Source organism: Dromiciops gliroides, chromosome 2, assembly GCF_019393635.1.
Source record: "Dromiciops gliroides isolate mDroGli1 chromosome 2, mDroGli1.pri, whole genome shotgun sequence".
NCBI classification, from domain to species: Eukaryota; Metazoa; Chordata; class Mammalia; order Microbiotheria; family Microbiotheriidae; genus Dromiciops; species Dromiciops gliroides.
In genome coordinates, this window is record NC_057862.1 from 266,236,296 (window position 1) to 266,378,112 (window position 141,817).

Below are 141,817 nucleotides of genomic sequence, written 5' to 3' on the forward strand. Positions count from 1 at the left end.
TGATCTGGTGAAAGAAATGGCAAACTACTACAGTATCTGTGCCAAGAAAACCCCAAATGAGGTCACAGTCTGACATGACCGAACAACAACAAAATCTCTTCTTTACAAATTTCTATTTTTTATGTCTAATTGGGGTTTTAAAATGTATTGTCTAGTTTTCTTTTAGTTTCATGCCCAATTCATTGGTTTTTGCGGAAACCTACGTTACAATTTCCTCCCTCTGCCTCTTTGTTTTTTGTTCATTTCAATAACTGACAATAAAGTTTATTAAATGTGACGTAATTAGTTTCTAGCCCCACCTTCTCAGGCTGCACCGTGATTGGTGAACTCCTGCAGGGGGCTGGGAGTTACTGAGTTGGGGATTCGCAACTGAGCTTGTCACTCGGAAGGCTTTTGGGAGTCAGCCTTGCCTTTGCCTCCTTGCTTCTGCTGCCTTCTTTTTTCCTTTTTCTTTTTTCTTTCTTTTCTTATTTTGCTTCCGCTGTTAGTTCCCTGGGCTTCGCGTGCCACGGCGACAGAGCTAGAAGCCAATACCATGTTCCGCCGCAAGCTGACGGCTCTCGACTATCACAACCCTGCCGGCTTCAACTGCAAAGGTGAGGGAGGCGGCCAATGCTCGGTGCAGGCCTTGCTGGAGTTAGGCCTGGGAATGCGTCACTCATACTGGGCAGTATCCGATCTTTTCTGTATACACACATTCCCTTTCGGCTGCTACCTCTCTCCTTACTAGGCTTTTCTTCTCATTTTCTCCATACACTTCTTCCCTCCCACTAGTGTGATCCCTTTATTATTTGATTTCCCGAGCTCTTCAGTACAGACTTGAGCTCCCTGCCGGTTCTCTTCACCACACAGTTATGTCTGCTGTCTTTTCCCTTTTTAAATTTCACCAAAGTAAGAAAAGGGGGAGGGGAAGGGAAACTATTATGACCAAAGAAAATATTTTCCTACCTGTAAAAGCCGATCATTTGGTGTTAATTGAATGTCCGGTAAACTTGTGGTGTTCTGGTCTGAGTGCTGTGAGGGATAGTTGTGTGTGATAGGGTCGCAGCCCCAAGGGAGCTTACCGTTATAGTTTGAAGAGTCTTTACCTATACACACACCGCACTAGAAAACAAAGCAGCATATAGTAAAATGCACGTTATAATCGCATAATAAGAAGATCAGTAATGTGTTTATTGTATTACAGAATGCATTAAATACAAAAGAAGTTGAAAGGAGAATGCATAAAAGATTAAAGGGAAAAAAACGGGTACCCAGAGGTTCACCCATATCCTTTGGCCTATTGTAGATTAATTGAAATGAAAAGGATCCTAAAATAAACACTGAAACATCATCAAATCTTCATAATTCAGACATCTAATGGCTTATGACCCTTAGTTTCTTTTCCTCTGCAAAACAAAGATAATAGTACTCACCTCACAGGATTGTTGTGACTATTAAATGACATAAAATTTGTAAAGTACTTTGATGATCTTGAATTGCTACATAATTTTAGCTATTCTAAACTAACCAGCAGTGTTTTGATATGCTGAAACTTGTAATATTTTAAATAACTTTGTTATAGTGTGTATATATATTTATAGTTTATATATATTTAGTAAAGTACTTTGACTATTTCAGAAGCCTTAAAAATTTTAACTAGGAACTTGTCTTACAGCCTTCATACCATTTTTCTCATTTTTTTGTTTGAAAGTTGTTGCTTTTCATTTCAATGCCTATTCTTTGGATTACTCTGTGGATCTTACCTAATTCTCTAAATTATTAAAGTATTGTATATTATAATTATATGTTATCTTAAACTGGATCTTCCTCCCAAAGCAGAATGTTTACTATTATTTTAGTTTTTTGGTTTTTTTTTTTCCTGATAGCTTTTGTTTTATTTCATTTTTTAAGATGTTTTCTTTGTTTCGTTGCTTTGTAGTACTTGTTCATTTTTAATATCCAGCAAGGACATAATAGAAATGGAAATAATTTGTGTTATAAAGAAGTCTGTATTAAATAAAATGTAGAGAAAAGATTATATCGAAGAAGATGCACATTTTGCTGTCACTATCATTCTTTATTTTGAATTACCTAAAATCTTGTATTTTGATTTGTCTAAATTTTTGCTATAGATGAAACAGAATTTAGAAACTTTATTGTTTGGCTTGAAGATCAAAAGATTAGACACTACAAGATTGAAGACAGAGGAAATTTAAGAAACATCCACAATAGTGAATGGCCCAAGTTCTTTGAAAAGGTAATGAATCACTGAGTCAAGGAGGTAAACATTTTTTTGTTGTTGTTGTTGTTGTTTTGTAGGGCAATGAGGGTTAAGTGACTTGCCCAGGGTCACACAGTTAGTTAAGTGTCAAGTGTCTGAGGCTGGATTTGAACTCAGGTCCTCCTGAATCCAAGGCCAGTGCTTTATCCACTGCGCCACCTAGCTGCCCCAGAGGTAAACATTTTAAAAAATAAAATTCAATTTTAAATTAGGAATAATAATAGTCACTGAATTTTGGAATAGAAACAAATTCTTATCTATGACATGGAGGAAAGATCACAGATTTAGAGCTGTAAAGGACCTTAGTACCATTTATGCAACCTACTTATTTTATAGGTGAGGAAAATAGAGAAACTTCTATTTGAAAAAAGATCAAGAATAATGAAGTAGGTGATTAAGGAACCCACAGTAATTCAGTTATACTGTTAAATAAAATGAAGTTAAATCAATGATACTATATCTAACTACTAACAACTAAGCAACCTAATTTTCCAGAGGAAAACAAAAATGAAAATTAATTAGTAATATATTAAAACATTAATAGCATGTAAACAAGATGATTTTAGTTTATGTTTATAAAAGCCTTCAGAAACTGAAAAAAACCAAACCAAAACAAAAAAACAAGCCTTTCTGTTAAAAAATAAGGTTAAGTTGTCTGAAGACTTTTAAAAAACACTGTATGTGAATTAATGACATCAGAGGTTTTTTGGAGAACCATTTGCTTTGCCTTTTTTGATAAACCTCAAATTGTGAATATGAATGCTATGATTTTTGTCCATATCTGGTAGTAGTTGAACTGACCCATATTCATTCTCTTATGAATATGATTCTCTCTCTGTCTTGACCATTTCCTTGTAAAACAGTAGGAAACATGATCATTTTATGAAATGGCAGGGTACTAGAGGGTGACTTCCAGTCTTAGAATGTCTTATATGGATACTAGCCTTGTGACTATAGTATACATCTGAAGTACTATGCATGTAGTATAATTATTTCTTGATATTAGTTATATCTTATTGGTTGCATTTTGTAGAGGTACAGAATCCCATCCTTCTCTTTCTCCACCCTCCACCCCCCATCCTTTTAAAGAAATTCCTTCTCTGCTCCCCCTACTCCTGCCCCCTTACCTCACACTTTCCTTTTTGAGCAGTAGAAATTGGGTCTGAACCTGTGATTGTGTGTGTGTGTGTGTGTGTGTGTGTGTGTGTGTGTGTGTGTGTGTGTGTGTAACTACTAATGTGGAATATTTTCAGGTTAGCAATTTGGGACACAGATGTACCTGTGCTTACATAGCTAGTATATCTCTCAGGTGATACTTGAACCCAGTTCTTCTTCCCCATAAAGCTTCGTTCCATGTTGTTTATATTTTACCTCCTTGTATACCTCCATCCCCCAATGAATAGTCTTATATCTTATCTATAATACCTTTTTGACAATTGGTTTGAGAGACTCAAGTGTGATTTTTGTTATATAGCAGTTAATATTTGCAAAGATTTTTTTTCCCCTGTCTCTTCTTGACCTTTCTAACTATATAACATCTTTACCCAAGATCATCCCTTCCTTCACTAATTGATACCTATTGATGCGATGTCTCTTCCTGGTTATTAGTTATGTCCATTATATAAGCTTTTTGGCATGATTGATTAAAAATGACAATAATTTAGCTTAAGCATAGGCTTATGTTTATTAAATGCAGCAATATACACTTTAAACCACCTTTATGATGATAACATTTAGCACTGGAAGGGATGTTAAAATATTCTATATTTTTGTATTTTTCACTAATAGTGGTAATTTCATAGGAGTATAACTTGTTCCATATCTTGGTAAATATTATATGCAAGCATGTGTCAAACTCATTCTAATTGTTGTACAATTTTAAAAAAATCTGTGACCATCATTTCATGGTATCAGTAGATTATCTTTCATCATTGTGGCTTAATTGAGCTTTGTGGACACCAGTTAACTTTATTCTGTTCCATATATTCATATACTGTACCCGTAGCCTTGATGCATAAAACCATATGCATCAGTAATTAGGAGATTGGTAAAAGAGCATAGCTGAGTGTTAACCATCCTCCAAAGAATGGGATTCTCACATAGAATCACAAAATTACATAGTTAAAAGGGACCTCAAAGACCATCTATTCCTAACTGTACCCCAAAAATAATAGCTACTAAAACATAAACTGGTTTGGAGTAAAGTAGTCACCTAGATTTTTCTTGAGGATTTTCTGTGATGGAGAGCCTATTCTGCTTTTGATAGTTCTAATTGTTAGAGAAGTTTTTCCTGACATCCCATTTTAAACTTGCCTCTTTAAAACTTCTGCTCATTACTTCTAGTTCTGCCCTCTGAGGCTAAATAGAACAAGTCTTATCCCTCTTTCACATGATAGGCTTCCATATACTTGAAGACTGCTATTATATCCTCATCAGCTTTCTCTTTTCTGGATTAAACATCCCCAACTTCTACAAATTCTTGTCCTGTTTTTTAAACACTTATTTATTTTTACCTGAATTTGCCCTGATATTCAACAACAACAACCCCCCCCCCAACCAAAACCCTTTATCAGGAATATGCATGTTCAGATTTTCATGACATCATCCTCTCCTGTGTTTAAATCCTGATTTTGTTGTTTAACTTGCTGTGTTACTTGGGAAGATGCCTATGTGCTTTGACCCTCAAATTTCCTAATCTATAAAATAATCTAGTTGGATTTGATAATAATAATAACCAACATTTATATATTGCTATAACCTTTGCATTTAATCCTTACAACACCTTTATAAGGTTGGTGTTATTCTCCCCATGTGGGGAAATTGAACCTGATGGGATTTGTCCTAAGGGATTTGTCCAGGATAACACAACTAGTTAAGTATCTGAGGCAGGGTTTGAATTCAAGCCTTCCCAACTCCCAAGTCCAGAATTCTTTCCACTATGCCACATTAAATCCTTTGGTCCTGGGAATTTGAAATCTTCCACAAATGCTTTTGAATATTTTCAGTGGTTGCAAATGATTGTCCTTTTTAAAATGGATTTTATTTTTTGAAAAATCATAAATGGAATATTCAGAGTCAATTTATTTGATAAATAAATGAATACTCAAGATGGGTTGTCTCATTTTAGATTTGAAACAAGATGTGGCTGTGTTGAAAGCACATCTAGAACTTGTATTCCTCCAATGTTTTGAGCAGTGGCAATCATTGTTAGTGACATAGAAAACTTCTAGGGGTTCAGCTATCGTCTCTTTGTAGATGAATCCCAGATCTAGCCCTAGTCTCTCTCCTGAGCTCCAATTCTACACCAGCAACTTAGACTTTTCCAATGGAATGTTCCAAAATTTTAACCCAGAATGTTAAAAATAACTTGTTACCTTTCCATCCTAAATCCTCTCCTTATAATTTCTTTATTATTGTCAGGGGCACTACCATCTTTTAAATCACCCCAAATCCCTACTTGGGAGTCTTTCACTTAGCCATTTCCTACAAAAGGCCTATTCTTAATCCCTCCAGTTTCTTTTGCTGTCCTACCCATAAATTACTTTCTATTTCCTTTTTGTATTCATGTTTCCCCTGCTAGAATGTAACCTGTATATCAAGGACTGGTTAATTTTTGTCTTTGTATTCCCAGCACCTAGTGTGATATCTGATACAGTAAGTGCTTAAATGCATGTTGAATGAATAAATGAATGAATGCATGACAAAGGGGCTACAATGAATAACACTTAACTTGGATGTCTAAATTCTACAGTAGTGGTATTTTGTTGTTTTAAGATTTAGACATATTAGGCCCATTGTGCCCCAGATGGTCTAATCAATACAGAATTCTTTACCTAAATGTTTACACTATGGCTTATTTATGTAATTCTGATTCATGACATATGTTGCCATTTAACTTGTCATAGTGAACCAAAATTTTTTTTTTCTTTTTCTTTCACAGTATTTGAAGGATGTTAACTGCCCTTTCAAGATTCAAGAGCGACAAGAAACAATTGATTGGCTTCTTGGTTTAGCTGTTAGGCTTGAATATGGAGATAATGGTATGATTTTTACCTGTGCTTTATATGTGCAATGATATCTTTGATTAGGAAAAAACTCTTATCCACGGCCTCCCATCATTCCACCAGGGTATCCACCTGTGTGTTTTTAAAATATAGTTTAACTCCTTTTTATTTTAATCCTTTTAAAAAAGCTGCAGTTCCCTTTCCTTTTTTTAGGTCTGTTTGGAAAAGCTTTTATTTCTTCCTTTCTTTGGTCTGACTGAGAAGTTTAAGGCTTTCTAACAGAAGAATAAAATCTTATTTTAAAAGAACCCTATTAGCAAAAGAAGTTCAAAGCACATTTCTCTTCAATATCTTTTTGGTCCTTAGATTTTCTAGACGTACTTTGGTCTATTGGAATAGAAAGAATACTGGATTTTTTATAGTGAGAGAACCTGGGTTTGAATCCCACCGCTTTTACTTTTAGTCTTGGTGACCTTGGGCAAGTTAGCCTCTCTGGGTCTTAGTTTATTTTCAGGAAGTTCAAGGTTCCTTACTGAAATCTGACTTACATTTCATTTGGAAACTGGTTAGGTCTTTGATAAAGATGAAACAAAAGGATTTCACAACAGGCTATTGTTTCTTTAGATTTAAGTACCAAAAGTTTTTCTGGTCAGGTAATACCAATGACTTCAGAATAGGTCCTAATCACTAGGACGCTATAATACCATTTCCTTAATATTTAATAACATGTCTAAGAATGAATGAAGAGAATCCAGGTTGTGTGATGTGTTCATTAATGGTGTGGTATGGTTTGTCTGGAGTGCATGAAGTGGAGAGAAGCAGCATGCATAGTGGTTAGAAAGCTGGCTTTCAAGTCAGGAATGACCATCTGGTTCAAGTTCTGCCTATGTGGAAAAAAAGTTAAACTCTCAGAGTTAGGTATGGCTAACTATACTATAAATTACAGAGAAAGGTGCATTGGCATAGAAGTGTTATATTGGCTTAGAGAGTTGCCTCACCTTAGTGTACTCTCTACCAGTGAAATCAAAGGTCTGTGTCCTGTCTATGCATGAACTGGAATAGTGTGTGAATGGTTAATTGTACATTGCTTTACAACTTACATGATGCTGAGGATCATAAGAAAAGAATTCTGGACCTGGAACCAGGAGACCTGAGTTCAAATCATTCCTCAGGTACTTCATGACTATGGCAAGTCAAGTAAATCCATTTTCATCATCTTTACAAATGGGGACAATACTTGTAGTGTTGTAATTAAACAGTTTTCCCATTGTGTTACTCATATGGCCATGATAATATATTGTTATGTCTGCAAGATTAAATAAGTAAATTGGGTCTGAAATATTCCCAGATAATTTAAGCTGCAAATAATACCCTTCCCCCCAAATGGAGAGGTACTTTGCAATAATAAATGGTGGTTTTATAATTCTTTATAGTTTGTAAGGCACTTTCCTCATAAGGTAGATAATGCAAATAGTAATGTCACCAATGTGTACACATAAAGGAACTAATGTAATGCTCAGACAGTTTGACTTTTCAGGATCATGCTAATAACTAATAAGTATTTGAGCTGGTGTGATACAATCCAGTTCTTTGATTCCAAATCTGTGTTGTATTGATTATTTAACTCTTACTTAGGTTTCTGATATCAAAAAGTTAAGTCTGGCCCAGTATGATACAACTAGCATTTTCCCAAAGGCTTTCTTCTCACCTGAAACATGGTTTCATACCTAAAGATGACAATACTGCCTTAGGATTTGATTGGCCCTGGTTTTCTTGATGCAGCCTCCTGATTATATTTGTTGTTCCTTCATTTTCTACCCCATTTGGGGTTTTCTACTTTTTTTTTTCCTGTTTAGAATTTTATTTTCCAAATTACATGTAAAAACAAATTTTGACATCAATTTTTAAAAACTTTGTGTTCCAGCTTTTCTTCTTCCCTCCTCACCCCCCACCCCTAAGAACTCAAGCAATTCAATATAAGTTATACATGAGTAGTTATGGAAAACATCTCCACATTAGCCAGGTTGTGAGAGAAAACAGACAAAAACAAAACTTCAGATTAAGGAACTATCAAAAAAATATGCTTCAATCTGTTTTCAGATACCATCAGTTCTTTTTCTGTAGATGGATTGCAATTTTCATAAGTCCTTCAGAGTTATATTGGATCATTGCATTGCTGAAAATAACCACGTCCTTCCAAGCAGATCATCTTGCTCTATAGCTATTCTTTTGTATACAGTACATTTCACTCTGCTTCATGAAGTTCATGTAGATCTTTCCAGGTTTTTCTGATAGCATCCTGTTCATCATAACCTTTATATAGTACCTTAAATTTGACAAAGAATTTTCTTCACAATAGCCCAGCAAAGTAGGTACCATACATTTTTCCATTATAATCAATCATCATAACTATTTCCCTCCATCCTATTCCCTTCCTATGATATTTACTCTATTTTTTATCTTCTTTTACCCTATTCTATTGCTTCTGACTGCCCCCTCCCCCACTCTGCCCTCCCTTCTTTCATCCTTCCTTCCTTATCCTCTTCCCCATCTACTTTCCTGCAGGGTTAGATAGATTACTCCTTCCAATTGGGTGTTTATGTTATTCCCTCCTTGAGCCAACTCTGATGAGATTTAAAGTCTTTGAGTTAATTCTGTGTTCTAAATTTTCTTCCTCCCTCCCTCCTCAATCTTCTCTATGAAATCAAACAATTCATTATGTCATACATGTGCAGTTCTGCAGAGTATCTTCACCTTCCTCAAAAGTGTTTTGCTTTTTACTGCTCCCTCCCCCAATCTGCCCTTCTTTTCTTCCCCTTCCCCTCCTCTCCCCTCCCCCCCACCCCCATTTGGGTTTTTTGTTTGGTTTTTTTTGGTGAGGCAATTGGGGTTAAGTGACTTGCCCAGGGTCACACAGCTAATAAGTGTTAAGTGTCCAAGGCCGGATTTGAACTCAGGCCCTCCTGAGTCCAGGGCCAGTGCTCTATCCGCTGCGCTACCTAGCTGCCCCATTTGGGGTTTTCTTGACAAAAATAGTGGAGTTTTTTGTCGTTTCCTTTTCCAGCTCATTTTACAGATGAGGAAACTGAGGGAAAGTGTTGTTACTTGCCCAGGGACCCATAGCTAGTAAGTGTCTGAGACCGGATTTGAACTTATGAAGATGAATCTTCCTGACTCTAGACCTGGCACTTTTTCCACTATAACACCTAACTATCTTGCTTATGAGTATAGGCCTCTCAGATTTGATGGGTGCCTAAGACCATATGAATCACCATATCCTGAAGACCTGCTAATCAGATGTGACCTTGGGCAAGTTAGCCTCTCTGGGTCTTAGTTTTATCATCTGTATGGAAATTCCTTATTAAGGAAACCTAGTCAAGGGGGAAAGTACTCAAATGGTTATTTCTTCCACTGACCAAATTGAATCTTTAATTCAAAAAGCAGAATGTTTATGATGTTTCCTTAACAGATCTACCCAATTAAAAGTGCTATTTCTATCTTACCATGCTTCCTTTACTTTTACATAAATGGGTTTGTGATGTTACAAATGCATTTGTGATTGGGAAATTCCTCCAGTTATGGAAATTTCAGTCCATCTGTGCTTCCCTATCCTTAGTTGACTGTTGTCTGTAACCTCCCATAAGTTTTATGATGCAATGGTAAGGCAGATGGCAAAGGCCAGAGATCATATCTGTGCAGCAGCTGCCCAGGGGATGGGTCGGGTGGTGCTTTGACAGGGCAGATAAGAAACCATCTGATTTGCTAGTCCAGGGGCCATAGTAGCAGGTCAGATGGTAAAGCTTGATTTTCCTTTGGGCACCTGGTACGATGGTGAAAGTCATTTGTATAGAGATCCAGTCCATGAGAGCCTTTGAGGTTGGCAAATGATAGGGTATGGACAAGAGAACAAAGTCCAGGACAGAAGAATGGGGAGAGGGAGAGATATGGGAGATTCCTCGGCAATTTTTCCATGAAAGTACTTTATTTAGGAATGATGGTGATGATGACTATGATAATGACAACATCATTTATTTGGCTCCTATTATATGCCTGGCAGCACACTGAGTACTTTATAACTATTACCTCATTTGATCCTCACAGCAGCCCTGGGGAGTAAATTATTATTATCCCCATTTTACAGTTTAGGAAACTAAGGCCAACAGAGAGTTAGTTGCCCAAGGTCATAGAGGTATTAAGTGTTTAAGATCACATTTGAACCCAAAATCTTCTTGACTGAAGACCTAGCTCTCTATCCACTGTGCCACCTGGATGTATATAGTCTTTCAAATATGTTGCTAATATTTTAATTTTTTTTGTTAACCTGGGATTTGATGGATAACTTGTTTTTTGAAATGTGAATTAGTGGCAAAAAGCTAGCTTAATTTTTTTTAAATCAGTTTAATTAAATTATTCATGGTAATAAATACATAGTTTTAAAATAATGTAAAGGGTTGGAAGTTGTAGAAAAAAAACAAATTACTTTGTTAAATAAGAGGGGAAGGAAGAAATGGAACAAGCATTTATTAAGTGCCTGTTATGTGTCAAGCATTGTGCCTTTTTTCATTGTGCACTTTATAAATATTATCTCATACTGGAAATCAAGGGAATGCCCATCAATTGGAGAATGGCTAAGCAAGCTGTGGTATATGATTGTGATGGAATATTATTATGATATAAGAAATGACAGGCAGAATCATTTCAGAAGGGCCTGGAAAGACTTATATGTACTGATGTATAGTGAAGTGAGAAGAACCAGAGAATGTTTGATGAAGAACTGAGAATGACTTTTTTTTTTGAGGGGCAGTGAGGGTTAAGTGACTTGCCCAGTGTCACACAGCTAGTAAGTGTCAAGTGTGTGAGGCCGTATTTGAACTCCAGTCCTCCTGAATCCAGGGCTGGCGCTTTAACCACTGTGCTACCTGGGTGCCCCCTATGAATGACTTTTAACTATTTTCAGCAATACAATGATCCAAGACAATTCCAAAGAACTTACGATGAAACATACTATCCACCTCCAAAGAATGAACTGATATTGATTGAACACAGACTGAAGCATGCTATTTTTCATTTTCTTTCAAGTTTTTCTTTTATTTAAGTTTTCTTGTACAAAGTGACTAATATGGTAATGTTTTACATGATTGTATATATATAACCTATATCTGATTGATTATGGCTTCAGGGAGGGGAGAAGGGAGGGAGGGAAGGCAGAATAAAATTTGGAACTCAAAACTTGAAATAAAAATGTTCATCACTAAATCAATCAAACAAACAAATATTATCTCATTTGATCCTCATAACAACCCTGTGAAGTAGGAACTATTAATATCCCCATTTTAGAATTGAGGAAACTGAAGTAGACAGCAGTAAGGTGATTTGACCAAGGTCACACAGCTAGTAAGTGTCTGAGGCTGGATTTGAACTTAGGTGTTTCTGATTCAAGGTACAGTGCTTTATCCACATCACCTAGCCTAGAATTTGATCTTATGTATTATGTCAATTAGAATGGCAAGAATGTAGTTCAAATTTTCACAACGTGAATTGTTTAATTAATTTATTCTTGAGTTACTAGCCATAGTCTGTAATATAGTGATGTTTGATGTGCATAGCCATTTCTTAAGACTCATACTTGGTAGTGGGAGGCAAATTTTTTTTTCATTTCCTTGAGAAGGTTGATATTTGAAAAATAATTTTATTAGAAATTTAAAATTATATTTCTACACTTTTTTTCTCTTAGAAAATCGTCTATTTGTGAACACTATAGTTTGCAGTGATGACTTATTTTAGAATATTACATTTAAACATTCTTTTTCAAGTGATTAACATTCTAATTTGTAGTTCTAATGTTTAGGGCAGCATAAGTTATTATGTTTTTGAAGTATTGAGATGTTTTGCTGTTTTGGTAAATAATATAATGGAAGTGTAGGGGAGAAACAACTTTTCTTTTGTTCAGGTAAAATTTTAGTGAAAGAAAATGGATGCAATTTTACTTAATTCTCCATTAAATAAATGTTTCTAGAATTTAGGAGGAGAAATATATGTTTTAAATTGAATTTATTTGTGAAATTTATGACCTTAATGTGTATTATGTTTTTAAGAGTAGGTAATTCACAGACAATTTCAACAAAATAGTGATTTTTGACAGAAGTGTATATAATTTATTAAGACACCTGGAATAGGGGCAGCTAGGTGGTGCAGTGGATAAAGCATCGGCTCTGGATTCAGGAGTACCTGAGTTCAAATCCGGCCTCAGACACTTGACACTTACTAGCTGTGTGACCCTGGGCAAGTCACTTAACCCCCCATTGCCCCACAAAACAAAACAAAAAAACCAAAAAAGAAGACACCTGGAATCAATTTGTGTGTTATCTGCTATCACAATCAGAAGAACGCAACAGTACATAATACTATTAAACATCATGTTGATTCAAATCTTAAAGAAAAATATTCAAAAAAATTTTCAAAGACTTGAGAACTTGTTGCTAGGTAATTACTTGTTAATCTCTAAGCCTGAGCATGTAAATTCCTAGATGGGGATGTGTCTAGGAGTATGAGGATCCATAGCCCAATTCCCAAAGAGGCAAGGAGAGAAGGAAGTACCTAGCAGTGTTTATATTTCTGGATTTTCATCCTCCACTACATTGGTAAATAGGGCAGTATCATTGAGTCAGAAATGTACTTGTATGAATTCAGTGAAAAATGAAGTCAGTTACTGACTCAATTTAAATACTGTTTACATTTTTGGCATTAAAATACATGAATGGACTTAGTTTTATATCTCAAAAAACATTTAAGTATATCTGTGTATGTGTGGGGGGTGGAAGTGCCATGTTGATACCATTTACATTATGTTAGAAATGTATTAGTATGAGGTTGGACTCTAAAAAAAGTGCTGCCCACATGTCATTGAGAGGCTGTATATGAACGTTCCTTAGTGGGACTTTCAGTGAAACTGTTCTTGGACACAATCTATCTGATTCTGGTGGCACTGTTCATTTTGGATTAATTGAAATGTAAAGCTATACAATCTATCAGAATGTCTTCACCAGGCCATTTTGCAGCTTTTTTCTCAAGTCTTAGAGTCTATACAAATGTCTTTTGTGTGTAACTCATTTGTTGGCACATTTCAATATCATGCTTGTCAGAGCATGTTAGTGAAATTAGTGAAGTGTTGGCAATAAGTTCTGGTCAGTCAAATAGAAAGAGAAGAGCAAGAAGGAATGCTTAGATGAAAAAAATTAGAATGAAAATTAGAATGTTAACAAACAATGGCAACAGAGTGGTTGAGGTAAATGTTGAATAAATTGTAAATTCATTTAGTTTATCTACTCAGTAAAGTTATTTTAAGACTTATTAAAGTATTTAACATACCTGTCCCCCTTAACTTTTTTTTTTAGTGAGGCAATTGGGGTTAAGCGACTTGCCTAGGGTCACACAGCTAGTAAGTGTTAAGTGTCTGAGGCTGGATTTGAACTCAGGTACTCCTGACTCCAGGGCCGGTGCTCTATCCACTGCGCCACCTAGCCGCCCCCCCCCTTAACTTTTATTTTCTCTAGGGTAATTTTTCATTTATTCTAAGTAAACTAATATGGCAGTAAAATTTAATTATTATGTTACTACATTACTACTCTTATGACCAATTAATTTATGCCCTTTCTTAATAGCTGACAAATACAAGGATTCTACACCAGATAATGCTAAAAATCCTGATAATGCAGCTAAAAATGTAGAGCCACTGATAAATTTGGATGGTAAGTATACAACTGAGTCAATATTGTTTGATGTTACTAAGTCATCTAAAATATTTTTTTGTTTTCTGTTATTTAGAATGAAATCTTTCATTTTAGGTTTATGTTAACAAATGAAGAATTCTTCAAATGGATACAAAGTTGGTCTAGGATATTAAATATTTCTACTGAATTTCAGTCTTTTTTTTTTTTTAAATGCAATGGTTTTCTGAAATCTTATCCTTAGGATATTTCTTATTTCTTTAAGCTTCCATTCATTTTCCTTTCTCAGGATGATGTCTCAATTTGGAAGTAGGGAAAATTGTGTTTATTCTTTTTTTTTTTTTTTTTTGGTGAGGCAATTGGGGTTAAGTGACTTGCCCAGGGTCACACAGCTAGTAAGTGTTGAATGTCTGAGGCCGGATTTGAACTCAGGTACTCCTGAATCCAGGGCCGGTGCTCTATCCACTGCGCCATCTAGCTGCCCCTAATTGTGTTTATTCTTAAGTAAAATAAGTTGACTCACATGCAAATATATCTGACTTTTCTGAAGAAATTTTAAATAGATAAGCGTGATTTTAGAAGGAAAGACTTCCTTTTAAAAATCAACAACACCATAATAGGGGGCAGCTAGGTGGTGCAGTAGATAAAGCACCAGCCCTGAGTTCAAATTTGACCTCAAACACTTGATGCTTACTAGCTGTGTGACCCTAGGGAAGTCACTTAACTCTCATTGCCCTGCAAAACAAACAAACAAAAGCAGTAACACCATAATAATGTGATAGCAAGATTCCAATGCATTTAAAGGATTCTTCTCTGTAGACAACTTCATTACATAGCTATGTACATACATAGTATGCCTAGGATACCCAACTATAAGGGTCTTACTGACTGAGTTTTTTTTAAAAAAAGGATCAGTTTTATGGTGAATCTAAATGGTTACAAGAATACTCAGGGGTATTAATAGTAGACATTTTAAATTGATTTTTACTCTTTCTACTTGATTTATTCTATATTTTTCCTAAAAGGAAATGCAATTCTTGTGTTACATAGATTAGAGGAGACTTAAAGAATGTATGCTTCATTAAAATTAGTGTATCATATACTGATTAATCATAAAACTATTCAAAGCATAAGTCTAAGCTAAGACAGAATGCTTTTTTCTTTTTTCTTTCTTTTTTTTTTTTTTTGCTGGGCAATGAGGGTTAAGTGACTTGCCCAAGGTCACACAGCTAGCATGCTTAGGTATATATATCAGATAGCTTTCACTGTTTCAGCCTCTTGCTACCTTTTAGTCAGTCTTTGCTTTTTACTATTTTTTGTTGTTTGCTTTAAATGAAGATTCTGATCAGTTAACTCATAAAAAATAATCTACCAGTGACTTGTTCTTTTTTACCTCTTTTTTATGAATCACCATTCCTTGTGAACTAATAAGTTTCTGGGGCTCTAAGAAGCTGCAGATTATATTTATGGTTTTGGAAAGAAGTATTAATGAAAATACTATGTTTTGTAGAAAAGGAATTACATGATAAAATCATTGTGAATAAAATTACTTACTAGACCTTTAGATTGAATGTATGAATATCATTGAAGACAAAACAAGTAGTTTTACCATCATATTTGTTGGTGCTGGGATTTTAATTTTGTGTGTTTGGGGAATTCTTGGGCAAGAAATTTTAGATTTTTTTTTCCTTAGCTTTCAGACAGGTAATAATCTAAATCTAAATTATACTTTCATAAATAAATATGACACCAACTTCTGTATGTATTTGTTTTACAGTGAATAATCCTGATTTTAAGGCAGGAGTAATGGCTTTAGCCAACCTTCTTCAGATCCAGCGCCATGATGATTACTTGGTAATGCTTAAGGTCAGTTTATAGTCTTATATATAATATTATGAGAGAAGTATGGTGTGTATATTTCTTTTAAAAATGCCATATTTCTGCAAAGTATGTGTGATGTTCTCTTTACTGAAATAAAATAGATATATAAAACAGATATGAAATTTTAAAAATATATATGCATACAAACACAAAACAAATTACACAGAGCATTTTTTTAAATTAATAAAGTATTTTATTTTTTTTTCCCATTACATGTAAAGATAGTTCTCAACTTTTGTTTATACAAGCTTTCCAATTTCAGATTTTTCTCCCTCCCTCCCTTCCCTCCCCCCTCCCCTAGACAGCAGGTAATCTGATATAGGTTATATATATATATACACATAATAACATTAATCATATTTCTACATTAGTCATGTTATAAGTGAAAAATCAAAGCAATGATGAAAAACCTCAAAATAGAAAAAACAACAGCACCAAAAACAAAAGAAATAGTATGGTTCATTCAGCATCTATACTCCAGTTTGGGGTTTTTTTGCTGGATTTGGAGATCCTCTTCTGTCATGAGTTCCCTGGAACTCTTCTGTACCATTGCATTGGTGAGAAGAATATAGTCCATCACAGTAGATCAACAGTCACTGTTGATGATACTGTGTACAATGTTTTTCTGGTTCTGCTCATCTCACTCCTCATCAGCCCATGCAAGACCCTCCAGGTTTCTCTGAACTCCTCCTGCTCATCGTTTCTTACAGCACAATAGTATTCCATTGTATTCATATACCACAACTTGTCTAGCCATTCCCCAATTGATGGGCACCCCCTCAACTTCCAATTCCTTGCCACCACATAAAAAGCAACTATAAATATTTTTGTACATGTGGGTCCCTTTCCCCTTTCCATGATTTCTTTGGGAAAAAGACCCAAAAGTGGTATTGCTGGGTCAAAGGGTATGCAATTTCCTCACCCCCCCCCCAAAAAAAAAAGGAAAAAAAAAGAAAAAAAATCAAAGGAGATGCAACAGCTTTATAGCCCTTTGGGCATAGTTCCAAATGGCTCTCAGAATGGTTGGATCAGTTCACAGCTCCACCAACAATGCATTAGTGCTCCAATTTTTCCACAGCTTCTCCAACATTTATTATTTTCCTCTTTTGTCATTTTAGCCAATCTGATAGGTGTCAGGTGGTACCTCAGAGTTGTTTTAATTTGTTTCTCTCTAATCAACAGTGATTTAGAGCATTTTTTCATATGGGAATAGATAGCTTTGATTTCTTCATCAGAAAACTGCCCGTTCATATCCTTTGACTATTTCTCAATTGGGGAATGACTTGGATTCTTATAAATTTGATTTAGTTCCCTATATATTTTAGAAATGAGGCCTTTATCAGAAGTACTGGCCATAAAAATTGTTTCCCAGCTTTCTGCCTCACTTCTAATTTTGGATGCATTGCTTCTGTTTACACACAGCATTTTAAAATAACATACTTTGTATCTTGGAAATAAGACCACTAATCAGTAAATAAGATTTTCTGTGTATTAAAATAGGCATATTGGAGCCCTGAGATGAAATACTATTACATTTGTATTTTAGAACCTGTATTGTAGTGGGGTACCCAATCTGTGTCTTTAGGCTTTTTTTATGTTACCCTTTATAGTTTCATGCTTTGCCTGAAGAAAGTGTCATGAAAAAAATATATTATGTTCTTTGAAATAACTAAACTTTTAAAAGGCATCTTTTAATAAATCAAAGTTAGAGGGAAAATATTTGCATAGCAACAACAGTTTTTGTGTTAAGGTGGGGATGAGGAACTCAAACTACATATTGTAACCCTTTACTCTCTCTCTCTTTTTTTTTTTTTGCCGGGCATTAGGGGTTAAGTGACTTACCCAGGGTCACACAGCTAGTAAGTGTCATGTGTCTGAGGCCGTATTTGAACTCAGGTCCTCCTGAATCCAGGGCTGGTGCTCTATCCACTGTGACACCTAGCTGCCCCATAACCCTTTACTCTTAACATTGATGAATTCTGACTTGGTATTAGTATCTGACTAATACTAATACCTTGTACTACTAAGTCATAGAAAGGAAGGGATGACATGTAATATAATTTACCCATCTATGTAAAAAGAAAGATTAAAGTTTTTTTTTTAATCTCCTAGGCAATTCGCATTTTGGTTCAGGAACGCTTAACACAGGATGCAGTTTCCAAGGCAAATCAGACAAAAGAGGTATATGTGTTTCTCTAAACTGGAAATTAATTATTTTGGTAACAGTTTTAGATGTAGTAATAAGTAAATATCTTTATATATGTTTTGAGCACCTGCGGTAAAAGCTGTACTAGTTTTATATAGACACTGGAGTGCTGTTATTGAAGATTAGGGAGCCTACTACTATTCCTACATATTGTTGAGGTGGGTTGTGATTGTGTGCCCAAGTTGTAGCCATATTCCCTAATTTCTCTGTTTTTTAAGGAGACTGCTTATATGATTTTAATATTATTTGCATTATGATCCTCCAGTTCCCCAGATTGTTTTGTTTTGTGTGTGTGTGTGGTTTTTTTTGGTTTTTGTTTTGATGAGGCATTTGGGGTTAAGTGACTTGCCCAGGGTCACACAGCTAGTAAGTGTTAAGTGTCTGAGGCCAGATTTGAACTCAGGTGCTCCTGAATCCAGGGCCGGTGCTCTATCCACTGTGCCATCTAGCTGCCTCTCCCCAGATTGTTTTAAGATTGTTTTGGTTGTAGCATCTTCCCTAGGAAATTTTGGGACTATGCCACCAAGGATTTAGATGTGATAGAGGCTATACTAGTTTTGTGTGGACAGCTAACATATGTTTATAGGCAGTGGGTTGTTTTTATCTATCTAGGTGTGTACGTTAATACTACCAAATGTGATGAGAATTCTAAAGTTTTTCAGAGTTGTTTTTCACCTTCTACAAATTGTTCTCCTAATTCTACTCACTTCATTTTGCATTAGTTCATAGAGACCTGTCCTGTTAATCTTTCTTTTTTCTTACTTTTTTTGGCAGGGCAATGAGGGTTAAGTGACTTGCCTAGGGTCACAAAGCTTGTAAGTGTCAAGTGTCTGAGGCTGGATTTGAACTTGGAGCCTCCTGAATCCAGGGCTGGTGCTTTATCCACTGCATCACCTAGCTGCTCCTCATCTTTCTTATGGCACAATAATATTTCTTAAATTTATATATTGTCAACTGGACTTTTTCCAAAACTAGTCTCTAACCTATATATGGGTAGAGCTGCACAGAATAGTCCAGAGACAGATGAGTCAGGAATTAGAGAGAAAGTTTATTTTCTAAGTGAGGGAAAAGGCTTACCAACAAGGTGGAGCTATAGACACATGTGCTGGGGCCCCACCCATAGTGGGGGGACCTGAGGCAGTGTGGGGGGATCTCAATACTTATACTAGTGACTGCTCAGTGAGTTGTAGCCCTAACTATAAGAGAGCAGCAAGCATATGATAAGTTTGATTCACTGTAGGACGTTCCAACTTTGTCCAGTGTTTGTCTTTGATCAGAGAACACGTGGGTGGATTGTGTGACTAGCCCAGAGGATGAGATCATCTAGAGGGTGATCGCAAAGGATTGTTGTCCTTCCAAGCTCAGGGCATAACTTGCTTGCTAGGCCTTATCTCTGGAAATAGGGAATCTAAATTTGACTTTGTCAATATAATGCGGTTTATTTAGCTTCTTCCCACTGGAGTACCACATCTTACTTTCCATTTTTTGGCTACCATAAATCTGCTAATCATATTTTTGTACATAAAAATCCTTTTCCTCTTTGAAGAATAAGCCTAGGAATGATTTGGCTGAGTCAAAGGGTATGCTTTCCAGAGTGACCAATTCATGGGTCAGCTAGGTGGTTCCATGGATGGAATACTGGCCCTGGAGTCAGGAGCACCCAAGTTCAAATCTTACCTCAGACACTATGTGACCTTGCTCAAATCACTTAACTCCAATTGCCTTAAACATCTGGGGTCATCTTCAGTCCTCCTGATATATATCTTGACACTGGACCCAGATGGCTGTGGAGGAGAGAGTGAAGTTGGTGACCTTGTACAGCCCTCCCTCACTTAAATCCAATTCAGTGCATGTCATGACATTACCCTGATGTCATGGTCTTCTTCCAGGATGAAGGACACACAACAGCAACAATAATAGACCAATTCATAGTTCCATCAACAGTTCACTGGAGCAAAGCTTCTTAAACTATGGGTCATGACTCCATATGGGGTCATGTAACTGAATGAAGGGTTACAAAAAATTTGGCAACAGTAAAAGGGTTATGTATACCTATTTTATACCTATGTAATTTCTTGGGCAAAAAGGGGTCATGAGTGGAAAAAGTTTAAGAAGTCCTGCATTAGGGTACCTATTTTCCCACAATCCCCCTCCCCCATTTGCCATTTTCCTCTTTTGTCATCTTTGCCAGTCTGATACCTGTGAGTTGAATTGCTTTAATTTACATTTTCATTTATAATTGAATTACATCTGAGTGGCTTTCATTTAGCCTTTTCCAATTATTAGAGATTTAAGGATATTTTTTCATGTGATTGACATTCATATCCTTTGATTATCTATTGAGGAATGACTCCAAGTGTAAAATTGAATCAGTTCCTTATATATCTTGGCTATGAATGTTTTATCAGAGAACTTGGTTTTTCATCTTGTTATCTGTTTTCATTCTAATTTTTACTATAATAAATTTGTTAGTTCAAAAACCTTTTAAATTTTCAATAAACAAAATTGACTATTTAATCTTACATTTTTCTTCCTATAACTTGTTTAGCTATAGATCTAATTTGTTTTTTATGTGACTTTTAAAATTTAGGTCATGTATCCATTTGGGGTTTATCTTAGTAAATAGTGTGAAATGTTGGTCTAAATCTAATTTCTGCCTGACTACTGCCAGTTTTCTCAGCAGTTTATGTCAAATTCTTCCAGTAACTGTGGTCTTTGGGTTAATCTAACACTATGCTATTGTACGTGTATAGTGTGTATATAATCTGTTCCATTGATCGTTTCCTTTTTGTTAACCAGTAATAAATAATTTTTAAAAATTTTATTTTTAATTTATGAAATAATACAAGCATTTCTATAACATAGTATAAAAAAGATGATTGTACGTGAAGTTTCAAACAACTTGCTCTTCCTTTCAAATATACAGCAAAATTATCATGTAAATTTCTTTTTTCACACACAAATAGGTGTGTGTACATATATGCATGTGTTTATGTGCGTATGTAAAATTATTCAATATGTACTTTTATTTATCATTTCTTTCACTGGATGAAAATAGCATCTTTCTTCAAATGTCCTTTATAGTTAATTTGGGCGTTTTTGTTTTTCCCATTTATTTAAAATTTTATTTTTTCCCAAATTACATGTAAAAACAATTTTTAACATAGACTTTTTAAAACTTTGTGTTCCAAATTCTCTTCCTCCCTCCCTCTTCAACTCCCCTTTAGGAACACAAGCAATTTAATATAAGTTATACATGTGTAGGCATGCCAAACATTTCTACATTAGTCAGGTTGTGAAAGAAAACAAACAAAAAAATAAACTTTAGAAAAAGGAACTAAAAAAAATTATGCTTCAATCTGTATTCAGACACCATCACTTCTTTCTCTGGAGATGGGTTGCATTTTTCATAAGTCTTTCAGAGTTGTCTTGGATCATTGTATTGCTGAAAATACCTAAGTCATTCACAGATGATCATCTTGCAATACTGCTGTCATTTTGTATACAGTATATTTCAGTTTGCATCAGCTCATGTAAGTCTTTCCAGGTTTTTCTGATAGCATCCTGCTCATCATTTCTTATAGCCCAATTGTGTTCCATCATTATCTCATCTCACAATTTGTTCAGCCATTCCTCAATTGATGGGCATCTCCTCAGTTTCGATTTCAACTTTTTGGTGTTTTATCTCTTTTTGGATACCAACCTAGTAGTGGTATTACTAGGTCAAAGAGTATGCATGGTTTTACAGCCCTTTGGCCATAGTTCCAAATTGCTCTACAGAATGTTTGAATCAGTTTACAACTTTATCAAGAATGTGTTAATGTCTCATTTTCCCCATATCCCCTACAACATTTGTCATTTCCTCTGCTGTCCTATTATCCAATCCAGTAGGTATGAGGTGGTACCCCAGAATTATTTTGACCTGCATTACTCCAACCAATAGTGAGTTACAGAATTTTATTTTCATATGGCTATAGGTAGCTTTGAGTATTTCATCTGAAAACTTCTTATCATTTTATCATCTATCAACTGGGAAATTGCTCTATTTTAACAAATTTGACTCAGTTTGAGAAATGAGGCCTGTCAGACAAACTTGCTTCAGATTTTTTTCACAGTTACTATTGCTAACTCTATTTCCCTCCATCTTATTCCCTATTCATGACATTTACTCTATTTTCTATTTTCTTTCACCCTGTCCCTCCTCAAAAGTGTTTTGCTTCTGACTTCCTCCTCTCCCAACCTGCTATCACTTCTTTCACACACACCCACTTTATTCCCTTCCCCTCCTACTTTCCTGCAGGGTAAGATATATTATTATACCCAATTAAGTGTGTATGTTATTCCTTCTTTGAGCTAATTCTGATTAGAGTAAGGTTCACTCCCTTCTCAGCACCTCCCCCATCTTCCCCTACACTGTATAAGCTTTTTCTCGCTTCTTTTATGTGAAAAACTTTACTCTGTTCCACCTTTCCCTTTCCCCCAGTGCATTCCTCTCCTTGATTTTATTTTTTTAAAAGATATCATCCCTTCATATTCAACTCACACCTGTGCCCTGTCTAAATGTAATTCTATCCAGCAACACTAATATTGAGAAAGTTCTTATGAGTTACAAGTATCATCTTCCCACGTAGGAATATAAACCTTTTAATATCTCTTATGATTTCTTTTTCTTATTTACCTTTTTATGCTTCTCTAGGGTCTTTTATTTGAAAGTCAAATTTTCTATTCAGTTCAGGTCTTTTCATAAAAAATGCCTGAAAGTCTTCTCTTTCATTGAATTCCCGTTCTTTCCCCTGAAAGATTATACACAGTTTTTCTGGGTAGGTGATTCTTGGTTGTAATCTCAGTTCCTTTGCTCTCCAGAATATCATATTCCAAGTCCTCTGATCCTTTAATGTAGAAGCTGCTAGATCTTGTGTTATCCTGACTGTGGTTCCACAATACTTGAATTGTTTCTTTCTGGCTGTTTGCAATATTTTCTCCTTGACCTAGGAGCTCTGGAATTTGGCTATAATATTCCTGGAGGTTTTCATTTTGGGATCTCAGGAGGTGATTGGTGGATTCTTTCAATTTCCATTTTACCTTCTGCTTCCAGAATATCAGGGCAATTTTCCCTTTCCTTGAAAGATGTCTGGGCTCTTTTTTTGATCATGGCTTTCAGGTTGCAATAATTTTCAAATTATCTCTCCTGAATCTATTTTCCAGGTCAGCTGTTTTTCAAATGAGATATTTCATGTTGCCTTTTATTTTTTCATTCTTTTGGTTTTGCCTTATTGGTTTTTTTGTTTTTGTTTTTGTTTTTTTTGCGGGGCAATGGGGCTTAAGTGACTTGCCCATGGCCACACAGCTAGTAAGTGTCAAGTGTCTGAGGCCGGATTTGAACTCAGGAACTCCTGAATCTAGGGCCAGTGCTTTATCCACTGCGCCACCTAGCCGCCCTCGCCTTATTGTTTCTTGATTTCTCATAAAGTCATTAGCTTCCATTTGATCAATCCCAATTTTTAAGGAATTATTTTCTTCAGAGAGGGGTGTTGGGGAAAGCTCAGGCAAGTCACTGCCTTTCCTCTGCCATCTTGGTCCTGCCCTCCTCTAATTTGGGTATTTTTAATAGACAAAATAACTTACTTGCTCAGCCATTCTTAAAATAATATTGCTATTTCTATATTCAGTATTCTGCTCATTTCACTTTTTATTATTTTGTGCAAGTTTGAGCTCGTTATTTCTTATAGCACATTAGTGCTAATATACCATCACAATCATACCACAGCTTGTTCAGCTATTCCTCAACTGATTGGCATCTCTGCAATTTCCAGTTCTTTGTGACCACAAAGAGAGTTGTTATAAACATTTTAGAACACATAGGTTCTTTTCCTTTTTCCCTAATAATGGTATTTCTGGGTCAAAGAGTAGGTTAATAATTCTTTGGGCATTGTTTTCCAAAATGGTTGGATCATTTTATAATTCTACCAACAATGAATTAGTTTTCCAATTTTTCCACATCATTTTAATGGTTACTTACTTCTATGTAGTACAGTTTGACATCAGATCAAAACACTCTTCTTCCCCCCTTCCTTCTCACTAATGATTTATTTCTCTATATGAATTTCATTGTGTTTTTTTCTAGCTCTGTGAAATATTTTTTTGAGAGTTTAATTGGCATAGCACAGCATAAGTGAGAGAAATGGTCATTAATAACCAATGATTTGGGGAGATCCAGAATTCTCTCCCTTTTTCTAATATCCTCATTTCAAGGTCTCTGAAGGACAGGCCTGACCATGGCATTAACATTCTCAATTTTAGGTATTGCTACCCTACCCAATTTAAATTAAATTAGGAATTTAATCTAAGGTGAAACTTCTAACCCATTAAGTTCCATTTAGGCTTGAGAGGGGGGATATAGATCCTTCGTCTAAATTTCCCAAAGGTGGTAGTGGTGGTAGTGGTGGTAGTGGTGGGGCAACTTGGAAATTAAATTCAGGTCCCCATGGCCCTCATTAGAATAGGCCCACCTCTCAGTATAATATTAATTTCCTCATTAATTGTTAACCAATTAGATTTAATTGCCATCCTCAGGAATACCCACTCTTTCAAAGGTCCACAGCCATGAGGAGTTTTTGGCATTCAAGAAGGGTTTTTGGCATTTGACCCATTTTAGTGGTAATATGCTAAAGTGATTAACTACCCAGAAACTATATCTCTTGAACTTTTTAAATGTCATGTAAGTTAATATAGGTGGTATTGTCATTTTTATTATATTGACTTGACTTACCCATGATCAATGAGTGTTTCTCCAATTACAATACAACTAAAATACAATAAGGGCTGTATTTTCTACAAAGAATGTTTCATGGCAAAATTCACATAGTCCCTATATGACTGTAAATATACTTCCAAATATTTTATAGATTTTTAGTAATTTTTAATGGAATTTCTTTTTCTAGCTCTCTCTGGATTTTGTTGTTGTTTATAGCTAGAAATGCTGATGGTTTATGTGGATTTATTTAGATCCTTCAACATTACTGGTTCAATTAATATTTAGTTAATTCTTTAGAGTTCTCTGTTCAATTTTGTTGTTTACAAAATTTAATAAATTTGTTTCCTATTAACCTAGACATATTTTCTTAATTTCTTTTTCATGTCTTATTGTGATAGCTAGCATTTTGTGCACTTTATTAAATAGTATTGGTGATAATGGGCATCCTTGCTTTGCTGCTGTTACTTTTGGAAAGATCTATAAGTTTTCTCCATTACATTAATTTCAACCCATTCACATTCAGTTATTGTGGGAGTTTTTTTCTCTTTTCTCCCATGAGCATTAAAATAATATAAGACCATCTAAACATTTTAACCTTTCCCTATGACCTTTAAAAATATTAAAGTTCTGAGAAGACATTTGTTGCTTCCTTGTTAACATGTAAACAATACGTCCCCATAAATTATTTTTAATTAAACAAATAGTTGTACTTGTTTTTTCATAATGAATGCTTTGGAAATCCTCTATTTCGGATCCATTTTTCCCCTTATAAGATTATCCTACTTTTGCTAGATAGGTTATCTCTCTCTTTTTTTTTTGCCTATAAATTTGCTTATAAATTTTTATTTCTTACCTTTTGGAAGATCAAGCTCTTAGTTTCTTCATAGTGTTAGGTACTAAGTCTTAATCTTGGTTGTGTATTCTTGGTACTTGAATTCATTCCTTATTGGGTTCTAATTTTTTTCTTTGACTTTGAAGGTATGCATTTTGGCTATGATGTTCCTTTGAGTTGTTCAGTCATTGTTCAGTCATGTCTGAGTCTGTACCTCATTTGGGGTTTTCTTGGCAAAGGCATCGCAATGGTTTGCCATTTTCTTCTCCAGATTATGAAGCTGAGGCAAACAAGGTCACACAGCTAGTGTCTGAGCCTAAATTTGAACTCAGGAAGATGAGTCTTTCTCTGTGCCACCCATTTATCCTAATGATGTTCCTAGGAATTCATATTTTTAAACTTCTTTCCAGTGATGATGTCTGGATTCTTTTCTATTTTTGCTTTTTCCTATGGTTCCAAAGAATTCTGAAGTTTTCATTTATAATTTCTTGAATTATGATACTCTGATTTTTTTTTTCTGGTTTTGGTTTTCAGATAGTTTGATAATTCTTACATTATCTCTCAAGCTGCTTTTCAGGTTGGTTATTTTTGAGATTATATATCTTATATTTTCTTCTGGATATTTTTTTCAGTGTTTTATTTTTAACATTTCTTTGTTGTTTTATTGAGCTATTATCTGACTCGCCTGTTGTAATTCTTAGGGCATTCACTTCTTGAGTAAAATTTTCTACTCTCTGTTCTAAGTTACCAATTTTCCTCCCTGGCTTTTCCAATCTGTTTCATTTCTTCCAGGTACTCCAGGTACAGGGACTATAAAGACCCCTTGGCCCAGACATCTTTTTCTCTAAGGCTTCCTGGATTTGTTGTGGGGCTTGCTATTCTCTTTGGAGTTTTGCCCTCTAGGCCTCTCTAAAACCAAGGTATTTTCTCATGATAATTAGATTATGTTTAACTCAACCACTTCAGTATCTGGGAAGGGGTAAGGAAGTATTAAGTATGTAGACAAGACCTGTTTGGTCCTGATTTTAATGGCCCAGACTAGGCCCTTCAAGAGATTCTGAGGTCTACTCTGTTGCTGATCTGTGCCCAGGGGGACCCTCCTATCACAGGAGTCTGGGACTACTCTTTGCCATTGGCTCTACTTAGGGTCTTTTCCCCTTATGGCTGGACTTAGGAGCTACTTCTGCATTGGTTTCTGGCCATGCACTTCAGGGATTGTAAACAGTCTGGATTTTGTCTAGGGCTTTACTCAAAGTTGGAGTTGAGTCATTAATGTCTCACTTGAACCACCTACAGGCATGCTCTTATAGACATAGGCTGCACTCAGACACTGCCTTCTGCTGCTTCCAGTCTAAGGAAAGAAGTGCTGGATGCTTCCAAAGCCTCCAGCAGCTTCCTGACTTCTGCCTTCTGTACTCTTCCCTGGACCTACCTTGTCTATTCCAGAGCCTCCACAGAACTCCAGAAGTCTTTCCGTGGATTCTTTTATCTCTTACCAGAGCAATATATCTCTAAACCCTGATGGAATTTTTATGGAGTTTCTGAGGTCATCTGTATCCTAGCATGCCACTATTAATGAGCCCCTATCTATCAAAAGTGTTCCTTAAGTTTTTTCATCTTTAAAATGAGGGTGTGGACTAGATTGCCTCTGAGGTCTTCTCCAGCTCAGGTTTTATTATACTATGAGACATGATGAAAAACACCTGTGTTCTCCTGTTAGCTTGGTGAGGAAACCATTGGTACTGAAGGTTGTATGTGTTAATATTTTTAAAGTAAGTTTTTATTGATATGTTCAGTACCACCATAGTTATCTTCCGCTTCCCCCTTCCGGAGAGCAATTCTCATATGGTAAATAGTATTTTTTAAGAGAGGAAAAAAATAAGTACAACTGATTGAAAAAATATTGAAAAAGTCCAAAACCATTTGCAATATATTATACCTGCGTGTCTTCTACTACCACATGTCATGTATAGTCTCTTTATTTCACACTGCATTAGTTTATATGGATCTTTGCATGCTTCTTGCACACATCATTTCTTACAGCCCAGTAATTCATGTACTACATTTTGTGTTACACTTAGGGTTGATTCCTCAATCTGTGGGGAAATTTTATTTCCAATTCTTAGTTATCACAAAAAGTGCTGCTATCAACATGGAGACTTGCTTGGTTCATACAGTATAGGCATTTTAGTCGCTTTATTCACACAGTTCCAGATTGTTCTTCAAAATGAGTTGTACCATTTCACAGTTTCACCAACAATGTATTAGTGTGCTTGTCATTCTATAACTCCTCCATCATTTACTGTTGTCATTTTTGACAATTTTCAGGGTATGAAGTGAAACTTGAAGGTTGTCTTGATTTGCATTTCTCTTATTATTAGTGATTTGGAGCATTATTTCATATCATTGTGGATATTTTGTAGTTCTTTTTTTTTTGTGGGGCATTGAGTGTGCCCAGGGTCACACAACTAGTAAGTGTCAAGTATCTGAGGCCAGATTTGAACTCAGGTCCTCCTGAATTCAGGGCTGATTCTTTATCCACTACATCACCTAGCTGCCCCGATAGTTCATTTTTTCAAAACAACTTTTTATATCCTTTGACCATTTGTTACGGATTGACTTATGTATACTTAAATATACATCTGTCTCATGTATATTTGTTAATTGATTGTACCTTAGATATCAAGCCTTTACCAGAGAAAGTTGATACAAAGATTTTCCCCCACTTAGCCACTTCCCCACTTATTCTAGAATACATTAATGTTGTCTGGGCAGAAGCTTTTCAGTTTTAAGGAATCAATCTTTTGTCTCTATCTCTTATTTGGTTAAGAATGCATCTCCTGTTTATAGCTATGAAAAGTATGATCTGCTCTCTTCTAATTTTTTTTATAGTATAATCTTCACCACTTACTAGTATTTTTTTCCCAATTACATGCAAAGATTGGTTCCAAATTTTTCTCCCTCCCTTTCCCCAAGACAGCAAGCAGTATGGTATAGGTTATATATGTACAATCATGTTAAACAAATTTCCACATTAGTCATGTTAAGAAAGAAGAATCATAACAAAAGGGAAAAATCACAAGAAAAAAAAGTGAAAATAAGAAAGTATGTTTTGCAGCTCTTTTTGTGGTGGCTAAGAATTGGAAATCAAAGGAATACTCATCAATTGGAGAATGGCTAAATAAGCTGTGGTATATGATGGAATATTATTGTGTTATAAGAAATGACAAGCAGGATGATTTCAGAAAGGCCTGGAAAGACTTGTATGAACTGATATATAATGAAGTGAGCAGAACCAAGAGAACATTGTGCACAGAGACAGCAATATTGTTTGATGAAGAATTGTGAATGACAACTATTCTCAATAATCCAAGGCAATATCAAAGTATGTATGAAACATACTATGTACCTCCAAAGAAAGAACTGATATTGATGGAACATGGACTGAAACATGCTATTTTTCACTTGCTTTCATTTTTTTCTTTTATTCAAGTTTTCTTGTACAAAATGACAAATATGGTAATACTTTGCATAATCATATAAACCATATCTGATTGCTTGCTGCTTCAGGGAGGGGGGAAGGAAGGGATACAAATTGGAACCCAAAACTATGAATAAAAATGTTTATTACTTTAAAAAAAGAAAGAAAATATGCTTTGTTCTGCATTCAGACTCCATAATTCTTTCTCTGGATATGGATAACATTTTCCCTCATGAGTCTTTTGGAATTATCTTGGATCATTGTATTGCTGAGAAGAGCTGTCTGTCATAGTTGATTATCGCACAATGTCACTATTCCTGTGTTTAATGTTCTTCTAGTTGTGCTTACTTCACTCAGCATCAGTTCTTGTAATCAGCATCTTTCCAGGTTTTTCTGAAATCTGTCTGCTCATCATTTGTTATAGCAATATAGTATTCTACTACTACCATATACCACAATTTATTTAGCCAGTTGATAGGCATCCCTTCAATTTCTAATTCTTTGCCACCACAAAATATAAATATTTTTGTACATGTGGGTTCTTTTCCTTTTTTATGATCTCTTTGGGATACTGGGTTATTGCTAGGTCAAAAGGGTATGCACAGTTTTATAGTCCTTTGGACATAATTCCAAATTGCTCTCCAGAATGGGTGGAGCAGTTTACAACTCCACCAATAATGTGTTAATGTTCCACTTTTCCCACAACTTCTCCAACATTTATCAATTTGATAGGTGTGAGGTAGTTCCTCAGAGCTTTTCTTTTTTTAACCTCCTATGTAGTAATCTAGGTTGACAGTGTACAGGAAAAGGGTTAAATTAAAGGAACAACTGGTTGTTTGTTAGTAGGAGTGAGGGGGTGAGTGAGTTCTCTCATCCTCATCTCCACCAAAGCTGACACCACAATCTTCTTTGTTCTTTCACTTTTGTTTCTCTAAGCTTATTCTTAAGCTGGGAGATTGCCCAGGCTTGAAATAATACCAAAGTTAATGTTTGGTTTGACTAAGAATATAAGAAATATTAGCAGCAGTAGGTTATTTTAGTTTGCTCTACAATTTGGAGGAAGACCATGTTTTTTAGTGCTTTAATTAAAATGAAGGCCAAGATATTTGCATTAGAAACCCTTTTAGAGTGGTAAAAATATAAAGGAAGGAAAAATGTTGTAGTCATTTACAGATATGGGCAATTTACCATGTTTTGAGCTGTCAGTTCTACCTCATTTTTAAAGTAGTATATTTTTCTTAATTATAATAATAGCATTTCTTAGTGTCCTTTTTTTTTCTTTAAAGGGCTTACCTGTTGCTTTAGATAAGCACATCCTTGGTTTTGATACAGGAGGTAAGTGGTGTTTTCAAAAAAGCTTGTCCTAAGTATAAACTTGTATGACTTTGAGTATATCACTTAACCTTTGGGCCTTAGTTTCCTTATCTATAAAATGAGGTGGTTGTAGACCCCTTGCTGCTCTAGAGCCATGATCCTAAAAATAGTCAGAATTTGCAAAGTGATTTAATATTATCCACTGAACATTCTGTTTCTTTGTAGGCATATAGAATATTGACATAAAATTAATCTCCAAAATTTAATGCATATCTGATAACTTTTTAAAAACATTGATTGTTGGGGCGGCTAGGTGGCGCAATGGATAAAGCACCGGCCCTGGATTCAGGAGTTCCTGAGTTCAAATCCGGCCTCAGACACTTGACACTTACTAGCTGTGTGACCTTGGGCAAGTCACTTAACCCCCATTGCCCCGAAAAAGGGAAAAAAAAAAACACATTGATTGTTGCAGTGGTTGTAATTTTAAACATAATTTACTTACAATGTATATATCAATACAATATCTTCTCTTATAGATGCTGTTCTTAATGAAGCTGCCCAAATTCTTCGATTGCTACATATAGAAGAACTCAGAGAACTACAAACAAAAATTAATGAAGCAATAGTAGCTGTTCAAGCAATTATTGCTGATCCAAAGACAGATCATAGATTGGGAAAAGTTGGAAGATAAAGAAATTTAGGATTACAGTCTCTCATCTACTTAGGACATCTAGGAACTATACATAACTCTGGCAGTGTATTTTCAATGAAATGTCACTGTTTGGGGAGGGAAAATAACAGAAAATTTTGAATTCTTACCATTGTTCTGTTTTCCATTTAATAAAGTTCAAAGAAATGGACGTGTTCTAATTTGGTTATATATTAAGTACTATTAATCATCTATTTTGTATTTGAGACTGCATAGAATTTTAAATTCTATTATTTATTATTATTCCCAAGTTTGTCATAAACAATACACTAAGCCTCACTCATCAGAAAACTTAGATGTTTTTATTAAAGTAATCCCAAAACTTTGTATAGAAATATAAGAAATATAAGTATACATGAATGTAACTTTTTCTACTATGCATATAGAGGCATTTAAGTACTATAAAATACAAATTGAATTATTCTAGCACATTCTAATATAAATACTAAAAGAAATTCACTGATGGTGAGGTAAAGAGGTGATATTTAGACCTTCCAAACTTAATTACATTGGTTTTTTCCATTAATATTACCTATATCCTCTTTAGCACTATATATTTTAGTTACACAAAAAAAATCTTTTAGCCGAGAGGAACGGTATAACTTTATGGGTTTTTTAAAATTTAAAATTTAATTTATTTTTCTTTAATGAATTTCACCTTAAAAGTGAAATATGGTAATGTGTTTAAAAATGTTTTTATAAGCAACAATCAAAATTCTGTTCATAGCACTTAAGAAATGTTTTTTCTTTATAATTTCAATATCAATTTTTAGAAAATACAGTAGTAAAGATTGAGGTATAAAACTTTCCCAGAATACACTTACTAATCTTTGCCCTCTAAAAGGTCATTTTGTTGCATATCCAGAAACTAGCAGTGGCCTTAATTTATCTCTTTTTTCATTTTCTTCACCTTCCAACTGTTGGTAGAAAAATAGTCTTCAGGGTTAAAATTCTTTTGTTGAGAATTCATTACTTTGTTCCTATTGGGAGAAGGGAGAGGGAAGGGGGGAAAGTTATTTTTTTACGCTTATGCTATAGTTTTTCTTTTATCTGGGATTTTAAAGGGAAAGATACAAGGAATCTGACCCCTTTTCATGTAGTGTGCCAGGAAGGAGGATTCAGTGACTTTAATAAGTAATTGCATAGCTGCATGTTTTCATGGCAAGAGGACTCTACTCATGTTTACTGTCCACTATTATGGCTGCCAGTGGCTCTCACAGTGGTGGAGTGGTGGGATTCTAGGAGCAAATAGCATATATCCTAAAGAAAGTTAGCTCCTATGCATCATCTCTGACATAATTTCTGTTTTACAAAATGAGACCCTGATAAGACCCTTTAGATTGTTTATTTACCTTTTGGACAGTAGGGATAAATTGCAGTTATTCCATAAAGATGTGATCTTTGTTCTGGAAGATACTCATCAGTAAACTGGCCATTATCTTTATTTACTGCTATAACGCCATCCCTAGGAACAGAAAGGACAAATAAACAGGTCCACTTCTAAGTGATAGCTTTGAAGCTTTTTATGTATAAAAAGTTAATTTTAGCAAGGAAGAGAATAGAGGCAAAAGGGTTTAAATATCAAGGTAGATTTGATCCTTATACAGACATGTTCTTTCAGACCAGTCTCAAGCTTGTTTTGTTTGTTTTTTTTTTGTTTTTCATGGCTGACTCCAGATTTCTCTGAAGTTATAGATGTGTGTACACACACATTTCTATATACAAAATAAAGCAAAAAGAATTATATATGAAACTACAAATCTATACCATATCAGTCTCATGCTTTTAAAGAAAGTAAACAAAATTTGGGATAATTAGCTAACAAAAATATTAACACTCCCAGTGATATAAATACCCCCAAATTGCTATTATGTAGTCACAATTTTTATAGTCTACTTCCAAATAAGTCTTTTTACTATATGCTTTTGAAAATTGTAACAGCATTATATTTGTCTCTTCAGTGCTTTTTACAAGGTGGACTTTTGGGGGCAGCTAGGTAGAGCAGTGGATAAAGCATCAGCCCTGGATTCAGGAGGACCTGAGTTCAAATCCAGCCTCAGATACTTGACACTTAGTAGCTGTGTGACCCTGGGCAAGTCACTTAACCCTCATTACCCCACAAAAAAACCGAGGTGGGCTTTTGTACTTTTTTTTGTGTAGTTCAAAATATTAGAAAATAGATGGCTCAGTTTTCATAGATTAAAACTAGAGAATCTTGAAGTTTTGAAAGCCAGATTTGTTGGCTTGGAAGTCACATGTAACTTGAATAAGAAAAGTTTCAGAAAAGAAATATATCTTCTATTGTGGCACCACCTAAGATTTGTGCTATGGTTGATATGTTCTTAAAATTGAAATGAGCAATGTCACCTCTCAAAAAATTTATTAGTTTATCCTTTTAATTAAAATGCAATGGGACTTTGATCTAGATGAGGCAGGCTATCTTTAAAATAGCACTTAGAACAAATTGTTGGCATATTATTCGAGGTAGGAGTGATTTTGAAGGGAACTAGGTGATAGGTAGCCTGTGACTTTGTTGGTTAACTCCTGCCATCCATCTAGCTTTATTTGCAACCAGCACGAATAGTATCGTTAATGCCTTTGGCATTAAGAGAATAAGTAGGGGTAGCTAGGTGGCTCAGTGGTTAAAGCACTGGCCCTGGATTCAGGAGTACCTGAGTTCAAATCCAGCCTCAGACACTTGACATTTACTAGCTGTGTGACCCCAGGCAAGTCACTTAACCCCCATTGCCCCGCAAAAAAAAAAAAAAAAAGAATAAGTGAAAAAGTGCACATTGTCACACAGTTTATGTGTGTTAGAGACAGAACTTAGATCCAGTTCTTCCTGACTCCAAAGTTAGCACTCTCTACTTCTCATTTTATAGAGAAAACAGGTCTAGAGAAAGCAAGTTAATTGTAGTCAGAACTCAAATCTTCCAGCTGCACTATTGTACTTTATCCAGAGCATGTGGTACCACTGATGAAAAAGCTAATGATGAAGTGGATGATCAACTAGTTGGCTGAGTAAAATAATTCTAGAATGCTTTTATTTCCCCTTAAATTCAAGATTGTTCATTATGGTCTTCAATTTACCTTCTCCAGTCTGTATGATAAAAGTGGTTTGCATAGCTAACAATGCTGAAGGGATAATTGAGGTTATTTTGTATTATATGCCTTCCAGTTCCATTTGATAATGCACATTCCAGTTTTTTGGTTCCTTTGGGAGGAAAAAAATCAGAAACCATAATTAAATCATATACCTCATACTTCAAGAAATTGAGGACCCCCTTATCCCCTTGAAAATTATGGAGTCTTGCTTAAGGAAAATAGAACATCAAAATAATTAAAGCATTTCTACTATTGTCTTTTTGCAAACAGAAATTCTCAGTTCTATTTTATGAATCCAAAAAGAATACTTCAATAGCACTTTATATTTAAACTGTGATTCCCTTACACAAGGATGATTCAAATTTGATTTGAAGAAATTATATAAGCAACTAAATTTGGGTTTGTGTACTCCCAAAGCACATTATCTGTCTATCTGTCTGTCTGTCTATCTATCTATGTGATATTATGCATGTTTATGAGCAATGAATGCCTTTCTATATACAAGATTATAAAACATACATTCATAAAGCAAAGACAATAAAACCTAAATTTTTAAAATAGCATTTTTTTCTGACTTGAAACAAAAACAATCTTATTTTAGATATAGTTTTGCACAGTATATAAAACTAAATACTAATAAATAATAAAACAATTTTTAAAAACCTAAATCTTAGGAAAGGAAAAGTATTCAAAAATTAAACAATCAAAAATCTCAATCCCAATTTAATCTTCAACTACTTTGGGAGGCCTTAACTCAGTTATAGATAACTGCATCTTATAGTGCTTCAATTGAGTTATCTTCTAATTTAGATGATAAATTCTCTAAAATCCTAACCTAGTTAATATAGATCCACACATATAGCAAAGATTCATCTCAGAACAGTAAAAATGCATTATGATCTGTAATAATGAACTACCAAGGAAGCTTGGTATTATTTACTAATTACCAATTCATTTATGATTTTTCAAAAAAATTTTCATCTCAGCAGAAATACCTGCTCTTGTTTTTTGGTTCAGAGACTGGGGTGGGCATGACTGGATAAGACCTGCTTTCTACATGGTGGCAATATTGTAACAGAAAAATAAAATCAACTTCACCAACCAAGTTTATTCAATGGGTGAAAGCCATACCTTGCCTATAGTTAAACACAAAACCAAAGCAATGAAATCTGGCACACATACACTGCAGTCAAAGGTTTGGTATTTGCATGTCGTCTGTAGTAAATGAAATTACCTGCATCTGCCCAGCAAATCAGTTTAGAGAAGGGGTCAAAGGTTAAACCATTAGGTAGTCCAATGTCTTTATTCACCAAAATTCTTCTATTTGTTCCATCTATAGAAGAGGTTTCAATTTTAGGTCCTTCTCTATTCCAGTCAGTCCAGTACAGGTTGCTGTGGATGATTTAATTTATTTTTAAAATATTATTCACATCACTCAGGTATATTCCCCTATAACGGTCCCTAAATGAACTGTGAGCACACAAGGAAAAATATATCAAAGCTCCATTACTCTGCCCCAAGTCTCTAATCAAATCTCTATTCTACTTTTTATTATTTCAAGGGCCAAGAATACAATAGCTATAGAAACCCATGAAGGACCAGAAAAGGAAGGAGACATTTGTTGCTTACCCTAAGTACTATTTGGTCCTTATTTTGGTTTATCATTCCTTTATTTCTGATACTCAGTACTCTAATAGCTCCATGAGATGTGGTGGACAAGAATGTATATGCTTATTAGTTTGTAAAGTTCCAGACCTTTGGAGCAGGGCTTTCCTTCATTAGAGAAATTCTATTTGAACCTTTACAAAGTGCCCAAGCACACAAAAGTATGCCTAACATACTTTATACATGTTTTATTTATTTATTAATTTTTTTTTTTTGCGGGGCAATGGGGGTTAAATGACTTGCCCAGGGTCACACTGCTAGTAAGTGTCAAGTGTCTGAGGCCGGATTTGAATTGAATCCAGGGCTGTTGCTTTATCCACTGCGCCACCTAGCCGCCCACAAGTAATGTTTTAAGGTCAAACTATATGATAGCAATAGTGCTTTAATTATAGTTTAAAAAATTTTTGTTTTCAAATTTATTACTCAAAAATGGGTTGGTGACTGGAATAAAATCTGGTCCCTTTAACAGGACGTATAAACTCAAATTTATGGGTTAGTGGCATAGGAAAGTGAATAAAATTAAGCACTGATAGCAAAATTAGGTATTAATCAAAATGGAAGGCAAAGAAGCTTAGAGTTAATAAAGCAGATTTGAAGACTTATTAGGAGAAAGTGAAAATCAAACTAACTGATTCAATAAACAGCTATGTATCAGGCACTGTGCTAATTGCTAGGGATACAAAGAAAGACAATGGGGGTTATAACATACAAATAACTATGTACAAACAATATATACAGGATATATCAGACCTAATCAATAGAGAAGGCACTAGAATTGAGGGGGATCAGGGAAAGTTTCCTGTAGAAATTCAGATTTTATCTGAACTTGAAGAATCAGAACTTTAACCAGAACATGACTGGAAAATCATGGCAGAAAGCCAATAAAAATGTGAGATGTGTCTTCTTCAAGAAACAGCAAAGAAGGATAGTGTGGTGGGGGTATATGGGATGCAAGGCATAAGATGAGTGGAAAAGTAGGGAGGAACTAGGTTATGAAACACTGAATACCAGAAGATGTTATATTTGATCCTGGAGGTGATAGGGGAATCACTGGAATTTATATGGGGAGGGGGGCCAGGGATGACATGTAGACTTGGTCAGACTTACACTAGGAAAATCACTTTGACAGCTGAGTGGAGGATGGACTGGAGTGGGGAAAATTTGTGGCAGGTAGATTGTTTCAATGGTCTAGGCATGAGGAGACAAAAGCCTGGACCAGAGTGGTGGAAGTGTCAGAGGAAAGAAGGGGGAATATGCAAGAGATGATATAAAGGCAAGGAAGGAAGGAAGGAAGGAAGGAAAAGGAAAGACATCAAGCTGTAAAATGAACTATTCTCTATTTTCTTCTTCTGCTCTATGGATAGTAAGGTAGGATTTAGGAACTTGACAGGAGAGATGCTTAGCAACTTATTCCTTATGCTAACTACTAAAAAAAAATTAATAGTGAGAGGACAGCACTACAGGAAGAGAAAGGAAGATTATAATATGAAATGTTTTTATTGGGGTAATTAAAACCCCTGACTGTCCAGAACGGTGTGCACAGCAACAGCGATATTGGGTTTTGTTTATTTATATTGGGGTTAAGTGACTTGCCCAGGGTCACACAGCTAGTAAGTGTTAAGTGTCTGAGGCTGGATTTGAACAGCAATATTGTTGATGAAGAACTGTGAATGACAACTAATCTCAGTAATACAATGATCCAAGACAATCCCAAAGGACTAATGATGAAACATACTATCCAACTCCAAAGAAAGAACTGATATTGATTGAACACAGACTGAAGCATGCTATTTTTTACTCTTTCATTTTTTTCTTTTATTCAAGTTTTCTTATACAAAATGACTAATATGGTAATGTTTTACATAACTGCACATGTATAACATATATCTGATGCTTGCCACCTCAGGGAAGGAGAGAAGGAAGGGAGGGAAGGAGGGATAAAATTTGGAACTCAAAACTTTAAATGTTTATTTAAAAAAAAAACTTCTGGCTGCCTAATCAGGGGATTATGATACATAAAATATGTGTACAAAGCTATAAAATATATGTAAACTTGGACTAGAATAGCTTTTGACACAAACTAGAAGCTTTTGAATGAGTTCAAAAGAAATATTATATTCATATCTGGGATGGAATAGGGTAGGAAACTTTGGAAAGATTAAGTAGTAATTTCTAATTAAAGACTAACAAGGAAGGTACCATGTTGTATCTATGTGTTTGTTTTCATTAAAAGCTTCTTTGTGATTAATTCACAGATATTCCTAGAATGGAAGACTTGGAAGAGACAATAAAAAACTCATCCAATTCCCTCATTTTTCTTTTTTTTTTTTTTGCTGGGCAATGGGGATTAAGTGACTTGCCCAGGGTCACACAGCTAGTAAGTGTCAAGTGTCTGAGTCTGGATTTGAACTCAGGTCCTCCTGAATCCAGGACCAGCAGAATCCACTGCGCCACCTAGCTGTCCCCCCTCATTTTTCAAGTTGAGGAATCTCTACTTCCCTTCTAAATTTTCCAGAAGAATCTAACATGTCAAAAATATTACAAGAAAACTGACTAGAACTTCACCTATTACTCTTTATGTTTACATATTTCAAGAAAGCATTCCATTGAATCAATGTTTTTATGTGGATCTTGCATGAAAGTAAATCATTTCCTTTTTTTTTTTTTTTTTTTTGGTGAGGCAATTGGGGTTAAGTGCCCCAGAGTCACACAGATAGTAAGTGTTAAGTGTCTGAGGCTGGATTTGAACTCAGGTCCTCCTGACTCCAGAGCCAGTGCTCTATCCACTTTGCCACCTAAATGCCCTGTAAATCATTTTCAATAAGCATTTATTATATTGTCTACTATATGTCAAGCACAAAGGCAAAAATGAAAATAGTCCTTGCATTTAAAAAGATTATATTTTATCAGAAAATCTATATATGCATTTAAAATGTGTATTTATATAAAATAAAAGATAATTTAGGAAACAGAGGGGCTAGCAGCTAGGGGGATCAGAAAAAGTGGAATATGACATGTGAGCTAGCTTTGGGGGAAACTAGGGATTCTAAGAGGCAGAATACAGAAGAGATGGGCATGGAGAACAACTTGGGTAAAGGCATGAATAGAGCAAATGAAATGTCGTGTAGGGATGGGCAAGAAAACAAGTTTAGTAGAGTAATAGCTAGAAAACCTAAAAATACAGGTTGGAGTCAGGCTGTAAAGGACTTTAAATAGCAGTAAGAGGAATCTGTATTTGATCCCATATGTAATAGGGAGCTGAAACCTGAAAGAAGTCAAGGAAGCTTGGAGATGAGGGAGGAGGTTGAGATAGCTTTGACATCCAACCACTGCCACTAAAAGGGTAATTAGTCAAAAGTGAGCAATAGGGGAATATGAGTGAAAAATATTAAAATTACCAAAAACCTCAGGAGGAAGAAAACTCTTTAAAGAGCAACTAAAGTACAGACATCTACGATATTACAACAATCGATAGTTGATAAGGAATAAGAAATTGAGGATTTGGGAGCAGCTAGGTGGTGCAGTGGGTAAAGCAATGGTCCTGGATTCAGGAGGACCTGAGTTCAAATCTGACCTCAGACACTTGACACTTACTAGCTGTGTAGCCCTGGGCAAGTCACTTAACCCTCATTGCCCTGCCAAAAATAAACAAATAAACAAAAAAATGAATGAAAGAAAGAAAGAAAGAAATTGAGGATTCCCAAGATCACATGGAACCAGAGCAGGATGTTCCTTGATAGTTTAAAAAAGGAATAAGAATTATGAAAGCAAAATTTTATTTTATTTTATTTTATTTTTTGTGGGGCAATGCAAGTTAAATGACTTGCCCAGGGTCACACAGTTAGTAAGTGTCAAGTGTCTAAGGCTGGATTTGAACTCAGGTCTTCCTGAATCCAGGGTCGGTGCTTTATCCACTGCACCACCTAGTTGCCCATGAATGCAGAATTCGGGCCTGTACAACAGAAATACTCAGGAGAATAGAAAATTTGAATCCATGGTACCAAACATGGTCAAAACAGTTATAGGTCTTTTCAGAGAGATGTAAAGGAGCAAAATGAGAACAGTTACAGACCCTCTCAAAGGGATACAGATCAGAGAGATATAGAGGACTGATGGTGCAGGGGAGGGGACAGGACAGTAAAATCTGAAGACTTTATCTTTCCAGACCTTGAAATTTTTAGCCCTCTTGTTGGCACAAGAGGTCCATTCACCCCCCCAAAATCATGAACTCCCCATAACCCTTAGGGTTGGAGATACTTATTATGATTATTTGTTAGATACAGGAGCCTCAAGATCAGTCCTAGTGAGCAAACCTGACCCTGAATGTACATCTATTGGATCTCTAAATGTAGTTGGCGTTTCAGGAAAAGCACAATAAGTTGCAAAATTAACCCCTCGAATAGTGAATCTGGGCCCATTAACAGTAGAACATTCATTTCTACTTATGCCAGACTCTCCTGCAAACCTATTAGGTCTTGACCTTCTTTGTAAACTTAGAACAACCATATATTGTTCTCCAGATGGTGGCATTTCCCTGGAATTGCCAGAAGATACTGTCCATTTATTACCACTTTTGATCTCAGACACTCAGGAAAAAGTAGGGGATACAATTGAAATCCCTTCTGATATTCCTGAGACCCTATGGGCTTCCTTCTCTGCTGATGTAGGTCTCCTTAAATCTGCTGTGCCTGTTACCATTAAGACCAAAGATGGCCCACCACCATCCATTCCACAATATCCCTTACCTAGAGAAGCCATTGAGGGAATTTCTCCTATAATTGAGACTTTGACAAACCTAAAGGTTCCATATTAGTCCAATATGTAGGTGACTTACTCCTGGCTGCACCTAATGCTGAGATTTTCCAGGAAAACAGACGACATTTGTTACTAGAGTTGCACAAACGAGGCCATAAGGTCTCTAAGTCTAAAGTACAATGGTGTCTACCTCGGGTGGAATATTTGGGTTTTGTTTTGTCTGCTGGCACTTGATCCATCTCTCCTAAGTGCATCCAGACTATTCAACAACTCTCTGCTCCCTCTACTAAGAAGCAGCTAAGGGCTTTTCTGGGAGCAGCTGGATATTGTAGACAATGGATACCCTCTTTTGGTGAAATTACTAAGCCTTTTACATCTCTAACCAAAAATTCTGTCCCAGAACCTTTACAGCTGTATTCCCAACATCTTTCAGCTATAACAGAATTAAAACGGGCCTTGTTATCAGCACCTGCACTAGGACTCCCAGACTAGAGTAAATCTTTTATTCTTTTTGTGCATGTGGAGTAGCTTCTGGGGTCCTGACTCAAAAATTAGGACCTGTCTAGCACCCAATAGCTTATTATTCTACCCAACTTGATTCTGTAGCTGCTGGAGTGCCACCTTGCCTTAGGGCAGTTGCGGCTACTGCTCTTTTGGTAGAAAAAGCCTCTGATCTGGTCTTAGGTAACCCTCTAGTTGCGCAATGCCCTCATGAAGTTAAGGCTCTCTTACTCCATCATAGGACACAGGTTTTTTCAGATCAAAGGCTCATTAGATTTGAAGTAACCCTGCTAGGAAATGAGAGAATCACTTTAAAGCACTGTACAATCCTTAACCCAACAACACTGCTCCCTGACCTGCCACTCTCAGGGGAGCCTTTGCATGACTGCACATGACATAGCTGAGAAACCTCCTGATGATCTTTTTGACACACCCTTAGAGAACCCTGATTTTATTGTCTATACTGATGGTTCATCTTTTATGTGAGGGTACCTGTTATACTGGGGCTGCTGTAGTTTCTGATTATGATACTATCTGGGCAGCTTCTCTGTCTTCACATCTTAGTGCACAGGCTGCTAAACTTGTGGCTTTCACACAAGTCTGTTCTCTAGTCAGAGGAAAAAGTGCTACTATCTATATTGATTCTAGATATGTATTTAGAGTCTGCCATGCTGTAGGCATGCTTTGGATGCAAAGCGGATTTTTAACCTCTGCTGGCAAAGCTACTGCTAATGGAGAATTTATTAAAGATCTCCTATCTGCCTTAAAACTCCCATCTGCCTTAGCTATTGTTCATTGTCCTGCTCATACCAGAAAAGGCAACCCTGTTTCAAAAGGGAATGAACAAGCTGATACTGCTGCTAAGTTTGCTGCTTTGGAAGCCCTTGAATATGTATTTAATCTTTCTTCTTCTGATGATGTTTCCATTTCTCTTACTTATGATAAGTCTGAAGTAGAGAAGTGGAAAAAGAAATTCAAGGCTAAAGAAGTCGATGGGGTCTGGGTGACTCCAGAGGGGAAGCCGCTTCTCCCCCTGGAGCTTCTACCATCAGATATGCCTATCTATTCACAGAAAAGGTCATTTTGGTACACAAGGAATTGTAATGTGGCCTCTAGGGTTTGTGCCTGTTGTTTAGTTTGTCAGACTTATAATCAACATGCCTTCAGGGCTAAAGCTTATGGAGGGTGTCCTCTAGCATATATACCTTTTGAGCATCTACAATGCCTAAGGCAGGGAGTTATAAGTTTTGTCTTGTTGTAGTTGATCAACTCACCCAGCCCCCAAGCCACAGCTGCCTTTGTTGCCAAAACCCCCCTTAAAGAGATTGTTCCTTGATTTGGTCCACCCGCCCGCATTGATCCTGACAAGGCACACATTTTACTAAATCTGTTCTATCCCAAATCTACTCTTTCTAGGGAGTAACTCTAAAATTCCATACACTCTACCACCCACAAAGATCAGCCCAGGTAGAAAGTATGAATAAAGAGCTTAAGAGCATGATTGGCAAATTGTGCACTGAAACTCACTTGAAGTGGCCTGATGTTCTACCCTTGGCACTGTTCTATTTGTTCAACAGGCCAAGAGGAGAACTACATATATCACCTTATGAGATGCTTTTTGGCCATCCTCCCATCCAAGCAAAACCTTTTTCCCCAGTATATACATCATTGGTGGGGGGAAGATACCTCTGTTGCTTCCTATATACAGGACTTAGATGCCAGACTATGTGAACTCCATGAAGCAGGAGCAGCACTACAGGCTAGCCCCTTGGACTTCTCCTTACATGATTTGATACCAGGACACAGTGTATATATTAAAATTTCCACTGGACTAGTGGGACCCAGCCAGCCTGGTTTGGTAGGAGTATCATTTAAATAATGCAAAAGTTTTACAGAATTATTATGACCATATATCATAGGATCTTATATCTAGAGATATAAGGGGCAACCTAGTCCAACCCTCTTATTTTATAGGTGGGGAAACTGAGCCTCAAAGTGATGCAAAGTCACATAGGTTATAAGTGTCAGAATTAGGATCTGTATACCAATTTTCTTCAGTGAGTTAAATATCCTGTCTAGTCTAAAAATCACTGGAAAACTAATTTTTAAACTTTTTTTTAACAAGGCTATGAGGGTTAAGTGACTTGCCCAGGGTCACACAGCTAGTAAGTGTCATGTGTCTGAGTCTGTATTTGAACTCAGGTCCTCCTGAATCCAGGGCCCGTGCTCTATCTACTGTGTGCCACCTAGCTGCCCCCTAATTTTTAAACTTTCATGTGTGAATTGATCTTACCTAAAAAAAATGGAAAAGATTTTAAGTTGAGTCACCACTGAGTGGCAACGAATTAACACACACATACACACATTCAGAGTATATTTAATGGAGGCAAATTCTTATGTGGTCTTGGCAATGTATTTTTTCAACTAAAAAAGGTTAGAAGAAACACTGGGGTTCAAATCCTGTTTCTGCCATGAAAAAACTATATGACCATGGACAAGTCATCAGTTTTATCATCTGTAGAATAATATTTGTATGAAGTAAATCAAGCAGACATAGTTCAGAATGAAAAGAATGAAAAGCTTAAAACTATGGAAATGTGCATTGTAATTATTGCTCTTCCCCTTTTCACACTATGTTTATGATTCAAGTGTTTATAAATACATTGTCCTTTAGCAATAGAGAAGACTAAGAAAATATCAAACTGACCCTTTAATTGGATCCACAGTGATGGCTCGGGGATTCACCAGATCAGTGTCAAAGAGAACTTTGCGCTCTGAGCCATCCAACTTGGCACTCTCTATTTTATCAAGGCCGCTATCTGTCCAGAACATGGTCCTATGGAAATAGTCAATGGCAAGTCCTTCTGGGCTCATCAGTCCTAGAAAGGAAGCAAAGGTACATCTTAAACACTAGGATAGTTAATGAACTTGAAGCACAGAGAATCCCTTCTATGTTTCAACTACAAATAAGAATCCTAATATGGTTAAAATCCCAAGACCCAAACTAATAGAAGAAATCTGGAGGAGCAGAGGGGCAGAGATAATTGACAGAATAAAGGATCAGCATGGCATAATGTCTTGGCATCAGGAATACTGGGTTAGAATCCTTCTTCAGATGCTCAGTAGATCAATGCTATTGGGAAAGTTACAATCTTTCTGAGCTTCAGGTTTCCTCATCCAGAAAATGGTTCTGCAAGATAGTTGTGAGGATCAAATGAAACTATATGTAGATTAGAATAAACCGTGTAAGTATCAGCTATCATTTAATTTTTGCCTTCATATCAGAGCCCAGCATAGGGTCTGGTATATAGTACCAGTACTTATTAAATTCTCATTGATTATTAATTGATTACTGAAGAAACACTGAATATGTTTAAATAAGTTGACCTGTCACAGTTTTCCTAATCCTCTCTGATAAAATTTTTAAAATGTAAACATGAAAATGACCAAGGCCAATTATAGTGACAAAATTGTTTCATGGTCATTTTTTCCTCAGTGCTTTACCCCCTGATTCTCCTCAAAATGTTTTTCTTTTACATTAGAAGTCACAGGATCATAGGCACAATAAGGAAGCATTGAGGATTCCAGTGTAAACAAGAATTAACAACCACCACCAAAATCTGGATTACCATTATTACTTTAGTGATTACTTTGCTGATACTCAAAGGACCTTCCTAACCCTCGTGTGGCACATGTTAGATCATGATTATTAGAAAAGGGCTTGCATTTTGGGCAACTTTATAGACATGTACAATTCAACCATTGTTGTTCGATGTTAGATGGTGTTAACTATGAGAGAGGAAATAGGAAGACAGGCACAAAATAGTCAAATAACCTGAAAATAATGGGAAATCAAATTTGAAATGTTGTTTTGTGCTAATTGCCACCACTATTTACCTGAACTGATGACAATTTCGGGCTCATTGCCTAATTCGAGACTGGCCCGGCTGATTACCCTCCCAGCAACATCTGTCCAGTACACCATTTTCTCCTGGCAATCATAGTCTATCCCTACAACAATAGAACCCTTTGAAAAACAAAACAGAAGAAAAATAATTAGGAATTATGTGTTTGCTTTTATTCATTTTTAGCTGAAAATTTTTATTCATTTTACTCAAACAGTGCTGCTCTGCCCTGTGGTCATAGAATCACAGAATCTCTAACACCCCAACAATATAGCCTTTGTTTGAAGACCTTCAGTGAAACAGAACACACTATTTCATGAGGTAGCCCATTCTACTTTTGGATAGCTCTATATGGTTAGGAAAGTTTTTCTTTACCTAAAACCCAAATCTGCTTTAAAGCTTACCTTAATTGTTCTTCATTTTGCCTTCTAGGACCAGTGGCACAATTGTATTTTATTACCTGAGAAATAGCCCAAGTCAGCTCTGCCTGATGGATGTTAAATTGTATACAACCCTTTACTTACTAAAACCCCTTACAGAAAGCCTCCAGGCTTTATGATATTTTCTGTTGTTTCAGCTGTGAGCTGCTCTGGAATTAGGTCTAGATAATTTTGAACTAGCTTCTTTGCTATCTACAAACATTTTCATGTCTTGTCCATCCTCAAAAATCCTTCCTTTGATCCACTGATCTTTCATCACCATAACCATTGCCCCTTATTTTTTCTCCTTTTTTGTGGCTAAACTTTGAAAAGGGCATCAACAATGAACAATTTCAATTGAAATGTCTCTCTCTTAAGTTCCCAATGATCTCTTAAATGACAAATAAAATGGCCCTTTCTCATAACACATTCTCTCTACAGCTTTTGACACTGTTCACCACTCTTTTTTCCCAGTTATGCTCTTATCTCTAGGTTTTTGTGACATTGACTTCTCCTGGTTCTCCTCCTACTTATCTGATGCTTCTCAGTTTTGTTTTGTTTTACTGGATCTCCATCCAGATCATATCTGCACAGGTGTTCCTCAAAGTTCTGTCCTGGGCTCTCTTCTCTTCTCCCTCTATACTATTTCCCTTGGTGATCTGCCATGCATTCAATTATCTTATATGCAGATGATTCCCAGGTCCATTCATCTATTCCTAACATCTTTGCTAGTCTCTTGTGTCTCTAACTGCCTATTAAATATCACAAAATGTATGTCCCATAGACATTTTAAACAATATAAACTAAATTTATTCTCTTTCTCCCTAAATTCTACCTTCTTTTGAAATTCATCATCATCATCATCATCATCATTGTTATTGAGGGTATCATAGGCTATGATGTCATCCAGTCACCCAGGCTTGAAAACTGAATATCACCTTCATCTCATTTTATCTCTCTCTCTCTCCTCATTCCCCTTCTTCATTTAATAATTTGCCAAGACCTGTCAATTCTACCTTCATAACAAACCTTGGATATGATTTATTTAAGTGAACAATAACAACAAAATAACTGTTCAAGCTTTGTTAGTTGCAGGACTGCCTGAATTTGTACTGAGACTTTGGGATCAACTGTAGCTTTAAACAAAAATAAAAATAAAATCTCCTAAATGCCTATTGTCCAAGGAATCTAAATCCAGATAGTTAACCAAGAGAATGATTTGCAAGACTGAAACCTATTTTCATAGTAATTTTAAGATTTCTTTCTTTCTTTCTTTCTTTCTTTCTTTCTTTCTTTCTTTCTTTCTTTCTTTCTTTCTTTCTTTCTTTCTTTCTTTCTTTTTTGTTGAGGCAATTGGAGTTAAGTGACTTGCCCAGGGTCAGACAGCTAGTAAGTGTTGGGTGCCGAAGGCCAGATTTGAACTCAGGACCTCCTGAATCCAAGGCCTGTGCTCTATCCACTGTGCCACCTAGCTGCCCCAATTTTAAGATTTCTAAGGAAGGAATGCTTCAAGTACATATTTCTCAAGATGTGCTTACAAATTCCATGTTAAAAAATTTTCCCTCACTTTTCTTATCCTCTCAGAGACATTCCCAGAAATTCAGTCAACTAAATGCAGTTGACTAAAATAAGCGGACTTCTTCTGTATATAAAAATAATTTCTGCAATTACAACTTTTTTTCTTTAGAGAAATCTTGTTAAGATACTAGAATCTGCACTAGTAGTGATAATTATTTTCTAATCTTAAATCCCTGCTCTCCCTGACCCTAAACTAAAGTTTAACCAAATAGAACCAGCATCAGAAAACATCCCCAGCAAAGAAGGTTTAGTTTCCTCTCTTTTTCAGTAATAAGAAGTTTAACACAAACTCCTTGTCCAATAAAGGACCTAGAATAGGTACTAGAGATGTGAAGATGATAAAACAAAGCAACAGAAAGGTGATAACTACAGTGCTCCTATTGATCCTAGATTTGGGTTTTTTCAAGTAAGTTGTAAAAATAAGTGGGTGGTGAGTCTGTCATGTAAATTTCCAGGATATCTTTGCAGAGAGATTCCTTAATAAGGCACCCCACTTTCCCTTATATGGCTTTAGTAGTGTTTTGCAATTTCCTATTTGGGTTTCTTCATGTTGAGTGGGACATACCATATTCTTTCTCTGAAGGTGGATAGTATTTTTCACCCTAAATCCTTTAAAGTCCTTCTTTCTACACCTGAAAACTCTGAAGAATTATCTTTGGTAAAATTAGGGTGATATCACGTCAGAAATAATTTCATCATGTATGGATGAGAGGGAACCTATACTTCCTTTCCTTCTGCATAAGGGGGCCAGGACAAAATACTTTTAACACATCATGGCTTTAAGCCTGCAGAGAAGCTATGCATACTAGTAGAAAAGTATCTCCTGAAGAATATACTTTACATGCAGTGATAGTAGTGTCTTGGCTGTTTCTTTTTGTAGCCTGGTTCCATTGAGAGGCAGATAGCCAATCTGTTGGCCCTGGGCATAGAGCAGGAATGTGCCCACAGATGGTGGTATCACATCAGGACGTGGGGATGGCAGAATGGTGGGCGGAGCAATGCTCGGTATACCTGCCATAGGAGGAAGAAAGAAGAGACAAAGAAAAAGAAAAGTTAGTTGAATTCGGTTTCCCCTAGATCACAGTCTCTAAAATCTAAGACTCCTTACCCAACAGATGTGCTCCAGATGTTCTTTTAAATAAAATTTGGTCCCAAAGGATTAATGATAAAGCATACTATCCACCTCCAAAGAACAAACTGATATTGATAATTTCATTTTTTCTTTTATTCAAGTTTTCTTATACAAGGAATACAGGAATGTTTTACATAATTGCACAAGTATAACCTATATCTGATTCCTTACCACTTTAGGGAGGGGGAGGGGGAGGGGAAGGAGGGAAGGAGGGATAAAATTTGAAACTCAAAACTTTAAATAAAAATGTTTATTAACTAAATAAATGAAATTTGGATTTCTAGGAGATTTAAAAAAAATATGTTATGGAAATCTGCCTGTTATTCATATGAAGGAAAACAAAGATGTAAAATATCTTACAATAAAAAAATAAGCTTTGGGTTTTGGTGCCCAGTTTGATAGGCAGATTTTTTTTCATGAGCTACTTGGGGAGACAAAGAGAAAAGGGAGAAAATAATGGTAATGGAAAGGACGATGTGGTTTCATAAATCCCAGATGTTCTGATCACAAAAACTAAAAATGAAAACAAACATTAAATCTTATTTTATCTTGGCAGGGGATGGGGGTGTGTGAAGAGGTGGGGTCTGGACTTGTGATTTTATTGGTATAGGAAATCTCAGTAAGGAAATTCTCCCTGCCAGTGCAAATCAGAATTATGTTGCATCTTATAGCTTTAGAGAATTTCCTGGAAAATTGAGAGTTTAAGGGATTTACTTATCCATGCTCAGTCATACAATCAGTATCTATTAGAGGCGGGTGTTTCTGACTCTGATTCACTTTGTCAACTTGCCTCTCAAATGTTTACCTGAATATTCTGTGGACTAGATTATAAATTATTATCTCAAATTTATTGATTTTTCCTTTTCCTTTCCTGCTATCCCTTCATCTAAGGCACTTTCTTTCCCTGGAGAACAACTAGCCTAGGACTCAGTAAAATGTTTAATCAGTATCATGGCTTTTCCTCATATTTCCAACCCAATGTGCCATACAGTGAATCCTTAGGTGGTTCTTACATGCAGGAGTGATGCCTGGCTGTGACCTAGTTCCTTCAATCTCTCTGCCATCCTTATCCACACACCAACAATAGTTGCTGTTTCCATGACACTGCAAAGGGTTAAAATGGCCAAACTCATCACACTGTGGAATATACTGGTCTTCCCGAGGTCTGCCATTGTAGTGCTCCAGAAGACTTTCCCTCCAGCGCTCACAAACTGTTTGTGGTCCTTGTGTAGGTTCTAAAGTAAGAAAGAAAAGTCTTTTACTGAGGGCCAAGTATAGAATTCAGTGCACATGCTCCTGAACCCAAGTTCCACTCATATCTTCCAAATATTCAATTAACAAAGAAAATTAGGTGCCAAATCCTCATTCCTGGGCCAGAGTTCACTATAAGAGCTTCCAAAGTTACCACAGAAAGCACCATTTCAACATGAAGTAAAAGATAACCATGTTCACTATTTTTCCTCAAGTATTTGTTATTGGGGCTCAATGATAAGCAAACAAAAAGGGATACATGCTCAAACCAGGATAAAGGAATTTTCCTAAGAAGAACTCTGAGGCTGAAAGAGATACAGATCCACAGGATTCTTATTCTTTTCCCCAAAATCTCTCCACTCAGGCACAATCCAGTCACTCTTCCCCTCCAGATTTATCTATTTGATGATGCATCAATATAGATTTTCACTCAGGAAATGAATTCAATCTGATTTGAAAGGCTTAATTAATTTTAATTTTAATTAATTAAATTCAAATATAAGAATAAATTAACAATAAATAATTATTAAAATTGTTTAATAATGTAATTAAATTCAGTAACATGTATCCTTGCAATATATGTAACATTGTTCTAGGTTCTGGGGTGATAAAAAGATTAAATTAGACATGGTTTTTGCCTTCATGGACCTTACTATATACTATATACAGAAATAATTACAATACCAAGTAGGCTATTTATACATGAAAATAGTACATGTATAAATACAAATTTATACATATATGTATATGTTATGTTATAACATAACAACATAAGTTTATACTTTATATTTTACAATATATAAAATATATGCATAGATACATATGCCAATAAATAAACATTTATCAAGCACCTACTATGTGTCAAGCACTGTGCTAAGCACTGGGAATACAAAAATTGATAAAAAACAATCCTTCCCTTCAAGAATCTTACAATCTAATGGGGAGAATATGCAAATTGATATATACAAAGCAATATATAGGATAAATAAGAAGTAATTAAGAGATGGAATTAGGAGGGATTGGGAAAGGTTTCCTGTAGAGGGTAAGACTTTAGTTGGAATTTAAAGGAGGGAAAGGAGTTCAGTGGTTGGAACAGAAGAGGGAGAACATTCCAGGCATAGCCAGAGAGAATTCCTGGAGCCAAGAAATAGTGTCTTGTTTGTGACCAGTGTCACTAGATCAAAGAACACTTGTCAGGGAGTAAAGCATAAAAAGACTGGAAAGGTAGGAGGAAGCTAAGTTATGAAGGACTTCAAATGCCAAACAAAGAATTTTGTATTTGATCCTGGAGGTGATAGGAAGCCAAGTGGAGTTTGTTGGGTGGGAGTGGGGATATGAAATGATTAGACTTGCCTTTTGGGAAGTCACTTTAGTGACTGAATGGAGGACGGATTGGAATGGGAAAAGACTTGAGACAGGCAGATCCACCAGCAAACTTCTACAATAATCAAGGTGATGAGGGCCTGAACTAGCATGGTGATAGAGTCAGAGGAGAGAAGGAAGTGTACTCAAGAGATATAGCAAAGGTGAAATCAACAGCCTTTGGTAACAGCTTGGATATGGTGGGGGGTGTGAGTGAATGAGGAATCTAGGAAGACTCCTAGGTTATAAGCCTGAGGGACTGTGAGTTTGGTGTTCCCTTCTACAGAAATAGAAAATATAGATGAGTTCTGTTTTGGACATGTTTAGTTCAAGATGTCTACTGGGCATCCAGTGCAAGATGTCTGAAAGGCAGTTCAAGAAATAAGATTGGAGGTCATCAGCAGAAAGATTGGGGCAGGAACCATGGATTTGAGAATCCTAAGTATAGACGTGGTAGTTAAATCCATAAGAGCTGATTAGATCACTAAGTGAAGGTGTTGTTGTTTTTTGTCTTTCGTTCTTGAAGAGGACCATGACATCGGTGTGATGTCATGACTTGCACTGAATTGGATTTAAAGGAGGTCACCAACCTCATCTCTCTTCCAGAGACATCTGGGTCTAGTTGCAAGATACATACACACACATACATACATGTCTCTAGTCCTGATATCTGTCTGTCTGTCTGTCTGCCTGCCTATCTGGATGACTAGAGAGTGCCCTGGATGTTTTGAGTCAATTGGGGTTAAATGACTTGGGGTCATACAACTAGTAAGTGTCTGGTGAGATTTCAATTCAGGTCTTCTTGACTCCAGGGTCAGCACTTTATCCACTGTACCATCTAGCTACCCCACTAAGTGAAGTAGTATGAAGAGAAAAAGAGGAAAGGGAAAAGAGAAGGCTCAGGTCAGAACTTGAGAGAGACACCTACAGTTAGGGTAGATTTGGAGGAGTCAGTAAAGGAAATAGAGAAGGTAGGTAGGAAGAAAACCAAGCCTGAAAACCTAAAGAGATTAAGGATTAAGAACTAAGGCCACTTCATCATGTGAGACAAAAGTGAAGCAGAAGGCACTTGAGTAATAGGAGATGAAGAAAAGGGAATTCAAGGTGAATAGACTCATTTTTTTTTTTATTGTAAAGCATGAGGCAATGTTCTCAGCTGAGAGTGGGGGGAGGGGAGGTCTGGGGAGGGATGGCAATAGACACTGTGAAGAATGGGATAGTGAGTTGATAAGGGAGTTATGGTAGAATTGACTTGTAGTTATGAGGATCCAGTTGATATTATGTAACATAAATTTGTAGTGTTCCCAGTCCTAACAGTTGTTTTATTTTCTCCACCTTTATTTAGCAGCATGTGTGTAGAAAAAAAGGTGACAAATTGTTAGAGTGATCCAAGTCTGAATTCAGGTGGGCATAACTGGTGATGTGATAAGAGGGTTAGAGATTCAAGGTAGGATATCACTGTTGTACTGATTCACCAAGGAATCAAGATGGGAATAAAAGGACAGAGTGGCTATTGAAAAGGAGATATAGGGGCAGCTAGGTGGCTCAGTGGATAAAGCACTGGCCTTGGATTCAGGAGTACCTGACTTCAAATCCGGCCTCAGACACTTGACACTAGCTGTGTGACCCTGGGCAAGTCACTTAACCCTCATTGCCCTGTTAAAAAAAAAAGTTATAAAAAAAAAAAGGAGATATATACTGGGAAAGAATTGAGCTGTCAAGGGATTAGAGGTCATGATATGGATGAAGATATGTCAGAAAAGGCAGAAGGACAGATGAAAAGCCAATAGATTATGGTCTGATAAGGGGATTTCAGAATTCTTGAACATTTGTGAGAAATGACAAGATTAAGGAAATAACCATCTTTGTGTATAGCTGAGGTGAGATGCTCATGAGTGGTTAGTAGGTTGAGAAATTGAGTAATTAGGGTATTTGAAGGAGAATCAATATGTTTGTTGAAGTCACCTAGTAGGAAGGAAGAAGTTGGGGAGGAGAAAAAAATTGTAATTCAGTTACCAAACTCATTGAGGAAGGATGGGGAATATAACCTCAGGGTCTGCTGACAACAGCCACCAATATTTTGACTGTAAATATTAATAGCTTGGATCTCAAAGGAAGAGGGCTTACTTAGTGATAGGGGAATAGGGAGGACTCTTGCCTTGACTAATAAGCCAAGGAGAATGGTTGAAGGTGCAGCCAGTATTGGAAAGAATGTCCAGGGATGCTTTTTCATCAGGGAGAAGGAAGTTTTCAATCAGAACTAAAAAATGGAAGGAGTAGGAAAGGAATATATTTAAGATGAAGAGAAGTTTGGTGCCTATAGGCACAGTGGAAGGGCTGAATGGAGTTAGAGCGACACTTTGGGGTGGAAGAATTGACAGGGATGAGAATGAGATAGTAAGGAATTGAGTAATAGGGTGAGGAATAGGGTATTATATATCATGTATATACATACACAATACACATTCGATATGTACAAATATGTATTATATTTATATATATACTATAAGGGCTAAAATTCCAGCTATACTATATAAACTCTAATGAGTAGTCGCCAATAAATTATAAGCTTTAGCAAGAGTATTTAAGTGTTTAAGTATTTATTAAAGAGCATTAGGATAAGAGAGAAAGGTAAAAATCTAACTATTTCTAAGAGACCCATCATCCAACCCGCCACAGCGAGGTCAGGAACAAAAAGAGGAACAACCCCTCTGCCAGCGTCCGCTTCCTACTTTGTGTCCTCCTCCCAGAAATGGGAGGTTCCTCAAGTTGATTGGTTGGTAACTTTGATAGACAGTCATCACTTCCTGACACCAAGGAACTGACTACATGGCTTGCCCTCAGACACCTTCTCCTCATGGTGGAGCTTTCCCACAGTAGCTCTCCAGCAGGTGGTGTCATTCCAATCATTCCAATACACATTATGCATGTGCATAAGTGGATTTGTTCAGCCATTTTTCAGTTGTGTCTGACTCATTTGGGGTTTTGTTGGGTCTAGGGTAGCACTGAGAAATCTATATCAGGATCTCAACATAGGTGTCATCTTTCACTGTCTTCTCCCCTCCTCCCAATGTCCAAATACAATCTATTGCCAGGGCTTGTTGATTTCACCTTTGCCCCTAATCTTGAATATGCCCCCTTCTCTCTTCTTACAGTGTCACCACTCTGATGAAAGCCCTCATCACCTCATACCTGAACTGCTGAATCAGCATGATGGTGGGTTTGCCTGCCTCAAGTCTTTCTCCACTCAGCTATCATCCTCCGAAATTATTTCCCTATAGCATAAGTCTGACCATATCATTCCCCCTATACAGTAACTCTAACGGCTCCCTATTTCCTCCAGGACAAAATCCAAAATCCTCCATTTAGAATTTAAAATTCTTCATAACCTAGCCCCTCCTACTTTTCTAGTGTTCTTATATCTTACTCTTTTCCATGTATGCTCTGATCCAGTGACACTGGCTTTCTGGCTGTTTCATGATTAAGATACATCATCTCTTTGTTGTTGTTTAGTTCTTTTCAGTCATATCCAACTCTTCATGATTCCTTTTGGGATTTTCTTGGTAACAATATTGGAGTGGTTTGCCATTTCCTTCTCCAGCTCATTTAATAGATGAAGAAACTCAGGCAAACACAGTTAAATTACTTTCCCAGGGTCACACAGGCCAGATGTGAACTCAGGTGTTACTGACTCCAGGCCTGACATTCTATCCAATATACCACCTAGCTGCCTCCATCTCTATATAGCTTTTTTGTGTTTGTTTGCTTGTTGTTTCTCTGGTTATACTGTGAACTTCTTGAGGGCAACATCTGTTTTTTGTCCCTTTATGCATCCCCAGAACTTAGCACAGTGAATAGCACATAATTAGTGCTTAATATATGTTTATTGACTAATTTCTTATTTTTCCTCACATACAACAGGAAGTCAGTCTTTACACTCTTTCCTAGAATGCAGTCTTTCTTTCACTTATGCCTCTTAAATTCCCTTAAAATCCAGCACAAATGCTACCATTTACACAAAGCCCTCCCTATTGAATCCAACTTCTAGTGTCTTCTCCTCCAAATTAACTTGTATTTATTATACACACACACACACACACACACACACGTTGTTTACCCTGATAAGTTCCTTGAGGGCAGAGATAGTTCCATTTTTCCTTGTATTCTTAGACTGCTTGGAACATAGTTGAAATACAGTAAATGTTTTTTTGATGATAGGTTGCCTACTTACTTGATATAATATGATATATTTAATATCATATATAACAATGTAAAATGATAGATTAAAGATTTTGACAGTGTAGCTAAATTATAAGCTAATTTAAGGAGAATAAAGGAAGCAGTCTATAAAATCACAAAATTATACCATTTCAATTCAATAAAACAAATATAAAGAATGCAAGGGTTTGTATAATCTTCACTCTAAGGCATCAGGTCTTTATCAATGGAGAGTGTCTAGAATGTCATAAAAGAAACTGTAAGTTTAATAGTTCAGAGCTCCTCCAGTCCTTGATGTCTTACCAGGAGAACACTGAAATCCATCCCCACGGTAGCCATGTTGACAGTGGCAGGAGAAGGAGCCAGGGATATTATGGCAGGTGGCAGCGGGGTGACATCTTTCTTCTATACATTCATCAACATCTACAGACATTAGGAATGGGAAGGAGCAAAGAGAAAAGGGGGAAAAATCATGACTTTATTGTATATTATTTGCAAGATAGTCTAGTGCTGGAAAGGACCTCAGAGACCATCTTCAACTATTTTATGGTCCAGTTTCTTGTCCAAGGTCACATAAGTAGTAAACTGAGCTGTGACCCCAATATATATGGACCTGACTTGGAAGGGAAGCACAAAAGCATTTATATGTGCCAGGATTTACAAATATTATTTCATTTGATCCTCACAACAAGCCTCTGAGATGGGTACTGTTATGAGCCCCATTTTACAGGTGAGGAAAGGGAGGTAGACAGCAAATTAAGTGACTTTCCCAGCGTCACATAGTTGGAAATGTCTGCAGCTGGACTTGTCAGGTCTTCCTTTCCACTGTATCACCTCATGGAAACTTCAGAGTTTCTTTAGAAATATGATTTTAAAGAATCCAAAATAACTGGCAGGAGATATTTTAAGGTAGACTAAATACTGTTCCTAGAGAAATAAAAGCTGTAAGATGCTGCAACATGTACCAAATGTTAACTCATAAGAAATCAGAGGTTAGTCAAGTTAGAATTATGAGGACACTATGAGGACCAGATCCTACATTTGTCACACAGGAAAGAGATACTATATTTCTAGAACAGGGATTTTTAACCTGGAATCTTAAAGCAATGTATGAGAAAAAAATTAAATCTTTAAATATAATTGGTTTCCTTTGTAATATAATATATTTTGTGAATTCAAAAATATTATTCTAAGGAGGGGTTTCCAGATACACAAAAATGGTAAAGAAACTCTGTTCTAGAGTTTTGTTTGTTTTATATAAACCTCTACAAGTTTCCTGCTCTAAATCAAACCAATAAGATAGAAATGGGCACTTTTCAATAGTATTGGAAAATCTGTATGTTAAGTAAAATATTGCTCATGTTTAGTTTTCTTTGTAGGGATGTTTCAAATACTTCTTTTCAAAATTCCAACATTTATTATTTTCCTTTTCTATCATATTAGATAATATGATAGGTGTGGGGTGGTATCTTGAGTTGTTTTAATTTGCATTTCCCTAATCAATAGTCTCCCCCTACTACCCTATACACACCCTGACCCCTTGGGTCTGGAAATAATTGTTCATAGACCTAAAAAAGTAAGATTATTAAAAACAGATTTCAGTTAATGAGAAGGAAATTAAAGATTTTCCCCAATATAGATGCTGATAGCAAGACAAAGACAGGAAGTAGGATCTTCTGAGATAAGAGATACATTTATTTTGCTTCTGAGAAGCACTTCTTATAGCTGATTTTCAGCAATGTAGCTACAGCTCACAGTGTGAAGAATTCTGATCTCACCAGTGAACTATTTTCTCTTAGGGGGGTTGTTATATTCAAATCTGAAGGGAATTATGTCATGAATCATGACAATTATGGAGAGGCAGCTTTGTGTTTTCCAGCACTTCCTTCTTAATGGAAAGATTAAATAACCTGATGATTAAATGTCTGATGTGTATGGAAGGAATTATTAACTAGGTGTTTGATTTTTTTGTTTCTGACGTTCCTTCTAATTCTGAGATTCTGTGTTAACCAGTTGTTTTATATGATTTAGGAACAGAAATTCTCCCAGAGAAGCACTACAGATATGTTCTAGTGTACACATTCAGTGGATAAGAAAAATCATGGTCCTGAGTTGATAGCTAGATTGCAAAATCTATTCCTATAGAATAGAGCAAAACTTTTTAACCCTTTCTTCCCCCTTATGAATTACTTTCCAATTTATGTTTACTCTATCCTCTAAATTTCTCCACTTTCTTCCATTGTCATAGCCACACTTTGGGTTTAGACCTTCCTTAAACTCAATCATTTAACATTGATTAAGCAGTTACCATGGGAGAAACAATAAGTATGCATAAATAATACAGCAAAAAATAGGGAAATAATTAATAGAAGGATGATGCTAGGATGAAGAGGGCTTAGGAAATGCTTCCTGTAGAAGATAAGCTTTTAGTTAGGATAAAAAGGAAGCCAAGGAAGTCAGTAGGTAGAGAGGAGGAGGGAAAGCATTCCAGGCATTTATTATTTTCCTTTAGTTCTTAAGAATTATAAGTATCATCTTCCCATGTAGGAACCTAAACAGTTTAACTTTATTGAATCTCCTATGTTTTCACATTTTTGCGTTTTACTTGAGTCTTGTATTTGAAAGTTTAATTTTTCATTCAGCTCTGGTCCCCATCAGGAATGCTTGAAAGTCTTCTATTTCACTGAATATCCATTCCCCACCCCTGAAGAATTATACCCAGTTTTTCTGGGTAGGTGATTCTTGGTTGTAATCTTAGTTCCTTTGCCCTCCAGAATATCAAGCTCTCCAATCCTTTAATATATATATAGCTGCTAAATCTTGTGTTATCCTGACTGTTGCTTCACAATACTTCAACTGCTTCTTTATAGCTGCTTGCAATATTTTCTCCTTGACCTAGGAACTCTGGAATTTGGCTATGATATTCCTGGGAGTTTTCATTTTGGCGTCTCTTTCAAGAGGTGATCAGTGGATTCTTCTGATTTCTAGTTTACCATGTAAATATCAGGGAAGTTTTCCTGAATAATTTCTTTTCTTTTTTCTTTCTTTCTTTTTTTTTTCCCCAAGGCAATGAGAGTTAAGTGACTTGCCCAGGGTCACACAGCTAGTAAGTGTCAAGTGTCTGAGACTGGATTTGAACTCAGGTCCTCCTAAATCCAGGGTCGGTGCTTTATCCACTAAGCTACCTAGCTGGCCCCCTTGATAATTTCTTGAAAGAGCTAAGCTCTTATTTTGATCATGGCTCTCAGGTAGTCCAATAATTTTTAAATTATCTCTCCTGGATCTATTTTCCAGGTCAGCTGTTTTTCCAATAAAAATGTTTTTCACATTTCCTTCTATTTTTTCATTCTTTTAATTTTGATTGTTTCTTGATATCTCATAAAGTCATTAGTTTCCACTTGCCCAGTTCTGATTTTTGAGGAATTATTTCCTTCAGGGAACTTTTGTAGCTCCTTTTCCATTTGGTAGTTTTTAAGGAGTTCTTTTCTTCAGTGAATTTTTGTACATCTTTTTCCATTTAGCCAATTCTGCCTTTTAAGGCATCCTTCTCCACACTGGATTTTTTGTGTCTCTTTCACCATTTGGCCTATTCTGCTTTTTAAGGTGTTATTTTCTTCAGTATTTTTTTACTCCTTTTTTCATGATTTTCTTGTATTATTCTCATTTATTTCCCCAAATGTCTCCTCTACTTCTCTTACTTGATTTAAAAAATATTTTTTAAGTTCTTCCAGGAATTTTTTGGAAGGCCTATCACTAAATCATTTTTTTTTCTTTAAGGCTTTGAATGTAGCAGTTTTGACTTTGTTGTCTTTTTCTGAGTTTGCATTTTGATCTTCCCTGTCACCATAGTAACTTACTGTGGTCTGGATCTTTTTCTGCTGCTTGTTCATCTTTCTAGCCTATATCTTGACTCTTAGCTCTATGTTAATGTGGGGCTCTGCTCCCAGGGTGGAAGATGCACGGTCCCAAGCTTTAGGTTTTTTGTGCAACTATTTTCAGAGCTAATTTTGGGGACCTATTAGTTTTCAGTATTTCCAAGGTGGTATGATCTGAGGAGAGTTTACTACTCTCCTGACTTGTGCCACAAGCAGTCTTTCTCCCTTGGAACTGTGATGAGGGTCCCTGCTCCACTGTAGCTACAATCTCTGGTGTGCTAGTGCCCCTCCTCACCCAGGAACTGCAACTCAGATCTGAGTATGGGCAATGCAACAGAGTACTGTCCCCAGTGCCAGCAAAGTGCCTTTGTAATCTCCTTGTTGGTTGAGAACCCGAGAAGTTGCCACTTCCACCACTGATTCAGTCACCCTGAATGCCTTCTCTGGTTTGTGCTAGCACAGCCTGTGCTGGACTGCACCTCACTTTCACCCCAGTGCAACAGACCTTTCTTTTTGACCTTCTAAGTTGCCTTGGGCTGGAAAATTGTTTCACTCTGTCCTTTTGTGTATTCTGTCACTCTAGAATTCATTTTGATGTATTATTTAAAGTTGTTTGGAGTGGAATTGGGGAGAGCTAAGCCCTTATATATTGTATTTTTAAAAGATTCTACCAACACCTTTGGGAAAAATTATTTTTTTCTTAGCAAAACTGAACACTGGCACTCAGTCCTAGATTCTTGTTTAACTGATATGGCAGAATATTCTAAGAAATATAAATATTCTGTGATTGTACATATACAACCTATATCAGACTGCTTTCCATCTTGGGGAGGAGGGAAGGAAAGGTGGGGGGAGAAAAATTTGGAACTAAAAATCCAGTGAAAACAAATGTTGAAAACTATCTTTATATGTAATATGTAACTGGAAAATAATAAAATTAAATTAAAAAAGAAATATCAATATTCTTAGGATAAAAGTTCTGGGCAATTAACTTTTTTACCTTTTCATTTGAGTACAAATGTATAAATCTTAGTGTGTGCAAGTGTGTAATTCTTTTGGGGGGGATGAGGCAATGAGGGTTAAGTGACTTGCGCAGGGTCACACAGCTAGTAAGTGCCAAGTGACTGAGGCTAGATTTGAACTTAGGTCCTCCTGAATCCAGGGCTGGTGCTTTACCCACTGCGCCACCTAGCTGCCCCCACAAGTGTGTAATTCTAAGTCTCATTCTTCCCTATAGATATAGGTAGATCTATCTGTAATTATATTGATTTATCTATCTGCAACTATAAAGTAGGAATAAATAACTTGTATACTAAAAACATGAATGAGAGGGTGAAAGGTCTCATAAGCTAGAAAATATAGCAAATTTCTGAACTCTTTAAGTGTCTGAGTGTTTTATTTACCTCTTGTCAGTGCTAACAAAACAAAACAAAACAAAAAACCCAAACCCATATAAACTTTAAAACAGAATTTTTAAACATGTTTTAAACATCAAAAACTTTAAGTTACAGAAACAGCTGGATTAAAAAAAAAAACTCGTCTCTGCCAACCAACCTCATTTTCATTTCTATTCTGTTTATAGCAATTATGGTTTTAAAAAACCTAATAAATACGATTTGTACAAGCAAAAAGAAATCACCTAGACATTACAAATATGGCTTATATATGAAAAGTCAGAAAGCCAAAATATTACTTTCTTACAGTAGGTTTGATTTGCCTGTGCTTACCAGTACACTCATACCCATTGCCAACATAACCAGAAAGGCAAATACAGGTGTAAGAACTGCCTCCATGATAAATACACTGGGCCCTTTCCACAGGAGCACAATTGTGACTTCCTTCTTCACAAGGGTTCGATGGTGGAGCAATGACTAAGAAAAGAAAAGGATCAAAATTCATTAGGTAGTTATAGTCTAACTCTGAAGATAGGTTTTCTTGATTCAAGTCTATCAGTCTGTATAGCACTTCTGACTCCTAAAGGAAATCCTACTATTTGTGCGTCAAACATGGTACCAGTGTTTTGATTCTGGATTCTCACACCTGTGAAAGTTCAACTTCAGGGGAAGGGGGAGAGGAAACTATAATTTAGGAAACACTTGCTATGTGCCAGGCACTGTTCTAAGCACTTTATAAATATTTTTTTCATTTGATCCTCAAAAAAGTCTGAGAGATAGGTGGTATCCCTGTTTTACAAATGGAGAAACTGAAGCAGATAGACATTAAATTATTTGTTCAGGTTTGATTTGCATTCAGTTCTTACTCATTCCCAGCCCAATACTCTATCTACTTCACCACCTTGTTGCCTTTAGCTTATATCTTCAGACATAATTAAAATTTAATTAAAATCATAATTTGGACATAACTAATTCTTAAAAATAAGAATATTTTGCATCTGTGCTACAAGACTCTGCTAACATTAATTTTAGCCCACAAACTCACTACATAAAAATGTTTCTCATTTTTTCTAATGTAATTTGACTTCATAAACAAGTTAAGTTTTGAACTTTAGAAACCAGTTTGTTTCTGTTTTAATGCTTTCCTCCTCAATGTATTAATCTTTTGGAACTATAGCAAAGGTATATCTACAACAAATTGAGATCCTTAGACAGATAAATGGAATATAATATTTTATAATTATGGCCTCAACTTCATTTTCATTTGAGGAATTCTTAATCTTGTTCTATAATGGTGGTTATCTATTACAATCTTGATACTAAGACATCTGGTTAGATAAATTATCTTCTTTCAAGAATTCAGTTCCTAAAGCTTCTAGTTAAAAATTGTAATATTGGAGTGTAATCACAATTTTGAATAATATCAGTGTAAATTCATCAGGCTCTATAGAGTTAATTGCTAGGGATAAAAAAATTAAAAACTGAGGCCAATCATTATTTTTGACCAAAAAATAAGCCAAAATTGAAAATTGGTATGGACTTACAGATACAAGTGTGCTCGTCTTCTGCAAATTTATAACCACTCTGGCACTCACACCTGTAGCTCCCTGGCAAGTTGACACATACAGAATTGTGGCCACATAGCTGGGAACCTGTGGTACATTCATTTACATCTAAATAGAAGGAAGTAAGGAAAATTTCAATTAAATTAAAATTCAAAGAAAAAGTTTTAACTCTTAATGTGATTTTATCAAAAGTATTTCTAGCTTTTAATTAATATTTTTAATTGAACTGAATAATCTTAGGAAAGATAAATTATTTATAAAAGTTAGAAAGAGTTAATTTTTCAAAAATAATATAAATAATTTGAAAGAAATGTATTTTTAAAATAAATTAAATATTTTAATTTGTTTTATGAAGAATTTCTCTCTCCTGTCTCCTTTACCTTCCCAACTATCATTATACTGGAAATTCTTTTATAGTTGACATTTTTCTAATACTGTGCAGCATGTCAGAAATACACAGGAGATATGTAAAGATTTTAATTTTTAAAACGAATAAGATTTGTACTATACTTACATGAATATTTGTACATAAAAATGTGTGAATATTAAAGAAACACTGAAAACTTTTTTTGTTGAATAGTCTAAAAAGTCCATAAAATAGTTTTAAAAATACAGCTTCTTTAAGGTCAAATTATTCAGGAATCTCAATGAATAGCAGATGTTCCATTTTCATAGTATCCAGCCAGAAATAATCTCCCAAAACTTTTCACTTAAATACACAGAATATTTTGTCCTTAACAGAATTGCTCTTGGCATCAACAACACAGGACCACACAGCATTGTTGCTTTTAGTGAGCAAAGGGTACAAGGGGAAAAAATCATGTGTTTGCTTCTACAAAACACAAAGCTAAATGAACAGATGAAGAATCCCTCACCGAAACAATTTCTTCCATCTCCTTGGTAGCCAGTTGCACATTCACATGAATATGCTAGTCCTGTTCCCGCCAGACACTGAGCTGTTATATCACATACGTGGCTTCCATCATAGCAAGGATTTGTCACCAAGGGATCTATATCCCCTAAATAGTAAATGGAGAAAAACAACAACTGTAGTACGACTACAATCCCATTTCAATGACTGCATTCATTAGGAAGCCATCTTTGGTCTTCCTCATTCAAAGCTTTATTCTCTCCCACCTGTAAATAATTTGTCTTCCTTATTATGTAGTTAGGACAAAGAAATAATGGATAAAAGGCCTAAATACTACCCACAAAATGTTAAAAGATCTAGGGAAAGGTCTTTTTTGTAGATCTATGATTAATTTACAATGATATGGGAGAGAATCATATATCATTAAAATTTATGGGTAGTTTGTAGTCTAGATTCACATTAAATGTTTAAGATGGTGGATTCATTAAAGTTTCCAAAAAAGTGTTATGTATATGTCTACTAGATTGTAAGTTCTATGAAGGAAGGCACTATATCTCTGTTTATATTCATTGTGTAGAACACATAATAGGAAGTTAAGTAAATGTTTCTTAAATAGATTAAAATATAGATTAAAAGAATGGTAAAAGAGTTGATGGAGGTGGAGATGGTTAAAGGATGGAGTTGAAGGAATGAAATCTACTATCTCATTAAATGTCCATCATTTCCTACCTCCCCCTCACTCTATAGGATTATGCTCAGTTTTGATGTGTAATTTATTATCTGTTGTAAGCCTCTGCCTTTTGGATTCTAGATAATCTCTATTCCTGTCAAAGAATTTCTGGCAAATCTTGTGTGAGCTCCTCAGTATTTTCTTTCTTTCTGGCTGCTTGCAGTTTTTCTGTGATCTGGAAGATGTGGATTTTTGGCCATAATGTTCCTGGGAGTTTTCATTTTGGAATTTCAGGATGTGACCGCTGGATTCTTCTTTATTTCAACTTGTGCCCTCTAGTTCTAAGAGATCTAGGCATTTTTCTTTTGAAAACAAAAATGTCTAAGCTCTTTTTATTTTTAAATATCATACTTAAATTATCTTTCTTCTTCAATCTATTTTCCAGGTCAGTTGTTTTGCTCTGGAAATTTATATTTCCTTTTATTTTTTCAGTCTCTTGACTTTCTTTTAATATTTTTATTGCCTCATGGAACCATTATCTTCTACTTTTTACATTCTGATTTTCAGGGAGTTTGTTCATTGCATTATACCTCTGTTAATTCCCTTTCTAATTTTTTTTTTTTTGCAGGGCAATGGGGGTTAAGTGACTTGCCCAGGGTGACACAGCTAGTAAGTGTCAAGTGTCTGAGGCCGGATTTGAACTCAGGTACTCCTGAATCTAGGGCCGGTTGGTGCTTTATCCACTGTGCCACCTAGCCACCCCCTTTCTAATTCTTTTTGAGAGCCCTCCTTTCTTTTTTATTTTTCCTCTACTGATCTCATTTAATTTATTTTAAAAATTGATAACTCTCAAAAAATTTGCTTCATCTTTTGTAGGAATTCTAATTGAGTTTGTTCCCAAGTTATTTTTTTCTTTGAGGCTTTGCTTGTAGATGTTTTGGAGTAATTCTTCCTCTGGGTTTGTATCTTGAGTAACCCTGCTACCATAATGGCTTTTTATGGTAGGATTCTTTTTCTATTTGCTCATTCTTCCAGCTTACTTCCTGATCTCAGATTTGATATTAGGGGTAGGCTCTGAATACTCCTTGAGAGAATGTCTGGATTGAACTTGTATTTTCTTAGGTCTTTTTTTTTTTCTGCTTTCTTATGGCAGTATGTGTAGTATTATGGATGCCAGGGAGAACTCAGCTTCTTTAGGACCTTTTGGGTCCTAATTAGGACAGTTAAAAGGAATTTTGAAGATAGATAGTGTAGGCATGAATTGATTATATTGGAATGATCTTTTAAAAACTCAGTGCACTGGAAGGAGAGGGAAGGTAGAGCTAGACTGGGGAAATTTTCTCATATAAAAGAGGTACTCAAAAAAGAGCTTTTACAGTACAGGCAAAAATGAGGGTTGTAGTGAGCAATGCCTAAAACTCACTATCATTGGAATTGGTTCAAAGAGGAAAGGATATTAAAAAAAATATATATATATATATATACACTCACTTGTTTATAGAAATATAACTTGCCCAATAGGGAAATGAGAGGGGAAGGGAATAAGAGAAAGTAGGGATGATAAAAGGGAAAACAGATTAAGGGAGGCAGTGGTTAGAAGCAAAATAGATTTTTTGTGGAGGGACAGGATAAAAGGAGAGAAGAAACAAGAAAATGGGATGGAAGGAAATTAACAGTTAGTAATCATAACTGTGTATGTCATTAGGTTGAAGTCACTCATAAAGCAGACAGCAAAATAGATTAGAAACCAGAATCTAACAATATGTTGTTTAACAAGAGACATGCTTGAACCAAGAGAACATTGTACACAGTAACAGCAACATTGTGTGATGATCAATTGCGATAGACTTAGCTCTTCTCAGCAATACAATGATTCCAAACAATTCTTTTTTCTTTCTTTCTTTCTCTTTTCTGTGGGGCAATGAGGATTAAGTGACTTGCCCAGGGTCACATAGTGTCAAATGTTCGAGGTTAGATTTGAACCCAGGTCCTCCTGAATCCAGGGCCAGTGCACCACTTAACTACCCCCAGTCCAAGGCAATTCTAAAAGACTCCAGATGGAAAATGCTCTGCACATCTAGAAAAAGAACTATGAAATCTGAATGCAGATCAAAGTATATATTCACTTTTGTTGTTCTTGTTGTTTCTTCTTTCTTATGGTTTTTTCCTTTTGTTCTGATTCTTCTCTCACAACATGACTAAAGTGAAAATATGTTTAACATGATTGTAATGTATAACCTATATCAGATTGCTTGCTGCCTTCAGGAGTGGGGAGGGAAGGGAAGGGAGGAAGAAAAATTTGGAACCAAAAACCTTACAAAAATGAATGTTGAAAACTATCTTTACATGTAATTGAAAAAAAATAAAATAATCTATATTTTAAAAAAGAGACATGTTTGAAACAGAAAGACACACAGAATTAAAATAAAGGGCTGGAGCAGAATATAATATGTTTCTAATGAACTGAAAAAAATTGACCTAAGTAAAAGGGATAATCAGGGAAGATCCATTTTGCTAAAAGGTACCAAAGACAATCAATTAATATCAAAAATTTTCATAGGAAATTCCTTTATGAAAGGCCTCATTTCTCAAATAAATACTGAGTACAGAACTGAGTTAAATTTATAAAAAGAGCCAATCCCCAATTAATAAATGGCCAAAGGATATAAACAGGGAGTTTCTAGAAGAAGAAATTAAAACTTTCTATAGTCATATAGTTGTTGTTTGCTCTTCATTCTCAATGAGGACCATGGCATCAAGGTGATGTCAGGACTTGCAATGAATTGAATTTAAGTGCAAGTGCAGCACATTAATATTTCATTACATTTATATTCCACAATCAACCTAACCATTACCTAATTTAAAAGCATCTACTTTGTTTCCAATTCTTAGGGCTGTGCAAGGTCACCAACCTCCCTCCCTTCTCCAGAGCCATCTGAGTCCTTTGCCAAGATATTAATCAGGAAAACTGGAGATTGCCCTGGACGTTTAAAGCATGATATTTGAACTAAGGTCCTCCCAACTTCAGGGGTCAGTGCTCTATCAACCACACCACCTAGCTTCTCAGAGTTATATGAAAAATCATCTAAATCACCAATTAATTAGAGAAAGGCAAAGTCTGAGGTACCACCTTATACCTATCAGAAATGGCAAATGCTGGAGGGGATGAGGAAAAAATACATACACTAATAAACTCTTCATGGAGTAGTGAACTGCTCCAACCATTCTGGAGAACAATTTGAAACTAAGCCCAAAGGGCTGGCCTTTTACCCAGAAATAACACATTTATATCCTAAAGAGATTAAAGGAAAAGGAAAAGGAGCTACACATACAAAAATATCTATAGCAGCTTTTTTAGTGGTGGCAAAAAATTGGGAAATGGCTGAATAAGTTGTGGCATATGATTATGATGGAGTACTATTGTGCTGTGGGAAATGATGAGGGGTGTGGTTTCAGGAAAACATGGCAAGACCTAAATGAGATTATGCAAAGTGAAGTGAGAAAAACCAGGAGATCATTTTACACAGTAACAGGATTGTTATAATGATGATCAACTGTGAAAGACTTGGCTACTCTGATCAATACAATGGTCCAAGTCAATTCCAAAGGCCTCATGATAAAAAAAAAATGTTATTCACCTCCAGAGAGAGAACTGGTAAACTCTGATTGCAAATTGAAGTATATTTTTCTCATTTTCTTTGTTTTCTTGCTTTTTTGGAAATATGACTAATATAGGAATGTTTTGCATGATTTCCCATGTATAATTGCTATATTGCTTGCCTTCTCAGTGGGTAGGGAAGGTGGCAGAAGGAGGGAGAGAATTTGGAACTCAAAATTTAAAAATAAATGAATGTTAAAAATAAATATTTTTTTAAAAAAAATTTTAATTGACATTTTTTGTTTCTTACATTACCAACATTATCCCAAGTATCCCTCCGTCTACTCCTTCTAGTGCGCCATTCTTATATAACAAACAGAATTTTTTAGGGAGGATAAAAATGTGTAGAACTGATCAATATACTGAAGAAATCTGAAAACATGTTCAATGTGTAACACTGGTGGACCTCCACAAAGGGACAGGTTAGGGGCATCTTCTCATTTTTTTCAGCTGAGTCTGTACATTTATTTTTTTATTTTTAGTGTGTTTTCCATTTACATTACTGTAGTTACTATATGTATTGGTTCCTTGGCTGTGCTTACTCACTCTCTATCAGTTCATATGAATTGTTCCAAGTTTCTCTGTATTCATTACACAGCACATTAATATTTCATTACATTTATATTCCACAATTAACCTAACCATTGCCTAATTTAAAAGCATCTACTTCGTTTCCAATTCTTAGCTGTCACAAAAAGTTCTACTATAAACACTTTAGAGTATATGGGTACTTTCTTCTTATCAATGGCTTCCTTTGAGGTATAAGCACAGTAATGGAGACTCTGGTTCAAAGGGTATGGACAGCTTAGTCAGTTTGTTTGCATAATTTCAAATTGATTTCCAAAATGGTTACATTTCAAAGTTCCTCCAACAATGTATTAATGTGCCTATCCTTCCACATCCTCACCAACAGTGACTTTTGCCATTTTTTGTCATTTTTGCCAATTTGTATATTGTGAGGTAAAATCTCAGGGTTGATTTGATTTGATTATAATCAATTTTCCACCTGTTAACTTACTCAAGGAAGCCAGATGAGAGCAATACATATGAAACACAGAAATTAAATTTTTCATCACCAAGTTTTAGACCATTTATTAGGAATGGAACATGATTATGAACTCCTTCCCTTCCTTCCCATATTTATTTTCTGAAAGAATTAACCTCCTGAGATCAGGGAAAAGGTAATGAATATGGATTAAATTTAACCCTTATCAATACAATTTTTCTTACCTTCCATGGGGCCAATCTGATTGGTCATAGCATATCTAAGCACTTTTTCTTCTTCATTATATAAAGCAAAAATATGATCCACATTTAGCTGCTGCGTTCTAGGAATGATCCTGGGGTTAGGAGTATGCTTACAGTCCTGGTAAGTAATATTCTGGTGTAAATGATAAGAGAATGTTTGGTTGATTTCACCAAATGAGAGAGAATATTCTCTGGAGGTTGTAGAAGTCACATCTGCAAAAGAAATATTAAAATTGTTAAATGAAAAACATTCTTTTAAAAATAGATGTTCTAATTTGTTTATGTTTGTTTATGAAATTATGTTTCTAATTCTTAAAATATGTGGTTAGTTAGGAGACCTGCAAAACAATATGTAGGATCCAGAAAGTATTCCAGATCAGCATAGTGAACATTTTGGAATTAAAAGAAAGAAAGGGCACTGAACAGAGTACAGTGTTTTGAGATCAACATTTCTCCCAGCATTATAGAGATTTAAGCAAGTCTGAATGAAGGGAGAAAAATTATTCTTTTTTTGGTTTGAGCAGTGTTTTAGCAAGAACCTATCTCTGAAGAGACAATTCATGGTTATATTATCATTTTATTAATATGAGCTAACCAGTTAGTGACTAATTCATACCCTCTACATGCTAGGAGGAGGAAAGGGAAATCAGAGAAGGTAAAATGTTACAGCTCTGGTCAGAATTTTTGTGGAGACTGTAAGCTAATGTGTAAGCTAATGACTATTAGCTTAACACAAGCTTTTAGTACTAGTTGTGAAATCCAATCGTCCTTAAGTTCTAAAACTCAAAGCAATATACAGTTAAATAAGTTTTCTATTTAAATATTTCTATTAAATATTTTCTATTTAAAATCAGAGGCTATCAGACAGTGAAAATTACTATTCTTAAATCAAGATTTTTATCTGACATGCAGGATATGTATGTATGATATGGCAAAAAACCAAAAGTTACATATACCCAAATCAGAGTACTGGTAAATCTCCTTGTATGGTGCAATATGGACTGTAAAATTTTCTGGGATGAAAGGCACCTGTCCTTGAATGTTTGTCTTAACACTTAGGTAGTTTTCTGGATCAAGTCCTTCAGCAGTGTGAGTAATATGAACTTTCTCTCCTCCTGGGTAGAAGGTGATGTCCATGTGATTACTGAAGCCAGCACCTTTTAATAGACAGAAGAAAAAGGAGGTAGCAAAAGAGAAGAATAGAAATAACTTTGACTCAGTTCTTCTTTTCATCTCTTTTACATTTCAGAAATACCTAAGATTATCAGAGGGTTAACATCAAAAAGCATCAGTTGTCGGAGGTGTCAAAATGATAAAATGGTAAACAGTATAGAGAACTCCTCTCCATAAAACTTCTTTAAATAGATCTCGTACATTTTGTACCACATCAGATCCTGATACAGAAATCCAGAAAAGGTCACAATGAGTTATTTGTCTAGCCTAGCTTAGCATAAGAAGACAGACAATGGGGAGGGGATCAAACCAGAAGTATAATGCAGAAGCACTCCAGCACCCAGGGAGAAGCTGTGCATTGATAGGAAGAGGTCTGATATTAATACCACTAGACTCACACTCAGGCACTGGAATTAAGAAAGGTGAGAACTGGCAACTTTGTCATCTACCACACTGTTCTGGGTCACATATCCAGAGAGAACTGAGAAGAGAACCTGCACTAGGGGGTGGTGTTTCTAGGTATGGAGGTCTTAGGTTTTGTACCTAGAAAGCAGGAAGTTCAAAAGTCAGCAACAGTGGTGTGACTCAGATCCCAGGTGCAGAGTACTATATCATATCTAGTCTCTTGCCCAACCTGAAGAAGAATAACCAGGGAAGAATATCAAATGATAGGGGATCCTACAACTCTACTACCATGAAACAACAGTTTTCAATGGACTGATTTCAGAAGTAGTCTAATATTGTTCAGACCCAAACTTTAGGAACTAACAGAGCAAGGTTATGGGGCCAGGGCGGGCAGCAATCAGACTTTGCTCTTCATCACACCACTTTGGAATTACTGAAAGGTTGCAGAACTTCATCCATCCCTGAGATCATAAAATAACACAACACTCAATACACTAAGAAAGCAGCAACATTATAGTGCAGACCTTCCCTTTAACCCAGTCTTTTTTTGGGGGGGGGGGCAATGAGGGTTAAGTGACTTGCCCAAGGTTACACAGCCAGTAAGTGTCAAGTGTCTGAGGCCGGATTTGAACTCAAGTCCTCCTGAATCCAGGGCTGGTGTTTTATCCACTGTGCCACCTGGCTGCTCCTTTATCCAGCCTTAATATCAAGTCCAAAGTCAGGAAAAGGCTGGAAGAATGGGCAAACAAACAAACAAAAAAGAATCCCCTCATAAATAGCGATTATGTTAGCAAGAAAGCTCAAGATACAAACCCAGAAGAGAATAACTCGAAAACATCTATAAAATCTCCAAGAAAAACAAAACTCAACTAGAATACCTACAAGAGATGTAAAAGAGCTAAAAACTTTTAAAAAGGGGAGGTATGGAAATTGCTCAAGGAAATAAATTAGAAAATAAATGAAAGGTATGAAGTAAGGAACTGGAAGGGTAATTAACACCTTGGCTCAAAAGCCATAAAACCATGTCCAAACATCAAACTTCCTGAAAATTAGAATGGACCAAATAAAAGACAATGACTCCATGAGGCAACAATAAATATTAAAACAAAGTCAAAAGACTGAAAAAAAAGAAGAAAATATGAAATATCTGACAGGAAAAACAATTGACCTAGAAAACAGATTGAAGGGAAAAATATTAAGAATCATTGGACTAGGGGCGCAGTGGATAGAGCACCGGCCCTGGATTCAGGAGGACCTGAGTTCAAATCTGACCTCAGACACTTAACACTTACTAGCTGTGTGACCCTGGGCAAGTCACTTAACCCCAGTTGCCTCACCAAAAAAAAAAATTTAAAAAAGAATCATTGGACCAATAACAAAAATGGAAAATATTGGATGTGGGAGGGGTTGTGGGAAAGTTGGGATGCTATCCAACCATTCTAGAGAGCAATTTGGAACTATGCCCAAAAGGCTATAGAACTGTGCATACCCTTTGATCCAGCAATACCACTGCTAGGTTTCTATCCCAAAGACATCCCCAAAAAGAGAGAAAGACTTATTTGCACAAAAATATTTCTGCAGGTCTTTTTGTAAAGCTAAAAATTGAAATCAAAGGAATGCCCATCAATTGGGGAATAGCAAAACAAGCTGTGGTATATGATGGTGATGGAATATTATTGTACTATAAGAAATGACAAGCAGGATGACTTCAGAAAGACCTGGAAAGACATGTATGAAATAATGTATAGTGAAATGAGCAGAACCAAGAGAACATTGTGCACAGAGATAGCAATATGATAAAGAACTAAATGACTTGACTATTCTCAACAATACAGTGATCCAAGACAATCCCAAAGGACTATTGATGAAACATACTATTCACTTCCAAAGAAAGAACTGATATTGATGGAACAGACTGAAGCATGCTATTTTTCACTTTCTTTCATTTTTTCTTTTAATCAAGTTTTCTTATACAAAATGACAAATATGATAATGTTTTACATTGGACTATCTGAATGCTATGACAAAAAAAACCCTATGATCCTATTTCAAGAAATCTTACAAGAAAACTTCCCAGATCTCTTAGGCAAAGCGGAAATAGAAATAAACTACCACATCCTGAAAGAATCCACAAAATAAAAACTCCTAGAAACATTGTAGCCAAAATCCAGAGTTTCCAAGTCATAGAGAAAATAATGAAAGCATCAAAAAAGGAAAAATTAAAGTACAAAGGAGCCAAAGTGAGGATCACCCATCATTTTAACATGATATTATTATATCCTAATATAGGGAGAGATTAGTCCTAAGCAAAGTAAACTTCAAGTATACACAAATATACATGGATCATTTTTTTACTTTTTAAAATTTAATATTTTATTTTTCCCCAATTAAAAATAAAAGCAAATTTTAAAATAGATCATTTTGATTATATAAAATTTAAAAGTTTTGGCACAAATTAAAACTAATATAACCAAGATTACAAGGGAAGCAGAAAATAGGAAAATGGCTAAACAATCTGTGCTATATGATTATAATGGAATATTATTGTGATATAACAAATAGCAAGCAGGATGATTTCAGAAAGGCCTAGAAAGACTTGTATGAACCGAGAAGAGAACAAAACCAATAGAACGTTGTGCACAGGGCTATTGATGAAACACAATATCCACCTCCAAAGAGGTGAACTGATATATTTTTTTTTTTTTTAGTGAGGCTATTGGGGTTAAGTGACTTGCCCAGGGTCACACAGCTAGTACATGTTAAGTGTCTGAGGCCGGATTTGAACTCAGGTACTCCTGACTCCAGGGCCGGTGCTCTATCCACTGCGCCACCTAGCTGCCCCTCTTTTTCTTTTTTTTTTTAGTGAGGTGAACTGATATTAATGGAACAGACTGAAGCATGCTATTTTTCACTTTCTTTCATTCAAGTTTTCTTATACAAAATGACTAATATGGTAATGTTTTACATAATTGTACATGTATAAACTATATCTGATTGCTTACTACCTCTGGGAGGGGTCAAGGAAGGTGGGATAAAAATTGGAACCCAAAACTGTAAATAAAAATGTTTATTACTTAAAAAAAGATTTTGGGAAAACAGATAATGAGCTCTGTTTTGGATATTCTGAGTTTAACATGTCTATGGGACATCCAATTTGAGATGTCTAATAACAGTTGGTGATGACAGACTAACTTTCAGGATAGAAATTATGTGTGCAAATAGATCTGAGGATCATTTATATAGAGACATTTGATTCTATGAGAGCTAAAGTAGTCACTAAGTAGAGAGGGAAAAAAGGGGGCAGCCAGTTGGTGCAATGGATAAAGAACATGGTCCTGGATTCAGGAGGACTGAGTTCAAATCTGGCCTCAGACACTTAACCCTCACTGACCTGACCAAAAAAAAAAAAGAAGAAAAGAAAAGAAAGAAAGAAAAAAGAAATAGGGAAAAAGAGCTAGGGTTAGCTATGGGCAATACCCATAGTCATTGGTTATGACATGGATGAATGAAGATTCATAATAGAAAGTGTAGGAGAACCAGAAAAGCACAGTTCTGGAAGGAGATTGTGATTAATAATGTCAAAGACTACAATGAGCTTAAAAAAAGATGAAGATTCAGAATAAGCAGTTTGATTTGACAAGGCAGAAAGTACTGAATAATGGTAATGAGCCTTTTTGAACTTAGGCACAACAACAAATATGTCACTACATTTTGAACCATTTTAGCTAGAAATTATACTCCACTCCATATCATGATAAGGCTTCAGATTAGTGGAGAAAAAAATTAAAGAAAGTCATAAGCATTTGCCAAACTTTTACTTTTCTTCTGAACTTATCATATTATTTGTACATATCATATACTTAACACATTCTTTGCATATGTATTTTATCTTCCTTAGTTCTTTAAAAAGTTCTGTTATTTATCTTTATAGAGAGAACCTAGCATAGTTCTTTGCACATGCTTTATAAATGTGTGCTGGATAAAATAAAACCAAAACAACTTTTACATGATCAAAACTTTGTACATAAAACCTAGGACAATTATCTAAAGTTCAATTGAACATGTGCCCTTCCAGAGATGAACCATATTACCTACCAGTGATGCTAAAGCCATTCTTATAGCCTGGTTTTTCTAAAGCAAAAAGCCAGCCAAAGAGGCCTCCAATTGGGGTAAGGGGCAACAGGGCCTGGGCTGCAGGATAAGGGATGTGGCTGATGGCTATATAGGCTCTCCCATCATTTCCTACGATGTAGGCATGCAGGTCTACCTCACTGAAGGACACTGGAGTATGTCCTACATGGACATGGCCACTCACTTTCCCGTTGACTCGGTGAGGTGCTCCTAAAAGATGGAAAGTAGAGTTACTCCCAGTATCCACAGTAATAAGCGACAAGGACAAAGCAGAAAAAGGAATTTCATAGATCATTAAAAAAAAATAAATTCTGAGCAAAAAATATCCGCTTCTTCCTCTATTGACTACTCACAATTAATTAAATGACCTATTTTGAGGTTCATGCTTCCTTCTTCTTCAACACTGGGACTAACTGGTAAGTAAAAAGGATGAAAGGAAGAAGTTCTCAACAAGTAGACCAACATAGCTGTGAATTGATATATCTAGAGATAGTCCCCAAGAGACCCTTGCAGAACTGAAAACAAGACCAGCCTATAACACTTTACCTTCTAGCAAACAATGCTTTCCATTTCCATAGTACTTGGACTGGCAGTGGCAGCAGAAACCAGTGGAATAGTCTGTGCAGAAAGCATTCTGGGAGCACTGTCTGTGGTTTTGTTCACATGTTTCCTTGCTGGCAGCCTGATGTGTGAATACTGAAAATAAAGTGTGTGTGTGTACACACATACATACACACATATGTAAATGTGAACACGTATACATATATACACACACATACATACATATATGAAAAAAAGACCAAGCCTAGCTCCTCCAAATTAAGTCAAGAAAATTCCACCACAAAATCAGTTGTTAGTTGTGTGTTTGGTAAAAAATATAAAAACAGTAGATAGAGCACCGGCTCTGAATTCAAGAGGACCTAAGTTCAAATCCGGCCTTAGACCCATGACACTAGCTGTGTGACCCTGGGGAAGTCAACCCCAATTGCCTCACCAAAAACAAAAACAGATTTAAAATGTTACAGGATACAACCTAGGGGAACAAATTTGATTTCTAGCAAATGTCTACTGAGACGTTTAGTTACTACTCCTTAATTCATAAGGAAAAAACTCAGGAAAAAATCACAATATGCATTCTTTAAAAGTCTACAGGGCATTGTGGTAGGCACTGTCGGAAGTAAAAGAGAATAAGATGGGGCAGCTAGGTGGCACAGTGGATAGAGCACTGGCCCTGGATTCAGGAGGACCTGAATTCAAATCCAGCCTCAGACACTTAACACTTACTAGCTGTGTGACCCTGGGCAAGTCACTTAACCCCAATTACCTCACTAAAAATAAATAAATAAATAAATAAATAAAAATAAAAGAAGAATAAATTAGAAAACAGGGATCCAATAACATGTTATTTACTTAAAACCCACTTAAATTTAAATATTTATAGAATTAAAATGAGGGCACAAAAGTAAAACTTATGCCTCAGGCAAATTTAAAAATTATAAAAAGGAATAGCAATCATGACCACAACAGTAAAAGACAACAGTAAAAAATTTACACGGTTAAAAGAAATAAACAGAGAACCCAGTTTCTGCTTAAAGCTACTATAGATAAATGACTACAGCAATCTTGTATATGATAAACCCAAAGATACAAGCTTTTGGAACAGAAACTCATTATTTGACAAAAACTGCTGGGAAAACTAGAAAATGGCATGGTAGAAACTAGGTATAGACCAATATCTAACACCATATTAATAATAAATAATAAATAAGGCCAAAATTAGTATATGATTTACACATAAAGGATGATACCATAAGCAAATTAAGAGAGTATGGAATTGTTTACCTGTCAGATTTATGGGCAGAGGAAGAATTTAGGACCAAAGAAGATATAGAGAATAAAATAAAATATAAAATAAATCATTTTGATTATAAAAAAAATTAAAAAGCTTTTGCACAAACAAAACTAATGTAACCAAGATTACAAGAGAAGTAGAAAACTGGAAGAATTTTTGAAACAAATATCTCTGATAAAGGACTCATTTCTCAAATATATAGAGAACTGAGCCAAATTTATAAAAATGCAAGTCATTCCCCAATTGATAAATAGTCAAAGGATATGAACAGGCAATATTCAGACAAAGAAATCAAAGTGATCTATAATCATATGAATAAAATGCTCTGGATCATTATTGATCAGAGAAATGCAAATTAAAACACCTCAGGTATCACCTCACACCCATCAGAATGGTAAATATAACAAAAATGGAAAATATTGGATATTGGAGGGGATGTGGGAAAGCTGGGATGCTTTGTTGGAGTTGTGAAAAGATCCAACCATTCTGGAGAGCAATTTGGAACTATGCTCAAAGGGCATACCCTTACTGTGCATACCCTTTCACCCAGCAATACCACTGCCAGGTTTATATCCCAAGGACATCCCCAAAAAAGAGAAAAAGACATATTTGTACAAAAATATTTCTTTTTTGTGGTGGCTAAGAATTGGAAATCAAAGGAATGCCCATCAATTGGGAAATGGCTAAACAAGATGTGGTATATGATGGTGATGGAATATTATTGTGCTATAAGAAGTGACAAGTAGGATAATTTCAGAAAGGCCTGGAAAGACTAATGTATAGTGAAGTAATAAGAATCAGGAGAATGTTGTATTGTGCTGCAAGAAATGATAAGCAAAAGAAGGGAGGGCAGAGTGGGGGACAGGGCAGTCAGAAGCAAAACACTTTTGAGGAGGGATAGGGTGAAAGAAGATAGAAAATCGAGTAAATATCATGGGGAGGGAATAGGATGGAAGGAAACAGTTAACAATAATAGTAACTGAAAAAAATTTTGGAGCAGAGGCAAGAGTAATGTGCAATGATGATGGATTGATTGATGAGGAGGACTGATTGAAGATGAGGACTGATGAAGATGAGGATTGATTGGGGGGTGGTGATGATTTATTGATTGATGATTGATTATGACAAAACTTATGGTACTTTGCTGGGCTATTGTGAAGAAAATTCTTTGTCAGGTATAAGGTACTATATAAATGTTGTCTATTACTATTGTTGCAATAATCAACCTCATGGGTTTATTGTAAGGAAATCTTTCTTTAAAGTACTATATAAATGTAGTTTACTATAAAAAATGATGAGAAGGATGCTATCAGAAAAACCTAGAAAGACCTACATGAGCTGATGCAAAGTAAAATGTACTGTATACAAAATAAAAGCAACATTTTAAAATGATCTGCTGTGAATGGCTTAGTTATTTTCAGCAATGCACTGATCCAAGACAACTGTGAAGGTCTTATGAAAAATGCAACCCATCTACAGAGAGAGAACTGATGTTATCTGAATACAGATTGAAGCATAAGTTTTGGTAGTTCCCTTATCTGAAGTTTTGGTTTTGTCTGGTTTTTTTCCCCCACAACCTGGCTAATGTGAAAATGTTTTGCATGACTGCTCATGTATAGTTTACATTGAATTGCTTGAGTTCTTGTGGGGGAGGAAGAGAATTTGGAACACAAAGTTTTTAAAAATTGATGTCAAAATTTGTATTTTACATGAAATTTGGGAAAATGTAATTCTAAATATTGAAATTTTTAAAAAAAGAAATGATAAGCAGATGGATTTCAGAAAAACCTGGAAAGACTTACATGAATTGATACTAAGTGAAATGGGCAGAACCAAGAGAACATTGCATATAGCATCAACAATGTTGTGTGATTATCAACTGTGACAGACTTAATACAATGATCCAAGATAATGCCAGGAAATGCTCTCCACATTAAAAAAAAAAAGATATGGAGTCTGAATGCAGATTGAAGCATGCCATTTTCATTTTTGTTGTTTCTTTTTTGTTATTGTTCTTATTTATTCTTTCTTGCATTTTTTTCCTTTTGTTCTGATTCTTCTCTTACAACTAATGTGAAAATATGTTTAACATAAGTGTAATGCATGATCTATGCTTGCTGGCCTCGGGAGGGGGTAGGGAAGGGAGGGTGGAAGAAAAATTTGGAACTCAAAAAATATCTTTACATGTAATTGGCAAAAAATTAAATTAAATTAAAAAAATTTTTGTGGGGTATTAAGGGTTGTGACTTGCCCAGGGTCACACAGCTAGTTAAGTGTCAAGTGTCTGAGGTCAGATTTGAACTTAGGTCCTCCTGAAAACAGTGCCAGTGCTTTATCCATTGCACCACCTAGCTGTCCTCAAATTTAAAAAATTATAATGAAAATAGCATTAAAAAGAATTTAAACATAAAAAAAGACTAAATAATTTAATCATAAAGAACTTGTGAGTCAAAGAACAAAAATTAGGAATTTTTGGTGGTTGGGGGTTTTTTTGGTGGGGCAATGAGGGTTAAGTGACTTGATCAGGGTCACACATCAGTAAGTGTCAAGTGTCTGAGGCTAGATTTTGAATTCAGGTCCTCCTGAATCGAGGGCTGGTGCTTTATCCACTGTGCCACCTAGCTGCCCCCAGAAATTTTTTTAAAGAAAATGACAATGAGACAATTTATCAAAAATTCATGACACAGCCAACGTAGTCCTTCAGGCAAAATTTATATTGCTAAACATGTCCATCAACAACAACAATAAGAAAACATCAATGAATTGGGACACAGCTAAAAGTAATTAGAAAGGTAATCATTTTTAAAAATCACAATTAAAACCTAATTCTGAAAATCAGACATAAAATTGAAAAAAAAACCTTAAAACAAAAAAGATGCATTATCTGATTTTAAAAAAGAAAACTAAATTGCTAATATAAAATGGGGAATAAAGAATTCACAATGAATGAAAAAGAAATAAAGGAATTTTCTAGAATCTACTTACCTGATTATATATAACAAAATAACAAATGAAATGGATAAATATTTTACAAATATATAAATTGTATTGATCAACAAAACAAGAAATAATTTAAATATCCAAATCTCAGAAAAAGAAATTGAGCAAGCCATAAAAGAACTCTCACAAAAGAAAAACACAAAATCAGATCGCCTTATAAGAAAATTCTACTAATTTACTAGATTTAATGCTAACATTTAATGTTAATGTTAACAAAGTGTATATAAATATGTGTATTTATATACATATTTATGTATTTACATACATAACAATTTATATATTATCTAATTGGATCTTTGTGACAATAAAATGTTTTATCATGTGTATTTTATACATTGAAAAATTAATACTCAAAGAGGTTATATGGTTTACTCAATGTCACATGGTACCCTCTTTTTGAAATTATGCTATTACATTATACTTGCATAGTTCATTATATTTTTACACTTTTTTCAATTAGAAAAGGAAAATAAGATGGTAAAGGAAGATTTATCTTTGAAGTAGTAGCTTACTAAAAGTATTTCCTCTTACTTTTTATCTCTTACACTCTTTGATTAGACTATTCATGAGTAAAAACACAAAAAAATCCTAAGATGAATTTTATTTTTAATTAAATTTTCTTTATCAATTTTATATTAAGATTTTCCATCAGCAGAAATGAAAAGTGTTCTGATTACCAGGGAGAAATGATTATCCAGAAATGGAAGAGAAATTGGTAATTTCATTCAAAGCTCTATTACTTTATTTTATGATGATTGCTCAAAATAGAATATATTCAGTACTTTACTCCTTGCCTCTCATTGGAGTCCTAGTGCTGAGGGTTGAGTTCCAGGGGGTAGCAAACCAAAATAATAGAAATGTGTTCAATAATCTTCATACATGGGGATTTAAAAAGATAATTAAGAGCTCTATCAGTATAAACTGACTGAAGCCTGAAAAGCAAAATGAAAAGGTTTATTTTTGCCAAAACTTTAAACCCAAAATGATGATACTTTTGAGCATATTAGGAATGAACAGCTCCATTTCCTTTCCCCTCATTTTATGGAACATGACTTTTAATAACATTATCAGTGATTACTAGTGTATAAGAGAGTCAAAATAGTATCTGTATGCCTGATTATATTGAATATTTTATATTGAATATTCTTGCTTTATATCTAGAAAAAAGTAATTGGATCTTTGTGACAACCACGACTACAATAAAAATGTTTTATCATGTGTATTTCTTGATACAAAGGATTTTGAAGATCGTTTCAAACTACTTCTGAATATATCAGGTTTTTTTAATAGAAAAAAATGTTGACTCTACCAAAACTATTTTTTGTTTGTTTTTTGCAGGGCAATGAAGGTTAAGTGATTTGTCCTGGGTCACACAGCTAGTACGTGTCAAGTGTCTGAGGCTGGATTTGAACTCAGGTCTTCCTGAATCCAGAGCTGGTGCTTCATCCACTGGGCCACCTAGTTGCCACCCCCCAAACTAATTTTGAAACAAAGTCTTAGCATCCCAGGCTTGTAATACACTTACCGTCAGTTTTGAAATTGCTATCTTCTTCCATTCCCATAACATACCTCCCATGATTTAATGGTGGTGTATTTTGTGGAAAAGGATAATTTGTAAGAACACGTCCCTCAGAATAGTCTGAAAGAACTTCCATTTTTGAAGACATAGCTCCACCATCTGGGTAAGGTTGGATAGTTTCATTTTTAGTATAGAATGGTGAAGCTTCTGTTAAGAGATCCAGGAATTCTCCCTTGGTGTCTGGTGGACCTGGGCTTTTAATTCCTTTTTGCTGAGAAGGCTCAGTGTGGCCCTGAGTTATCAGAAAAACTTCCTCCCTCTCTGGTGTCCCTTCTTCAGTTTGATGATGCAAGGAGTAAGATTCTGTTTTAGGAGATAATGGCCAATGACTAGGTGCTGGATATAGCAATTTGTATTTTAGCTCTGAGTCCAGTGAAGAGAACATAGCACCATGGTTTGATTCACTATGATCTACTTGACTATGAGAGCTGACATTTAAATCAAGTAAAACTTCTGTCTTGCTATAACTGTTTGATACTAGTTCTTGTGCACTGGGTTCCCTTTCATCGCCATCTTCATTATAAAATACCTCAAGATAATCCATTTTGTCTTCTTTATAATTACTTTCCAGGACACTGTACTCTGCAGCATTATTAAGAAAATGCTCCAGAGAATGGGCTACGGAAAGGTTTTCTCTGAAGTTTGCAGGTTCAACATTTTCCAGCTGGAATGCGCTGCCAATGTGAAAAGCCCATACTCCAGGAATGCCCAGGTTACTTATTCTAAAAACAAACAAACAAAAAACCATTGAACCATTAGGTGAAGCTATCATATTTTGAAATATATATATTTCTGAATATTATTGCAGAGTTAATTCACCTTGCTTTAAAACATAATTGCTTTGTTCTAGATCAGCAGGTCAAATTCATAGTTTTTAGTGGTTTTAAAATGAAATGAAAGGGAATATACCACAATTTTCTTATAAACTATCTTAACATCCCTTCAGAAGCTTATGCTTATAGTATGCTTATTGTACCCCAAAATCTGGTTGAAAAATCTAGTGAATAGCCCATTTTTTCCAGCCAGATTTTTTTGCTTGTCAAAAGGACAAGCGAAATCTTGATGTCTGTCTGAAAACCACCAAAGTCTATGAGGACAAGAATCATACCTTTAGGATACAATGATACATCTTTATTATTACAATAATTTAGGACCTGATTTATGTATCCAAATCCAAACTTTACAAAAAATGGAGAAAACAAACTGATTTGATTGTCAGCTTATTTCATTTTGGAATGTCCAAAACCTTATACTGCAAAAGTCATGGAATTTTCCCCAGAATCAATCAATAAAGAATATGGGTTAATGTGCATTATAAAAAATGAGTAATTCATGGAAATGAATAAAAATAAGTGAACTTTCTCACAAATATTCATTTTTTTCACCTGGAATTCTATGGCACTAATATTTTCCAGTACAGTAAAAAGGATATTTGTAAAAAGTGATTTTAAAGAAGAATGAAAATATGTATAAAAAGTATTGTTTGGCGAGTTGAAAAATAAAGAAGAATTGAAAAAGATAAGGGAAAATCTTAGAGATGTAAGAATAATGAATTTGATATGATATAAAAGGATTATGTCTATGAAATTCCATCTCCCAGTAATGATAATCTTCAAATAATAAGAGAATTAAAAATATATTTTTAAAAGTTGAAATTACTATTCAGATAGATTTATACCACTCTCTTCTCATTTCATGGAAGAGATGCTGATTTTAATATGTCCTTCAATAGAAGGTCATCTGGAAATAGGGCAAATTTAAAATTTTGTATTCTTCCATAAGAAAACAAAGGGTAATAAATTGATTACATAATTGCTACATAAGTAGCACTCAAATGACAGTAAGAATCCTTTATTGATTTCAAATTTAAATAATTTGTACATATTTAAAGTTGGTACACTGGGATTAAATCTGAATGAGGCTTGAATTTATTAAGGTTAGTTCTATCGAGAAACTAATAATATATGCCCTCCAATAAGGAAAATAAAGAAATGGGCATGAATAAGATTAAGAAGCTTTGGGGTTTTTTTTGTTAGTTTTTTTTTTATTTTTAAGTGAGGCAATTGGGGTTAAGTGACTTGCCCAGGGTCACACAGCTAGTAAGTGTTAAGTGTCTGAGGTCGGATTTGAACTCAGGTCTTCCTGACTCCAGGGCCGGTGCTCTATCCACTGCGCCACCTAGCTGCCCCAAGAAGCTTTGTTTTTGAAGGCCTAATATTTTCCCTGGTTATATTTCCCTAGTACATGTGTATATATATGTGTGTGTGTGTGTGTGTGTGTGTGTGTGTGTGTATGTGTATATATATACACATGTATATGTGTGTATATATACACATATACATACACACATACATATATAAACAAAGGTATTGTTTAGTGATCTGGAAGCCTTGTGCAGCTTCTAAAAGCTCATCAAATTCAAGTACATCAAATTCAAGTTTAGATAAAGCAAAAAACTGAGCCAATATTTATTACTTACTGGTGGAGATTTTTCACAGATTGTTCAGTGCTAGTTACACTAAAATAAAGACCTTCTCTCTTCTGGTAGTCGTCTTTACCTCTGCTGAAACCCACTCTAGCTGGGAGTTCAAGCTCTATATCATAAGATTCTTTGGAATGAGTTCCAAAGAACTGAAGACCATTGATAGGATAAAGAAAGAGCGCGTAGGTATCAAACTCATCAAATGCCAAGACGACCTGAAAAGTGTTCATCTGTGAAAGAAAACAGAACATGAGTTAGAGACAAAATCTTCCTAAAAACCAGCAAGTCCAGCAACAACAGATATAAAGAGAAATTCCATTTAAAATAACTGTGTACTGTAACAATTGGAGTGATGCCACTTGCTGGAGAGTTACTGTAGGAAAACTCCACCAAGAGGAGAAGGCGTCTGAAGGCAAGCCATGTGGTCAGTTCCTTGGCGTCAGGAAGTGACGTTTGCTCATGGGTACTGTTGATCAAAGGTACCAGCAAATTAGCTTGGAGCTATGTGTGCATGTAGATGGGATGTTCCCAGTTTCACAGGAGGCTTCTGGGAGAAAGAGGGAAGCGTTGGGTCCTTTTGCTTCCTGACCTCGCCACGGCAGGTCTGATGATGGGGTCTCTTAGAAATAGTTAAATTTTTACCTTTCTCTCTGATCATTAGATCCTAATGCTCTTTAATAAATACTTAAACACTTAAATACTCTTGCTAAAGCTTCTAATTTATTGGTGACCACTCATTAGATATTTTAGACAGTATAGCTAGAATTTTAGCCTCTTTAAATACAATATAAAATACTTGGGAGTCTACCTGCCAAGACAAACCTAGGAACTATATGACCAGAACTATAAAACACTTTTCATACAAATAAAGTCAAATCTAAACAATTGGAAAAATATTCATTGCTCATGGGTAGGCCAAGCCAATATAACAAAAATAACAATCCTACCTAAGTTAACTTATGTATTTAGTGCTATAACAATCACACTATAAAAAATATTTTATAGATCTAGAAAAAATAATAAAAATTCATTTGGAAAAACAAAAGCTCAAGGGTATCATGGGAATCAATGAAAAAAATACAAAAGAAGGTGGTCTAGCAGTACCAGATCTCAAACTGTATTATAAAGTGGTAATAATCAAAATAATCTGGTACTGCCTAAGAAATAGAGAGGTGGATCAGTGGAATAGAATAGGCACAAATTACACTATAGTAAATTACAATAGTAACCTAGTATATGATAAATCCAAAGATCCAGGCTTTTGGAACAAAAACTCATTATTTGACAAAAACTGCTGGGAAAATTGGAAAATGGTATGGCAGAAACTAGCCATAGACCAACATCTCACATCGTATAAGGTCAAAATGGGTACATGATTTACACATAAAGGATGATACCTTAAACAAATTAAGAGAGCATGGAATCGTTTATCTGTCAGATTTATGGGCAGAGGAAGAATTTAGGACCAATGAAGATATAGAGAACAAAACAAAATGTAAAATAAATCATTTTGATTATACAAAGTTTTTGCACAAACAAAACTAATGTAACCAAGGGAAGCAGAAAATTGGGAAAGAATTTTTGAAACAAATATCTCTGATAAAAGCCTCATTTCTCAATTATATAGAGAACTGTCAAATTTATAAAAATACAAGTCATTCCCCAATTGATATTAAATTGATTTCAAAGGATATGAACAGGCAGTTTTCAAAGAAATCAAAGCTATCAATAATCATAGGAAAAATGCTCTAGATCACTATTGATCAGAGAAATGCAAATTAAAACAATTCTGAGGTATCACCTCACACCTATAAGAATGGCAAATATAACAAAAATGGACAATATTGGATGTTGGAGGGGAAAGCAGAGATGCTAATCCACTGTTAGTGGAGTTGTGAAAAGATCCAACCATTCTAGAGAGCAATTTGGAACTATACCTAAAGGGCTATACAACTGTACATACCCTTTGATCCAGCAATACCACTACAATACCACTAGGTTTATATCCCAAAGACATTCCTAAAAAGAGAAAAATGACTTATGAGTTAGAGACAATAATATAATGATCTCAGTAATATAATGATCCAAGACATTCCCGAAGGAGTAATGATGAAGTATACTATCCACCTCCCAATAAAGAACTGATATTGACTGAACACAGACTGAAGCATGCTATTTTTCACTTTCTTTCATTTTTTTCCTTTTATTCAAGTTTTCTTGTACAAAATGACTAATATGTTAATGTTTTACATAATTGCACGTGTATAACCCATATCTTACCCATGAAGCTTGCTGCTTCATGGAGGGGGTAGGGAGGGAAGGAGGGATAAAATCTGGAACTCAAAACTATAAATAAAAATGTTTATTATTTTAAAAAGTTATTACTAACATTAAATTTCTCCAAATTACTCTAATCTAACATATGTGGAAATTTATTTTGATTTGGGGACCCTACCTTTGGCCTGAGATTAGAAATTCTTGGGCCCTCAAGGGTTTTTTTGTGAGGGGCTGGTGCCCCTCCCCTTCTGCTTCAGCTGAGCCAAAAAGCCCCATGGGCTGAGACCCCAGGTCAGACAGCTGGGGGAAAAAAGCCCCAACTCCCTCCACCCTGAGAGGATCTATCCCAGAGATCCCCGTGCTCATCCAGGCCGCCCTCTGGCATAGCCCATGCAGAGGTCCCTGGGCACACAGCAGGGGGCACGGGCACCTGGAGCCCTGGGTGTGGTACAAATGGGATGCTTGAGCACCCCCCGCCCCCCGCCAGCCACAGCCCTAGTGCAGCTGGCAGATTAGCTTGGTGTGGGTGGGGGCGCAGGGAGTCCTGAGGTTTGAGTGGTTAGAAGGAAGATATATATACAGGAGAAACGGCCAGAAAGGGGCACCAGAGGACTAGGGGGCGGCGGACTGACGGGGCAGACAGACAGAAAAAGGGGAGGCGGAGAGCACAGAAGCAGTCAGCAAAGAGTACAGGTTGGAGAAAGCAAGGCGGGGAGCAGGGGCGGGGCGCGGGGGGGGGGGGGGGGGCTGGAGCACTAGGAGAACACTAGAAGAAGGTCCATTGGTACACAGGAGGAAGCTAAAAAAGTTCCAGGCACAGCAGGTGGAAAGAGACGGGCCAGGACGCAGTCAGGTTGTACATTTTATTTCCCTGTATTCTTTTTTTTAGCAAGGCAATTGGGGTTAAGTGACTTGCCCAAGGTCACACAGCTAGTAAGTGTTAAGTGTCTGAAGCCGGATTTGAACTCAGGTACTCCTGAATCCAAGGCCAGTGTCTTATCCACTGCGCCACCTAGCTGCCCCATATTTCCCTGTATTCTTAATTTTAAATTGTATCTCATAAATAAACCCTCTGCTGTTAAAATGGAAGAGGCTTCCTAATCTTTTATTTATCAATTTGGGAGCAGTGTGGAGAAATTTTTAAACGGCCCATATTAAATTAATAGCATTCAGATAACCAAACAGTCAACAGTTCCAGATTAAGTACACCAGTCAGATTAGGCCCCCCAAATTAGCCGTAGTCATTTAAATATTCTTACATTTGAATGGCAACCATGAAGGGATTTACAGCCCAATTATAATTTTTCTAAAGTTATAATTTTTCATAAGTCCAATTATATAAATTTTCAGACTAGATTAGCTAGTTAATAATTAATTTTTTACATATACTTAGTAATATTTTGAACTAGAGCATTTTTATATGATTATAGATAGCTTTGACTTCTTTGTCTGAAAATTCCTATTCATATCCTTTGACCATTTATCAATTGGGGAATGACTTGTATTTTTATAAATTTGACTCAGTTTTCTATATATTTGAGAAATGAGGCCTTTATCAGAGATACTTCTTCCTTTCTTCCTTTCTTCCTTTCTTTTTTTTGCAGGACAATGAGGGTTAAGTGACTAGCCCAGGGTTACACAGCTAGTAAGTGTTAAATGTCTGAGGCCATATTTTAACTCAGGTCCTCCTGAATCCAGGGCTGGTGCTTTATCCACTGCGCCACCTAGAGAGATACTTCTTTCAAAAATCCTTTCCCAGTTTTCTGCTTCCCTTATAATCTTGGTTGCATTCCCGCAAAAACTTTTAAATTCTATATAATCAGAATTATCTATTTTACATTTTTTATTGCTCTCTATATCTTCTTTGGTCCTAAATTATTCTTCTTTGCATAAATCTGACAGATAAACTATTCCTGCTCTTCTAATTTGCTTATGGTATCACCCTTTATGTTTAAATCATGCACCTATTTTGACTTTATTTTAGTACACAGTGTGAGATGTTGGTCTATACCTATTTTCTGCTATACTGTTTTCCAGTTTTCTCATCAGTTTTTGTCAAATAATGAGGTTTTGTTCAAAAATCTTGGATCTTTGGATTTATCATATACTAGATTACTATAGTGATTTAATATAGTGTAATTTGTACCTATTCAATTCCCTTAGTAATATTTTTAAAATATAATTTCCTCTGTAACTTTGTTCAATGTCATTTCCTGAGAGAAATGAATTTAAACCATATCTTGAGAAGAAACAGGAAGAGAATTTTTTTTTTTAAACCCTCAACTTTAACTGGGATCATGAAAGAACTGAATCTTGGGCCTATCCAAGGACCAAGGAGAAATCAGTCATTGTAGTAATAATTAAAAGTGACTTTGGGGGGATGGCTAGGTGGCGCAGTGGATAAAGCACCGACCCTGGATTCAGTAGTACCTGAGTTCAAATCCAGCCTCAGACACTTGACACTTACTAGCTGTGTGACCCTGGGCAAGTCACTTAACCCCCATTGCCCCGCCCCCCCCCCCAAAGTGACTTTGGCTTCAAAATTTCTCACAGCTCATTGCTTCTGTCTTTGTTTTATTGTTTGTTACATTGTTAATAAAAACTACAGCCAGAAACTTTGATATTTATTTAAGACTAAGAGAATAGTAGGACTGATAGAGAAATGAATAAATACTTATGGAAGAAAGAAGTAACTACAGCTTATTTTAAATATAATACTTAATAAACTGGGGAAGAGGCTCAGAAGGCAGTGATTAATAAGTGAGATGTTGTGATTTTAATGTGGTAATATACCCCTTTATTATTATTCTCAGAAAGCTAGATGGTACATTCGATTGAGTGCTAGGCCTGGGATCAAGAAGAACTGAATTCAAATCTGACCATAGACATTTACTAGCAGTACAACTCTTGGTAAGTCATTTAACCTATGTCTGTTTCAGTTTCCTCAACTATAAAATGGGATAATAACAGCATCTGCTTCCCAGGATATTTTTTAAGTGCTTAGCATGATATCTGGCAATAAATACTAATTTCCTGACTTCTTTATTATGCTTACTTATTATATATTATTACCCTTATTATAAATATTTATTATCCTTCCTTTGAATAAGGAAAACATGCTAATAGCAAGTATAAAAGGGACTGTCCATTCTACCTAGGTTATATGTGAAATTGTATAAGATATTACAGATAAGGTAGTATAAGCAATAGATAAGGTACAAGCGTGGAAATAATTCTTTACCTATACCAATGAAATACTTTCAAACCCTATCTTACCATTCATCTGAGAGATAGGTTAGCAAAAGCTGGGAAGACTAAAGACTACAGGGTGAGAGAGATGCAATTCTTTTTGATTCCTATTGGTTTTGAGGAGGAGGGAAACTGCTTTTGAAGAGAAGCTAAAGTGGCTGTAGTGGGCTGGGCTTCATTTTGCCAGACTAACTGGAGTGCAGAGTTATGGAAATTCTTCATTTACCAAACCAAGAGCTATAAGTGGAAGACATTGTACAAAGAGTGGTAGAGGAGTGAAAAGGAACTGGCCACAGACTTCAGAAAATAAATCAAGTGTATGATGAAATGATGTTGTCAGTGAGATAGCAAGATCAGTTGGAGGTTCTCAGGATCTTAGACTGTGGAAGCCACCACCTATTCCCCATTTATTTGTCCCAATATGTCCTTCCCATTGCTCATTCAGAGTAAGAGAATAAGGTAAGGAAAGAGCATAAAAGGGATCCAAATACCCACATCCAGTTTCAGTATTATAGTAGCTTACAATCGAAAACCTGTTCCTTAAAACTGTGTTATTTAAATTATTGAGGACTGGGTTTTCTAAAATATTACTAAATTATATATTAATGACTATTGTACCAGTCTGGGCAATAAGCATTTATTATTAATTAATATCACATATTATTAAAGCATTGATTGCATGTCTCCCTGACTTCCCCACTAGTCACAAGAGTATAGGCCTAAACAATTACACACTTAGCGTACTGAGCCAAGAGAGCAAGGAGGGGTTGTGTGGAGAGTAAAAGAGGGTCCAGGGAAGAAGACAGCAAGCCCCTTATGGCCCAGTCTTTTTATCCTCTTTTTGGTAGAGGTGGATCACTATACATTGATCTAAGCTAATTGGTTAGCATCATTCAGCTCCATTGATTGACATAACTTGGGGGGAGGTCTAGAGATCAAATTCCAACCATCTAGGCATGCTTTTTCCCCTAGATAATCAGAAGAATCAATCTGAATTCCTTTTGTTAAGGTGCCCAGGCAGATTTCTGGTGTGAGGGGGAGAGAATAGCAAAAACTAATGTCTGGGTTTCTCCTAGAAATCCATTTTTTTTTTTAAGTGAGGCAATTGGGTTTAAGTGACTTGCCCAGGATCACACAGCTAGTAAGTGTCAAGTGTCTGAGGCCGGATTTGAACTCAGGTACTCCTGAATCCAGGGCTAGTGCTCTATCCACTGCGCCACCTAGTTGCCCAAAATCCATTTTTAATAATTATTTTCTCACAATCCCCCACCTGATTCATTGAGAAACTATGTTTACTCAGAGAATCAAATTAATATTACAAATATTTTTAAAAGGGTTCTTAACTGTGGGTCTTATGATGGTTCACAATGTCAAGGGGAATAAAAGGGAAAAAAATGAGCGATGCATTGACAAAACTAAAGGGGACAGTCCCCATTAAAAGATAGACATTATAAATAGTGTATGCAACAGGGAAAAGGGAAACAAAAAGGGAAATTTCCATTTAAGTCTCTAGAAGTCTCATCTTTTACAGATGATTCTTGGGATGTCATCTTGGTACAGCTCCAGGTGTCATTTCAGGTATGCCTGCACAGAAGTCTTTCCCAGGTTCTTTAGATATTCTTCCTCAGCTGGAAAGTCTCCTACAAAATTGATCTTAACACAACTTTAAATAATTTTGTCAATAACCAAATCGGATAATGAAATTTAGCTGAAAACCATATGTCTAATGAAATTCAGAACCTTTTAGAGATTTTACAATTAAAGATTGTCCAATTGTTACATGTGAAACTCAGATACAAACAAAAAAATTAGAACCCAATTTTTTTTTATACTTAACATTATTTCAATCCCCCATCTGGAGGATGAGATTCCCACTAAGGAATTTCAGACTCCTATTTAAAAGATGTACTCCAATACAAAAAACAAAATCATAAAAGCTGTCAGATTAACTTCAGTTGTAATAACTTCTAACAAAAGTTATTAGGCATTACAAAAGGGTCCATAAGTTATGCTGATAGATTCTTCTTTAATACAGGACTGAGAAAATTGTGATAATAACTAAGAAAAAGATTCATATCCTGGCTTCATTACTTTTTATCATTTGCCTAATTATCCCCATGCCATTATAAGAAATTAAAGAATTTAACATAGCTGGTAACAGATGTCAAGGCCGAATCCAATACTGTGTTCATCATCTGAGATGATTACATTAAGTTACCATAAAAGAATATGGGGCAGCTAGATGGCGCAGTGGTTAAGCACTGGCCCTGGATTCAGGAGTACCTGAGTTCAAATCCGGCCTCAGACACTTGACACTTACTAGCAAGTCACTTAACCCCCATTGCCTGCAAAAAAAAAAAAAAAAAAAAGAATATGGAAGTAAACTATACAGTAAGGGAGCATAAATCATTCCCAAACTTCATGACAATTCCAGGCAAAAGTTCTGCAGTCAGGCTCAAAATCAGCTAGGTGGAATGTGCTTCCACTCCAGGTGTCATATTGGGGAAATTAAGTCTGGAAAATCCTACCTCAACCCTTGCTAAAGTAGTTCTCCTAGCCTTTCCCATGTATCACCTGCTATTCATGCATGTAAAACCTCTCAGGGCTGCTGGCACCATGACTGCTCAGTAGTATTGTACTATTCCTCCAATGACCACACCTAGTAGTCAGACTCAGAATAATATCAATTAACAGTCCCATAAGGTCTTAAATAGTAAGTTGCAATAATCAGAGTTTTATATGTATTGAACTAATGAGGATAATATGATTGCAAAGAATGTGAATTTGCTTCTTGATTCAGAATATAGTTACAATATACAATCCCAAACAATACTCCAAAAATATAATTACGATCACATAGAAACTAAATTCAGGACCAAAAAACCTTCTTGGAAGAGCTCAAAAAGAATTTTTAAAAATCAAATGAGTGAGGTAGAAGAAGAAATGAGAGAAATGAGAGTTACACACACAAAAAATATGAAAAAAGAGTCAACAACTTGGAAAAGGAAGCACAAAAATTGGCTGAAGAAAACAATTCCTTAAAAAATACAATTCGCTAAATGGGGAGAAAAAAATGACCAAATGGAAAAAGAGGTGCAAAAGCTTACCGAGGAAAATAATGCCTTAGAAATTAGAATTGGGCACCAAAAATCCATCAAATAGAATCAAAAGAATGAAAAAAATAGAAGAACATGTGAAATACCTCATCAGAAAGACAACTGACCTGGAAAATAGATGCAGGAGAGATAATCTAAGAATTACTGGGCATAGAAAGCCATGATCAAAAAAAAGAGTATAGACACCATAATCCAGGGAATTATCAAGAACTGCCCTGATATTGTAGAATCAGAGGATAAAATAGTCACTGAAAGAATCCACCTGAAAGAGACCCCAAAAGGAAAATGCCAAGGGATATTGTAGCCAATTCCAGAACTATCAGGTGAAGGAGAAAATACTATAAGAAGCCAGAAAGAAACAATTTAAATATCATGAAGTGGGAGCAGCTAGGTGGCGCAGTGGATAGAGCACCGGCCCTGGAGTCAGGAGTACCTGAGTTCAAATCCGGCCTTAGACACTTAACACTTACTAGCTGTGTGACCCTAGGCAAGTCACTTAACCCCAATTGCCTCACTAAAAAAAATATATATATATCATGAAGTGGGGGCAGCTAGGTGGCGCAGTGGATAAAGCACCGGCCCTGGATTCAGGAGGACCCAAGTTCAAAGCCGACCTCAGACACTTAACACTTACTAGTTGTGTGACCCTGGGTAAGTCATTTAACCCCCATTGCTTCTCAAAAAAAAAAAAAATAAAATAAACATTAAATATCATGGAGCCACAGTCAGGATATTACACAGGACCTGGCAACTTCAACATTAAAGGATCAGAAGGCTTGGAATATGATATTCCAGAAGGCAAAGGAGCTTGAATTGCAACCACCAGCAAAATTGAGCATTTTCTTTCAGGGGAAAAGATGAACATTCAATGAAACAGGGGACTTCCAAGGTTTCCTGATGAAAAGACCAGAACTGAACAGAAAACTTGATCTTCAAATACAAGACTGAAGAAAAGTATAAAAAAAGTAAACAGAGAAAAAAGCTATTCAATAAGGTTAAAGTGTTTGCATCCCTATGTGGGAAGATAATACTTATAGCTCTTGAGATCTTTATCTCTATTTGGGCAGATAGAAGGCGTATACATAGAGTTATTAAATTAAGTTATTAAAGTTATTAAATTAAGTTATTAAATTGACTTTGATGTGATGATAGAAAGAAACTTAAGGAGCAGAAAAGAAGGAGAATATGGGGAGAAGAGGGAAGAGGAGGTGTAATGGGGCTAATTACATCATATGAAGAGGTACCAAAAAAACCTATTATGAAAGAAGAAAAGAAGGGAGGGGTGAGCATTGCTTCAACCTTACTCTCATCAGATTTGGTTCAAAGAGGAAATAATATATACACCCATTTGGATAAAGAAACTTAGCTTGCTCTTAAAGGAAGTAAAAGGGTATGGAAATTTATTTTGATTTGGGGACCCTACCTTTGGGCTGAGATTAGAAAGCCTTGGGCCCTCAGGTTTCTCTTCTCTGTGTGGGAGGGGCTGGTGCCCCTCCCCCTCTACTTCAGCTAAGCAAAAAAAAGCCCTGTGAGTTTTACAGGAGGCCAGGTCAGAGGGCTGGGGGAAAAACCCCAGCTCCCTCCACCCTGAGCAGATCTATCAGAGAGATCCCAGGCTCGTCCAGGCAGGCCTCTGGCACAGCCCGTGCAGAGGTCCCTGGACGCACAGCAGGGGGCATGGGTCCCTGGAGCCCTGGGTGTGGTACACACGGGATGCTCGAGCGCACCCCCCCCCCAGCCACAGCCCTAGTGCAGCTGGCGGATTAGCTTGGTGTGTGTGAGGGCACAGGGAGCCCCAAGGTTTGAGTGGAGAGAAGGAAGATATATAAACTGGAGAGTTAGACGAGGAAGGGGGGAATAGACAGGAAGGGGCTACAAGGACGCTAAGGAGACTGAGGCTACATAAAGAGAAAGGGACGTCAGAGGACTAGGAAGCAGCAGAGAGCACAGAAGCTGTCAGCACAGGGTACAGGTTGGAGAAATTGAAGATTAAGAGAACAGAAAGGCTGGAGCACTAAGAGACGGGGGAAGGAGAAAAAGCTAAGAGCAAGAAGGGACGGAGGCCGATATGAAGCAGGGGGGCTTTTCAGTGAGGGGAATGCTAGAAGAAGGTCTGTTGGTATGCAGGAGGAGGCTAAAAAAGTTCCAGGCACAGCAGGTGGAAAGAGACGTCAGAATGCAGTCAGGTTGTACATTTTATTTCCCTGTATTCTTAATTCTAAATTGTATCTCATAAATAAACTCTCTGCTGTTAAAATGGAAGAGGCTTCTTATCTTTTGCTTATCAATTTGGGAGCAGTGTGGAGAAATTTTTAAATGGCCCATACTAAGTTAATAGTAGTCTGATAACCAAACAGTCAACAGTCCCAGATTAAGTACCCCAGTCAGATTAGTCCCCCCAAATTAGGCAAGCGAGTTAAAATATTTCTACATTTGAATGACAACCATGAAGGAACTCATGGCCCAATTATAATTTTTCTAAACTTATAATTTTTCATATAATCATAATTTTTCATATAAATCCAATTATTTAATTTTTCAGATTAGATTAGCTAGTTAATTAATTAATTTTTTTACAAGGGTAAAGGGGGTTACTGATAGAAAGAAGGGCAAAAGCAGGGGAAGAAAGGGAGGGGGGCTGATAAAATGGACGGTAGATTAAGGGAGGCAGTAAACAGAAGCAAAACTCTGGTGAAAAGGAATAGGGTGAAAGAAGGAAAAAAAAAGTACAGAGGAATAGGATAGAAGGGAAAACAGTAAACATAACTGTGAATGTGAATGGGATGAACTCTCCCATAAAACAGAAGTGAATAGAAGAGTGAATTAAAACCCAGAATCCTACAATATGTTGTTTACAAGAAACACGTTTTTCTTTTTTTTCTTTTTAATTTTTCTCAATTGCATGTAAAGATATTTTTTGAAGGACAGCTATGGGGCACAGTGGATAAAGCACCAGCCCTAGATTCAAGAGGACCTGAGTTCAAATCTGGCCTCAGACAATGTCAATTGTCTAAATGTGTGACCCTGGGCAAGTCACTTAACCCTCATTGCCCTGCAAAAAAAAAAATTATTTTGAGTTCCAATTTTTTCTCTCCCCTCCCTTTACATGGAAATATAGTTTTCAACATTTGTTTTTATAAGATTTCTAGTTTCAATTTTTTCTCCCTCCCTCCCTTCCCTCCCCCCTCCCCAAGACAGCAAGCAATTTGATATAGGTTATATATGTACAATCTCATTAAACATATTTCTGCATTGGTCATGCTGTGAAAGAAGAATCAGAGCAAGAAAAAACCTCAAAAAACAAAGACAAAATAGAAATAGTATGGTTCAATCTGCATCTAGAGTCCATAGTTCTTTTTTTCTGGATTTGGAGAGCATTTTCCATCATGAGTCCTTTGGAACTATCTTGGACCATTGTAATGCTGAGAAGAGTCAAGTCCATCACAGTTGATCAACACACAATGTTGTTGATACTGCGAACAATATTCTTCTGGTTCTGCTCATCTCACTCAGCATCAGTTCATATAAGTCCTTCCAGGTTTCTCTGAAATCTGCCTGCTCATTGTTTCTTACAGCACAATAGTATTCCATTACATTCATATACCACAACTTGTTCAGCCATTCCCCAGTTGATGGGCATCCCCTCAATTTCCAATTCCTTGCCACCACAAAAAGAGCAGCTATAAATATTTTTGTACATGTGGGTCCTTTTCCCTTTTTTATGATCCCTTTGGGAAAAAGATCTAATAGTGGTATGGCTGGGTCAAAGGGTATGCATAGCTTTATAGCCCTTTGGGCATAGTTCCAAATTGCTCTCCACAGCTTTCCACAGCTTCTCCAACATTTATTATTTTCCCTTTTTGTCAAATTAGCTAATCTGATAGGTGTCAGGTGGTATCTCAGAGTTGTTTTAATTTAATTTCTCTAATCAATAGTGATTTAGAACATTTTTTTTTTCATATGGCAATAGATAGCTTTGATTTCTTCATCAGAAAACTGCCTGTTCATATCCTTTGACCATATCTCAATTGGGGAATGACTTGGATTCTAATAAATTTGATTTAGTTCCCTATATATTTTAGAAATGAGGTCTTTATCAGAAATACTACCTGTAAAAATTGTTTCCCAGCTTTCTGTCTCCCTTCTAATTTTGGCTGCATTGCTTCTGTTTGTACAAAACCTTTTAAATTTAATGTAATCAAAATCATCCATTTTGCATTTCATAATATTCTCCGTCTCTTGTTTGGTCATAAACTGTTCTCCTTTCCATCAATCTGAGAGGTAAACTATTCCTTCCTCTCCTAATTTACCTATGGCATCACCTTTTATTTCATGTACCCATTTTGACCTTATTTTGGTGTATTAGTGTAAGATGTTGGTCTATGCCTAGTTTCTGCCATACTATCTTCCAGTTTTCCCAGCAGTTTTTGTCAAATACTGAATTCCTATCCTAGAAACTGGAGTCTCTGGGTTTATCAAACAGTTGATTACTATAGTCATTTACTACTGTGTCTCCTGTGCCTAACCTATTCTATTCATCCACCACTCTATTTCTTAGCCAGTACCAAATAGTTTTGATGACTGCCACTTTATAGTAAAGTTTCAAGTTTAGTACAGCTAGCCCACCTTCCTGTACATTTTTTTGTTGTTGGTTCCTTTGATATTCTTGACCTTTTCTTTTTCAAGATGAATTTTGTTATTATTTTTCTAGCTCTATAAAATAATTTTTAGGTTTTCTGATTGGTATGGCACTGAATAAATAAGTTAATTTAGGTAGAATTGTCATTTTTATTATATTATCTTGGCCTATCCATAAGCAATTGATATTTTTCCAATTATTTAGATCTGATTTTATTTGTGTGAAAAGTCTTTTGTAATTGTGTCTGTTTATCATTTCTTACAGCACAATAATATTCCACTACATACCACATACCACAACTTATTTAGCCATTCCCCTATTGATGGGAATCCCTTCAAATTCCAATTCTTTGATAACACCAAAAAAAAAAGCACCTATGAATATTTTTGTACATGTGGGTCCTTTTCCCTTTTTTATGATCTTTTTGGGATATAGACCTAATAGTAGTATTGCTGGGTCAAAGGGTGTGCAAAATTTTAAAGCCTTTTGGGCATGGTTCCAAATTGCTCCCCAAAATGGTTCACAGCTCCACCAACAGTGCATTAGTGTTCCAATTTTCCCACATGTCCAACATTTATCATTTTCTTTTTTGTCATATTACCCAATTGTATAGGTGTGAGGTGGTACTTCAGAGTAATTTTAATTTGCATTTCCCTAATCAGTGGTGATTTAGAACATTTTTTCATATGGCTGTAGGTAGTGTTAATTTCATCATCTGAAAACTGCCTGTTCATATTTTTTTACCATTTCTCAATTGGGGAATGACTTGTATTCTTATATATTTAATTAATTTATATATTTTAGATATGAGGCCTTTATCAGAAATACTGTCTGTAAAAATTGTTTCCCAGCTTTCTGCTTTTCTTCTAATCTTGTTTGCATTGGTTTCATTTGTGCAAATTTTAAAAAATTTAATGTAGTCAAAATGACCCACTCTGCATTTCATAATGTTCTCTATGTCATCTTTGGTCATAAATTCTTCCTCTCTCCACAGTTCTGACAAGTAAACTATCCCTTCCTTTGTCTATGGTATCACCCTTTATGTCTAGATCTTGAACCCATTTTGACTTTACTTTGGTATATGGTATAAGATGTTCATCTAGGCCTAGTTTCTGCCAGTTTTGCCAGCAGATTTTGTCAAATAGTGAGTTGTTATCCTGGAGGCTAGAGTCTTTTGGTTTATCGAACAGGAGATAGCTATATTCATTTAATGCTGTGTTTTGTATGCCTAGTCACTGATCCTCCTCTCTATTTCTTATCCAGTACCAGTTTTCATGATTGTTGCTTTATAATATAGTTTTAGATATGATACAGCTAGGCCACCTTCCTTTTCATTTTTTTTTCATTAATTCCCTTGATATTTTTTATCTTTTGTTCTTCCAGATGAATTTTGCTATTATTTTTTCTAGCTCTATCAAATATTCTTTGGTAGTTTGGTATGACACTGAATAAGTAAATTAATTTGGGTAGGATTGTAGTTTTATTGTTGTTGTTTGTGGGGCAATGAGGGTTAAGTGACTTGCCCATGGTCACACAGCTAGTAAGTGTCAGGTTTCTGAGGCCAAATTTGAACTCAGGTGCTCCTGAAGTCAGGGCCTGTGCTTTATCCACTGCACCACCTAGTTGTGGATTGTAGTTTTTATTATATTAGCACAGCCTACCCATGAACAATTTTTATTTTTCCATTTCTTCATATGTGATTTTATTTGTGTGAAACGTGTTGTGTAACTGTGTTCCTATAGTTCCTGGGTTTGCCTTGGCAGGAAGACTCCCAAATATTTTATATTGCCTACAGTTTATGGAATTTCTATTTCTATCTCTTGCTGCTGGACTTTGTTGGTCATATGTAAAAATGCTGATGATTTCTGTGGGTTTATTTTATATCTTGCAACTTTGTTAAAGTTGTTAATTATTTCAAGCAGTTTTTAGTTGATTCTTTAGGATTCTCTATATATACCATCATATCATCAGCAAAGAGTGATAGTTTTATTTCTTCCTTGCCTATTTCATTTCCTACAATTACTTGTTCTTCTCTTATTGCTAATGATAACATTTCTAGTACAAGACTGAATAACAGTGGTGATAATGGACATCCTTGTTTCACCCCTAATCTTACTGGGAATGCCAATAACTTATCCCCATTGCATATAATGCTTGCTGATGGTTTAAGATAGATACTATTTGTTATCTTAAGGAAAGCTCCATTTATTCCTATGCTCTCTAGGGTTTTTAAAAGGAATGGGTGCTGTATTTTGTCAAGAGTTAAGAAACACATTTGAAAAAGAGAGATACACACAGAGTAAAGTTAAAAGGTTGGGGCAGAATATATTATGCTTCAGCTGAAGTAAAAAAAGCAGGAGTAGCAATCCTTATCTCAGACAAAGCAAAAGCAAAAATAAATCTAATTAAAAGAGATAAGGAAGGAAACTACATCTTGCTACATCATCATAGATAATGAAGTAATATCAATACTAAACATATATGCACCAACTGGTATAGCATCCAGATTCTTAGAGGAGAAGATAAATTAGTTAGAAGAGGAAATAGACAGCAAAACTATACTAGTGGGGGAACTTAACCTTCCCCTCTCAGAACTAGATAAATCTAACCACAAAATAAATAAGAAAGAAGTTGAAAAGGTGAATAGAGTTTTAGAAAAATTAGATATTATAGCTGTCTGGAGAAAATTAAATGGGGATAGAAAGCAATATACCTTTTTCTCAGTGGTACATATACACAAAAATTGATCATTTATTAAGGTACAAAAATCTCATAGTCAAATGTACAAAGGTAAACATAGTAAATGCATCCCTTTCAGACCATGATGCAATAAAAATTACTTGTAATAAAGAGCCATTGAAAGACAGACTGAAAATTATTTTCCTCAGTAAGCTTTTGCACCTCTTTTTCCATTTGGCCAGTTTTTTCTCCCATTTGGCCAACTTTTTCTCTCATTTGGCTATTTTTTTTCTCTCATTTGGCCAATTATATTTTTTAAGGAATTGTTTTCCTTAGTCAATTTTTGTGCTTCTTTTTGCAGTATAACTCTTATTTCTCTCATTTCTTTTTCCATTTTTTCTTCTACCTCTCTCATTTGGCTTTCAAAAGCCTTTTTGAGCTCTTCAAAGAGGGCTTTTTGGTCTTGAGACAAGATCATCTTCCCACTTGAGTCTTCACTTGTAGGCATTTTGACAAACTCATCTGAATTTGAGTTTTGGTCTTCCCTTTCACCATGGAAGTTGTCAATGGCAAGGGTCCTTTTTTGTTTCTTGCTCATGTTGTAGCCTATTTTTAAACTTATAAAGTTGAAGTCTGCTCCTGGGGCACAGTAGTCACTGTTGCAAGCTTCTTACTACTCTCAGTTGCACCACTCTCAGCTGTGTTGCATTGCAGCAGTGTTGAGATTCCTGCTGAGCTGAGCAGTACTGAGCCACCCTCCCCTTTCACCCAGGTGAGACAGACCTTTCTTGAAGTCTTCTAAATTATCTCAAGTAAAAGGATTGTGTCTCTTTGTCTTTTGTAGGTTCTGTAGTTCCAGAATCTGTTTAGAGGCTTGATTTAATGTTGTTTTTGAAGGAAACATGGGAAAGCTCAGGCAACTTCCTGGCTTCTCTCCACCATCTTGGCCAACAGACTGAAAATGAATTGGAAACTAAATAATCTCATTCTAAACAATGAGTGGGTCAAACAACAAATCATAGAAACAATCCAAGAGAACGACAGTAATGAGACAACATACCAAAACATACCAAAAAAAAGTTCTTAGATGAAATTTTATATCTCTAAATGATTACATGAGAAGCATTACATGAAAAATAAAGAAAAAGATCAATTATGTGGGCATGCAACTAAAAAAAAACTAGAAAAAGAACAAATTTAAAATCTCCAATTAAATACAACTTTAGAAATTTTAAAAATCAAAGGTGAGAGAAAACTATAGAATTAGTAAATAAAACTAAGAGCTGGTTTTATGGAAAAAATCAATAAAATATATAAACCTTTGGTTAATTTGATAAAAACCAAACAAACAAATTACCAGTATGAAAAATTAAAGGGGTAAATTCATCACCAATGAAGTGGAAATTAAAGCAATAATTAGAAGCTATTTTTCCCAACTGTATGCAAATAAATTTGGCAATCTAAATGAAATGGATAAATATTTACAAAAATATAAATTACCTAGATTAACAGAAGAGGAAATAAAATACCTGAATAGTCCCATTTTTGAAAAGGAAATTGAACAAGACATCAATGAACTCCATAAGAAAAAATCTCTAGGGCCAGATGAGTTTACAAGTGAATTCTACCAAACATTTAAAGAACAATTAATTTCAGTACTATAAAAATTATTTGGAAAAATAGGTGAAGAAGGAGTTCTACCAAATTCCTCTTATGACAAATATGGTGTTGATACCTAAACCAGGCAAAGCCAAAACAGAGAAAGAAAATTATAGAACAATTTCTCTAATAAATATTGATGCAAAAAACTTAAACAAAATATTAGCAAGGAGAATACAGCAATTTATCACCAGGATAATACACTAAGACCAGGTTGGATTTATACCAGGAATGCAGGGCTGGTTCAACACTAGAAAAATTATCAACATAATCAACCACATCAATAACAAAACTAACCAAAAAATCATGCAATTATCTCAATAGCTGCAGAAAAGGCTTTTGACAAAATACAGCACTATTAAAAACACCAGAGAGGGGGCAGGTAGGTGGCACAGCGGATAAAGCACCAGCCCTGGATTCAGGAGGACTTGAGTTCAAATCCGGTCTGGGCAAGTCACTTAACCCTCATTGCTCCGCAAAACAAACAAACAAACAAACAAACAAAACACCAGAGAGCATAGGAATAAATGGAGCTGTCCTCAAAATGATAAGCAACAAACATTATATGTAATGGGGATAACTTAGAGGCACTCCCAATAAGATCAGGAAACAGGGATGTCCATTATTACCTCTATTATTTAATATTGTACTAGAAACCTGGAAGGACTTATATGAACTGATGCTGAGTGAGATGAGCAGAACCAGGAGAATATTGTACGCAGTATCAACAACATTGTGTGTTGATCAACTGTGATGGACTTGACTCTTCTCAGCATTACAATGGTCCAAGATAGTCCAAAGGACTCATGATGGAAAATGCTCTCCAAATCCAGAAAAAAAGAACTATGGAATCTAGATGCAGATTGAACCATACTATTTCTATTTTGTTTTTGTTTTTTGAGGTTTTTCCTTTTTGCTCTGATTCTTCTTTTTAACAGCATGACCAATGCAGAAATATGTTTAATGTGATTGTACATATATAACCTATATCAGATTGCTTGCTGTCTTGGGGAGGGGGGAGGGAAGGGAGGGAGGGAGAAAAAATTGAAACTAGAAATCTTATAAAAACAAATGTTGAAAACTATATTTCCATGTAAATGGAAAACAATAAAATACTTTTATGATTAAAAAAGAAAATCATAAGAAAAAAATTTCTGAATGAACTCAGACAAGCTGGTAATCTTTGAAACAAACACTGGATTAATTAAATAACTTTTTAAAAGCAGACAGTAGAGACTGATGATTTCTCATATAATTTTTTTGTTCTGCTTCCTAGATTGAAATGTTCTTCTTTTGTAGTTATCATTAAATTCAGGATAAAAAAATAAAATTTAATTAAAGAACAAGATGCCAAGCATAACTAAAAGTCTAGCAATTCCTTGGTCTGAGACTGACTCTGCCATTAACTTTGAGGTATACACTTTATATCATCAAATAAATCTTTGTACTGTACAAAAATATATCTTATACAAAGAAACAAACAAATCCAAACCCTTATGGTCTCTACAATTCAGTACTTTGTTTGCAAATGTATTTAGCTACAGCAACTAATAATGATGATAATAATTATTATTTTATAGTGTTTTCATCACATTTTACAAATATTTTATCTTCACAACAGTTTTGGAAAGTATGTGTTATTATGAACTCTATTTTACAGATGTAAAGACTGAAGCTGACAGATATGCCCAGGGTCACACAGCTATTAAGTATCTGAGGCTGTGTTGAACTCATATTTTCTTAACTCTAGGTCCAGTATTCTATCCACTACCTAGTATAATTTAGGTATTTAAATATGTCACTTCTTATAAAAGTTTTCAATTTAATTATTCCCTTCATATTGTCCTCCAAACTAGTCAACAGCTTATTACCCAATAGAAGATAATTTAACTTTTGCTTCAGAATTTCAGTAACATCATCAATTTATTAATATTTTCTGATGATCTCAATTCATTTACCCCCATTTTTACCTCCAACCCCATAAGTGTATCTCTGTTCATTATCTTTTCTTCACTAACTCCTGCAGATTCTTTCTTTCTATTTGTTCTATAAAACAAAGTTGACTATAATAAAAAATAAGTTTTTTCCACCTTGTACATGTTATCCCTCATTTAAAACCCTCAAATGGCTAAAAGCACCTTCTGTTTAGTTAAAAATACACAAATCATGGCTTTAAGGGTACTTATACTTAAATAGCTATAGCAGACTGAGCACTGGATTTAGAGTCAGGACACCTAAGGAATAAATCCTGTCTCTAAATCTTGTTAGTTGTGTGAAAATGGGAAATTCATAAATCTCAGTTTCCTCATCTGTAAAAAACACATTAACTATCTTCCTCCCAGGGTTCTGGTAAGAAAGTGTTTTGTAAACCTGAGTGCTGTGTAAATATATTTATTATTTTGCTTGTCTTCATTCCTTTATCTCAGCACAAAAATCTCATAATTCCTTTTATCCATTTCTACCATACTCAGTTACCACATATGCCAGGTTCAGAGTACATACATATTTGTATCATCCTCAACAATAATACTCAATGGAGGGAGCCAAGATGGCCAAGCATAGGGAGGGAACAATTCAGCTGAACTTTCCAAAATTCCCCTCAAAACAACTTTTTTTTTTTTTTGGTGAGGCAATTGGGGTTAAGTGACTTGCCCAGGGTCACACAGCTAGTAAGTGTTGTCTGAGGCCGGATTTGAACTCAGGTCCTCCTGAATCCAGGGCCGGTACTTTATCCACTGCACCACCTAGCTGCCCCCAGTAAGGATTTTTTTTTTTTTTAAGATAGGCAATTGGGGTTAAGCAACTTGCCCAGGGTCACACAGCTAGTAAGTGTTAAGTGTCTGAGGCTGGATTTGAACTCAGATACTCCTGATTCCAGGGCCGATGCTCTATCCACTGCGCCACCTAGCTGCCCCCCCCAGTAAGGATTTTAAAAAATAGATTATGTTAATTCAAGATTTTTAGCCCTCTAAGGCTGTGACTGAAGTCCCAAGTGCCTACTCAGGGCAGCAAACCCCTCTCACTCTTGCAGTGAGGAAGTTATTTTTTGTTGTTGTTTTTTGTTTTTTTGCAGGGCAATGAGGGTTAAGTGACTTGCCCAGGGTCACACAGCTAGTAAGTGTCAAGTGTCTGAGGCCAGATTTGAACTCAGGTACTCCTGAATCCAGGGCCGGTGCTTTACCACTGCGCCATCTAGCTGCCCCGAGGAAGTTATTTTTGTCTATAAAATACATTAGAAAGAGAATTTGCTCTAGTTAGACTTAGATTAAAATTTCATGTCTGTTGCTTAGACTATAAAATGAAGGAATTGGACTTCAGAGGTTCTTTCCAACTCCAGATCTATGACCTTTGAGACTGATTTCTATTTGTAATCTTTCAAATTCTCATGGTTATCCTTGAGGTTACATGCCATAAGAATTCAGTCGCTAAGCTAGAGAAAAGATAATTATGTTGGGAAGCTTCCCCATCTACACAGTAAATCTTATCCTTTAAGAAAGACTTCCTTCACAAAGAAGCACTTCTGAAAACCACACAAAGAATTCACAAAGCAAAAAACAAAACAAAACACAACAAAAAACAACAAAAAAGGGAGCAGCTAGGTGGCGCAGTGGATAGAGCATCGGCCCTGGATTCAGGAGGACTTGAGTTCAAATGTGACCTCAGACACTTGACACACTAGCTGGGTGACCCTGGGCAAGTCACTTAACCCCCATTGCCCTGCAAAAACAAAAAACAAAACCAAACCAACAAAAAAACCCTTTACAAGTCTAGAGTACAGTATAGTGAATTTTAAAAGAAAGTTGGTTCTAATTAAATGCAGAACTTCTTGTTTAGTAAACATTTATGTAATGCTGTTTTAGTAAGCACTCATTTCCTATTTTAATTTGTCTTAGAATTCAAGCCCTCTACCAAAGACTCCATTAACACATGACCGACCCAAAGGCTTTTCTTCCTTTGGAAAGAGATGGTAGCTGTATCACTTACCAGTCTTGATGGCAACACATTTTGTGTCAGTTTTTCATAGGCACCCACTTCCTCCCAAGTAGCAAGAAAGGCATGGGTTGGTGTGTAGTTTGCAGCAGTTTTGGGAAACCCAGTATGAATATATCGGGCTGCCTGGCTCAATATCTCCACAGAGTCATCTTCTCTGTAAGAGATCTTTCCCCTCCCACTGCTAGTATCAAGGTCAGATAAGAAGGGGGCAATTGCAGGGAATTCTGTGGGAAAGTCATCATCCACATATTGTATCTCTCTAGGAAAGTCTTGAGTTGAGATGATGCCATTTGTGCCCACCTGGAAGAAAACCAAAAAGCATCTTATAAGGCATTCTGCTATCAGTTATATCAAATTTTAAAGATTTTTAGTTTTTCGAACCTATATGCCCATAGTTCTGCTCATTTTCTCCCCAGTAATTTTCTCCGCATGAGCTGAATGGCTCCTATTCTACCAAATCCAACAGTATGTACTCTCCACTTTCACAGGATGAAAAATACCACCCCTCTATTTTCAGTTTAAGAAGATTTAATTAATCATAACCCCTCACCATGATCAAGAAAGTCATATTTTCTGTCCTAAATAGCCCTGGGTTTGGGGGGGGGGGGGGTTATACCATACTCTCACTCCTTTCCTTATGGGGAAAAAAAATCTCTCCAAGTCTGTGAAAAATCATTCCCATCTCTGAACATGATACACTCCTATCTAAGTCCCTAAGCTAAACCTTCAACATGACTAACATCTGGATTCCCCCCCCCCCTTTTTTTTCTGACTGAAGCAGGTCCAGCTGAAAATCTTGTTCTCTTCTTCTAGGTGTTGGAAGGGGATTGGGGTCAAGTAAAATATCCCTGATAAGAACCATCTCCAAAACCAAGAGCTCCCCTCCTCTCCCCTCCCCTCTAATCTCCTTCCCCCCACCTCCTTCATTCCCCACCTCCCGACCACCCCATCCCCCCTCTTTCTCTCCCCCTCACTCCCTCTCTCCCACTCCGTCTCCGACTCTCTCTCCCTCTTTTGGCAGAGGGGAAAGAAAGGAAAGTTTCTAAAGGGTCCCTAACTAACGTGAAAGGAGGTTGAACAACTTACATAGAGGCTACCGAACTGAGCTTCATAGAATCGTAGGGGTCTCTTCAGCTTTACCAGGGCTGAGGTTTCATCATCCCCTTCCTGCAGGAATTGGTCCCCCCGGGCTTCACCATACGGAAAGAGTTCCTGTGGGTGGAGGGCTGAGACCAAAGGTAGTAGCCATTGTAAATGAAACAGGAGCAGCAACAGCTGCCTCTTTTGACCCGTATCCCTTTCTCCCTTCATGGTTTGCCAGCGGGATTGCTTCAAGGGCAGAGCGCGACCGCCATCCACACCCCAAAACAGACAGCCCAGAATCGGGGGCTCTGAACATCCGACCAAAGATTCCCTGCTGGCACTCTAAGCCCAGGGTGGGACTCCAAGTCTTTTCTAGAGTCCTGACTGGTTATGGCGGTCGAGACAGAAACCAATCAGAGGAGCTACAGAGTCTGAGAAAGTTCAATAGTGGTGGCAGAAGCAGCATCTGGTTCTCGTTAAAAGTTTTTCTAGGCTGAGGCCCTACTGTACTGCATTAGTGGTGGAGGCGGCGGAAGGAGATTCTAAGCTAAAAGCCTCGGGTTACTGCAACTTCTTATTCTTGGGGCACTTTCTCTTCCTATACATTGGGTGAATCGTTCGGGGTCGTCCCAGCTCCCAAATGCCTTGTCGGACTGGCTGCCAACCTACCATTTCCATTCCTTTCACCAAACAAACGGCCCCCAGTTCCCAAAGGCAATACTAAGGAGAGGACATGACTTCATGCTTGGCCTGGTTAGGGGTAGGAGTGGGGGGTGGGGAAATGCCTGGAAGCAGCGCCTTCCAATTTGTGGCCACTGCTAGAGTCCTGCTGTAGAGACCTGTGTTCTACTTGGATGGAGTTCTGGTAGTGTGCATGTTGTGGATCACTTTTGTTTCTAACTCTTAAATAAGAGTTCCTGGGAGCAGAGAGCCCTCCTTAGCTATTGTTTAAACTGTTCCCCAGGAAACCATCCACTAGAAAAAAGAAAAAAAAATTTAAAGAAACTCAAGGAGAAATTCACCTTTTTATGAATGCAAATAAATGTTTGATTGAAAAATGTACATTTTCTCTTTTCTTTTTTTTTTGAGGGGCATTTTCTCTTACAAATGTCAATCACCAGAATAGCTAAAGCATATCCAAAGAAATAATCAGTCAAAGAAATGGAATTATGCCTCATCCCTCTGCACACTTTGAGAGTAAATGGATAAGGAGTAATTTAGGGTCGTTTTGGCTTCTAAGAGTAACCTAATTCTTTATTCACAAGTAAGAGGAAAAAATTGTATGGAAACAGCTGAATTTGGGAAGATGAGTTGTCCTGTTTGCTTCATCACCTTATCCACTGTACTCAAAACATTCTCTGAAATCCTAGGATTATAATGAGGTGTTTTACTATTCTAATTATAATACCAAAGCCTATTGGTAAAGGACTCTGTCCTCATTAGTGGTGATTAGTACCCTGTGCCTGTGTGAGGGGCAGGGCAGAATTGGTAAGAGCAGTATAGAGGAGAGCTCAAGCTCTCTTCAAGCCCTTGAGTCACTTGCAGTTTCTTTGGGCTTCAGGAGCTTCTGGATTCCAGTTTCAAGTAATAGTACTTAAAATTACTGAAGGACACTACTCTGGGAAGAAGCCAATATGAAAGAAGCTGACATATCCCTATTCCCAGTTTCCTACACAAGACACTTTGGGAGGCCTCATTTCTTAAATATATTGGGAACTAAATCAAATTTGTAAGGTTATAAATTTTATATATATATATATATATATACATATATATATACATATATATGTAACCTATAAAATTATAATTTATGTCATTCCCCAAATGAGAAAAGGTCAAAGGATATGAATAGGCAGTTTTCAGATGAAGAAATTAAAGCCATATTTGATATTAAATTTAATTTAATTTAAAATGAAACTACAGATATATTTTACATAGCCATATGAAAAAAATGTTCTCAATCACTATTAATTAGAGAAATGCAAATTAAAATGACTCACCTCACACCTATCAGATTGGCTAATATGACAAAAAAGGAAAATGATAAATGTTGGAGAAGATGTGGGGAAATTGGAATACTAATGCATCGGTGACAGAGTTGTGAACTGTTCCAAACCATTCTGTAGAGCAATTTGGAACTATGCCCAAAAGGCTATAAAACTGTGCATACACTTTGACCCAGCAATACCACTATTAAGTCTATATCCCCACATGTACAAAAATATTTATAGCAGCTCTCTTTGTGGTGGCAAAGAATTGGAAATTGAGGGAATGCCCATCAATTGAGGAATGGCTGAACAAGTTGTGGTAGTATATGAATGGAATGGAATACTATTGTTCTGTAAGAAATGATGAGCAGGCAGATTTCAGAAAAACCTGGAAAGACTTAAGTGCACTGATTCTGAGTGAAGTGAGCAGAACCAGGAGAACATTGTACACAGTAACAGCAACATTGTGTGATAATCAACTGTGATAGACTTGGCTCTTCTCAGCAATACAATGATCCAAGACAATTCCAAAAGACTCATGATGGAAAATGCTCTTCACATCCAGAAAAAGTACTGTGGAATCTGAATGCAGATCAAAACATAGTATTTTCATTCTTTGTTTGTTTCTTCTTTCTTGTGGTTTTTCCCATTCATTCTGATTTTCTTACAACATTGACTAATATGGAAATATGCTTAACACAATTGTAATATATAACCTATATCAGAATGCTTGATGGCTTTGGGAGGGGGGAGGAAAAAGAGAGAAAAAATTGGAACTCAAAATTTTACAGAAATGAATGTTGAAAACTATCTTTACATGAAATTGGAAAAAAATAACATACTATTTAAAAAAAAAACCCAAACATTTACACCATAACAAAGGAAATAATAAAAGAGAACTTCCCAGAACTGGACATAGAAAATGAAATAGAAAAAGAATTCACAGAGACCAAGATGGTGGAGTGAGGAAGGAACCCTCTGAAACCCTCCCAAATTTCCCCTCCAAACAACCAGGAAACCACCTCAGAAATGATCCAGAAGGGAAGAAGGCTATGGGCACAGCAAGAAAGATCTGTTTTACCTGGGTGGGAGGGGAGTGAGGTCCAAGTGCAGAAGCAGCAATAGTAGCAGCCAGCCTCATAGCAGGGGGCCTGCAGCATGGCTCTAAACCTGGGCCAATCCACCAGTGAGACCCCACACCCTCCTGCAACCCAAGGCAAGTGAGCAATTTGGGCAGCACAGCAAGACCCCACCTCAGACACCCAACCCCCAGCACAAGTCACCAGGGAGTCTTTCATCCCACTGCTGACCAGTAGTGAGGCCCTACCCCAAGGCTGGCAAATGGCAAGATCCTATGCCTGGGGCCTACCAGCAAAGAGACTCTGTTTCCATAACAACCAAGCAGCAGGGGGCCCCCCCAACCCTCATGAAGATTTGCAACAAAATTACTCCTCCAAGGCCTGCTGGCAGAGAGGCCCTGATACTATAGCAACCCAGCAGTAAGGCACCACCAGACCAGATAAGAAATAAGATCCCTCCTGATATAGCAACTATAGCAACCCAGCAGCAAGGTAGGGTTTAGCACCCTACACCCAGGGAAGGCCAACATGGAGGATCCACCCCACCCAGTACAAGCCAGAAGGGAAGCTTTCCCTAGAAAGGCTGACTTAAAGCCCTGAAGCCCAGTGAAAGCCAGCAGTAAGAAAGACCCAGACCCCAGCACAAAAATGGGGCAGTACAGGGCTACAGCCCTAGTCTCCAATAAAAATACTAAGTCACCAAAAAGGGCATAAAAAATGAGTAAAACAAAAACAAAGAAACAAACAAAAAAGTTTGACTATACAAAGTTACTATGGTGATAGGGAGGATCAGGGCATAAACTCAGAGGAGGACAATAGTGCCAAATCTTTACAAGCTTTAAAGCTTTTTTAAAAATGCAATTTGATCTTAGGTCCAAGAAGAATTCCTGAAAGAGCTTTAAAAATAATTTTTAAAAGCAAATTAGAGGGGCAGCTAGGTGGCACAGTGGATAAAGCACTGGTCTTGGATTCAGGAGGACCTGAGTTCAAATCCAGCCTCAGACACTTGACACTTAACTAGCTGTGTGACCCTGGGCAAGTCACTTAACCTTCATTGCCCTGCAAAAACAAAACAAAAAACAAATTAGAGAAGTGGAAGAAAAATTGGGAAAAGAAATGAGAGCAATGCAAGAGAATCATGAAAAAAAAGAGTCAATACCATGGGAAAAGATATACGAAAATTTACTGAGGAAAATAACTCCCTAAAAAACCAAAATTAGCTAAATGGGAAAAGGAAGTACAAAAGCTCACTGAAGAAAATAATTCCTTTTAAGGAATAGAATCGAGGAGCCAAGATGGTGGAGGAAAAGCAGTGACTCACCTAAGCTCTCCCTAAAACTGCTTTAAATACCTTTAAATAATGCCATAAGACAATTCCTGGAGCAGCAGAACCTGCAAAAGGACAAGGTGAAATAAATGTTTAGCCAGACAACTTGGAATGTTGGCAAAAAAGGTCTGTTACACCAGGGTGAAAATTGAGCACAGTCCAGTGCAGACCCTATCAGCACAACCACGGCCCCAGCAGCAAAAACAGCCACTTCTGGAGCTTTCAGCCCACAGACAGTAAGGGGGTCAAATAACTGGTCAGAAGGAGATTACAGGGGTCTCTTTACTAGTACCGAGGCAAGTCTCTGTCTCTTTGTCCAGTTCACATGCCGGAGTGGAAGAGCACTAACATATGGGAGCTTTCAGTTACACTGGAGCAGAGATGGAGCAGTGGAGCATAGTTCCAGGGCAGAAAAGAGTCTCTTATAGACCAAAGCACAGGTCATACCACCTTGGAAGAACTGAAATCTTACAGGTCCCTAGAAGTATCTCTGAAAATAAAACCCCCAAAGCTTGGGACAGCAAGCTCCACCCTGGAAGCGTAGCCTACTTCAACAAAGAGTTAGAAGTTAAGAAATAGACTGGGAAAATGAGCAAACAGAAAAAAAAATTCTGACCATAGAAAGTTACTGTGGTGACAAGGAAGCTCAAAACACACTCTCAGAAGAAGATAATAGTCAAAGCTCCTACATCCAAAGCCTACAAAAAAAAAAAAAATTGGTCTCAGGCCATAGAAGAGCTCAAAAAGGATTTTTTCTTTCTTTTTCTTTTTCTTTTTTTGGTGAGGCAATTGGGGTCAAGTGACTTGCCCAGGGTCACACAGCTAGTAAGTGTTAAGTGTCTGAGGCTGGATTTGAACTCAGGTACTCCTGACTCCAGGGCCGGTGCTCTATCCACTGTGCCATCTAGCTGCCCCTCAAAAAGGATTTTGACAAATCAAGTAAGACTGGTAAAGGAAAAATTGGGAAGAGAAATGAGATATAAGGAAATCATAGAAAATGAAAAATGGAAAATGCAAATGGAAAAAAGGTATGAAAGTTCACTGAAGAAAATCATTCCTTAAAAAATAGAATTAAAGGGGCAGCTAGGTGGCACAGTGGATAGAGCAGCGGCCCTGGAGTCAGGAGTACCTGAGTTCAAATCCGGCCTCAGACACTTAACACTTATTAGCTGTGTGACCCTGGGCAAGTCACTTAACCCCAATTGCCTCACTAAAAAAATTAAAAAAATTTTTAAAAATAGAATTAAGCAAATAGAAGCTAATGACTTGATGAGAAATCAAGAAATAATTAAAAACCCAAAATAATGTTCCCATAAAATAGAAGGAAATGTGAAATATCTCATTGGAAAAACAACAGACCTGGAAAATAGATTCAAGAGAGATCATTTTAAAATTAGCCATGATCAAAAAAAGAGGCTATACATCATTTTTCAAGAAATTATCAAAGAAAACTGCCCTGAAATTCTAGAACCAGAGGGTAAACTAGAAATGGAAAGAATCTGCCAATCACATCCTAAAAGAGATCCCAAAAGGAAAACTCCCAGGAATATTATATCCAAATTCCAGAGCTCCCAGGTCAAGGAGAAAATATTGCACATAGCCATAAAGAAACAATTCAAGTATTGTGGTGCCAAGAATTATATAAACACAAATAAAGTCAGATGTAAACAATCATAAAAATATTTAGTGGCCAAGCCAATACAATAAAAATGAAAATATGACCTAAATTAATCTATTTATTTGGTGCCATATCGATCAAACTATCCAAATTATCTTATAGATCTAGAAAAAATAATAACAAAAATCATCGGGAAGAACAACAGCTCAGAGATATCAAGGGAATCAATGAAAGAAAATGTGAAAGAAGCTGGTCTAGCCATACCAGATCTCAAGCTGTATTATAAAGCAGTAATTATCAAAATAATCTGGTAAAAGCTAAAAAAAATAGTGGTAGAATAGGTATGAATTACACAATAGTAAATCACTATAGCAATCCAGTATATGATAAAGCCAAAGATCCAAACTTTTGGAACAAAAACTCATTTACATATGATTTACACATAAAGGGTGATAGAAGAAGCAAATTAAGAGATCATGGAATAGTTATATTTATGGACAGGTGAACCAAAGAAGATACAGAGAGCATTACAAATATAAAAATAGAATATTTTGATTACATAAAATTAAAGTTTTTGAACAAATAAAACCAATGCAACCAAATTATAAGGAAAACAGAAAACTGACAAAGAATTTTTGGAACAAGTACCTCTGGATAAACGCCTCATTTTTCAAATATATAGAGAACTGAGTTAAAGATATGACAAGGCAGTTTTCAGATAAAGAAATCAAAGCTATCTATAAATTCATATGAAAAATGCTGTCACTATTGATCAGAGAAATGAAAATCAAAAACAACTCCAAGGTAACACTTCACACCTATCCATGTGGCTAATATTACAAAAAAAGGAAAATGTTAAATGTTGGAAGGGATGTGTGAAAACTGAAATGCTAATCCACTGTTGGTGGAGTTGTAAACTGATCCAACCATTCTGAAGTACAATTTGGAACTATGCCCAAAGCATAAAACCATGCATCCATAGCAATCCCAACAATCCAGCAATATCACTGCAAGTTTTACATCCCAATGATATCCAAAAAAAAGAGAAAAGGATCTACTTACACAGAAATAGCAATTCTTTTTGTGGTGGCTAAGAATTGGAAATCAATGGGATGCCCATCAATTGGGGAGTAGCTAAACAAGCTGTGGTATAAAATTGTAATGGAATATTATTGTGCTATATAAATGACAAGCAGGATAATTTCAAAAAAACCTGGAAAAATGAACTGATATATAGTGAAATGACAGAACCAGGAGAATGTTGTACACAGTAACAGCAATATTGTTCATTGAAGAACTGTGAATGACAGCTATTCTCAGCAATACAGTGATCTAAAACAATCCCAAAAAACTAGTGATGAAGCATACTGCCCACCTCTGGAGAAAGAACTGATATTGATTGAACATAGACACTTTGTTTTTTTTATTTGTCTTATACAAAACGATTAGTATAAAAATGTTTTACATAATTACACATGTATAACCTGTATCTGATTGCTTATTTCCTCAAGGAGGGAGGAAGGGAAGGAGAGATAGAATTTGGAACTCAAAACTTTAAATACAAGTAAAAAGAAAAAAGAATTCATAGATCACATCCCAAAAAGATCCAAATCTGAAAATTCCAATAAATATTGTGGTTAAATTCAATAATTTAATTCCAAAAAGGAAGTTCTACAAGTAATCAGGAAAAAGATGTGTTTCTTTTCTTTTCTTTTAGGATGCTCATAGCTTTATTTTTTTTTTCCCCAGGGTCACACAGCTAGTGAGTGTCTGAGGCCAGATTTGAACTCAGGTACTCCTGAATCCAGGGCCGGTGCTCTATCTACTGCGCTATCTAGCCGCCCCTCCATAGCTTTATTTTTAATAGTATTTTATTTTTTCAATTACATTTAAAGACAAATTTTAACATTCATTTTTATAAGATTTTGAGTTCCAAATGTTCTCCCTCCTTCAATCCTTCTTTCCCTTCCCTCCTCCCTAAGACTGTAAGCAATTTAATATATGTAAGGTCTAAAATTTTAGCTGTGATGATCACCTTAAATTAGAAGCTTTAGCAAGAGTTTAGAAGTTAGTGAAGAGGGGGCGGCTAGGTGGTGCAGTGGATAAAGCACCAGCCCTGGAGTCAGGAGTACCTGAGTTCAAATCCGGCCTCAGACACTTGACACTTACTAGCTGTGTGACCATGGGCAAGTCACTTAACCCCCATTGCCCCACAAAAAAAAAAAGGTAGTAGAGAGAGAGAGAGGTAAAAAGCAAACTTCATCTAACTATCTAAGAGAGCTCAGCATCTGTCCTCCCGCCAAGCCAAGGTCCAGAAATGAAAAGGCCTCGCTCCCCTGTGGCTTCTCCCAGAAGCCTCCTGTGAAACAGGAAACAGGGGCATACACACACACAGCTCCAAGCTAATTGATTGGTAGCACTGATTGACACAACTAACAGGCGGTAACTTCTGGATGCCAAACCAACCTTCCAGACGCTAAGTCACACGTGGATGCCAAGTCACATGCTTTCTCCTTATGGTGGAGCTTCCTTGCAATATCTTTCTCAGTAGGTTGGTAGCGCTCTAATTCTCACATATATATATAGTTGCAATCATGTAAAACATATTTCCATACTAGAGATGTTTGAGAAAAGAAACATAACAAAAGGAAAAAATATGAAAAAAAAGTGAAGATAGTTTGCTTCAATATGCATTCAGACTCCATCAGTTATTTTTATTTTTTGGATGTGGATAGAATTTTCCATTATGAGACTTTTGGAATTGTATTGAATGATTATATCACTGAGAAGAGGTAAATCAATCATAATTGATCATTGCACAATTTTTCTGTTACTTCTCACTTCACTTTGGATCAGTTCATGTAAATCTTCCAGTTTTTTCCTGAAATTACCCTGTTCATCATTTCTCATAGCACAATAGTATTCTTTTTTTTCGGGAGGGGGTGGGCATTAAGCATTTATTAAAGAATACCAAATATTATTAAAGAGAGAACACATGGCTCAGAAAGTTAAGAAGGCCTATCTATCCTAGAGCTCAGCCTGGCTTCCTTCTTTCTCTAAGTCCCCCACTATGAAAGCATCCAAGAGCCTGTGTATGTGGAAGCTTCGTCTGGGTCCAGAGGAGAAGCAGCCTTTCCACACTGCTCAAAGCTAATTGGCTAGCATCATTCAAATCTATTGGTTTACTGGACTTGAGGGTGGTCCATGATCAGAATGTGCTGAGGTCAGAGTTCAGAGAATACACCCTCTGAGGGCCAAGCTTTCAGGTAGGTGTGGTAATAGTATTCTATCACATTCATATCACAAAACTTGTTCAGCCATTCCCCAATTGATGGGCATCCCCTAAATTTTCAATTCTTTGTAACCAAAATAATAGCTGCTATAAATATTTTTGTACATGTAGGTTCTTTTCCTCTTTTTTGGTATCTCTCTGGGATATAGACTAGATAGTGGTATTGCTAGATCAAAGGGAAAAACTGAAAAGGGAGGGAAAGACTTTGATTTGGTGATAAGGAGGTTTTACTAATGAATGTTTCTATAAATGAAAACAGATGATCTGTGAAGGGAAATAGGGACCTTACACTGTGTGTGATCTTGAGAATTTGGTATTTAAAAAGTCCATTTATCCTACCTCAGAAGGGGAGGGAGTAGTTGGATCTCCAGAGGATAAATGGCCCTCAGGGAGCAGGAGGGCATCATTGGAATAACGCCACCTGCTGGAGACTTACTGTAGAAGAGTTCTGCCTTCAAGCGAAGGTCTTTGAGGGCAAGACCCAGGAGTCTTTTCTTTGGCGTTAGGAAGTGACGCCGGCTAGTGGGAGGAGGAAGGAAGAGACTGGCGCTCGCGCTCAGGCTCTTTCCTTTGGACTCTGGTGGAGAGTGAAGCTAGAAATGCGCTCTCCCTTTAATAGATAGAGGAATCTAGGCCTTTCTTTCTCTCTTTACCAAATTCTTATTCTCCTTAATAAATGCTTAAAAGTCTAACTCTTGCTAAAGCTTATAATTTATTGACAACTACTCATTAGATATTTTAGACAGACTAGCTAGAATTTTAGCCTCTATACAGATGGCTGACCACGAAGAGGAAAGCTAAACCTCAGTCTTCTGATCTTCTGGTTGGGTAAGAAATTTCCCCTACCCTCTCCCTTTAACTGCTAAGTACTGGTGTACTGGCGTACTGGCTGCGTTTTCCCTTTAAATTTTTTCAAATGGACCTTTTAAACTCCCTAGTTACCCTATTTTTGATTTTAGTCTGTTTAACCAGACAAATGGGAGATAAGATCATGTTAATGCTTTGCTTTTCTGGATTTTCTATTTTTCTTTTTATTTTTGTTAAAAGAGCCAGCAACTTACTCACACAAGGAAATATCTCTCCCTCTCCCAACCATGCTTTTTCAGAGAAACCTGAAGAGATTCCTGCAGCTTTTCCCAGTTCTAACACTAATTGTTGCTCTAATTTTGCATGCCTGGAGGCAATGACCCACCCTCTAGAAGCTTTTAATCCCCTAGCACCTGGAGGCAAAGTGGGGGAAGAGGAATCCAGGCCTGAGTTCAAAATCAAGCCTGATTCTAATTGCGCTGGTCCCTTCCCTCCTCTCCAGACCCCACCCTCTACTCCCCCCATGGCCAAGCCCATTGCTTTCCCTGCCTGGGAAGTCCAGAGATCTGATGCACATGCTCAACTTTCTGTAACTACATTTGCAGCTTCAAGCTCAGCCCTTCCCCAGCCTGGCTGTGCTTCTGAGACAACCTTAGAAAGCCCTTTAAATTCCACAAATGCCCGTTTTGTTCATAATTTTGCTAACCTGCTTTTGTCTTTAATTAGTAATATTATAAAGCATTTGTATGGTGAAAAGACTGACAGACAATATAGAGGGGTTAAAGAAGAAAAACTCAAGCTGAATAAGAATGACAATCATCAACATAGTCCAAGACTCCGCTTCTTTTGCCATGGAAGGGTATACATTTTACAGAAATGTAGAAGTAAACAGCAAGATATTGATGAGTATTGGGGATTTTAGATACTGGAATCAAAAGTGTTCTGAATTCACTCAGAGTAATAGTATCAGTTCAGAGGTTACATAGGATTTCTATGCTATTATATATACATTTTGAAATTAATGGTATGGGTTTATTTTCATAGAGATTTTCATGCTTTTGAGATTGTGTCTTATACTTAGTTTCTAAAACAAGGAGAATATTTGTAAAAGCTTTTTATAGTCATGTGATCAAGTTTATATTTTATAATACTCTTATTAATATTAAGTTCATATTCATTTAGATTTCCCTAGTTTGAATTTCATTGTCTTTTATTATTCCACGTGTATTTTCTTCTATTCATTCATTTATCTAATTTTGAAACATTACAAGATGGTTTTGATTTCATAATACAATGTTAATTCTAGGAGTATTGTGCTCCCATATTCTGAGTTGTTTGTTTTTGTTATTTTTTCTCAACTGATTATTTGATCAAACTCTTTAAAGCATTTCCCTGGCAAATTGGTTGCCATGGCAAGTGTAAATTGATTCTAGAAGTATTATTTTTGATAAGCATATTCCAAAAAAAAAAAAAGAGGGGAACATTTGTAAAAGTTTTCTTTTTTCAAAAAAAAAGTTTTCTTTGAGATTCTGTTGTGCTTTAACTTGTATTTAAATATGTCCTGATTTTTCACAAAAGTAATTGTATACTAAGTAAAAAAAAGGGGGTATTATTTGAAATTGTTGCATAATTATATATTGTGTTCTGAATCAAGATGTATTCACATTTTTTGCAATCATTTATTATCCTCAATTTTTAAATCCATATGAGACTTGGATTATGGGAACTTATCATTTAAGATATTAATTGCCTTTATTCTGAGTTATCAGATGCCAGTTGGCCAAGATGCCATCCAATCACAAGAGGAATACATGCAAGAGCAGACACTGAACTGTCACATGAGGGGAGACATGCATGAAGTCAAGGTATGGCCGAGGGAACGGCTTTTGACTAATGTTGAGGTTGGATTCTCTTGGTTTAATATTTTATTTTATTTTTCCCCACAATATTGTACAGATGGCTGGAAGTATTCATCCCACCCATCTCACTTCTACACCTGGCTTCTATGCTCCCTCCTATATGCTTGATGCCATGGACATCTCAATCCCATGCATCTGATTAAGCCTGACTCAGTTTCCTCCAATATGTTCAGTGGCATGGACGTATATTCCATCCACCTATTTTAAGCCTGGCATACTGCATAGGCAGTATATATTGCTCAAGTGTGGGAATGCTCATATCCCATCATTTCTCTGTTCTTTTATGGTAAACCCCCATAATTATCTCAGGTGTCATGATAAATAACAGTGTTGAATTTGGCCTTGACAACTGTTACCAATTATATTAGATTTTTTAATTTCTCATAATGGCATGAGGATAATTAGGCAGATGATGCAAAAAGTGATGAAACAAAGATAAAAATTATTTTTAAAAATTAACATAGCAGCAATTGTCTTCTCAATTACCCTCCATAAAGGGGGACTATAATAATATTATAATTTTAAAGAACGGTTCAATTTTTGTTTTATTATATGTTTCATGTGTAACAACTAAGATTCTGAATTCCCTTAGACATGTTTTTGAGAACTTTCATTGTTTGATTTGATTATTGACAAAGCTATTTTAAAGTTGTATTAAGCTCAATTTTGTAGGAAGTTTTCCTGGCTGATTACCAGCATCCACACATCAACCCCTGAAAAGACTTCCATTCCATGACTACACCTAGAGGACATCTGAAAAAAGACTTTCAGAGACTTTAAATGAACAGTTTTGTTTTTTTGGTTTTTTTTTTCTCTTCTCTCTTTCTGTTATAATATACACCATCTATAACATGTATTCTCTGCAGAGGCCCTCCCTTTGCAAGACCAATGTAAAAGCGTCGGTTCATGAGGACAAAAAATCGCCCCTCTGGACAAAACTTTCCTCTCTCCCTTTTCTATATTGATATTATCATATTGTTAGTTAGCATAGGTTATTATATTCTGTTATTTTTGACTGTTTCATCAAGGAAACGTACCGTTTCTTGAGGAAACAAAGCGGGGAACTGTAATGATTGGAATATCGCCACCTGCTGGAGACTTACTGTAGAAGAGTTCTGCCATGAAGCGAAGGTCTTTGAGGGCAAGACCCAGGAATCTTTGCTTTAGCGTCAGGAAGTGACGCGGGCTAGTGGGAGGAGGAAGGAAGAGACTGGCGCTCGCGCTCAGGCTCTTTCCTTTGGACTCTGGTGGAGAGTGGAGCTAGAAATGCGCTCTCCCTTTAATAGATAGAGGAATCTAGGCCTTTCTTTCTCTCTTTACCAAATTCTTATTCTCCTTAATAAATGCTTAAAAGTCTAACTCTTGCTAAAGCTTATAATTTATTGGCAACCACTCATTAGATATTTTAGACAGACTAGCTAGAATTTTAGCCCCTATACACATCCAATATTTTCCTTTTTTGTTGTATTTGCCACTCTGATAGGTTTTACTATATCTTCTTGCAGAGTTTTGTTTGTAATATATAGGGATGCTGATGATCTTACATTAAACATGGAGTATCAAATAATTTACTTGGTAGTTTCTACCTCTTTAACCTTTGCAATATAATTTGGGGTATAAGCTGCAATCTTTATTATGGTAGTCTTTTTGCCTAAGCTCACCATGAGTGTTACAAGGTCTCTACTACACTGGCAACAGATGTCACTGTTGTGAAAAAATAATTATTAATAGTTAATTTCTTGGAGACCCAGGGACCCAGTTTTTATTTTTTTATTTAATCATAAAAGCATTTTATTATTTTCCAGTTACATGTAAAAATAGTTTTCAATATTTGTTTTCATAAGATTTTTTTTTTGTAGGGCAATGAGGGTTAAGTGACTTGCCCAGGGTCACATAACTAGTTAAGTGTCAAGTGTCTGAGGCCGGATTTGAACTCAGGGAGTCCTGAATCCAGGGCCAGTGCTTTATCCACTGCGTCACCTAGCTGCCCCCCATAAGATTTTTAGTTTCAAATTTTTCTCCCACCCTCCCATCTCTTCACTCTCCCCAAATTGATACTAGCCAATTAGCTTTAATCAGTGTGTAGTGATATGCCTCTATCAAAAGAGGATAAAAGTCTAAAACACATGAGACTCTGGGCAGGCACCATTTTGGAACAGAACTCTTGGTCTGCACCCTCTGTCAGTTGGTAAGCACTCCCCTCTTAGGACAGGGTAGGCTATGAGAACATATTCTCTCTTTCTTAGAAATGTGGCACTGGGGGGGTTTTCTGCCATGCGATCAATACAATAGTTAACATACTTTAATAATAAATACTGCCAAAATGGGTGCAAAAGCCATCATTACATAAATAGCAATTAATATATACGTAACAATATTTTAGGAAACCCAGCCTAGCTGCCCAATAATTTAGCAAACCACAAAAAACACTGTATAGTACTATTAGAGGAACCATAGGTGCCATAGATCTCTTTATTCATGTTTCAGGAGCCACATACAAACATCCTTATAGAAAAGAATGCCTCTACCTACATACTGGGAGCAGTGCATCTATTTTTACTGACAGTTGTATTTTTTTCTAGGCAGCCACAACAGTTGGCTCACTCATTCAAATATCACCAATTGGAATGGCTATGCAAGTATAGTTGTGTGGAATTGTTCCCCTTCCATGGTCAGAACTCAACTCCCATCTCTCCTCCCTGTCCAAGAAAGTCCCAGCATCAAGTGCTCTTTCCCTTCTGCTTTGCAAGTAAAGAGTGAAAAACCTATATCCCCTCATCTCCTCTCTAAAACAGGTCATCTCCAAAATCCCTCTGTCCCTCCCCACCATTCTTATCTGAAAGATTTGGAGATTTTTAGACAATAATCTTGGTTTGCTAGTGGAGGAATTTGGGCTCCAGTTCATGGAATATTAATTCAGGTCTCCCCTCTTCCTTTTCCCCAGTTCTTTCTCCTGCCTTAGAAATTTACCCATAGATTTTCTTTTTATTATCTTGATGACTTCAAAGAATGTATTTTTAAAAGCTTATACATACATATATAGTAACCTTCTTTAGCCCAGCTAACAAAAAAAGCATGTATTCATTAATATTTTCTTGTGTACAGTATTTTATCTTTCTTGTATTTCTTTTTATCAATTGATGTATGCATATAAAATGTCTTGCTAATCTCTTGAAGGCCTCTAACATGATTCTTAATCTGTGATTGCATGATTCTCTAGTTTCTTTTTAAGGGATACATTTTATACCTCAATTTTGTTTCTTCCATGTTTGTTAATGCTCAGTTTTGCAGGATATTTTATATGCACACCAATTTCTTTTGCTTTTATGAATATCATTTTGTATTTTTATTTTTAATAACTAAGAATTAGCTTTAGGGAATGCAAATGGTTTTTCCTTACTAAGTGACTTGCTGCCTTGTGGATACATATATTTGTTGTTTAATGCTATAGTTCTAAAGCTTTATCACAACATTTCTTGGTGAACTAAATGTGGGGTTTCTCTCTTGGTGAAATCTTCTGAATCTATACTGTCACTACCATTTTCACTACTTGTGAGCAATCTTATTGTATGATTTCCTGCTGTTCTGGGTTAGGCTGGTATTTCATCAGTCCTCTGTAGTTTAGTTTTAATGCTAGAATAAAATGAGACACTTTAATGACACCCTTTAACACTTTAAAACATTCATTTAATAGTTAACAAAAAAATTTAGCCATAGTAAGAGAAAGGATATACAAGTATTGACATTGAGGAAACACTGAGTTAATTCAATTAAGTGAAGCTCTTCTCAATTACCCATCGTGATCCACCAACCAAACACCAGAGTGTCCCTAGAGATCCTCATGGCTGTTTTTGTGCTCAAGCAGCTAGAATATCATGTCAATAGCCAGAATCTTTAGTCCACTGAGCCAACCAAGATTTGAAGATAGTCTCAATACCTTGCAGGGATAAAATAGCCCAACTTTCATGGGGATAGGATAATGATTCTTTTACACATGGAGTATGGTGTTTTCAAATTTTATTTCATCTTGTTTTTCTAGAAGATCTATGATTCTATTATCTCTTACAGTATATCTTGAGGATCAATAACCTTAGCTTAGAAAATTAATGTTATCTTCTAAACTTGCCTTTTTGTTTTGTTCTGTCAATTGTTCTCTGTGATTTCATTTTTGAGTTCCGAAAGTTTGATCTGAAATTCTTTTATTTATATAATCTGTTGTGTTGTCATAAACTCTGTACTTTTTTGTTTCTAGTTTTCTTTTTTACTTTGATAGCACTGACCTCAGCTTCAACCTCGGGTTCCTTTTTTATTCATTTGTTTATTTCCTTTTTTTTTTTACTGAGAAGTTTTGAGGTTTTGGAAATTTCTCAGTTATCATTTCAGAATATTTTATGGTAGTCACAGTATTTTTCCTTTTGTCAGTGGTTTTTCAAATTCTTTTGAATTTTTTTCAAATTCTTTATTCATTGTAGTAACTTCTTTCCTAATTTTTTCTTCATTTTTCTACTGTCATCAGTCTTGATACTTGTTTTTATTTGAGGGTTTTCCCTTGTGATGGGTCTGTTCCCTTTGTTGTTATAATTATTTTGTTCTTTTATTAGTCTCTTCATTACAGTTCTTGCTATTTAGAGGATGCTAGGATAGATAGATTTAGCCATGTCCACTTAATAATACATCATGCTGGAAATGTACTTTTTTCTTCCATTAAATGTAATTTTTTGTTTGTTTATTTAATATTTTTTTAGTTGTTTGTGAATCCTGGGAGAGAGGAGGATGGGCTTAACTTAACTTCTTACCAGGTCTTTCTTGCCTCAGTTATCTGAAAAATTCACTTAGGTATCATATAATATCATAATATGATATATAATTCCTACCTGAAAGTGCCTAAACAAGCTTTTTAGGGAGTCTAGATGTTTGTTAATGTTTATTAACAAGCTCTATGATTTTTGTCATTAACCAGCTATGTGATTTGGGGCAAAACATTTAAGTGCTCTGGTCCTTAGGTTCCATAACAATAAAATGGTTAGTGAGAGGGAGATACAGAATAAGCTTTGACTATTTATCTCTAAGGCCTCTCCCATATCTATTATCCTATGATTTGGTTATTTACTGATTTGTTGATTCAGTTATTTACTGTTAAAGAAATGGGAAGAATATTGTATGAATATGCTATTCCTTTAAACTTAGCATGGTTTTTATGCTACTCTTGGAGTCAACCAATTAGTTTTGATCAATGTATAATGACCCAAAAGAGGATGGTAGACACCACTAGCTCTCTTCTGAACTCTTTTAAGTCTCCTTGAGTCCATGTACTGTCTCTCTGGGAGACAGCATGGGTCTTTGGGGGCTTTTCTCTTGCCCATGCTAAACTGCCATCCTGAAGCTCTCTCCCTGCTTTTTCTACCATGCAGCCTGAGACCATGAGAAGTTAGTGAGACACATGGTCAATCCTTTGCTGGTATATAATATTAATAAATAATAATATGCTTACCCCAAACTGATCTTTATAGCAGTAGTACTTCATTATAAAACACACACACTCTATCTATCTATTATCTATCTATGTGTAATATGTATGCACAGAAATATATACACTGTAAGGGGCTAAAATTCTAGCTAGTCTGTCTAAAATATCTAATGAGTAGTCACCAATAAATTATAAGTTTTAGCAAGAGTTAGACTTTTAAGCATTTATTAAGGAGAATAAGTATTTGGTGAAGAGAAAGAGAAAGAGGCCTAGATTCAGCTGTCTATCTCAGGGAGCTACAGTTCTGTTTCACTCTCTATGAGAGTCCTGGTGAAAGAGAGTGAGGGCGCCAGCCTCGCCCCCTCTTCCTCCCACAAGCAAATGTCACTTCCTGACACCAAAGAAAAGCCACATGCCTTGCCCTCAGGTGCCTTCTCCTCATGGCGGAGCCTTCCTACAGTAAGTCTCCAGCAGGTGGCATCATTCCAATCGTCACAACACATATGTACATATACACATACATATATGCACATATACATGCCTATACATACATACAAACATTTTTATCAGAAAGACTGGAGATGGCCCTGAATGTTTAAGACAATTGAGGCTCTCCCCACTCCTATTTGTTACCAGTTTCCCTAGTTTTGAGATTCTGCTAAATTTATTACTTCCTTTTATTCAGTTATTTGATTCTTCTCTTTTTCTTTCCCTTTGTTAAGTAGTAAAGTAAAATTACCCTGTCTTCCCCCTCAACTTGTTTTGTTATTTTTAAATTTTATTTTTATAGCTTTTTCTGAAAAAAGATTTTCCCCTTGTCCTCTTTACTATTTACCAACTCTTTCTGTCTATCCTGTACATTTAATCTTTGATTCCTGGTCTTTATTAGGTCTTCTTTATTCTTTTTATTCCTCAAGAAATTACAGCTTTTCAGTAATTATCAAAACAATCTGGTACTGGCTAAGAAATAGAAAAGTGGATCAGTGGAATTATTCTAGAATAGAATATTGTAAATAACTATAGCAATATATGTAATACAGTAATATGATAAACCCAAAGATCCAAGCTTTTGGAACAAAAACACATTATTTGACAAAAACCACAGGGAAAACTGGAAAACAGTACTGCAGAAACTAGGTATAGACTAATATTCACACTGTATAATAAAATATGGTCAAAATGTTTCACTGGTCTCAGTCTCATGCCCAAATAAAGTTTATTTTGGGGGGAGAGGAACAGAATTGTTTTGAGCTGGTCATCTTGTTGATTATGTGACACAGTCACTTAACACTGATGGTTATAACCTCTAGATACTTCTATGGGGAGGACTTCCTAAATATGATCTGACAAGAAAAATTGTGAATGAAGAGTATCTTCTGTCCATGCTCTGACATGCATTTGAATTGTCCATCATAAGTAAGATACATTTATGTGTCCAGAGAATAGTTTGGAATTATAGAAAATGCCATATAATTTCCCAGATGTAAGAGAAAAAATTTATAGTCTGGGTTGAATTTGGGAGGTTGTGAAGCACTTTCAATGATCCCAAATATAGATATCCATCATCAACACCAATAACTTTCTAGTGATGTTATATGATTGAATCACAGAAGATCGTGATGCTCAAAAATCATAACTATAAGTATCCTAAATGGCATGTTGGTTATGTTGTGGGGAAAATTGTAGGGGGTACAATAGGGGTTTGGGTTAGGGGTTAGGGGTCCTTAGGAATTCCTCTTTAAAGAATTACACCCTCTTGCACACAAAACAAATAGAATAAGATAATAGTTTATTTAGGGGCTGGGGAAGGGAAACCAAGGGAGAAATGCTTGGACTTCTTCTCATGGGGAGAAGGCATGGCACAGAGCATGGCTCTGAGATACCAATCTCCTCAAGCAGGAGACAGATACTTTTATAGAGGACTGATGGGGGTGATCATCTGACTGTGGAAAGTTCCCTTATTGAGGGAGGACCATCCCCGACTGGTGGTGGCTGGGGGAATTGGGTGAGGGGTGGCTGAGGATCTCTCAAGTCATCTCTCTCCTCCTCAGGCCACAAAGACAGCAGCCACACCTAATCTTATCTCCCCAGGGGTGGGGAGACTGGAATGAAGGGTGATGGCTCTGGAGCTAGCTCAGTCCTGATCAGGTTCCACTTATCTCTTTAGGTATGTATGTCCTTTGGTTTAGTTTCTCAAGGAGAAGGTTCTTTGATGTACCCCAGAGAACTTCTGGGGTGGCCTGGGCCCATAACAGTTATAAGTAGGCTGTCTCATTACCAAAAATTTCTTATTCACAGGAAGTAGTATAAAAGCACTTGCTCAGGAAAAAAAATCTGATCAAAAAAAGAAGTGAGGAACAACAAATGAACACCCCAGGTATTACAGTGGTATTTACAGGATGTTAAAAGACATAAAGGAAGTTCTGTAACGTATTGAGTGGAAGATTGGTGCAAGGTTATGGACAATAATTATGCAGGTTTATATCTCAAGAGCTGAACATTTTAAATCTTCCAGAGTCTAGCAAAATTCTATGTATTGGAGAAAAATGTTTGTTGTTTTAATGGATAGGTTATGATCTGAAGAGCCTAGAGAAAAACTATATTCATAAGATCCTGGATTCACTAAAGTGAAGAAATATTTAAAGGATAGAGAAAGGCTCCATGGGGGACATTACAAACAAAGGGACCAATATGATCATAAAAGGAGAATAATAAGAGTTCATGAAGGGGAAAAATATGAACTATGGTTGAAAAGGCTGAGTAGAATGTCAAGCAATGATTATGACTTGAATGCCAAGCAAAGGAGTTTGAATATTAACTTGGGAGGCAATAGGATATCAGTGAAGAGCAAAACTATGTGTAAGTAAAGGCATGGGCCTAGGCAAACTTAGGCTTGTTTTAAGAGCTCCAAGTAATTCTTTTAAACTGGAATATAGGGGTCGTAGAGACAGATAAAGCTGGAAACATGATTTGAGAACAGATTGTGAAAGTCCTTGAGTGTTATGATTTGTTTTTTAAAAAAAGTATAGTATGGCAGTAGCATGTAGTCAGGAAAGGGAGAAATTGGAAGTGGAAAGACCATTTATGACACTATGCAAGAGGAAGGAGCAAAAGGACTCTAAAATTCTAACTCTACCCACATTCCAGTTTGGGGTGTTGGAGTTCAGCCTCAAGTGATTCATTTGTCATTCAATACCTGGCAATGCCTGCCCCATTGGTTACTAAAACCTTTATTTGGCAAGATGAAATCTGAAAACTTCAGTTATTTCTTTGATACTCTTCTTTTAACAAGCTTATGTTGGTCATGATTAAGCAATTAGCCATAAAAGCTCTCAAGTTCTTTAATGTCCCTCCAAATTATTTTGTACACTCCTGATTCAACTCACAAAGTAGTTAATTTGTTCTAACACTGACTTATTCCTGGAAATAAAGCAGAGATGGGTGCTTGTCCATTAGCCCCACTCCTAAGTTATAAAGATGTCTTATTACAGACCTTATTTTTTCCTATTAAGTACATTTTTGAAGCATCAGTATTTAAGCAGATGCAAGTTGCTGTTTTTCAATTATGTTCATCTGCAAGGTTCCCAGCATTTCAATTACTACAGTTTTTAGATAACCTGTGTTATCTGGAATCAGTCGGAGAGATTTGTTTATGGTTTCCCAATCCAGCCTTTTAAAAGATAATTCAATCTTTTAAATGGATGTAATTCAACATCCATTAAAACATTAGCAGAAGTGCAGAGGTGAAGGACACACCTTTTATTATTACAGTGTTAAAAGAGGTAAACAAAATCTTTTGCAGATCATTAGAAAACTAAGGGAAAAGACCTAAAGAAAAAAAATTAATTTAAACAATATTGAGCATGATTTTCAGTCAGTCAATAAACATTTATTAGCTCTTACTATGTGTCAGGCATTGCCCTCTTGGAGTTCACAAGCTAACCTGATTTTCACACTGGAGAAAACTGTATGAGATATGTTTCTTTTTTTGTTGTTTTTGTCTATGTTTTTGCAGGGCAATGAGAGTTAAGTGACTTGCCCAGGGTCACACAGCTAGTTCAGTGTCAAGTGTCTGAGGTTGGATTTGAACTCAGGTCCTCCTGAATCCAAAGCCAGTGCTTTATCCACTGCACCACCTAGCTGCCCCTGATATTTTTCTTTTAATATGAGTGACAAAAATAAAATAAAATAATTTTACTTTTGGAAATCAAATGTGATACCATTATCTTAGCTTAGGGAGTCCCTCTCACAGAATACTGTCATTCTACCTTTAAAAGAGACATATTAGGGCAGCTAGGTGGTGCAGTGGATAGAGCACCGGCCCTGGAGTCAGCTGTACCTCAGTTCAAATCCGGCCTCAGACACTTAACACTTACTAGCTGTGTGACCCTGGGCAAGTCACTTAGCCCCAAGTGCCTCACTAAAAAACAAAACAAAAACAAAAACAAAAACAAAAACAAAAGAGACATATTGAGGACTGGCAATTAACCATCATATTTGGAGGAGTGTGAGGACCTGAGAGGGTCAAGAGAATAGTAAAAGGGAGGGCAGAAGAGGGAGGCAGTGGTCAGAAGCAAAACACTGGTGAGGAAGAATAAGGTGAAAGAAGAAAAAAAAGTACAATAAAGGGGAAAATAGGGTGGAGGGAAATACACAGTTAGTAATCATAACTGTGAATGTGAATGAGATGAACAGAAGTGAATAGCAGAGTAGATTAAAACTCAGAATCCTAAAATAATGCTGTTTACAAGAAACACATTTGAAGCAGAGAGATACACAGAGTAAAGGTAAAAGGTTGGAGCAGAATATATTATACTTCAGCTGAAGTAAAAAAAAGCAGGAGTAGCAATCATTATCTCTGACAAAGCAAAAAGCAAATATAGATCTAATTAAAAGAGATAAGAAAGGAAACTACATCTTGCTAAAAGTTACCATAGATAATGAATTAATATCAATATTAAACATATATGCATCAACTGGTATAGCATCCAAATTCCTAGAGGAAAAGTTAAATGAGTTATAGATAGCAAAACTATACTGTTGGTGGATCTTAACCTTCCCTTCTCAGAACTAGATAAATCTAACCACAAATTAAATCAGAAAGAAGTTAAAGAGTTAAAGAATTTTAGAAAAGTTATATATGATAAACCTCTGGAGAAAATTGAATGGGGATAGAAAGGAATATGCCTTTTACTCAGTGGTACATGGAACCTATACAAAAATTGACCATGTATTAGGGTGACAAAACCTCACAGTCAAATGTAGAAAGGGAGAAATAGTAAATGCATCTTTTTCAGATCATGATGCAATAAGTTATATGCAAGAAAGAGCCATGGAAAGATAAACTGAAAATTAATTGGAAATTAAATCTCATTCTAAATAATGAGTGGGTCAAACAACAACTCATAGAAACAACCAATAATTTCATCCAATAGAATGACAATAATGAAACAACATACCAAAACTTATGGGATGCAGCCAAAGCAGTTCTCAGGGGAAATTTTATATCTCTAAATACTTAAATGAATAAAATAGAGAAAGAGGAGATCAATGAATTGTGCATGCAATTAAAAAAAGTTAGAACAAGAACAAATTCACAATCCCCAATTAATTGCTAAATTAGAAATCCTGAAAATCAAAGGAGAGATTAATAAAATCAAAAGTAAGAATGCCATTAAATTAATAAATAACGCTAAGAGCAGTTTTTATGGAAAAAATCAATAAAATAGATAACATTTTGATATTAACCAAAATCACTAAAATAGATAAACTTTTGGTATTAACCATTTGATTTTTTAAAAAGAAAGAAGAAAACTAAATTACCAGTATCAAAAAAAGAAAGGGGTGAATTCACTACCAATGAAGTAGAAATTAAAGCAATAATTAGGAGCTATTTTGCCCAACTGTATGCCAATAAATTTGACAATCTAATGAAATAGATGAATATTTACAAAAATATAAATTACCCAGATTAACAGAAGAGAAAATAAAAGCCCTGAATATTCCATTTTAGAAAAAGAAATTGAACAAACCATCAATGAACTCCCTAAGCAAAAATCTCCAGGGCCATGTAAGGAGCTAAAATTCTCACTATACTGTCTAAAATATCTAATGAGTGGTCGCCAATAAATTATAAGCTTTAGCAAGAGTTAGACTTTTAAGAATTTAAGGAGAATAAGAATTTGGTGAAGAGAGAAAGGCCTAGATTCATCTATCTATTAAAGGGAGAGCAAATTTCTCACTTCACTCTCCACCAGAGTCCTGACGAAAGAGAGCCAGAGCGTCAGCCTCGCCCCCTCTTCCTCCCACAAGCAAATGTTACTTCCAGACACCAAAGAAAGCCGCATGGTCTTGCCCTCAGAGGCCTTCTCCTCATGGTGGAGCTTTCTTACAGTAAGTCTCCAGCAGGTGGCATCATTCCAATCATTACAGCCAGATGGGTTTAACATTTGAAGAAAAATTAATTCCTATACTATATAATTTATTTGGTAAAAAAAGTGAAGAGGTAGTTCTACCAAATTCATTTTGTAACACAATTTTGGTGTTAATACCTAAACCAGTCAAAGCCAAAACAGAGAAAGAAAATTATAGGCCAATTTCTCGAATTAATATTAGTGCAAAAATGTTAAACAAATTATTAGCAAGGAGATTACAGCAATTTATTACCAGGATAATACACTATGACCAGGTGGTATTTAGACCAGGAATGCAGGTCTGGTTTAACATTAGGAAAACTATCAACATATCAATAACAAAACTAACCAAAATTATATGATTATCTCAATAGATGACAAAATATAGCACTTATTCCTATTAAAAACATGTACAAAAGGAACTTTCCTTAAAATGATAATCTAAAACCATCAGCAAACATTTTATGTAATTGGGATAAGTTAGAGGCATTCCTAATAAGATCAGGGGTGAAACAGGGATGTCCATTATCACCTCTATTATTAATGTTGTACTAGAAATGTTAGCTGCAGCAATAAGAGAAGGAAAAGGAATTAAAGTAATTAGAATAGGCAAGGAGAAAACAAAACTATCACTCTTTGCAGATGATATACTTAGAAAATCCTAGAGAATCAACTAAAAAAACTACTTAAAACAATGAACAACTTAACAAAGTTGCAGGATATAAAATAAATTCACATAAATCATCAGCATTTCTATACATGACCAACAAAGCTCAGCAGAAAGAGATAGAAAGAAAAATTCCATTTAAAGTAACTGTGGACAATATAAAATACTTGGTAGTCTACCTGCCAAGACAAACCCAGGAACTCTATGAACACAATTACAAAACACTTTTCACACAAATAAAATCAGATCTAAATAATTGGAAAAATATCAGTTGCTCATGGATAGGCCAAGATAATATAATAAAAATGACAATTCTACCTAAATTAGTTTACTTATTCAGTGCCATACCAATCAGACTACCTAAGTATCATTTTTTAGACCTGGAAAGAATAACAAAATTAATCTGAAAGAACAAAAAGTCAAGAATATCAAGGGAACTAATGACAAAAAATGCACAGGCAGGTAGGCTAGCTGTACCAAATCTGAAGAAGCAGTCATCAAAAGTATTTGGTAATTTGCTAAGAAATAGAGTGGTGGATCAGTGGAATAGGTTAGGCACAGGAGACAAAGTAGTAAATGAGTATATTAATCTACTGTTTGACAAACCCAAAGACTAGTTGCTGGGACAAAAACTCAGTATTTTAGAAAAACTGCTGGGAAAACTGAAAGATAGTATGGCAGAAACTAGTCATAGACCAACATCTTATACTGTACACCAAAATAAGGTCAAAATGGGTACATGGTTTAGACATAAATGGTGATGCCATAGGTAAATTAGGAGAGGAAGGAATCATTTCCCTGTCAGTTCTATGGAGAGGAGAAGAATTTATGACCATACAAGAGAAAGAGAATATTATGAAATGTAAAATTTTGATTACATTAAATTTAAAAGTTTTTGTACTTACAGAAGCAATGCAGCCAAAATTAGAAGGGAAGCAGAAATATAAGAAACAATTTTTACAGCCAGTGTTTCTGATAAAGGCCTCATTTCTAAAATATATAGGGAACTAAATCAAATTTATAAGAATTCAAGTCATTCCCCAATTGAGAAATGGTCAAAGGATATGAACAGCCCATTTTCAGATGAAGGAATCACAGTTATCTATTGCCATATGAAAAAATGCTCTACATCACTAATGATTAGAGAATTTCAAATTAAAACAAGTCTGAGATATCACCTGACACCTATCAGATTAGCTAATATGATAAAAAAGGAAAATAATAAATGTTGGCAAAGCTATGGAAAAATTGGAACACTAAAGCATTGTGGCAAGAAGGAGCCCCAAGAACTATCTCACAATCCCTTGAAGGAAGGTACTTGTTTTGCTCATTTCATTTAATATTTATGAGCCAGCAATGCCCAGGTGGAATTGTGAACTGATCCAACCATTCTGGAGAGCAATTTGGAACTAAGTCCAAAGGACTATAAAAGTATGCATATCCTTTGACTCAGCAATACCCCTATTAGGTCTATATCCCAAAGAGAGCATAAAAAAAGGGAAAATTACCCACATGTACAAAAACATTTATAGCTGCTCTTTTTGTGGTGGCAAAGAATTGGAAACTGAGGAATCCCTATCAATTGGGGAATGGCTAAACAAGTTGTGATATATGAATGTAATGGAATATTATTGTGCTGTAAGAAATGATAACCAGGTATATTTCAGATAAACCTGGAAAGACTTAACTGAATTGATGCTGAGTGAAATGAGCAGAACCAGGAGAACATTGTACAACATTGTGGGATGATCAACTGTGAGAGACTTGGCTCTTTTCAGCAATACAATAATCCAAGATAATTTCAAAGGACTCATGATGGAAAATGCTCTCCAAATCCAGAAAAAAAGAACTGTGGAATCAGGATGCAGATTGAACTATACTGTTTATACTATTTTCATTTATTTTTTTCTTTTTTGAGGGTTTTCCCTTTTGTTCTGATTCTCCTTTCATAACATGACTAATGCAGAAATATGTTTAATGCGATTGTATCAGATTTTTTCTGTCTTGGGGAGGGGGGAGGAAAGGAAGGGAGGGATAAATATTTAGAACTAGAAATGTTATAAAAACAAATGTTGAAAACTATCTTTCCATGTAACTGGAAAATAATAAAATACTTTTATCATTTTAAAAAAAGTCAAAAAGCTGTGTTATCATTGATTTGGATGTTCCCTCCAACAATGCATCTTGCAAACCATCAGTACCTACCTATTCCACATAACTCTTGTTCTACCATAAGTTCACTGTAGAAGATCCACCTAAATTGTGTGGTTCTTTATTGTTCTTTTCTGACATTATAGATATTAATGAAATTCAGCCTTTCCTTACTCTTATCATGGGATCTGTTCATCTTATTTTTTAGTTAACATTTCCTTGATGGCATCCCGTACTGCAATTCTTCCTCAAAATTCTTTATTTGCCATGTTGACAGCTGCTCACACTGACCGTGCATTTCTCTATTACCCTTTATGTGATAATCATTTTTGATGTTTTGGAGATTATTGTATTCTATATCTCAAATCCATACCAGTAGAATACTTGTATTTTTAAAAATAGGGGGGCTTCTTGTGCCCAGATGGCCAAGTAAGGAAGCAATCTGCTAGATCTCTCCCAAATTTCCCCTCCAAATCAACATAAAACTGCCAGGAGCAGGGAAGCAGCCTACCAGGCCAGCAGGAAATGTCTGTCTTATGTGAGTGGGAGGAAAGTGAGGTCCAGGAGCAGCTGCAGCAACAGCAGCAGTAACTTCTGGGGTCACAGCAGGGGGCCTGAAGCAGGCCTCTGAACCTCGGGCAATCCACCAGTGAAGCTTCATCAACCTGCAAACCAGCAGCTCCCTGGGCAGGTGAGCAGCCTGGGCAGCATAGCAGGGACCCTCACCAGTCACCCCAAAGCTAGCACAGACCACCAGGGAGGCTTTGGCCCCACTGTTGACCTGTAGTGAAGCCCCGCACAAGACTGATCAACAGCAAGTTCCTGTCCCTGTGACCTCCCAGTTTCCAGGGCAAACCAGCAGCAGGGAACCCCAACCCTCAGGACATCACAACAAAATTACCCTTCCAGAGCCTGCTAGCAGAGTGACTAGTTACCATAACAAACCAGCCGCAGGGCCCCCACAGCCCCTCCCCAAAACACCCCCCATATACACACAGGAGCAGATTGAAAACAAAATTACACCTCCAGGGCCAACCACCAGAAAGACTTTAACTTTAGAAACCCAGCAAAAACAAGCAGCTAAGCCCTGAAGCCCAGTGAAAATCACCAGCAAGACCCAGAGCCTCAGAACAAAAACTTGGGATGGTTTAGGAATAGAGTCCAACTCAAATAAAAACATCAAGGCTCAAAAAAAGGCACCAAAATGAGCAAAAAGAAAAAAACAGCAAAAAGAAGCTTGACTATTGACAGTTACTAGGGTGATAGGGAAAATCAAGTCATAAACATAGAGGAGCACAATAGTAACAAAATGGCTACAGGTAAAGCTTCAAAGAAAAATGCATATTGGTCTCAGGCCCAAAAAATAATTCCTGGAAGAGTTTAAAAAGGACTTCAAAAAGCAAATTATAGAAGTAGAAGAAAAACTGTGGAAATAAATAAAAGAAATGCAAAAGAACCATGAAAAAGAAATAAACTTTACTGAGGTAAATAACTCCCTAAAAAACAGATTTAGTCAAATGAAATAGAAAATACAAAAGGTCACTGAAGAAAATTATTATTTAAAAATTAGAATTGAGCAAATGGAAACTAATGACTCCATGAGATGTCATGGTACAATAAAACAAAATTTTAAAAAAGAGAAGAAAATCTGAAATTTCTCACTGGAAAAACAACTGACCCATAAAATAGATCCAGGAGAGATAATATAAAAATTATTGGACTACCTGAAAGCCATGACCAGAAAGAAAAATAGCCTGGACAATATCTTTCAAGAAATTATCAAAGAAAACTACCCTGACATATGAAAGAATCCACCTATTACCACCTAAAAGAGAACCTAAAATGAAAACTCCCCAGAACATCATAACCAAATTTCAAAGCTCACAGATCAAGCAAAATGTATTGCAAGCAGCCAAAATGAAACAATTCAAATACTGTGGAGCTACAGTCAGAATTATGCAGGATTTTGCAGCTTCCACATTAAAGAATCACAGCACTTGGAATATCAGAAGGCAAAGGAGTTAGGTTTATAACCAAGAATCACCTACCCAACAAAATTAAATATATTCTTTCAGGGGAAAAAATGAAAATGTAATGAAATAGAGGACTTTCAAGCATTTCTGATTAAAAGACTAGAGTTGAATAAAGACTCAAGAGAAACATCAAAAGGTAAAAAAGAAACAAAGAAAAACTGTAAGAAATGTAGTAATAAGGCCAGAGTTGAATAAAAAAATTGATCTCCAAATATAAGACTCAAGAGAAATGTAAAAAGGTAAAAAAGAAACAAGAAAGAAAAACCAAGAAATTGAATCAGGTTAAACTGTTTATATTTCTATATGATAAGATAATATTTATAAGTCTTAACAACTTTATTATAAGAGCAATTAGGAGTATACATAGAGAGGAAGTGGTCATAAGGTGATATTGAAAGGATAATAATATTTGTAAGTCTTAACAACTTTATTATAATAATTAGAAGTATATGTAGACAGGGGGTGTAGTTATAAGGTGACATTGATGGAACAACACTCCAGAAAACAAAATAAAGACATTGCGTGGAAGAAGGGAATGGGATGAATTGTCCCCCCTCACACACAAAAGAAGCATGAAAGAATTATCATAATGGAGCAGAAGATAGGCATCTTCTCATCAAATCTCATCAAAGTTGGCTCAAAGAGGGAATAACAAACATACAGTTGAATATAGGAATCTATCTTACCCTATAAGGAGTTTTAAAAAAGGACAGTGCTAACAGAAAGGGGAAAGGGGTGTGTAATTTAAGATTCTAAATGTGGATTCTAATCTGTTCCCCCAGTTTTGGGGGAAACTGACTAAAATCACTGATAAAACGAGTTTAGGTTTTTAAGGGTTTATTGGAAAATAGAAAGAAAAAGATTGAGAACAGAATTTCAACAGCCTGGCATTCCTATCTTTCCTCAAATTTCCTGTGAAGTCCTCTGCCGCCACCACCACCAAGTCAGGAACCCAAAAGAGCAAGAGCTCTCCGCCCAGGCTCCCTCTCCTCCTTCCTGTCTCCTCCCAGAAAATAGGAGGCTCCTCAACTTGATTGGCTAGTAGCCTTGATAGACAGCACCCAAGAGTAAATGTCATTTCCTGACGCCAAGGAAAAGCCACAATGCCTCTGAGGCATTTCCTCATGGTGGAGCTTTCCCACAGCAAGTCTCCAGTAGGTGGCATCATTCCAATCATTACAGGGGACTGATACAAGGGAGGGAATATTGGGGAAGGCAGTGATCATATGTAAAACACCTATGAGAAGGGAAAGGGTGAGGGGTAAGAGTGGAGGGGATAAACTGATGAAAAATAGCATGGAGAGAAATAAAGTTAGTCATCATACATGTGAATGGGATGAACTCACCCATTAAATGGAAGCAGATAGCAGAATGGATTAAAAACCAAAATCCTACAATATGTTGTTTACAAGAAACACATTTGAAGCAGAGAGATACACACAGGGTACATGTAAGGGGCTGGAACAGGGTCTTTTATGCTTTAGCTGAAGCAAAGAAAGCAGAGGTAGCAATCATGATTTCAGACAAAGCAAAAGCAAAAATAGATCTATCTAGTTAAAAGAGATAAAGAAGGAAATTATATCTTGCTGAAAGGTACCAAAGACAATGAAGTCATAACAATACTTAACATATATGCACCAAATGGTATAGCATCTAAATTTTTTAAGGAGAAGTTGAATGAATTACAGAAGGAAATAGATAATAAAACTATCTTGGGGGGGAGGGGGGGACCTTAACCTTCCCCTCTCAGAATGAGATAAATCTAACCAAAAAATAAACAGGAAAAAAGTTAAGGAAATAAATAAAATTCTGGAAAAGTTAGATATGATAGATCTCTGGAGAAAATTGAATGGAAATAGAATAAACATTATATACCAAATTAGAAATTAATAAACATTAAATACCAAATTAGAAATTCTGAAAATGAATGGAGAGATTAATAAAATTGAAAGTAAGAAAACTATAGAATTAATAAATAAAACTAAGACCTGTGTAATGGGGGAAATGGGGTACAGGGTTGGGTTAGGGGTTGGGGTTGGATTAGGGGTTGGGGTTCTTAGGAATTCCTCTTTAAAGAATTACACCCTGTTGCAAGGTGGTAGTTTATTTAGGGCCAAGGGAAGGGAAGGGGGGGAAGGGAAACCATGACAAAAATCCTTGGACTTCTCATGGGGAGATAGGTACAAAGCACGTGGCTCAGAGGTACCAATCTCCTCGAGCAGGAGACTGGTAGATACTTTTATAGAAGACTGATGGGCGGAGGGGTCACCATTTGACTGTGAAAAGTTCCTTTAGTGAGGGAGGACTATCCCCCACTGGTAGTGACTAGAGGAATTGGGTGAGGGGTGGCTACGGATCCCTCTTCAGGACACAAAGGCCGCAGCCACACCCAAATTTATCTCCCCAGGGTAAGGGAGACCAGAATGAAGGGTGGGAATCCGAAGCTAGCTCAGTCTGGATTTGGTTCCGCTTATCTCTCCAGGCGTTATCTGTCCTCTGGTTTAGTTTCTCAAGGAGAAGGTTCCTTGATGTGCCCCAGAGAACTTCTGGGGTGCTCTGTACCTCATGACACCTGCTTCTATGAAAAAAATAATAAAATAGATAAACCTTTCCTTAATTTGATTTAAAAAAGAAGAAAACTAAATTAACAGTATTAAAAATGAAAAGGATGGATTAACCAATAATGAAGAAGAAATTAAATTAGGAGCTATTTTGCCCAGCTATATCCCAATAAATTTGTCAAGCTAAATGAAATGGACGAATATCTACAAAAAAATAAATTGTTCAGATTAACATAAGAGCAAATAATATCCTTAAATAAGCCCATTTTAGAAAAAGAAATTGAACAAGCTATCAATGAACCCCCTAAGAAAAAAATCTCCAGGTCCAGATGGGTTAACAAGTGAATGCTACCAAACATTTAAAGAACAATTAATTCAAATACTATACAAAGTATTTGGAAAAATAGCTGAAGAAGGGATCCCACCAAATTTCTTTTATGAGGACAAGTATGGTGCTGATACCTAAACCAGGAAGAACAAAAACAGAAAGAAAATTATAGACCAATCTCCCTAATCGATGCAAAAATTCTAAATAGAATATTATCAAAGAGAGTACAGTAATTTATCACCAGGGTAATACATTGTGACCAGATAGGATTTATACCAGGAATGCAGGCTGGTCATATTAGGAAAACTTTCAACACATCAATAACAAAACTAACCAAAATCATATGATTATCTCAATAGATGCAGAGAAATCTTTTTAACAAAATACAGCACTCATTCCTATTAAAAACACTAGGGAGCATAGGAATAAATGGAGCTTTCCTTAAGATGATAAACAGTATTTATCTAAAACCATCAGGAAGCATTAATGTAATGGGGATAAATTAGAATTCCCAATAAGATCAGGGTGAAATAAAGACATCCATTATCAAAACTTTTGTTCAATATTCTACTAGAAATGCTACTCTTAGCAATAAAAGAAAAAAAAAAGAAATTGAAGAAATTAGAATAGGCAAGGAAGAAACAAAACTTTCACACTTTGCAAATATGATTGCTTACAGAATCCTAAAAAATCAACTAAAAAACTGCTTGAAATAATTAACAACTTTAGCAAAGTTGCAGCAAATAAAATAAACCCGCATAAATCATCAGTATTTCTATATATGACCAACAAAATCCAGCAGCAAGAGATAGAAAGAGAAATTCCATTTAAAATAACTGTAGGGCAGCTAGAGAGATGAATGGAACCAAATCGGACTGAACTAGCTTTCGGATTCCCACCCTTCATTCTGGTCTTCCTTGGGTGTGGCTGCGGCCTTTGTGTCCTGAAGAGAGAGCCACCCCTCACCCAATTCCCCCAGCTACCACCAGTGGGGGATGGTCCTCCCTCACTAAAGGAATTTTTCACAGGCAGATGGTCCACCCCCATCAGTCTTCTATAAAAGTACCTTCCAGTCTCCTGTTCGAGGAGATTTGGTACCTCTGAGCCATGTGCTTTGTGCCTATCTCCCCATGAGAAGTCCAAGGATTTCTTTCATGTTTTCCCTCCCCCCACCCTTTCCTTCCCTAGCCTCTAAATAAACTATTTCCTTATTCTAACTACTTTTGTGTGCAAGAGGGTGTAATTCTTTAAAGAGGAATTCCTAAGCTAGAGAAGCTTCCTTGATGTGCCCCAGAGAACTTCTGGGGTGCTCTGCACCCCATGAGAAAAGAAAGGAATAGTTTACTTGTCAGATCTATGGAGAGGGGAAGAATTTATACCCAAAGATGAGATTGAGAACTTTATGAAATGTAAAATGGATCATTTAGATTCATTAAATTAAAAAGGTTTTATACAAACAAAACTAATGTAAACAAGATTAGAAGGTAAGCAGATAACTGGGAAACAATTCTACAGCCACATGTACAAAAATATTAATAGCTGCTCTCAAACCTACGTATCTAGCTCCAACCCCTCTGCTGACCTAATATCAACATGTCCAAAATAACTCATTATCTTTTCCCCCCAAATCCTTCCTAACTTCCTTAAACTGCCACCCTCCCAATCTCCCAGGCTTGCAACCTAGGTATTATCCTTGACTAGTCACTCTCGTTTTTTTGTTTTTGTTTTTGTTTTTGTTTTTTTTTAAGTGAGGCAATTGGGGTTAAGTGACTTGCCCAGGGTCACACAGCTAGTAAGTGTTAAGTGTCTGAGGCCGGATTTGAACTCAGGTACTCCTGACTCCAGGGCCGGTGCTCTATCCACTGCGCCATCTAGCTGCCCCAAGGGTGTAATTCTTTAAAGAGGAATTCCTAAGAACCCCTACCCCATTTTCCACCATAACAATAAGATAGTAGTTTATTTAGGGGGAAGAGGAAGGGAAGGGAAGGGAAACCATGAGAGAAATCCTTGGACTTCTCATGGGGAGAAAGGTGTGGCACAGAGAGTGGTTCTGAGATACCAATCTCCTTGAGTAGGAGACAGGCAGGTACTTTTATAGAGGACTGATGGGGGTGACCATCTGACTGTGGAAAGTTCCCTTAATGAGGAAGGACCATCCCCCACTGGTGGTGGCTGGAGGAGTTGGGTGAGGGGTGGCTGCAGATCTCTCAAGCCTTCTCTCTCCTCAGGACACAAAGGCAGCAGCCACACCTAATCTTATTTCCCCAGGGGTGGAGGAGACTTGAATGAAGGGTGGGGATCCCTAAGCTAGCTCAGTCCAATCAGGTTCCACTTATCTCTTTAGGTTTGTCTGTCCTTTGGTTTAGTTTCTCAAGGAGAAGGTTCTTTGATGTGCCCCAGAGAACTTCTGGGGTGCTCTGTGCCCATAACAATTATTTTCATTTTGTCATATATATTGTTGAATGATCATATTATGTGCATCTAAATGTATATACACATTTATCTATAGATGTACCCATACATATGTGTGCACATATATATCTTGTTTGTTCATAGTTGTTTCCATGTCATCTCCCCCATTAGACTGGGAGCTCCTTGAGAGCAGGGTATGTCTTTCTTTGTATCCCCAGTCCTTAGCACAGTACCTTGAATACAGTAGGTATTTAATGAATGTTTATTGACTGATTTACTGGCTAATTATCGCTATTGCTACTATTTCGAGTTCTATAACAAATAATGGTAAGGAATGACTTTTAATATAATTGAGTATTGCACCTATGTCAAAGGCCTTTTATGTATTTACTAAGAGAATAATGTGGGTTTGGATTTCGTTAAAATGTAATTAGGTTAAAAAAAAATGTAATTAGGTTGATTGTTTTTTAAATGTCAAACCATCTTTGCATAATTGGTATAAATCTGATGCTGTCATAATAAATTATTTCATGGTTAGGGTAAATTCCCTAAGATAATAAGAAAATGAAAAAGAATAAAAATATATACATGCTTTACTGACCACAATGCAATAAAAAAAATTGTTAAAGGGCCACAGGAAACAAAATATTGATAATTAATTCAGACTAAATAAATTAATCCTTAATAACTTAAATAACTGAAAAAATGGTGAGCTAAATAACAAGTCAGAGAAATAATTTCAGTAAAGATAATTTTTTTAAATGAGACAACAAGGGGCAGCTAGGTGGCACAGTGGATAAAGCACCGGCCCTGGATTCAGGAGTACCTGAGTTCAAATCCGGCCTCAGACACTTAACACTTACTAGCTATGTGACCCTGGGCAAGTCACTTAACCCCGATTGCCCTGCAAAAAAAAAAAATGAGACAACAGACCAACAGGTTTGAGATAGTCAAGGCAGTCCTCAGAGAAAGATTATATTTTTATACACTTTTTACTAACCACAATAACAAAGAACAGATCAATAAATTGGGATTTAAATTTATAATATTAGAAAATCAAGATTAAAAACCTCATTTAAACACCAAAATAAGAAATCCTGAAAATCAAAGTGACTAACGAAACTGAAAAAAATCCATAAAAATGCATTTTTTGAAAAAATAGAACAAGCAATTTGCTAATCTGACTAAAAAGAATAAAGAATAAAATCAAATTTCCAGTATCAAAAATGAAAAAAGAATTTATAATAAATGAAGAAGAAATTAAAAGTATTATTAGAAACTTTTCTAACTTTATACAAATGTATGACAACTTACATGAGATAAATATTTACCAAAAAAAAAAAACCCTATAGTAGCAGAAAATAGAAAATTTAAACCATTTAATTTCAGAGAAAGAAATTGAGAAGCTATTAATGAACTTCCAAAGAAAAGAAACTCCAGGACCAACTGGATTCACTAGTGAACTCTATCAAACATTCAAATAACAATTAATTTCAACATGACATGAACTGTTTGCAAAAATAGCAAAAGAAAGGATCCTACCAAACTGCTTCTATAACACATGAAACATGAATAATGGAAACATAGCATAGAAAAATTATAGCTAATATCTCTACTGAATATTAATGTAAACATTTGAATAAAATACTAACAAAGATCTATCACAAAACAATATATTACAAAAATTATTCACCAAATTGCATTTATAACAAGAATGTAGGGTTGGTTTAATAGGAAAAAGGTTCATAGGAAACTGCGAATTTAATAAATCATATTAATGACCAAAAACATGATAATATCAAGGTTTTGACAAAATACAACACCCATTTGTGTTTATTAATGTTTGAAAAATGACTAAAATGCTGTTTAAACTAGTGATTCCACTACTAGCCATATGCCTCGAGAGATAACTGACAAGATAAAAGTCTCCCTATATCATATTTAAAACAGCAAGTTTTTGTGGTCCAAAAAATGTACAAATAAAATACATTTCCATAAAATAAATTTCCAAACATTAATTTAATTAAATATTACTGTATCATATTAAATGAAAGATATTAATATTGGGAGGCCCCAAAAGACTTAGATGACCTGT

At 36.0% G+C, this 141,817-nt stretch overlaps 2 protein-coding genes across 5 annotated transcripts; one reads left to right on the forward strand and one right to left on the reverse strand.

The window, feature by feature from the left end:
- Positions 1 to 348: 348 nt before the first annotated feature.
- Positions 349 to 31,322, forward strand: RTRAF (RNA transcription, translation and transport factor). Of its 2 annotated transcripts, XR_006354774.1 has the most exons (10): positions 349 to 596; positions 2,115 to 2,239; positions 6,204 to 6,303; positions 13,929 to 14,015; positions 15,772 to 15,860; positions 17,988 to 18,056; positions 26,234 to 26,244; positions 26,460 to 26,587; positions 30,435 to 30,483; positions 30,999 to 31,084. XR_006354774.1 is itself a non-coding variant. In XM_043983498.1 (8 exons), the coding sequence occupies exons 1-8, from the start codon at positions 536 to 538 to the stop codon at positions 31,151 to 31,153; spliced, it is 735 nt and encodes a 244-aa protein (XP_043839433.1). In that variant the 5' UTR covers positions 353 to 535; the 3' UTR covers positions 31,154 to 31,322. The 2 variants fall into 2 exon arrangements, 1 of the variants encoding a protein (XP_043839433.1); XM_043983498.1 differs by lacking the exons at positions 26,234 to 26,244; positions 26,460 to 26,587 and having other exon boundaries at positions 353 to 596; positions 30,999 to 31,322.
- A 136-nt stretch (positions 31,323 to 31,458) lies between these two features.
- NID2 (nidogen 2) lies at positions 31,459 to 106,300 on the reverse strand. 3 transcript variants are annotated; one of them, XM_043983495.1, is made up of 20 exons: positions 105,664 to 106,300; positions 104,569 to 104,877; positions 82,963 to 83,195; positions 80,430 to 81,205; positions 74,599 to 74,748; positions 74,017 to 74,262; positions 69,300 to 69,500; positions 68,326 to 68,556; positions 62,772 to 62,915; positions 61,876 to 62,004; positions 60,665 to 60,808; positions 55,366 to 55,485; positions 49,245 to 49,466; positions 47,941 to 48,110; positions 45,095 to 45,224; positions 43,905 to 44,076; positions 35,511 to 35,668; positions 34,262 to 34,385; positions 32,524 to 32,636; positions 31,459 to 32,151 (listed from the first exon to the last, which is right to left on the reverse strand). In XM_043983495.1, exons 1-20 carry the CDS (start codon positions 105,886 to 105,888, stop codon positions 32,141 to 32,143), a joined length of 4,008 nt encoding a protein of 1,335 aa, XP_043839430.1. In that variant the 5' UTR covers positions 105,889 to 106,300; the 3' UTR covers positions 31,459 to 32,140. The 3 variants fall into 3 exon arrangements, with proteins under 3 accessions (XP_043839430.1, XP_043839432.1, XP_043839431.1); XM_043983497.1 differs by lacking the exon at positions 74,599 to 74,748; XM_043983496.1 differs by lacking the exon at positions 31,459 to 32,151 and having other exon boundaries at positions 32,516 to 32,636.
- Between the last annotated feature and the right edge of the window lie 35,517 nt (positions 106,301 to 141,817).

Coding starts and splice junctions, on each gene's coding strand:
- NID2 (XM_043983495.1), bottom strand. CDS start 105,888: ATGAAGGGAGAAAGGGATACGGGTCAAAAGAGGCAGCTGTTGCTGCTC. Junction 74,263..74,598: donor AAAGCATTGTTTGCTAGAAG/GTAAAGTGTTAT, acceptor TCCATCTTTTAG/GAGCACCTCACCGAGTCAAC. Junction 68,557..69,299: donor TTACCAGTACTCTGATTTGG/GTATATGTAACT, acceptor TTTCTTTTGCAG/ATGTGACTTCTACAACCTCC.
- RTRAF (XM_043983498.1), top strand. CDS start 536: ATGTTCCGCCGCAAGCTGACGGCTCTCGACTATCACAACCCTGCCGGC. Junction 14,016..15,771: donor GCCACTGATAAATTTGGATG/GTAAGTATACAA, acceptor TTTGTTTTACAG/TGAATAATCCTGATTTTAAG. Junction 18,057..30,434: donor AGGCAAATCAGACAAAAGAG/GTATATGTGTTT, acceptor TTTTCTTTAAAG/GGCTTACCTGTTGCTTTAGA.